The sequence below is a fragment of the Lygodium microphyllum genome, chromosome 14 (genome assembly GCF_053477565.2).
Source record: "Lygodium microphyllum isolate KBCC chromosome 14, Lygodium_microphyllum_v1.1.10, whole genome shotgun sequence".
Classification (NCBI taxonomy): Eukaryota; Viridiplantae; Streptophyta; class Polypodiopsida; order Schizaeales; family Lygodiaceae; genus Lygodium; species Lygodium microphyllum.
Window position 1 is genome coordinate 99112736 of NC_141148.1, and position 144179 is coordinate 99256914.

The 144179-nt window shown below is 40.9% G+C and overlaps 1 pseudogene; it reads right to left on the reverse strand.

Annotated features, from left to right (window-relative positions):
• Positions 1 to 37352: 37352 nt before the first annotated feature.
• LOC148025893 (uncharacterized) lies at positions 37353 to 94327 on the reverse strand (annotated as a pseudogene).
• Positions 94328 to 144179: the final 49852 nt, after the last annotated feature.

Consider the following 144179-nt stretch of genomic DNA (forward strand, 5'->3'; position numbering starts at 1 on the left):
TCACAAGAGCCCAAGAGTACCTTGGAACAAGTGCTAAAGGGTGGGAAGGTGGGAGATAAAAAATACATACCATGAAGGTCAAGCTATGGCTGCCATGAACTTGAGAATGGCTATAGGTGTTTGTTTGAAAGCTAAAGCGATGCAAGTCGAGGTCGAGCTTCACAAGATCCAAGCTCAAGTAGTCATGAATCCATGCTTTGGTACCAGTTCAAAGGTGACAAGGATTGAAGCTTGCTTGGAAGAGCTATGGCGGGAGAGCAAGAGTAAGAAAGAGAGAGAGACCAAATGGGAACTCCAACTGTCACAATGTGTGACCAGGCCTTCCTTTATTCAAACTGTCACTAAAAGAATAAAGAAAAAAGTGATAGTGATGGGTGCTTGCCACTAGCAGTGTGCGGTGTTGGGTACTGTCAGTGTAGTAATACACGAGCGACTAGGCAGAGGCACCTTTACCCCCAACAAGTAGCATTTATGACTCATAGATAAGCAGGTTCTACTACCTCCTCGTTTGTGTCCTCAATCTCCATGATGGTGGCTACTCTCACATTGACGGTGCCTATCGCATGGGTGGCTTGTGCAATGGGTGGGTTGGGGGATAGTACTTCTTGAGACGACTGTCGTTAAAGAAGCCTATGCTCTCTCCCTTTAAGGTTTCAAGCTCGACATTGCCTATTTGACTAATACTACAAACTCTGAAAGGCCCTAATCCTCTAAATTTCATCTTTTGCTTATGGCATTTCACTGAGAGGATAGCAATACTAGGTTCCCTTGCTCAAAGTCTTTCTATTTGACATGCTTGCCAAACCAACTCTTGCGTCTTGCCTTCTCACAGATTAGTACATGAGTAGCTAGGAGTCATGTTTTGGATAGATGCTCTAGCTCTACTAAGTGTTCAGTCCATCCTCTTTTCCCTTCCCATCTCTCTTGTACTGCCACTCTCAAGCTAGGGATGAAAAACTCTACTGGTAGAATTTCTTCGGTTTCGTAAGGTCATCTTGAAGGGCATCTGCCCAATGACCATCTAATAGGCTGTCCTATAGGCCCATAGTGTTGCCATGAGTTTTTTATCCCAGTCATCGTGTGAGAAGCCAAAACTAGCTTAGTCAAGATGTTCACTAGGATCTTGTTTGTGGACTCTGCTTGATCGTTAGCTTGAGGGTAGTAAGGTGATGATTTCTATGGATGATTAGGAAGGTTGAGAGCAAGTGTGCAATCACTTCATTAATGAAATGAGTGCCTTGGTCGCTAACTAGTTTGATAAGGCACCTAAATCGTGAGACCAATTGCTCCCAAAGGAACTTAGCTATGGTTCTAGCATCATTCTTTCTCATGGCTCGAGCTTCGGCCCATTTTGTAAGGTATTTCGTCACCACAAAGATGTATTTGGCTTGGAAGTACTGTGCTGTGAGACTAATTGGCCCAATGAAGTCAATGCCCCATTTTTTGAATGGTTGGCATGCTATGACTAGGGTCAACTCCATTTTGTCCTTACGAATAAGAAACTTAGTCATTTGACACTTGTCACAATGCTTTACGAATTTAGCTGCATTACAAAAGAGGGTGGGCCACTACAATTGAGATTGTAGCACCTTGTGGGTTATAGTATTGCCATTGAAGTGTCCTCTAGCAATTCTACCATGTGCTTCCATTAGCATATCATGCATTTTATGCTCACATACACATCTCCATAATAGGCCATCTTGTCCTAACTTATAGAGTTGAATCTATTGATAGGGTTGAATCTTAAGGATAAGGCACCTTAGCCCAGCCTTCTCAATAGGCCTCTCTAGTAGTCTGTGCTCTAGGACTTCAACTATATCATTAGCCCAATAAGGCATCAAGTCAGCTCTGAATAAATCCTTCTCACTAGACACACTAAAGAGATGTGCATCGGGTAGGTCATCTATAATGCCCTGTTTAGCGGTCTCTCATGTGGGTATGCAGGACATGCGATCTGCCATATAATGTTGCTTGCCCTTGCATACAACTAGAGAAACAAAATGTAAAAGCAGAAGCAGCCATCGAGCTATCCATCGAGTAGTGCAAGGTTTGTTGACAAGATAAAGTAAGGCTTGATGGTCAACAAAGAAGGTAAAGGGCATGGCTAGAAGATATTGCTGAAATTTCTTCACAGGAGACACCATGGCCAAACCTTCCCTCTTCATTGTGGAGTAGTTCATCTCCATATCCATGAGTTGTCTGCTAGTAAGGCTCACTAGATAGTCAAGGTTATGTTTGCCATGCTGGCACAAAATGGCTCCAATAGCAAACTTTGATGCATCAATATGCACGCGGAATGCTATGTTCCACTCCGGGGCTTGTAAAATCGGTGTAGTAGTAAGAGCATTTTTCAATTCCTCATAAGCATGTTGGCACTTCTTGGTCCACTCAAATAAAATTAGCAACTTGTAGAATGGTCTAGCAATCAATGCGTAGTTCAAAATGAAGCGCTGATAGTACCATTGTGTCCTAGAAAGAAGCACTGAACTCCCTTATAGTTTGTTGTGGTGACAAGTCGACAATAATCCTGATCTTTGAGAAGTCAGTGGCAATGCCATTCTTGGATACCATGTGCCCTAAGATGCATCTGTGTTTTATCCAAAATTGGCACTTTAGGGGGTTTAAAGAGAGACTATAGAGCCTACATTGTTCAAAGATTGCACGAAGCTTATCTAGGCCAATTGGAGTGCACACATAGATCGTCAACAAATAATTCTAGCTCTCACTTGAGCATGTCCTTGAAGATGGTGCACATTAGAAACTGAAAGGTAGCACGAGCATTCATGAACCCAAATGGCATGACTATGTATACTAACACTCCCCACTCCATGGCAAACATGGTCTTATGTTTGTCATCGAGGTGCACTTCGACTTGGTTGTAACCTGAGAAGTGGTCCAAGAAACTGTAGGCCTCTTTTTCTGCTACTCTCTCAAGCCCGTGTAAGGTAACGAGTAATTATCTCTCTTGGTCACATTGTTGACTTTCTTATAGTTCACGCACACTTGGATTTTTCTATTCTTCTTCAAGATGATCACAATGGGTGACACCCAGTTTGTGTGCTCAATCTCATAGATCAATCCTACGTTTAGTAGGCTATTGATCTCCTCCTTTATGGTGTGACCATGCTTTGGATTCATTAGGTAAGGTCATTTATTTATTGCTATTGCATCAAGAGTCATTGGTATGCTATGTGTTGTGACCCTTGGATTGACTCCTTTAAGTTCATCCAAGGACTAGGTGAACACGTCTACGTACTCTCACACAAGAGAGAGATGAGATCAGCCTCCTCTTTCTTAGTCATGTCATCAACTATAGACATGGGTTGGGATTTCTCCCCTTCCCTAGTAGCCAAGTCGACTTCGTTGACTTTGGCGGGTCCTTCTATTGGTTCACTAATATGTCCTTGTCTTTTTGGACCTAACAAGATCATTACCCTATCCTCTTTCTTGAACATAGTGAAACAATTTGGTAGGTCTTGTGGCTTCTTTTGCTATTCGACTTTCGTACCTTTTGGTTGTCCTCCCCTCCCCTCCTTTGATGACTATCCGTGTCTTAGGTGGACCAACAAATCCCCCTTGGTGCATTTGGTTTTAGGTGGTTAGGGTATCTCTAGGTCGCTCTCAAAGCTTACCTCCAATTCTGAGTTGAACTCACAACCCTCGCTAGAGGATGGAGTTTCCCCCAGTGGTTGCAACTCTGAGGCTGACTCCATCCTAAAAAGAGGTGCTACACTTGATTAGACTAGCCTTGCTTATTTGTAGTCTATCACACCTACATGATCTAGTAGTCAAGTGCGATCACACAGTTTTGAAGACTCATGTGGGAGCTCTCGCTCAACCGCCAACACCCACAAACCACTTATTTCTTCAAGCATTCCAAGCCGAGAACTAATGGCTACCTCTCACATAGCCAATACGCCATCCATCTCTACAGGTGTAGTGAGCTTACCTCCATGCCCGATCGAGTTACCTCCTCTCCCGAGCACTCTGATAGCTCCATGATCCAAGTGCAAGCTTCAAGTGAGCTCCATCCTCAAGCTCCCCACTCCAAGCTCCATTGCCGCAAGCAAGAGAAGAGAAGAGAAGATAAGAGAAGAAGAGAGGAGAAGATGGAGAGCTTCTCCTCCCCAATACCTCACCCTCACACACTCACTCCCTCACACTCTCACACTCCCTCTCTCAAGCACAAGCTCAAGCAAGCAAGAAGAAGAAGAAGAAGAAGAAGAAGAAGAAGAAGAAGAAGAAGAAGAAGAAGAAGAAGAGGAGGAGAGCCACTTTTGGCCACACACAAGAATGAGCTTCTCATTCACTTTTCAACTTTATATACAAAACCGTAAATCCCTTTTGGGCGGTCATCCCTTTATCCCTTTTTTTACATGCCAGCCGTGGCCTAGGCCCTTTTTCCCATTGTCCTCCTATCTTCCTAGCTTCCTTCCTACTGCTTATCGGGTGAGAGCCCGGTGCTCTTTACAATAAATCCTAGTGCGCCTTGCGCTCTTTTACATGAGTATTAACTTGCGCTTCTCTTGTGTGCCTTTCTCCTTGATTTAGGACTTTTCTACACTTCTTGTGTTTCCAGATTCTTCTTGGCGTACCTTTACCTTCTATTTCTCTTTTTCTTGGCCTTGTCTTTTGCTTCAGATTTTCCAGATTTTTCACATTTGTTCATGTGAGGGTTAACATTACCCCCTCCTAGACGAGTGCCAATCCCATGGCACTCACCGTTGTAGGTAGCAGGCTTTGGCATGCACCGAAGATGTGGGTGGAAGGGACATCTCGGTTTGCCGTGGAGGAGTTTTGGTGGTGGGGTGGATGAAGGTTATTTGGGTTCTGTGGTTTGTGGGTGGTTGGTTGTAGGGTTGGTGAAGTTGGTGATAGAGCTAGTTGTTGTAGGGAGTTGCACTCCTGGGTTGGCACAGGTGTTGGTGTTCTGAGTATTCTATGGCCGATGATTCTTGGTGGGCTTGCATGATGATAAAGGATAAGAATTTAGAGTTGAGTGTTGATGAAGGGCGAATGACACTTTCATTGGAGTCTTCAATGCCTTCAATTGAAAACCTCTCATATGTGGTCTCTCCCTAGGGGTAGTGCTAGTCTTCTTATCGTGCACAAGACGTAGTTTGATTAGTTTGGGAGACATATCAAACTCTAAGCAAGTTGAGAGTATTGTCCGGCACTTGAGGACCCAAATTGTGTATATATTTTGGTATATATATTATGTGACTACTCATACATACTTAGATATTACGTAGTTAGAAGACTGCGGGACTAGTTCCTTATAACAATGTGTGGATGAAGCAAAGTTTTCCATGTTGAGGAGAAGTACATATGAAGGTGTATGAGATATCCTTTGCATTGTGACAGCATGATGTAGCATAATTGAACACATTGACACCAAAGTTTCGGTAGCTGGTAGCTACTAAGCTTGCTCGATGAGTACGGTGTACTTTTCATGGCCATTTGTGTAGTGCTTACCACGATCGATTGCAATGGTACTAAGGTGGAGTGCAAAAAGGAATCATGCAAATGGGTCAGGGTGACAGGTCTAACCATGGGTGAGACAAGCTCCCTAGGTATGTCTTGGCCATGATGGGCCTTGAACAATTGTGGGGGATGTGTAGAGAGCTAGGGAACTAGGGACGGAACCAGTCGACCTAGGTCACTAGGCGTATCTAATTTGAGGACCCCTAGGTGTTGTATTGTGATTGTGAGTGTTTTTATTTATTTTTTCTTTTTCTATTTCTTTCTTCTTAAGAAAAAATAAAAATAAAGAATAACATGAGTACAACCATTGCAATATGTTGAGGCTATTAGCCTTTCAATTGGATTGGGAATTGTCGAGATTCAAAGGTTGTAAAAATGGATATTACAGTGATGATTGTGTCCTAGCCTCATTGCTAGAGGAACAACTATTGAGATGGGGAGATACACTAGAGATTTTGCAAGACCTCTTTGTAACGTGCGATGTTGGTACAATTGAGGGAAAGTTGTCGTGAGTGCCAGGTGTAGAGTTTGACCTAGAAAGAGAGAGTGGCCAAACTGATCATGCTTTGGGCCATGCAATGTGGGCGATTGACAGGGGTGATTTTCGCTTTCGACAGTGAGGCTTCCGTCATGGCTCTTTGTGAGGTTGGTGGTCTTATGGTGACTTGGGCATTAAACACTTTCGTACAAAGACCTGTGTCGCCCTGCATCCACTTGACACTTCGTGAGAGTATATGCAAGTCACATGCATCAATTATAATGAATAAATGCAACGCAAGAAGATATTACTTTATCTAAAACCTATGGTGTTGACTGCGATGCATATCATCGGTGCTTGTTAAAGACGTGACATGTATTAGTAGTAGGTAAGGGAGGTTTGTACAACTACAGAGCCTGCCCCTTTAACCACTTAAGGACAAAAAGTTATGGCAAGATGGCCTTTGTTAAGCAGCTTATACAACATAGGGGCTATTCTATTTGTATGAGGCGGGATGAGTTCGGGTGGTCGAGCGACTTGGGCTGTGCAAAATGTGAACCAACGTTAGGCTTTGAGGCAGGATATATTTATTTGCATGAAAGGGATTAAACAGTGGATTATCAAGTGTATATGAGGAGGAGGGGTGAGGTGAGGTATGCGGTGTTTGTTGTAGAGGGACAACCCTCATGATGATATTCGTCCTGCTTTGACTGCGGGGCATATTCCAGCCATTAGTAGATCTTGGATTATGCTAAGTTTCGTGGAATGGTTGTGATGGAGTGGAGCAGAGCTCGTCCCTAGAAGGATAGACCGAAAAGGGGAAATGTGTATAGAAGGGGACGGTGCCCTGTCTACGCCATCAAAGATGTTGGTCAAGGCTTCCTATGGTGGTAACGAGGGTTGCATGCCCTCCACCTGGAGGTGGGAATGGTCACACAACTTCTAGATGTGTGGTGAGAGGAGGACTTGAGAAGCTCAACCTGTCAAACCCAACTCTTCTCCCTGAGCTTGACTATCATTGCTTGTGTGTGTTGATATTATCTATACAGGGTCACAAAACTCATTGTTTATCTATGTACATATTTACGAATCCATGTCACTTCATGAGGATAAAAACCAATTGTAGAACTCACGATTGTACTGGAGTGTGGCACATGCATCCAATATTTGTGGCAGCTTACTCAATAAACAATAGATATTTTGCACCATCAAGTAGCATGGTACCTTGTCCAAGTCTACTGGCAACATGTAGCTCCTCCTCAGTGAGAACTTTATCAGCCAGAGAGCTTTCTTTGCTAGTTCCGACTAATTCCATACCCCGAATGGTAGTCAGTACTCAAAAGGAAGTCAGTGCCACATAGGTTGGGTCTTTTTGAGACCGCCATTTGGCCAATCGCTCCGCTGAGACTGGGCTCCTAGTTCAGCCATTGTAACACAGTTTTCAAACCAATGTTTTTCAAATTGACTTTGACCCTTTGATTGTCGCTTTAGTTTCTCTCTCTCTAAGGGATTTGGTTGGCAGAGCACATAATTGAATGTCACAATTAAGCATAGTTCATCGGATTCCTTGTTAGAGATGAGTCGCATGCGTTCATGCAGGAGCCTGTCATAGTGCTCATCAAGATGTTATTGCTCTTCCCAAGATAGGGGAAATGGCAAGTATTCTTTCAATTGCCCCCTAGGGAATGCGCCCATGTCTGCTAGGACGTAGACATGTGTGAACACTTTGAGCTTAGCATCCAACGCAGTTAAGCATTCTGCGACACTTCTATGTTCAATGAGGGCTTGCTCGATTGCTATCTCATGCAAGGTTCTAGGAGTTTCCCTAGGCTTTAGCATGGCTAGGGGCTTAGGCCTAGATGAGCAAGATTGGTCAAATCTAGGGTTGCTTATGTCCTCGGGGTTTATTGCGTCATGGTTCTCCTTGGATGTGACTGGTATAGATTTGTCACCTTGTTGTGACATTGTCTATTTTCACTTGACTGTTAAACTTTGATTGGAGTACCATTTCTGCACCAACTCACCTTGTCCTTTCCCTTTTCACTTGACTGCTTCGATCTTTTCCTTGTTCCTCACATTGATCAGTATAAAGTGAGGGTATCAAGTGCAATTCTCTAGCTGTGGTCTTTGGGATATCCTTTATGACTTCTTCGACGATAGCTACATAGAGGGAGCAAACATGTTGTTGCTTATCACAAGTTAGGGGTTCGGCTATGAGCTTTGTGTGCTCTAGTGTTGGCCTTCCCATGTCCACATGGACGTATGCACGTGTGATGGTTTTCAGCTTGTGATCAAGCTTTATCAGGCACTTCTTCTCTGGTTCATTGGTTAGATGCACCATCTCCTTGACCAAACCTTTAAAAGAATTATCCTCAAGCCTAGGCTTTAGGTGCTTCGGTAGTGCTAGATGTGTCAAGAATATTGGTTGTGACACCTCTTCCACAGTTGAATTGCTAAGGACACGTTCCGCAAGGGGCATCGTCACGGCCAAAGATTGTGATTGTTGTGATTCCTGATTGGAAGTAGTAGTAGCTAGTTTAGTGGACTGGATACTGTTAGTAGATTACAGTGTCAGGTCCTCAGGTAGATCGGAAGTGGTTGTGTCTTTTGTTGCCCTTTGAGAATTCACTTGTGCAGATCGAGCCTTAGGTGATCTAGTCATAATAGATTGCACATGCATATCCTTGGGCCGAGAGCTACGGGTGGTGTCATGTCTCACCTCTTGGACATTTGGAAGCTTAGATGGAGATAGAGATTGGGATTGAGCAGCTACACTTGATGACTACTGTTATGCTTTCTATGTCCATTTGGGGAAAGAGGATGTAGGAGACTTGGGACTCCTAAGTGGCTTTGACACTGGCTGGGAGATTTGCTCGTGGCTGTTAGATGATTCTACAATTTACTTTGTTGAGCGTTTTGCCTTGCCATGAGCAATGTTGTGCCTATGATGCTTGTTATTCACTTGGGAAATCAAAGGCTCCTTGGGCACTAGTGGCTTTTGCGTACCCTCAACGATTATATCTGATATCTGCTTGTCAAGCATGCTAGGTTGAGGATCTACCCTTCGAATAGTCTTGTTTGGTTTCTTGATTTTGATAGGGGCTCGGTCACTCCAATGTTTTTAACTCGAGACTTGGTTTTTTGTTTAGATTTCCTCCTGCGCTTCTTTGCTCTTGATACGATCTGGCCTTCAGCTGACAAAGGTGGTTTAGCCGAGGGTTTTGGCACCCAAATCCATTGGTTACCTACGTAATATCCTTGAGCATGTAGCAACGCTTTGGATATCCATTGTGCCGTTGTGCTGGCTCTCCATTGATACCTTCGTCTATAAGGCTTGGGCTTCTTTTGTGGTCTTCTATGATATTTGTAAGTCCAAAGCCTATCCTTGGCATTATTTCCTGACCTTCTCGTTTCAAGCATGGCCTTGCTTATTGTTTCTCTCTATTCAACATGCGCTTGAAACAACTCTTTCAACAAGTCCTTGCTCTCATTACTAGGCTTTCTTGGAATGTTGGAATATTCCTTGTCTTTCCCTCGAGGTTTGATGAGGTCACTCTTGCTAAAGGTTGTGACTATCCTCACACCATGTAGTCCCCAATTGCATGACCAGATGTGGATTCTCCACTGATGTCTTGGATCATCTGTGCAGTGCTATTCAAGGTGCATCTATTATCAGGAATGTCATATTTAGTCATCCTCGCAGTTGTAGCTTGATGTTGTTGCTTTCCGCTTTGACTAGATGCAGTCCGAATGCAACATATACATGTTTTTGCGGTGTCGCCTTTTTCCCCTTGTTGGCTAGATTGGCCCAATGAGGTTCTAGGGTCTCTGTTTGTCTTTGTTTGGGCATGGGCTTTTGATTGCTATTTTGCAAGTGAGGATCTATGCTTGTGCAAAGCCCTTACTACACTAATATCTAATTTGGAGGACCTGTCACATCACGCATTTTCTCTCCAACCTACTTGGGGGAGGTGCAGAGGGGGCAGAGCTCCCTCTGTGGCGGTCGGGGGGGGGGGGGGGGGGGAGGGCAGTCCCCCCGGCCCGCAGGGCTATATGGTAAACACCATGTGCGATTTGAAGGACCATTTATAGCCAATTTTTGAACTACTTGCGCTAGATTTCAGTCTAGTGATAAATCTATGATGTGCTTTTGGCTCTTTGGGGTCTCTAGTCAATTTCAGAATCTACCGGTTCGAAATTTGAAAAAATCCAAATTCGGTCTAGTAGGTCCGAATTACAGGGGCCGAATGCCCGATTCGGCCCGTTCAAATGGCTGAGAGCCGAATGAGAGAGGGCCGAATGTAACTGGTCCAAATGTCAAATTTAGCGAGTCCAAGTGTGGGTGTCCGAGGGCCAAATACAGAACGTTGGGCAGAGGGCCGATTCTGGGACTCGGCCCAGAATCCCCGTCACTCGGATGGCCCGAGCACGATGCGTCTTTTCATTGGCATGTCAAAGAATTCGTCGCGCCGAGTGATCGAGGCCTTCCTACTGGTTGAGCACCTCCAGATCCAAGCTACTCATGTAGGGGAAGGTGTGGAATTACCTGTGGTGGTCAAAGAACTCCTCGATGGCAAGATCAAAGCAGGTCCACTCAATGAAGCTCTCTCTCCCTCTCTCCAGCTCTCTTGAAACCTTGCAATGCAAAATGTGGCCTTCCTTGCTACTCCTGGTCCCTTACCACCCTACCTAGTCATGTACTCACCTTAGTCTTGCTCCCCTCACCAATATTTAATCCAAATTTTCATTTTTTGCCATTCTTTTCCCTGTTTCAACCTGTTATACAGCAACAAAAAACCCTATTGCATGTTCCAATGTTTTGCTCCTATCCTTTCTAAATGCAAGAAAAAATCGTAAGGAAAATGCCTAAACTACTCCAACATACTTTTTCAAGTCCAAAAATCAGAAACCTACTTGTTAAGGAGATCGAGTACCTCTTCAAACTTCCTTGCTTTCTACCTATCTACCTTAAGTACCGGTCTGGGGAAATCCTACTTCAATGCTCGATTCGAAGCATGCAAGCACTCAAGGCTTGAATCAGTTGGTCTCCAAAAAAAAACCAAAATGTGGGAGCTCTTGCTCAATTGCTAAGACCCATGGACCGCTTATTGTTTCAAGAATTCCAAGCTGAGCACTAATGGTTATCTCTCACATCGCCAATGCGCCATCCATCTCTACGGGTGTAGTGAGCTTACCTCCATGCTCGATCGAGTTACCTCCTCTCCCAAGCACTCCGGAAGCTCCACGATCCAAGTACAAGTTTCAAGCGAGCTCCATCCTCAAGCTCCCCACTCCAAGCTCCATTGCCGCGAGCAAGAGAAGAGAAGAGAAGAGAAGAGATGAGAAGAGAAGAGAAGAGAAGATGGAGAGCTTCTCCTCCCCCATCCCTCACCCTCACACACTCACTCCCTCACACTCTCACACTCCCTCTCTCAAGCACAAGCTCAACCAAAGAAGAAGAAGAAGAAGAAGAAGAAGAAGAAGAAGAGGAGAGCAACTTTTGGCCACACACAAGAATGAGCTTCTCATTCACTTTTCAACTTTATATACAAAACCATAAATCACTTTTGGGCGGTCATCCCCTTATCCCCTTTTTTACATGGCTAGCCGTGACCTAGGCCCTTTTTCGCATTGTCCTCCTATCTTCCTAGCTTCCTTCCTACCGCTCATCTACCTTTACAATTTGCACGGATGAGAGCCCGGTGCTCTTTGCAATAAATCCTGGTGTGCCTTGCGCTCTTTTACATGAGTATTAACTTGCGCTTCTCTTGTGTGCCTTTCTCCTTGATTTAGGACTTTTCTGCAGTTCTTGTGTTTCTAGATTCTTCTTGGCGCGCCTTCACCTTATGTTTCACTTTTGCCTTGGCCTTGTCTTCTACTTCAGATTTTCTAGATTTTCCACCTTTGTTCGTTTGAGGATTAACAACTTATCTTTCAAATCTAAATGCATTGGGTCTTTGTGGCTTGGAGTCGAATTTTATTTGTTCGATCACTTGGCGGTCAGTTTCGTACTCTTTCTTTCTTGGAGCTTGGCTAGCTCTAGCTTTACGTTTGCCAAATCTTGGCTAGGGTCAATGATGTTCCCTTTCTCTTGGTTGCCTTGGTTGAATCTCTTGCTAGTAGTAGCGGTAGCTGTCTTTGAGGTCCTAGAGACTACACTATCTTGACTCATGTCTCTAGAGTTCCTCTCTTTGAGCATATCATCTACACATATGGCTTCCTCAAAGACCTTAGGTAGCATGTCCCTTTGCAGGCTTGAGTTGCCTACCAAGGCCTTGTAGAGCTCTTTGCTCCTAATTCCATTTATGAAGACAATAGAGACCTCTTGCACACTAGGTTACTCTACAGCTAGGATTCTCTTAAAGAGACTCCACACATGGGTGACATAATCCCTAATATTCTCCTTGTCCTTTTGATTGACATTCATCACTCAAATGATGAGGTTATCTAAATATCCCGCCTCAGAGAATCTCTTGATGAAGAGACTCTTGAGAGTACTGAAAGTATTGCATTCGACATCATCTAGACTGGTGTACCATGTCCATCCCCCTTATCCTCACGACAAAAATCGAAGGTTTGTGCATGTTGAGTAGGGTCTGTTAGGCCATTCGCCTCACACAAGTGCTCGAATTGCTCTATGAAGCTATATGGGTCATTGTCAAGTTGCTTGGCAACTACGGGTATCTTCAGTTGGCTCCTCAAATTTGGTGTAATTCCTAGTCCCTCTAGCAACAAAGTTGCTAGGTTGCTCTGCTCTGCTCTACAGCCGCATTGTCTATGAGTCGCTTAGTAAGAAGCTTGCTCAATGTGAGATCGAGTTCTAGTGCTCTTTTCCTCTCTGCATTAGATCCTATCCTATTCCAATTGGCAAGTGCTAAAATGCACTAGACCTCTCACATTTCTATTTCCTGCCTTAGTCGTTGAGCTCGCTGCTCCTAGTTGTAAGTATCTATGCCTTGCAATGCTCTATTGGCCAATCTGTGCTCTTCCTCAAGGCCAGCTATAATATCCTCCACTGTTGGTTTGCTGTGATGCTCCATCTTGGTTTGTAAGTTGTAACAATTGATCATTTGTTGGATGTCAACTGGGAATTCTCCTAAGTCGAGTTGGTCACCATCATGGCTGGAGCGGGACATCTTGTTGACCTCTCGGTCCTCTAGGTTGTCGATCAAACTAGTCAGCACAACTAAGGCAAGGTTGAGTCCCTAATTGCATCGATCTTCTCACTCTTTTGTGGTTTGAGGGTCTTCTCCTATTAGTGGGTTTGTTCAAGTCGCTGATCTTGCATTGTTATGTGAGCAGTGATCGAGAGCAAGCCTCACTCACAACCCGATAACAAGACATTAAGGAGTACCGGCGATAATAATTGACTTTGTCGGATGCACAACACAATAATTTTTTTTAAAATATTTGACAAAATACCACAAGTCACACATGAAACTAAACAACACACAATGCCTCTCATAGCTAAAAAACAACCAAAAAACTTAATTCCAGGTAGAGCAATCACACAAACCCAACACAAAAATCGAAAACACCAACACTTCGCACCAAGAAACTTCGAAGACAAATCCAATTGAATTAAATTCTCATACCTTGACAAGAACCTTGAGCCGAGACTCAACACCTCTACGTCCAAATTCTTCAACTTCCAAATTGGCACAACAAGAGCACACTCTAGCATGCGACCCTCCACTCTCCTTACAAGATAAAATAAGCGTACATGGGGTAGGGCCAGGTTAAGTTCTTCTTTTCCCTCTCTTATATAGTTTTTACAAGTACTCAGGTTTGTGTTTTAGACTTTTGGCTTTTCAAAAAGCCCAAGGTTTTTCAAGCCTTAGCTTTTCCTCATTCCACGTTTTGAGAATCTTAAAAACCTTTCAAGGCTTATAACTTTAAAGCTTTTCTCAAATTCTTTACATTAAAATCTTAAACATTAAGCTTTTCTAAGCTAAAAGCTTAATGTTAAAGATTGAAAATGCCATCCCTTGCATCAACAGATTGCTTCATCATCCCTATGTTTCAATACGCCATCTACTGCCCTCATCATTATATCAACTTTACTACCCACTTCGTCAATGGACTATGCCACTGTGTCATTCTTTCATCTTCTTTTAGTTCTTCCGATTCTCTGCATTCATTTAGAATGCCGCCAAATCAATCCGTCATTACTAGTCAATACTGCATATGTTGTCACTGCCTCGTCATCAAGTTGCCATATAATGTGTCTTCATCGCATTTGTGAACCTCAAGCAGGCCACCATCTCTAACTACAATTCGAATTATGCTACCAAATGCTTTTTGGAAATGCCATTTTGCTTGTGTTGCTGACTCATGCACAATGAATTTTAGACACCTATCCATATAGAAAAAAAAGAGAAATTTTCTACAAAGTATCTAGAAAAAGTCTCAACTAGTAAAAGTGGAACACTTTACAAGTTAGTGATATAGTAAAATATTCCTGTATAGGAATTTCAAAATTCTCTAGTTATCCATGTAGTGAAATTTTACTATATAAACAGACTAGTTAGATCTAATCATATAGTATTTTTATATATATAAGAAAACTAGTTGCAATCATGTAGACAGTTTTAAGAATTACTATTATGGTAAAAAATATAAATTAAAATAATAGAAATAATTAAAAAATGTTATCTTCATTAATAAAGAGGTCAATTGAAGATGCATATATAATCAATACTCAAAGGTTTATTGTGATTTTTTGTGACATGAATTTTCTCTCTATAGAGTAACCAATCCACGAGAGCTTTTCTCATGGTTGGCAATGTTTGCTGATTGAGTCCTCCTAAAAAAGTAGGATCTCTCTTAATAACACCATATGTAGATTTTAGCGATGCATATAGCTCATCAATGGATTGGATGCTTAAATATTTGAGGAGAATGGTTTCTTGGTCTTCCTCTTCAAATGCATTAACAACTTGCATTTTAGAAATACAATATAGATTAGTGTGCCACTACATCATAAGTTAATTAGCTACTTTATTGTCTTAATATTTAATAACATTGAGTTACCGATGAAGTTCTTGATGGCAATTCTATATTAGAAGGATCCACACTTTTTGATGGCTCAACATGGTCGAGAGCCTATAGTATAGACAAGAAAATAAAGTTAACAAAATTAAAGTATGCCACATTTAGTTAAAAAAAATGCAAAGAAGTACCTTAGATAATTTCTTATTTTTGCCATTACTCTCCTTTTGTTGTTGCTTGCGTTGCTGCATTTTCTCGCTCATCTTATCACAATACGTTTGTAATTAGATATAATTTATTAAATGTATATATTAAAATAAAATATCAAGAGATGGCTAAGTATACCTTTCGTACACGAAGACTTTTCCGTGCTACTTCAACCTCCTTAGGATCTTGGATCATATCTTGTGGAAGAGAGTGTTCACTACTACATGAATCCTATAATACAAGAAAAGTAAAACTTAAAATGGAATATCTTTTAATTTAAAAGTATACAAAAATTAAGAATATATGTATATATTCTTCATACAGATGGAATTCCTTGTAGTAGCTCCATAAAACTATGATCTGAGTTTAAATAGTCCTGAAACATAGGTTAAGTGTTAGAGACAATCAAATGGAAAAAGACTAGAAACCAAGGTATACTAACCATTTTATTATTTTTTTGATATTTTTTTGGAAGCAGAAATTGAAACAAGAGGCGGACCATCATTGTGAGATTCCAACTAGCACAAGCAAGAAAATTGAAGTCAACATAAAAAACTAAAAAATCCAAATATTTAAATATTTAAATGAGTGAACGATGTATATACGTGTGTTGCACTATTCTCAGAAAAGATACATTGTTCTTCCACCATAAGTTGTGGATAATACACCTCGTCACTTGTATCCTAAAAGTTTAGAGAAAATATAATGAAAGGTAAATATATCTAAGAAACTTAAAGTGAAATGATTATAGTAAAGATAAAGATAATAAAAATTATACAATAGAAAAAATAAAACTTGAGATGAAAATTGCAAATCTTACCAGTTTTTGTTGCATATCTACTTGCTCGAAGCTATGATTCTTCTATTAAAAAAACATAGTTGTGCCAATCAGTACCAAATTTTTATGTATATAATCTATGGTGAGAAAATTTTGATAAATAAGTATGCTTACCAAAGATATATCCACCAAAGATGATCTTTTCCTCTTGAGTTTCTTTCTGAGATTTTGAGCAACAGAAAGATAGTACAGATATACATCCTCCTTTTTCCAAAGGTAAGTAGCACCAGGAAACTCAAAGGGTAAAATTTGATTATAGTTTTGATCTATGATCTCTAAAATTCTATGTTTGTCATCTGTATTATTATGAAACCGCAAATCATTGCCAATCTCATGGCTCTTGACCCAATTATGCACTTTTCTGTGATTAGTACAGTACCTAACATTTTGCGTATCTCGATAGTATTTTAGTAAAAATGGTTTTCCAAACTCATCTTGGTCTTCTCGACTAATCCTTTTAGGTGGTTTGAAAATCTGGTCATATTTAGGAGTCTTCATCAGAGATACATCCCCTATTTGTATACTCTTGATTTGCTTTTGAGGTGGCAACTAGACTCTTTTACTTTGTATTGAAACTGGTTTGCTCATGCTCACTGTTTGTTCGGAACTATCATTCTTTGATTTCAGTTCCTCAATTGTTTTTTGCAGAGTGATGATAGTTTGCATCATTGAATCTAGAGTTTGTTGACTTGGGGAGGCCATGGGACAAGCTAAAATTAAATCAAGAAACTATGTTAATATTCAACCAATAAAGAATCAATCAATCATACAAAAAGGATACAACAATGATCACACTCTCTTTTTCTCTCTCTCTCAATGATTTTAATGGGCTTTTAATTTTTAAAGAAAAACACCATACAACAATACAATACTGTAACGTGTCCTCCCTGTCCACTTGTAGGACACGTCTTAGCAGCCCATCGGGAAGAGAGTCTAGAAAGCGCCGCCCGGCACTCCCAAGGAATGTCACGGGGTTTGCGATCTAGGTCTTCTCGAGACTGCCACGAAGCGGAAGCATTTCGGCCGTTCCCACTTAGGACCGACCTGAATCGGGGTTTTCCTAATGGTCAAGTTCCTAGAAGGTAGCTAGCGGAACTACTTTATGTAGAAACATCAGGGTTGAAGGGGATTTATACTGCACTTGGTTCAAGGAGAATGGGAAACGAGAGGGATGCAAAGCTCGACCTCTCTGCCTGTAAGGCATAGTCCCATTCCATTCCCCTAAAACAACATAGATCGAGATTCTAGCTCTAATGATTCTAGGTCATTGTTACCTCGCTGTCAAATCCTTTGAGAAAAGTTCTTGGCCAATCGAGACCACCCTTCCATAGGACAGACCCAGGGTCACATCCACTGCACTTTCCTCAGGTTGCTTTAGTTATCTAATTACCTACCACGTTTAGTTTGACAAGCAAAAACAACTTCCTTAATTAGCCAATTAATCACCGGTTCCTTCACATAACTTAGGTACTGACACAGAAAAGCAATGTCAAGCAAGTTCCTTTTCAACATTTGATCTTTATTTATCAGTCTTTGGAATGCCTCAAATAAACTTGCCCGAAGGCTATTCTAGCAATCCACAGGGATCGCTATTCCAAGTTCCACCCGTTGACTAGTATGCGGGCCTTGAGATCCCATCTCGAGTCACGTCGGCCTCTTGTGCAGGATCCGGAGGCAAGGGATTTATGGCCAGAGCCTCCCCTGGCACCCAAGCATCCTCCTGCTCCAAGTAGTACCCACGGAGAGACCTCTTGCGCGATGGGTTCAGTCCACGTACCCGGCGTAGCTAACAACCCCCTTGGATAGGGTCAGGCAGACAGTCGGAGGTAACTGATACTGCCTCTCCCTCCAGGCTTTTAACCTAAGCATTAGATATTTTTCATGAATTAGTTCTTTGAGCAAAGAAGTACAAACAGTGCACCTAATTGTACAATCAAGAACATTCCAGTGGTTTTTTGTATGGCTAACTACTAAGGTGTGATTCCTTCTCCTCGAATGCTTCCAGCATTTGATCCTGGATCAATTGCAACTTGGCAAGATCCCAAGGGTTTTGTAAGTTGAGTTGCTTGTTTACCCTCTTACCTTGGGTTAGGGTTTATACCCAGTTGAACCAAATTGTCAATACCTTAGGTTTCCTTATATTAAGCTTAATAAATCCTGGGAAACCTCGTCGCCCTAACTTGGTTGGCCAACTGCTTTCTTAGCAAATTCGTAACTCCCCTAGCTTGGCAAATCAGCCCAAGGAAGGGTGATGTAGCAGGATGACTACTCATCCTCTAGAAAATTAGACTTGTACTTAGAACTCGCTAAACTTGATCTAAGGAGTGGTAATACTATTTTGTGATTTAGACACAAGATCGTATGACGTTGCAGCTTGTTGCACGAGATAGGTGTCAATACCTAACTTGTGGGGGACCATATCTTCCTTCGTACGGTATTTCTTGATCAAGAATACCTTTGACCAAGATATGGGGTTTGGGAGTCTTCTTGACCCAATCCAACCCCTAACCCTACTAGGTCAATAAATGTTTTGGCCCTAGGGTTCCTAAATTCCTTGCGGAGGTCTAGTATTTGGTCAACTAATCCTGAGGGTGGGAACCCTAGATCATTCTTGCATGGCGATTAAATAATCCTAACATTTCGTGGATGTGGGTAGGACCTTTAAGATTGGAAGTATTAAGTCGGCCTCTCAAGTGCGATACTAGGCAGAATTTTAAAACAGCTTAACCCTACCTAGCACATTGAGGTGACCGTCATATGCAATCTAATCGTACCTTTATGATTTTCATGTAGGCTACTTATTGTACATGAATTACTTAATTGATCTAACCAACCCACGACTGAAGATGAACTTCCCCTTAAAAGATGCAAATACTTTCTTCTAAATTTGCAAGATAGGTGAGGTGCATCATTTCATGCGAATATGCAAATTCAAGACCATAGACCTCTTTGCAACTATAGGATCTATAGTGATCTTTTCTTTTCCTTGCCTTATGTGACGTTGATTTATATTCAGAACTATTCTTATAAACCCTACGTTTAATGCAACAAAATCAAAGCTTTAATATTTTTAATGAAGTTGCATTCAAACTTTGATAAAAGAACTCCATGCATAAGTGAATACCATGAGTCCACCATTGATTTAATCCTTCCTTTAGCACTTAACCCATCCTAAAATGTAACCATCATCGCATGCAATTTGCAAAGTTCATAAATCCTTTCCATACATTGCGACTATTCGGATATCATCTAATGACCATCTATGATCATCTTCTACATGAGTCACAACCAAGAATCTATTTCATAAGTGCATTATGCGACATAAGCCCTATCCTTTGCGAGATGCAACAAGGACGCGGTCTTAGCACGATATCATCTTTTAAGTTATGTATCATACGTTCAAACAGATTGCAACTACCCTTGACCATGAAAATGCAAGCAATGCAAGTGCTAGTCATGCAACTGAACTTGTAAATCGAACAATTATATATAGATTTTCCAATGCATTTTAGGCTTCCCTACGTGGATTTAAAACATGCTTTATGCATCTTTTCCATGAGGAAATATTTTTGAAACTTGGGCATTTATTATCGGGGCGCTGTCCACTCTCGTACTATGGGTGGAAGCTCTCACGTGTGCTCCTCTCGCCTTTTACTTAGGAGCCATTGACGTAGCAGATTTCGATTCAGCAAAATTCCTTGGCTCCCTTACGCACTTCAAGGTTACTACCATCCGAGCTTCTCCTCTTCCGCATAGGAATTGGGCCTTGCAGATATGGTTTTGAAAAACTTGAGGCACGGGGTGAACTAGGCCTATGGAAGCTTTAGTTAGAAGCTTCCAAGCTTCTGTAACAGGGATGATGTGTGATGGAAGGATAAAGAAGATGACGATGAGGAAGATGATGATGATGATGATAGTGATGATGATGACGATGGCGATGATGAAGGCGGCAGCCTGGCGGCATGACCAGGGCGGCAACGACAGCTTTCTCCACGGCAGCAGTAACGGGCAGCACACAATCAATCAATCCCCCCCTCAAGCTTGGGGAGGGGGGGGCTCATATAGGGTGAAGATGGGGAGGGTTAGCCACACAAGTGGCAGGCTGCATGCCTCCTCTCCCCATGCCCTTCCACCACTTAAGCTCATACTCCCTCTCCCCGGCATGCAATGGCTAAAGGGGAGGGAGTTAATACATAAAAAAATTTGCAAAAATTATCAATTTTTCATTTTTCCCTTGAAGGGGTGTTCCTGCAGTGAACTACGGATTTGGAGCCACGGCTTCCTATACATGACGCGGGGCTGGTGTTTGTTGATGCACGCAGAAGGAGCACTTAGCCCACGGTTTTTCTATTGCGGGAGGTCACTCACAATTGCTTATGTGTGGGATTAAAAGTCATTAATATTTCATTGCGGAAATATTACAAATATACAACTATACAAACCATGAGACAAGCTAAAATCAAACAAGATACAAGCTAAAATCAAATTTACAACTTTATATGCTAGTATTCCTCAAACAAGAGATTATATCCATACATTAATCTTCTTCAAGCAAGAAATTTTCTCATTCTTTAATAATCACACATGCACACATACGCACATACACACAAAGGTCCAACTACCTATACATGAGACACAACATGAGCTATATCCACAAGATACTGTCCTAATATACAAACACCCATAGATAAAACTTTATGATATACACAATGGGATGGCGATCAGATAATGATGTCCATTATGACCAATGCTACTAGCACCCATTTGGATCTACAAGAATGCAACACACACACACACACTCTCTCTCTAAAGCAGTCAAGTTACATCACGTGATATCCACACTATTGGAACATTTATAGACTCTCCAATTGATAATGTTACTCTCCTTCTCTTTGTAACTTCAAAGTTTGACATTACCATGCTACATAAGTTCCAATCCCTCCAAATATCTTCATCAATATCAGTTCTCCATGTATTTCTATTATGAACACACTTCAACCATGACAATTTGCACATTTTTTCTTCATAATTTACCTCTCTTATCATTGCATGAATGTACTCCCTATCCATATCATCATGTTTTCTTGCCAACACAGCATCATATTTTTCCAACCAAGGAGGTATACAACCAACTACCCCTATTTGTAATAATCTTGTTCTTTGAATTAGATCTTTTACCTCATATGCAAGAAGTCTATTATGTAAAGGTAAAGGAACAAACTTATGCAATAAAGAACTCAATGGTCTTATGCAATCCCATGTAAATGGAAGTCGTTGAGTTTGTAGTACACTCATTCCCATGATTGGATCTATAAGTAAGCATTCTTCATTTTCTTTTACAGTTATGCATTGCTTGTAATATTCTCCACTAAAAAAGGTGTGATACTCTCCATCCCATTGAATGGAAAAAAAATTAGTGAGTCTTGCTTTCCAATGACCTATACTTTCTAACGTACTACACAAAGTGCTAGTTTTTACCATGACATCATCTGCGATCTTGTATATTTCTCCATTATAAAGAATTTTTCTATATGTGGTAACTAGATGTCCTACTAGTGCATTTTCTTGAAGATCAAGAAATTGCGCAATATATTTTTGTTCTTCTGATGAAAGGGGCCTACGTTCTCTTCTCTTTTTTGTGATTAAAATGCCTTTTTCACACATCATTATGTTACAAGGATATTGGGAATCATCTCTTTCAAAAAGTTTCCACATCTCCTTTGCCTTCTCAATTGAAGAAACCTCCACAATGCCATTCTCATGAAATGAATAACAACATGGTGTCTAGTAATCAGTGAAAGCATAACCATCAGGTAAAACAAGACATGCATGTACTTGGATAAGCATTCTTTCATGTGTCAAAAGCCCATCTACTTCCATTTCTAATAACTTAAATATTGAAGTGAAGAATGTCCTCTTATAATAATTTACAGGATTGGCAGCATTTGTTGAATGCTAACAATGCTAGAGGTGCAGATGAGAGGCATACTAGGGAGAATCCCAATATTAACTACGAAGATCCAAAGGTCCAAGGACCCTTGCATCCTAGTGCAACCAATGCTATGTTCCAAACTGTGAGCTAAATGGAAATTGGTTTAGAGTAGATGGGGGAAGTGGAGTGGTATTGTGTGGAGGCTATCTCAATTATTGGAAGCTTAACTGATAGGAAACTTAGGTTTTATGACGGTAAAGATCCACCTAGGGTTGGGTCTGGTAAAAGAAGCCGACTTAGAGGTAGTAATAGGCAACAAAGAAGTGAGCCACCATAGATCAATCATGAAAGAATATAAAAATAGAAGAGTGGTGGCATCCAATCAAGCCATGCAAAGATTAAAAGGCGATGGATTTGGAAGCCCAAACCCTACAATGATGATAATAGTTTAGTAGGTAAAGTGCCAAATTTGCCAAATAATGAGGGCATTAGGTCAAATAAGTCAGATAAAAATAATGACCTTGGGATATTAGCACATTGATATTTTCAAGATTCATTTTGAGTGCTTTGCACCTCGTAGAACTTCTCACAAAGTCTTTACCTTATGATACGTTGGCCTTTGAGAATTTTGTAAGTCTTTGACAAATAAGACAATTTAGTAGAATTTGAATATAAGGATAAACATTTGAATTGTTCCATGATTCTCTCCAATTGCTTAGCATAGTGGAATAATTTTTTAAGTGTGTCGCATAGGCTCTTTACTTTGTTGCAACTCGTGTGAAGGTCCTTGACTAAAAGAGCATGTAGTGTTTTTGGAGATAACCGTATAGAGCTTACGCATGCAGTGTAGCATGTTATTGCAAGATAGGTATGAAGCTCTTTTGCAAAAGAAAAAATGGGATGTTTATTGACACGTGTGATGAGGTAGGCCCATGGGTATGATTTTAGTGGAAGGACACTGAGATCACTACTGCATGCAAAGTACTCTACTGCATGCAGTTCTGATAGTATATTCCTCCTCCTCTCTGTGAGACATGCAGCGATTGATCCCATCTACCAGCAGCTTTGACTTGAAAAGGAGTGGAGTTTTGTGATGGGGGTGACCTATTGATGAGCAGGCTCCAACTGTACCAGCATGCAGCTCCCTCCTTGTATGGCTTCGTTGGCAGCAAAGAGACCGAAGGCAAGGTAAGGGCTACAATGATAGAGTTGCAGGAGTCCTTCCTTTCTTTGCTGCACTGTGATAGGTCTCAGAAGCCCACCACACATTCAAGAGTGTGAATGCAGAGAATGCTCCGATGCAATACTACCCATTATGCTGTCCTCAAAGCTCTTGCTTGAGATGGAAGCAGAAGAGGCTTTTCTAAAGGTCCATAGTTTGGGGACATCTGTGCCACTAAAAGATCTAGACCATGCAGTATCATCATTTGTAGCTTGACAACGAAATAGCATCAAGTAGTGACCCAAACCGTTAGTGACCCAGACCGTGTAATTGCATGCAGAGTGCAAAAGCCTGCTCAAGATGCAGAAATACTGAACTCTGGCAGGAGATATAGCTCTTGATCGCTCAACCTCCTCTTTGCAAACTGATGACAAGATACACCAGCTCGATGAATTGTTTAGACTCCTTGGTGAGTATATGGTGAAGGTAGAATAAATGGCTAGGATTTTGTGATTTAAGCATCCAGAATTTAGTACTGGAGTAGGCAATTCTTGCAGCTTCTACAGCAAAAGGCCGTTTGCTTCATCACCATGCTCCGTAGGATAGCTTGATATTATCAAGGATAGGGAAGATTGCGAGGAATAAAATGAAAGAAAAAGACCTAATCTAGAAAAGACTGGGCAGCTGACAGTGATAACAGGGGGAATGAATTCATGTGGGCAGCAAAGGGCTTGACGGTTATTTACGACAAATCATGGGCAGCAAGGAGTTGATTGACTACAACAAATGGATTGCTGTAACTGGCATCTTCTTGAGTAGTCGTGATCATCACAGGGGAAAAACAAACAAGTCTTGCTGATGGCGCCTTCTATCTGATGAAATATAATGAAATCACAAGCAACAAAAACTAGTTGATGCATACAGTTCTTGATGTCTAGGCCCTAGCTTGATTCCTTCACGAGTAGTACGTCATGTTCAGGCACAACCTATTGATGCTAATTGTGAGCATATGATTAGTGAATTTATGGGAGCCTTGTCAATGAGGAAGTAATGGTTTTTTTTCAAGGACTCGGAGCAAAGGCTGGTGGCCTCTCATCAATAATATTATCATGATTACAACATCCCTTTGCATGTTTCTCTGAATATCGTGGCTAGACGTGCAAAGAGACCCTCAGCAAAGTAGCATGTGACCCGTTGGATGACATCACTTGAATGAGATGTGTAGGCAAACAATTCATCCAGGAGTAAGTTTGCAAGGTGTGTGTCTCTATCTCCAAGCCATTGCTTCTGCACATGCTAGGAGTAAGCATACAATGTGGAGGCCATGATCTTGATGAGGATGATGCATATCATCATAGTCATTGTCATTTATCCTTGAGAGCATTCATTGTGTTAGTTTGAATACCATTGCCTATTGTAATGGATTCTTCTGAGCACTTACATGAGCTTAACCTAGCGACTATGGCAGCTTCTACATGGGGGCTAAATCTTTTGGCAGGTCTAGAAATCATGCCTGTTTTATCCTGGCTTAGTGCCATACAGGACCATTTACTGCTACTTGGCAAGATATCTATACCTTGACTATAGCTCAGCATCCTACTGAAGCGTGGCTGTTCATATGGGTCTTGAAACAATCTCTAGGATGGTGCAGTGTCCAAGCATGCGATAGGAAGTCTGATGTTATGGTGCGATAACAGCTGTTCTATCTGGATGAAAATTGGATGAATGTAGCTGTTTTCATTTACCTGTGCATGAGGACATGATGGATCTCGGTGTGAATTCAATTCCCAACCATTGGAACCCGGCTCTATTTGTTGAGCACATATGCACTCTAAGGGTGGAGAAAAGCGATGGCCAACATCAAGAACAGATGTAGACTCTACAGAGTCGTTGTGGGAGCTTTCACTCAACCGCCAAGACCCACAGACCGCTTATTGATTCAAGTGTTCCAAGCCGAGCACTAATGGCTACCTCTCACATATCTGACACGCCATCCATATCTACGGGTGTAGTGAGCTTACCTTGATGCCGTTCGAGTTACCTCCTCTCCCGCGCACTCCGGTAGCTCCACGATCCAAGTGCAAGCTTCAAGCAAGCTCCACCCTCAAGCTCCACGCTCCAAGCTCCATTGCCACGAGCAAGACAAGAGAAGAGAAGAAGAGAGGAGATGATAGAGAGCTTCTCCTCCTCAGTCCCTCACCCTCACACACTCACTCCCTCACACTCTCACACTCCTTCTCTCAAGCACAAGCTCAAGCAAGCAAGAACAAGAAGAAGAAGAGGAGAGCTACTTTTGGCCACACACAAGAATGAGCTTCTCATTCACTTTTCAACTTTATATACAAAACCCTAAACCCCTTTTGGACGGTCATCCCCTTTTTCCCATTTTTACACGGTCGGCCATAGCCTAGAGGCCCTTTTTCCCATTGTCCTTCTATCTTCCTAGCTTCCTTTCCACCGCCCGTCTACATTTACAAATTGCATGGGTGAGAGCCCGTCGCTCTTTTACAAGATTTCAGGGTGCGCCTTTTTATTTTAAATTGCGCCTTTCCCCTTTTGCCTTTGCCTTGGACTTTTAAGGTTGCCCTTGCGCTTTTGGCCTTTCTCCTTTTCTTTCTTCAGTCGGGCTACCTTTTTTCTGCCTTTGCCCTGCGTATTTTCCACTTCCTTTTGCTTTCTTTGTGTTGGGGTTAACATTACCCCCCTCCTAGACGAGTGCCAGTCCCATGGCACTCACCGTCGTAGGTAGCAGGCTGTAGCATGCACCGAAGATGTGGGTGACAAGGATGCCTGTGGTTTCCGTGGAGGAGTGTTGGTGGTGGTGTGGCAGAAGGTCTTGGGGGCCTGTTGGTGGCCAAGGTGGCTGGTGGAAGGTTGTTGGAGTTGGTGGTAGGGCTATGCTGTGTTGGGGATTGCGTTGATGGCCACCACAAGTGTTGGTTTGTTGGGGATTTTGCACATGACGATTCTTTGCGGGCTTGTTGGATGGTAAGGGACAAGTAGCAAAGTTGAGTGTTGATGAAGAGCAAACAACACCTTATACCTGTAATTGGAAAACCTCACCTGTGATCTCTCCTTAAGGGGTAGTGCTAGGCTTCTCATCGTGCACAAGACATATTTTGATTAGTTTGGGAGACAGGTCGAACGCTAAGCAAGCCTAGAGTATTGTCCTGCACTTGAGGACCCAAACTATGGATATACTTTGGTGCAAATATTATGTGAGTGCTCATGCATACTTAGATATTACATAGTTAGAAGACCGTGGGCTAGTTTCTCATAACAATTCGTGGATGAAGCAAAGTTGTCCATGTGGAGAAGGAGTATGCGTGAAGGCATATGAGACATCCTTTGCATTGTGACTGCACGTTGTAGCATAATGGAATACAAGGACACCGCACTGTCAGTAGCTGGAAACTATTGGACTTGCTTGATGAGTACGGTGTACTTTTCATGGCCAATCGTGCGGTGCTTATCACCACTGATTGCAATGGTACGAAGGCAGAGTACAAAAGAAAATTGTGCAAGTGGGTCAGGGTGACAGGTCTAACCCTAGCCGAGACAAGCTCCCCAGGTATGTCCTGCCCTTGATGTGCCCTGAACAATTTTGGGTGAGTGTAAGGGGCTAGGGGACTAGGGAGGAAGCCGGTCGACCAAGGTCACTAGACGTACCTAATTTGAGGACCCCTAGGTGCTGTGCTGTGATTGTGGGTGCTTCTTATTTTTCCATTCTTCTCTTTTCTTTTCTTTGTTTTTTTTGTTTTTTTTTTTTGCCTGAGTACAACCATTACAATATGTTGAGGCTATTAGCCTTTCAATGGGTTGAAAAATGTCAAGCTTCGAAGGCTCAGAAAATGAATAGTACAATGACGATGGTGCCCTAGCCTCGTTGTTAGAGAAGCAGTTGGCGAAAGGGGGAGATACACTTGAGATATTGCAACCCTCCTTGCGGCACATGCGATGTGGGTACAATTGAGGTAATGACTGCCGTGAGCCAACTATAGAGCTTGACCCAGAAAGGGGGCGTGGCCCAGGAATGTTTTGTGGGCCATGCAATGTGGGCGGTTGGCAAGGGTGCTTTCGGCAGCGTGGTTTTGCCGCGGCTCATTGTGAGGTTGTGGGTGTTGCGATGATTTGGGCATTGAACATTTTCGCACAAGGACCTGTATTATCCTGCATCCACTTGTCGCTTCATGAGAGCATATGCATTGTGTATGCCGCAACTATAATAAACCAGTGCAATGCAAGGAGACATCACTTATTTGAATTCTATGGTGTTGACTAGACATTTATCACCTGCGCTTGATTAGCTTTTTCTTTTGCTAAAGGCGTAGCATATATTAAACGCAGATATGATAAGTTCATACAAGTCAAGAACATGTCAACACTTAACAAGTCGAGAACACTTGACCATTTAAAAACCAAAAGTCCTAGCCAGTTATCATTTGATAAGCCCTTTATGCATTATGGGCTACTCGATTTGTATGAGACGGGGCGAGTATGGATGGTTGGGTGATTGGGGCTCTGCTAGTGTGGGGCTCCCATGGGGGTGAGCAGGGAACATGTCGGTCGGGATATGAATGGTGTAATCCCGGCTCGCTACCGTCTCCAGAATTTCTTTAAATAATTCATTAAATTCTTCTCGTTCCCGAGCTGCCCTTTCTGCCTTTGAGCGTCTGGGGCCGAGCGGGAGCTGGGAGTGCGTACCACTAGTGCTGTGGCCTGTTGCAGGTTTCGAGTCTCGACTTTCTTGACTCAAGGGTTCTTCGCCCTTCGCCCTGGGCAATGTCGCTTAGGGCCCCGCTTCTTGGCATACCTCTTGATGGTGGGCACATAGCGCTCTGGTAGAGGGGCGCGTGCCACATGCTTCCGCCTTCTACGAAGAGCATCTTTGCAAGCCAACTCTCCATGATTCTCCATGCGTTCCGCCAAAAAAGGAAACCTGCAAGGTGCAAACCAAGGGTTAGACCTTGATACAGGATACAGTTGTTCGCATGGAAGGGATTTTAGTGTGGTTTATCAAGCGCGTATGACAAGAAGGGGACGGTTGAGGCATGCGGTGTTTGTTGTAGGGGAAAGGTCCCCATGCTGATGTTCGCGTTGCCTCCAGTCATTAGCGGATATTAGTTTATGCTAAGTTGCATGGACTGGTTGTCGTGGAGTGGGACAGGGTACATCCTCGGGAGGATAGACCAAAAAGGGAAGAAGGTGTATAGGAAGGGACTACACCCTGTCTACACCATCAGAGTTGTTGGTCAAGGCCTCCTATGGCGGCAATATGGGTTGCATGCCCTTCACTTGGAGGTGGGGCTGGTCACTCGACTTGTAAAAGTGTGATGTGAGGAGGACCTGAGGAGCTTAGCCTGTCAAACCCGACTCTTCTCCCTGCACTTGACTATCATTGCTTGTGTGTGTTGATATTGTTTATACATGGTGACACAAAAATCAGTGTTTATTTATATACATATCAATGAATCCATGTCACATCACGAGGATAAGAACCAAGTGTAGAACTCGGGGTTGTACCGGAGCATGTCACACGCATCTAGTATTCATGGCAGCTGACTTAATACTGATAGATATTTTGCTACGTTGAGTAGCATGGAACCTTGACCGAGTCTACTAGCAATATGTAACTCCTCTTCGGTGAGAACCTTATCAATCAAAGGGCCCTGTAGCCTAGTTCCAGCCAAGTCCGCACCCCGAATGTCAGTGAGCACTCGAAGGGAAGTTAGTGCCACGTAGGTTGGGTCTCTTTGAGACCGCCATTTGGCCAATCGCTCTTCTGAGACCGTCATGATCTGAGCCCCTAGTTCGGCCATTATAACGCAGCTTTCGCACCAACGCTGCTCAAATTGACTCTGGCCTGCTGATAGTTGCTTTAGTAGCTCTATGTCTACGAGATTCGGTCGGCAGAGTACTTCATTGAATGTGACGGTTAAGCGCAGTTCGTCAGCCTCCTTATCGGGGATAAGTCGCATATGTTCATGCAAGAGCCTGTCTAGTGCCCGTTAAGATGTTCTTGTTCTTCCCATGATAGAGGAAAGGTCAAGTAATCTCGAAACTGCTCCTTGGGGATCGTGCCCATGTCCGCAAGGACGTAGACACGCGCGACCACCTTGAGCTTAGCCTCCAACTCAGTTAAGCTTTATGCGACACTTCTATGTTCAACGGGGGCTTGCTTGGTTGCTATCTCATGCAAAGTTCTAAGAGTTTCCTTAGGCTTTAGCATGGCTGGGGGCTCAGGCCTAGATGAGCAAGATTGGTCCACGCTAGGTTTTCTTATGCTCTTGGGGTTCTCATGTTTCTCTTAAGGTTTTGCTATTATTTCATCATGGTTCTTCTCGGATGTGACTGGTATAGATTTGTCACCCTGTTGTGACAGCGTTGTATCCACTCTTGATTGATCAATGTGAGTTCTATTGTCAGTGGATAGAGTGTTGCAAGCAACTGTTGATGGCAACGGTTGCTTTGGTTTCTCAGAACACACGGATGTGTCTGGGGTTTCACCGCTATTAGGAGAGGCATCCGTGGGTTCATTGGTGGATGGACTCGATGCTTTATTCATCAGCTTTCCAGCGCCCTTTATCTCAATGTTCTTTGGGTCCATAACCACCTGCATCTGTTGCTGTTTTCTCTGCTTTCTCCTCTTTTTCTTGGTCAATGAAGGTGCCTCTCTCAACAACTCAGGACCCTGGGCTATATCGATCTGTTGATGTGCTTGGTCGGGCCTCAGCATTTCCCTTCTCTAGTGTGTCCTTATAGGACATAGCCGTGGTTTGCTGAATAGCCTTGCGCGGTTGTGAGGGCACAACTGCTGCCCTTTTCGGAGAGTCTATCCCTTCCAGCCTAGGCTTTAGGCACCTTGAAAGTGCCGGAGTTGTCGAGGGATTTGGTTGCGACACCTCCTCCATAGGTAAACTATTAAGGACACGTTCCACAAGGGGCGTTGTCATGGCCAAGGGTTGTGACTGCTGTGATCCCGGATTGGAAGTAGTAGCAACTAGTTCAGTGGGCTGGCTACCCTTGGTGGATCGTGGTGTCAAGTCCCTAGGGTGATTAGAAGTGGTTGTGTCTTTCGTTGGCCTTTGAGCACTCATTTGCGTAGATCGAACATGAGCTGATCTAGTCGCATTAGGTGGCTCAGGCATATCCTTGGGTCGAGAGCTACAGATGGCATCATGTCCCACCTCTTTGACGATTGGAAGCTTAGATGTAGATAGAGATTAGAACTGAGCAGTCGCCCTTGACAACTGCCGTGGTGCTTCCTGTGTCTGTTTGGGAGAAGAGGGTGTAGGAGATCTAGGACTCCTAGGTGGATGTGGCACTAGCCGAATGATTTTCTCAAGGCTATTAGATGATTGTGCCATTTGCTTTGTTGAGTGAGTAGCCTTGCCATGAGCAATGTTGTGCCTATGATGTTTGTTCTCCCCTTGGGACATCAAAGGCTCATTGGGCACTAATGGCTTTTGTGCACGCTCAATGGTTACATATGACATCTGCTTATTAAGCATGCTAGGTTGAGGCTCTTTCTTTCGAACAATCATGTCTGGTTTCTTGCCTTGAGACCTAGAGTTTCTCTTAGATTTCCTCCTGTGCCATGATTTTGATTCACTCTAGCCTTTAGCGGATAGAGGCGGTTTAGCAGGGGGTTTTTGTACCCAAATCCATTGGTTGCCTGCATAATACCCTTGAGCTCGAAGCAACGCTTTGGATATCCATTGTGGCGTTGTGCTAGCTCTCCATCGATGCCTTCGCCTATAAGGCTTGGGCTTCTTTCGTGGTCTTCTACGATTTTTGTGAGTCCAAACCCTGTCCTTGGCCTTGTCTCTTGACCTTCTTGTTTTCGGCATGGCCTCACTCACACTGGTTCTCATTGTTCGACCTGTGCTTGTATCAACTCTTCCAACAAGTCCTTGCCCTCATTTGTAGGCTTGACTGTTATGTCATCACCTTCCTTGCCTTTCCCTTGAGGTTCGCTGAGGTCACCCTTGCTAAAGGTCGCGACTATCCTCACCCCCGGTAGTGTCAGGTGTATCCTCTGTGCTACATAGTCAACCTCACATTTGGTCGCCCTTTTGAAGGGTCTTCCTAGGAGGATTTCTTTCCTGCAGCTAGCACTTTTTGGAGGAACATGAAATAGGATAGGCAAGCTTTCTGTTTCAATTGTCACAAGGATTTTGCACTTTCCCATGAGTGCTTGTGGGTGTCCCCCATAAGGGCTAAGAGTTGCACTAGTCGATGTGAGCTCTGGTTGGCCTAGTAGGGTCCATGATTCATAGGTCAAGATGTTAAAATCTGCTCCTTCATCAATCAGAGCATCGATAGTATGCTCTCTTTTCACGGTGAGTTTGACCCTAAGATAAGCAGGTGGTACTATGTCTTCATCTTCCGGGTCGTGGCTTGTAAATTTAAGCCTTCTGACAAATGCCCTTGAGTTCTCGACTGCAGGACCAGATGTGGATTCTCCACTGCTGTCTTGGATTGTCAGTGCAGTGCTATTCAAGGTACATCTCTCGTCAAGAGTGTCATGTCTAGTCATCTTCACATTTGTAGCTTGCTGAAGTTGCATTTTGCTCTGACTAGACACAGTTTGAACACAATGTCTTTGTGTTCTCGTGGTGTGGCCTTTTTGCCCTTGATGGCTAGATTGGCCCATTGATGTTCTAGGGTCTCTATTTCTCTTTGTTCGGGTATGGGCTTTTGGTTGCTCTATTGCAAGTGAGACTCCATGCTGGTGTAGATCCATTACTTCACTAGGGTCCAATTTGGAAGGCTTGTCACGGCACGTGTTTTCTCTCCAACCTACTCGGGGGAGGTGCGGAGGGGGCAGAGCCCTCTTTGCGGGGGTCCGGGGGGGCAGTCCCCCCCGACCCGCAGGGCCGTTACGGTAAAAGCCATGCACAATTTGGAGGACCGTTTATAGCCAAATTTTGAACTTCGTGCTCTAAATTCTAGCCTAGTGAGGATCTGTGATGTGCCTTTAGCTCTATGTAGCCTTTGGGGTCAATTTCAGGGTTTAGATGCGTCAGAACTTGTGTTCTGGATACCTGTCTGATTTTGACAATTTTTTGGTCCAATTCCAAGATGTCCGATTTTCAGGAGTCCGATTATCAGAATCGGACGTCCGATTTTGGGTTGGTCCGATTTTGGTCACGTCCGATTCTAGGAGTCGGATCGAAAAGTGGTCCGATTCTGGGAATCGAATCGGATAGGGTGGTCCGATTCTGGCTGGTCCGAGTCTGGGACTTGGACGGCCTGGTCCGATTGTGAGTGGTCCGATTATGGACTCGTCCGAGTATCCGAGTCGGACGGATTGGTCCGAGCGTCCGATTCTCAAAATCAGATGGGTTGGTCCGAGCGTCCAATTCTCAAAATCGGACGGGTTGCTCCGAGTGCCACGTGGCACGTCCGTTTCCGAGCTAGTCCGATTCTGGAAATCGGACAGTTTGACTCCAGAACTCGGGTGGTCGGATTCTGGGAATCGGACCACTGCGAGTTGGTCCGAGTGCGTCGGCGGCGGGCGCGATTCCCACGCGTATGTCCCCTCCTCACTGTCTGGTGCACACAATCACCACAGACTTTCTAGATCTGATCAGGGCACTTGTTGGAAAACACCAGACTCACCTGGAGCAGCACGAATCACCGGCGCCTAGAAATCGGGGCAGCGCTTTCTCGTCCTGTGAACCAGAAGTTCTCTCTCTCTCTCTCTCTCGCACAAGGTAAACCAAGGAAATGAGGTCTGTCCTGGCCTCCCAGGCCTCTTAAGGTCCTTCCCCAGCATTGTAGAACCTCACAGCTAGTTCCCTGTCCCTGTCTCACCCAGAACTTGAATCTGGTCCCCTGTTTCCCTGTTTTAGCCTGTTATACAGTAACAGAAAACCCTACTGTTTGCCTGTTTTTTTCTTCTTTTTCTTTGTTTTTTCCTATCCTAAATGCATCCAAATCACAAAATAAATACCTATACTACTCCATTCCACAACATAAATCTCAGAAAGCAAAAAACCTACTTGCCAAGGAGATCGAATACCATCTTCAACCCCCTCGCTTCCTACCTATCTGCCTCAAGCACCAGTTCGGGGGAAACCCCTTACTTTGATGCTCGATTCAAAGCGCGCAAGCGCTCAAGGCTTGAATCCGTGGTCCCGGCAACGGAACCAAAATGTGGGAGCTTTCACTCAACCGCCAAGACCCACTGACTGCTTATTGATTCAAGCGTTCCAAGCCGAGCACTAATGGCTACCTCTCACATAGCCGACGCGCCATCCATATCTACGGGTGTAGTGAGCTTACCTTGATGCCGTTCGAGTTACCTCCTCTCCCGCGCACTCCGGTAGCTCCACGATCCAAGTGCAAGCTTCAAGCAAGCTCCACCCTCAAGCTCCACACTCCAAGCTCCATTGCCGCGAGCAAGACAAGAGAAGAGAAGAGAAGAGAAGAAGAGAGGAGATGATAGAGAGCTTCTCCTCCTAGGTCCCTCACCCTCACACACTCACTCCCTCACACTCTCACACTCCCTCTCTCAAGCACAAGCTCAAGCAAGCAAGAAGAAGAAGAAGAAGAAGAAGAGGAGAGCTACTTTTGGCCACACACAAGAATGAGCTTCTCATTCACTTTTCAACTTTATATACAAAACCCTAAACCCCTTTTGGGCGGTCATCCCCTTTTTTCCCTTTTTACACGGCCAGCCATAGCCTAGAGGCCCTTTTTCCCATTGTCCTTCTATCTTCCTAGCTTCCTTTCCACCGCCCGTCTACATTTACAAATTGCACGGGTGAGAACCCGGCGCTCTTTTACAAGATTTCAGGGTGCACCTTTTTATTTTAAATTGCGCCTTTCCCCTTTTGCCTTTGCCTTGGACTTTTAAGGTTGCCCTTGTGCTTTTGGCCTTTTCTCCTTTTCTTTCTTCAGTCGGGCTACCTTTTTTCTGCCTTTGCCCTGCATCTTTTCCACTTCCTTTTGCTTTCTTCGTGTTGGGGTTAACAGTTGTCAGGCAAGTGATGAGCAACAAAAGAAGTGGTTACTACTTGCATGCCGACAATCCATATTAGGATGCTATGCCCAGACAGAACTTGGCCATGGATCAAACGTGCAAGGGTTGGAAACTACATCAACATTCGATCCTTCAATGGATGAGTTTGTCATACATAGATAGTCCTACTCTAACATCTACCAAAGCAAGATCAAGTTTTTCACTGAGTCAGGCATTTCTATTTTATTTTATGAGTAGGCATCTACATATGCAACTTAGAATATCGTCTTCGTTATTTAATTGTTTTGGGCAGTGGTGGCCAGGAGGCTTGAGAAAGGTGTCAACACATGCAATCGTCTATGCACATCTGCTGAGACAGATGGCCATGACTATGGCATACACAATGTAGGTAAGGTAATTACTATGCTGTGTCATGCATGACTTACTCATATCTTGCAGGTTGGCAGCAGTAATAAAAGAGGGGAAGTATGTACCATTTGGTGTACCACGGAAACTAGGTTATGGGGCAATGGTATTTGTGAGTTTGTTCATCCTCTTACAGGTGTCGGATTATCTTTCAAGGGCTATCACCATAGCAGTCAGATATAGTGCAGTGAGACGACAATTTGGATCTCAAAAAGGACAGCTTGAAGTACAAGTAATATTAAATGCAGACTCATGGTTTGAGTGGCCCTTTCTTAATCTCTAGGTTATTGAGTCCATGTGAAACATGTGATCCATACAGAATTAATTGGGAGAGATTTTTGTTGCTTTCAACATGTGATTGACTACATGACACAACAGAGCAGGCTATTCCCACTTCTTGCAACTGCCTATGCATACCGCTTTTTGGGGGACTGGTTATCATGGCTCTACTCAGATGTAATGGCTCGACTAGATATCAATGATTTTTCAACATTATTTGAAGTGCACGCTTGTATAGTTGGACTGAAATCAATTACCACATCTGTAGCTACTGTAAGTTGCCAGCTATTTTCCAGCTTCTGAATGCTTATATTATGAAGGTAAAAGAGTTCTTTTTCCCATGTCAGGAAATGTCAAAACCTTCTAGTGGCTAAGTTGACTCTAGGATGAAAATGAATTGGGATGAAGGATGACAATGAATTGGATATCTAACCAATGAACAGGTGATTCTAGCAAGAGAACAGCTCCGGGAGTTGTATTGCCAGGTAAGCAACATATTGAGCAATGTGCTTCAGTGTCATAATATGTCTTTGACACTATCATCAATCGTGTACCTCAGTATGATTATGTATCCTGATAAGCCATTGACATGGCATGGCAAGAGGCATGGCATTTACCCAGCTGGGCGGCACAGAAAATGGATCAAGGGAAGCTGATGGACATCATGGACAAGTGGCTCTACTCCAGTGGCTTTGATGAAGTGCAAGTTCAAATTATCACAAGTGAAGGAGCAAGTATTGCGCCTATAGTTATAATGATTGTTCTTAACCGTGTCTTAGCCATGGAATGCAGCATATCCACCACATTGAGAGCTAATACACTATCTAATCCAGATTTGGGTTCATCCAATAAGCGGAAGGAGCTGGATTCAACCATGGGCTGCGGCCGGGTCACCATGATGCTCTCAGGGGGGCTAGTGGGCTTGATCATGCCAGCCAAAAGCTCAACCAAGTTGGACATGGTAGCTCCACTAGGGCTTGCTATGGCAAGCACGTCTCTTGCCTTGGCTTTTGGCTTTGTAGGTCACATTTTTGAGAATCAGGGACTTCCATTAGTATGTAAAGTTTGTCAAGAATATCAAAGGTGCAATTTTCTAGTATGTAATGTTTGTTAATCAATCGCATCTCCAACATTTTCAATGACCCGTGGTGAATCACACAACCCTTAGCTAGCAATAGAAATGGACAAACCAGCTCTCATAGTTTTCAGATTACTACAGGTGGTATTAGTCTTCTGCAGAGATACTCACTGTCTTCAGATTACTACATGTGGCATTAGTCTTCTACAGAGATACTCTACTGAGGCTCTGGTTGCTGTGGTGGCAATGTATCATCCACATCACTGCAATGGATGTGTTGATCAGAGTCTGTAGCATCAGAATGCTCATGTCAGGATATGCTCCCCTTGGTATTATGCCTATAGTTATAATGATTGTTCTTAACCGTGTCTTAGCCATGGAATGCATCATATCCACCACATTGAGAGCTAATACACTATCTGCTCCAGATTTGGGTTCATCCAATAAGTGGAAGGACCTGGATTCAACCATGGGCTACGACCGGTTCACCATGATGCTCTCAGGGGGGCTAGCGGGCTTGATCATGCCAGCCAGAAGCTCAAGCAAGCTGGACTTGGCAACTCCACTAGGGCCTGCTATGGCAAGCACATCTCCTGCCTTGGCTTTTGGCTTTGCAGGTCACAATTTTGAGAATCAGGGACTTCCACTAGTATGTAATGTTTGTTAAGAATATCAAAGGTACGATTTTCTAGTATGTAATGTTTGTCAATCAATCGCATCTCCAACATTTTCAATGACCCGTGGTGAATCACACAACCCTTGGCTAGCAATAGAAATGGACAAACCAGCTCTCACAGTTTTCAGATTACTGCAGGTGGCATTAGTCTTCTATAGAGATACTCACCGTCTTCAGATTACTACAGGTGGCATTAGTCTTCTACAGAGATACTCTGCTGAGGCTCTAGTTGCTGTGGTGGCAATGTAGCATCCACATCACTGCAATGGATGTGTTGATCAGAGTTTGCAGCATCAGAATGCTCATGTCAGGATCTGCTCCCCTTGGCAAAGATCTTGAAGATGCATTCAAGGCCAAAGTACCCCATGCAATCATTGGGCAGGTCTGTACTTAACATTAACAATTTTGATCTCTTTCCCTACTGTCTATGAAGAAACATATTCTTCATACATGCCTTGCCCAACTTGTAGGGTGTGAATGGGACTGAGGTAATCATAATGATGTGCAAAAGAGGGGTATCTATATAAGACTCTACCGGCTACCTTGCTTGTCAGTGCTGATCTTTCTTTGGAATGTTCAAGAGCCTAGATTCATGTGAAAATTCATGTGAAGATATTGTTGGTAGACATAGTTGGAGCTTGCCTTGCACAACTTATCTATATATATCATTCATACATTGATAAGTTGTTCCAAGCAAGTCTACTCAGAGTTTACAACCCTCAAGTCAACTTATATATATATATCATTCATACATTGATAAGTTGTTCCAAGCAAGTTTGCTCAGAGATAGAATTTGAGATAGCAAGTTTGCTCAGAGTTTACAACCCTCAAGTTAGAGGGGTGATGACACAGCAATAGAGGGGTGATTACATTGTGCAGGGCTATGGGATGATTGAGGCAAGGCCTGTGCTAGCCATTTCACACTGATTTGAAAATAGTCAATCCCAAGACTGGTATCTTGCTCCCTCAGAACAAACCTGGAGAAATCTGCATCAAATGCTGTAGTGCAAATGCTGGACTCAGGTACATTGTCCAGGTAACTTTCTCTTAATCCTAGATGACTATGGGCAAGTTCAGACTCATGATTAGATGCTTGTGGTGTGAAGGATAACAATAAATACTTCTTTTGATACATTTTCTATAATGTACATTAATTATGTGTTAGTAGATGCACCATATTTTTGTTATAGCCTTCAATTTCTGAGACTGTAAGTTTCTCAATGCCCGGCTATGCTTATGAGGACATGACATTCTTACAACCATACTATATTTTAAAAATAGTTAAAGAGTAATCTTGAAGTTTCTTGTAAAATAGTACATGAGCTATTAAGGAGTGGCCGTACTAATGGTGACGGATTGAATTTATAATGTCTTGACTCCCACCTAATCACACTGTGCGAAATTACAGTTGCACCAATGAGATTACAGCACAACAGAAACATTACTATAACATCTTAGGATCAACTAGTTATTATGACTATCATGATAGGGAAGATTATCATGAGCTGTACAGTTATTACAGTGAGAGATATACGTCTTTCATACCTTGGATCAGACTTAAGCTTGGAGACTATAGATTACCAAGTGATGATCGATGATGGAGATGTGGAGATGATGGATAGTACAAAACTAGAGTATTGCTTCTTTTGCTTGTCTTGCACCTTGTGTTAGCTCAAAGCGCAAAGTAAAAACTCGTCTTGTGAAAAGAACAAAAAGAAAAAGAAGCGGTACTTTGGAGAAACGGGCGGGAACCCCAAAATGTAAAGGAGGGAAGCTAATTCGTTTTTTGGCTAACAGTAGGATGAGAAATTTCTTATTTCTTTTTCTAAATCTTCATTTTTTGGTAGGATTAGATTTCTCTCTTTTTCACAAAATCTTCATTCTATGATTTTATAAAATTTTATTGTTATGACATACTATATTTTAAATATAGTTAAAGAAGAATCTTGAAATTTATTGCAAAATAGTACCCGAGTTATCAAGGAGTTGTGATGGTGACCGATTAAATTTTTAATGTCGACTTCCATGCCTAATCACACTGTGCCTAATCACGTGGACGATTAAAAGTAAGGAGGGAGACTATAATGTTTTTTTGCATAGGCTCGCAAGTGGTTGGCATCTTGGAGCATAAGCTTGCAAGTGGTTGGCATGCTAGCAGACTGGCTCTTATGCTTCAAGCTTCACAGTCAACAAAAATTTATAAGCTCCATCATGTAAACGAAGCTTGGAATGCTTAAAATATGAGAAATATTTATTGATTTAGCAAAGTTTTCTCTTATATTCAAAGGGAGTTTCTCTAATTTAGATTTATGGTAGGATTAGATTTTTATCTTCATTTTATGGTAGGATTAGATTTTTGTTTTTTTCACAAAGTCTTCATTCTATGATTTTATAATTGCTTATTGTTGAGAGCTATCCACATGTGTATGTATATTTAAAGGCACATGCTCTTACTCAAAGTGTACACGAGAGAGAGAGAGAGAGAGAGAGAGAGAGAGAGAGAGAGAGAGAGAGAGAGAGAGAGAGAGAGAGAGAGAGAGAGAGAGAGAGAGAGAGAGAGAGAGAGAGAGAGAGAGAGAGAGAGAGAGAGAGAGAGAGAGAGAGAGAGAGAGAGAGAGAGATGCATGATTGCCTTTTACAAGCAATCATGTATCTCTCTTTACAAATATATATTTTGAGTCATGCAGGTAAACTCCTCGATAGACACACATAGTGTGTTTGGGGTTCAACTCCCTTTGAGTTTATCCTCCTAATCACCTTTTGTAGGTTTGATATGTGTAGCCACAAAGATATGGTTACAAAGATATGTGCAGGCACAAAGGTATGACTTTTGTAGACAATGAGGTCACTATATTTGAGAAGAGGTTTTCTCTAAAATTTTTCCAAAGCATTTCAAAGCTTCATCACGATTTCTATCTATCAACCTGAACAGTAGCAAATCAAGCCAATCCAAGAGGCTATGTTCAATACTAGAAGAAACTTCTTATAATTTCAGACTTTCTGTCTTTCATCCAAATGCAAGGATTATCTCAAATCATAGCAATGGTGTGCATGTGTAAAGGAGCCTTGCAATAGCAATTGTATGACTTTATGAGATAGGACCCAACAATTGTTGCAACTAGCTTATATCAGGCCATGGCCTTCATGTTGGCATATCAATGGTACTTCCTGTTAAGGACTATGCATTGGAATAAGCTCATCTATTCCTTCCCTTACATTTATTGAGGTGTTTTTAGTGCATTCTGAGGGGAGATGCAAGTGTACATAAGTGATGGACGTGTGGTACATCATTCTTATTGTGGTAAGTACACTATTAGTAACTTTAAATGGTTTCTCTTTGCAAAATTGATCATGCGTACAAACAATATCTCCTGGAAATTATGCCTATCGTTGTAGACTTTTGAGTAGGAAGCAAGCTGCTAAAGGAAGAAGGCATGATCCTGGCAAGCAAGGATTACCTCGAATCGTAGCAATGGTGTGCATGTTGAAAGGAGCCTTGAGATAGCAATTGTATGACTTTATGAGATAGGACCCAACAATTGTTGTAGCTAGCTTATATCAAGCCATGGAGAGAATCACCAACAACTATTGCAACTACCTTATTTCAAGTCATGGAGATACTGTAAGAGCCACTTAAGCTTGATGACTAGGAAGTGGGACTAGGACTATCTTATTCAATGGCGTGTTTCTCATATGACATGTACATAAACAATGTCTCAATAGGAATCATTGATATTGATCCTTAGTTGGATCTCCTTCTCATCTCTTTGCACCATGAAAATCTAAAAAATGTATTGAACCATAGTGCAAGGCAACAAATTCATCAAGCATGCTTTCTCCCTTTGTATGCCTCTCTTCAAGCTTCTCCTTTCTCATAGAAAGCTTGGTACCGAGGTACTTGATGAGCTCATCCTGGACGACCTTTTGCATAATGTACACTGAGAGTGTGCTCTTTTCTTTGATTTCTCTTTTAATCAACATTCTTTATTTTTCACATCTTTTTTCTTCTTCCTTATATGCTCATCTTGCCCTCCTTTCTTGTGCTAGGACTATGTTTACTGTTATACCTTTACTTTGACATGCTTGCACTTTGTATCTTCAATGATCATTAGAAGTGTAGGTCCAAAGTCCAAGGTAAGGAGTTTGGGTCTCATCTTATAATATTACCTTGTTGCTAACTCACTTGATTGTTGCCAATTTAGTTTGGAAGGTTGTAGTGAGTGGGTGTTCCTTCATGTGAATTAGCATATAGGTTAGTGAACTGATTGGAGGGGGACCAGATGTAATTGATAAGCACCTACTCTTGGTTAAAGTGGAAGAGTGCAATTACCTCCTATAATTTTGAGGGGAGTGATATTCATATGGTTTCTTGATGGTATTGCCAATTGCATAGTGATTTTCATTGTCATGCGACCCCTTGGTGCAAGTGGAAGGGCAATTAGGTTTCAGATGGCCTAGGTGTCATCTTGGAGCATAGGATCACAAGTGATTGGCATGCTAGCACATTGGCTCTTATGCTTTAGGCTTCACAATCAACAAATATTTATAAGCTCCATGCAAACGGAGCTTGGAATGTCTAAAATATGACAAACATTTATTGATTCAACAAAGTTTTCTCTAATATACAAAGGGAATTTCTATAATGTTTTTGAGTAATGTAGCTTTTTAGTTATATCTAAAAGTCATTGTAGTGATAGCAATGTAATCAAGTTAATCTTTTTAATAATCAAGTCACATATTCAACTATTAACAAAAAAGAACCATTTCGTATTAGGATAGAATAGAGATAAGTGCATGAGGATTATCTAGGTTTAAGTACCAACACAGAATCAATAAAGCAACTAAAAGTGCCAACTCAACATTTATGGAAGAACATTAGATGAATTGATGGGATTCTATGGCAAGTATATTTCCATGTATGTATGGGTAGTGAAAACAATACACATGATTTGATTGGCCAACTTATAATGAGGTGTTGTCTCATCTTATGATAGTTTCCTAAAAGAGAAGGTTCATCTATGTTGCTAGAATAGTGAGTAATCCAAAATGTTTTCAACCTCTTGTGATAGATCTTGCAAGGATGTAATCCAAACCTCCTATCTTGTAAAGCTAATATTATTGGTCAATCTAACTACCATTGTGATAGTTTTGGGCCACTTCTCTAAATGATATAGTAGTTGAAGAAATATGCAAGACATGAACCTTTTCTAAATACCCAAAATAAACAAAAAAAGGGGCAATGCTCTAGCACATGCACATACACACTCGTTACTTTAGAAGTTTTTGGTTAACACAACACAATGTTGAGATATCGAGCTCCACTCGTGATACGCCAGGGTGACCGTTGTATATTTATGTCACCGACTTGTCAGTTGCAGACGCGGTTGGTACACCGCCCATGAATAATAGCTACATGATAGCTATCCTTATCTACTCTAGTTCGTGGCTCAGTTAGTATGCCACCTTAGTTAGTTGAGTTTGGTTTGAGACCCATATATAGGGTTCTTCTATTTCTTTGTACTTGAGTTCTTTTGGCTTACACAACTAAGAAGAGGAAAACTGTTTTCAGCCTCCACCCTTGTGTGTCTTCCCCCATTGTGCAAGCAAGAAAGCTTCAAGCGAGACTCCTTCCTTCTCTCCCACAATCTTGACATGGTATCAGAGCCTTGTTCGTGGTAAGGAGCTCAAGAAAGCAAGCCAAGCTCGCGGTGGTCTGGTAAGAGGAGCAGTGTTGCTTTCATTTCCTGTTTTGGGAGCAGATCTCTGCAGGTAGCACAGCCGAAAATTGCAGGAGTGCATTGTCTCAGGTTGAGACGCCCTTCGCGGTGAAGCAAGAGGGCAGTATATGCTGCGGGAAAGGGCTTTAGCCCTTGGCGACCTTGTTTTTTTGATTTGAGGCCATTTCGGGGCCTGTTTTGCAGACGGAAGTTTTCTGCACGCACTCAAGAAAAGGCTCAGTTTTATGCTGTGCGACCACTGTTCTACAGGTCGGTGAAAAGTTACTGTAGAAATTGCATCGTATGCTTGTGCGCAGAGACATTGGGAGTTTCAGAATCATCCTTGGTTCCTGTTTATGAAAAATCGTCACTAGGAAGTGACTGTGTGGTCAAATACCACTTTCGCCAGTTTTGCAGATTTGCCCTTGTGAGGGTGAAGCTGTGTTTTTTGCAGTGACAGAATTTCTTGCAGTATTCTGTAATGGCGTCTGATTCTCTTTCACAGATTGTCACTGAAAAGCTTGACAAGAACAACTTCCAGGCATGGAAATTTAGAATGACGAATTTCCTTATGGGAAAAGGATATTGGGAATTTGTTGCAGGAAATGAAGAAGAACCAGTTCTTCCTGATGTTCCCAATCAACAACAAATGCAGGCATTTAAAACATGGCATGAGAGAGCCAGGAAAGTTATGTATTGGCTGTCTATCAGTATTTCAGACTCTATGATTGTGCATATTCAGGATGCAAGTACGCCAAAGGAGGCATGGGATACTTTGTCAAAAATGTATAGCACAAATACGCAAGCCAGGAAAATGCAGCTCAAGCAAGAGTTGCATAATGTGCAAAGAGAAAGTATGAGCATCAACGACTACCACATGAAGGTGAAGAAGATTGCAGATGCACTTGCTTCCATTGGGTCGCCAGTGGAAGATGATGATTTAGTTTCCGTGACCTTGAATGGTCTAGGAAAGGATTATGCACAGTTTCGGACATCCATTTCAGTTCGTGAAAGATTTCCTGATTTTGAGGAGTTGATTGCTCTTCTAATTTCTGAGGAACAGAGAAATGGTGGTGCATCTTCTTCAGGAGGAACTTCAAAAGAAGCTGTCTTCTACTCAAATGCTGGAAGAGGTAGAGGCAGAGGTAGAGGAGGCCGATTTGGAGGCCGTGGCAGAAATCAGAATATGCAGCAAACTCAAGAAAACCAGTCCTATGGAGGAGGACGTGGTAACTCTAGAGGCAGGGGGAGCCAAAGAGGTCGTGGTGGATGGCAAAGAGGCCAAAATGCAAACAGTAATGTTGAATGCTACTACTGTGGTAAAATGGGTCATATGGCTAAAGACTGCTATAAAAAGCAGAATGACATCATGAATGGAAAACTGCAACAAGGGAATTATGCATCTTCTAGTAGACAGGGTGATGACAGAAATGAGCATTTGTTCATGGTGCAGCACATGAACAATTCTATGACAAGTGCAGAAGAAAGCAATGATGTATGGTATGTTGACTCAGGTGCATCAAACCACATGACAGGTCATGCAGAATGGATGGAGGATGCAAGGAAAATGGAAAAACCAGGATTTGTGGAGACTGGTGATGATACTGCACATCCTATTGTGCAGATTGGAAAAATTCCCTTGTCTATGCAGGGTGGGAAAAAGAAATACCTGTCCGATGTATTTCATGTCCCGAATATCACCAAGAATCTGGTTTCAGTTGGTCAAATGGTTGAACAGGGCTTGCAGGTCAGATTTAATCCTCATGGATGCTTTGTTGAGGATATGAAAAATAAAGGTCGCTTGATAGCAAAAGGAAAGAAGAAGGGCAGAATGTTTACATTGGATGCAGACATGTCTGAATTGAGTGCAGCAATGTTTGCACATGGGACCGGTGTAGTTGCAGATATTGATATCTGGCATAAACGCATTGGTCATGTTAATGTACAGCGACTTAAATCAATGCAGGCCCAAAATATTGTTGCAGGTTTGCCGAAATTCAAGGTTGCAGAAATGCATAAGGTATGTGAAGCCTGTCAGTTTGGAAAACAGGCAAGGAAACCATTTCCTAGACATGTTCAAGAGAGTGAGAAGCCATTGGAATTAATCCACTCTGATGTGTGGACTACTAAAGCTGCATCTCTTGGAGGCTGTCATTATTTTGTCACTTTTATTGATGACTATAGCAGAAAAGTTTGGGTGTATTTTATGAAAAAGAAAAGTGAAGTTTTTGGGCATTTCAAAACCCTGAAAGCTATGGCTGAAAAAGAAACAGGTCTGCAGATAAAATGCCTAAGGTCAGATGGAGGGGGAGAGTACCTCTCAAATGAGTTTGCAAAGTTTTTGCAGGAGCATGGCATAAAGCAGCAATATTCATGCAGTTATACCCCACAACAAAATGGAATTGCAGAAAGGAAAAACAGGCATATTGGAGAGGTATCTCGTGCCATGCTCAATGAAAAAGACTTGCCAGATTTTTATTGGGCTGAAGCAGTTGCTACAACAGTCTACATAATGAACAGGACTCCCACTGCAGCAATACATGGGATGACTCCAGAGGAGAGGTATACTGGTAGGAAACCAGATATTTCTCATTTGAAAATTTTTGGTTGCATTGCCTATGTACATGTGCCAGATGAGTTGAGATCCAAGTTGGATCCAAAAGCTGAGAAGTGCATCTTTATTGGTTACTCTCTGCAGCAAAAAGGGTATAGATGCTATAACCCTTCTACTCGTAAGTTTACAGTGAGCAGAGATGTTATTTTTGATGAGATGAGTAGCTGGTATAAACCAGTAAATGTGATTGATGATGTAGATGCACAAAATGGTAATGCTGCACAAAATTCACAGCAGCAGTCACAAAATATTAGTGGACCTGGAGCGTCCTCTAGTAGTGGTTCACATTCTTCGCCATGGACAGGCAGATTGAGATCAGGAGATTCTTCTCAAAGCAATGCAGATAGTGGTATGCAGGTATCACGAAAAGGAAAAGAGAAGGTTGATCAGCCCATGTTTGATGTGAATGCAGGTCACTCTTATGTGGATGGTGAATCCAGTGGCTCAGAACAGAGCATTGATGATGAGTTGGGTATTCCTTCTATTGTTACACCTGGAGTAAGGAAGACCAGGGATGTTTTGAGAGCACCTGGGAGTGAACCTACTTTGCGCAGGTCTACGAGAGCTAGGTATCCTGTGGATAGGCTGAAATATGATGGATTTACAGCCATTCACTATGCATATATGGTTAAAATGATACAGGAACCAGAACCCACTTCTTTTGAGGAAGCCATGGGAAAAGAAAAATGGGAGAAAGCCATGGATGAAGAAATGGATGCCTTGGAAGCAAATGCTACATGGGAGTTAGTACCTTTGCCTAAAGGTAAGAATGCAATTGGCTGTAAGTGGGTTTATAAGGTGAAGCACAATGCAGATGGTTCTGTGAACAGATACAAGGCAAGATTAGTAGTCAAGGGGTATGCACAAACATATGGCATTGACTATGAAGAAACATTTAGTCCGGTTGCAAGGATGGCAACCGTAAGAGCAGTCATTGCTATGGCTGCATCAAAGGGATGGTCTTTACATCAGATGGATGTAAAGAATGCCTTCTTGCATGGTGATTTGCAAGAAGAGGTCTATATGGAGCAGCCACCAGGTTATGTGCATGCTGTTCATCCTGAGTTTGTTTGCAGGTTGAAGAAAGCCTTGTATGGCTTGAAGCAAGCACCTAGAGCATGGTCTGACAAGATAGGACAGTATCTTGTCACTATTGGCTTTCAGATTTCCAAGGCAGATTTCTCACTTTATGTGAGAAAAACAGAGAAAGGTATTATGCTACTTGTCATTTATGTTGATGATTTGATTATGACAGGTGACAGTGATGAAGATATCCTTCATGTGAAAATGCTATTGAAGCAGAAGTTTGAGATGAAGGATTTGGGAGAGCTGCGTTATTTCTTGGGCATTGAGGTGATTAGATCACCAAGTGGGATACAGCTCTTGCAGAGGCAGTATGGATTGGACATGCTGTCCAAATATGGGATGACAGGCTGTAAGCCTATTTCAGTTCCTTTGGAGCAAAATGTGAAGCTGAGCACAGATGCAGGTGAGCTTCTAGAAGACCCTACTATGTACAGACGCATAGTAGGAAGTTTGATTTATATGACTATTACCAGGCCAGATTTGAGCTATGCTGTTGGATTGGTAAGTCAGTTTATGCAGGCTCCAAGGAAACCACATTTGGATGCGGCTAGACGCATACTTAGGTATGTGAAGTCCACATTGCAGTATGGACTATTTTATGAGACTGGGGTTCAGATACAGTTGCATGGATACACTGATGCTGATTGGGCTGGTAGTATTTCTGATAGACGATCTACCAGTGGATATGTATTCTCTTTTGGGAGTGCTGCAGTCACTTGGAGCAGCAAGAAACAGCCTACAGTTGCCTTGTCGAGCACAGAGGCTGAGTACAGGGGTGCAGCAATGGCTGCATGTGAGGTAGCTTGGTTGCATAAGCTACTTTATGATATGCATCAGTCTACAGATGGGCCAGTTGTCATTTATTGTGACAACATGAGTAGTATACACTTGGCAAATAACCCAGTCTATCATGCGAGAACAAAGCACATTGAGGTGCATTATCACTATGTGCGAGAGAGGGTTTTACTAGGTCTTATTGATCTAGTTTATGTCAGCACAGAGGATCAGGTAGCTGACATATTCACGAAGGCATTGGGCGCAGAGAAGCTGCGCAAGTTTAGAGACCTGCTTGGTGTGCAGGAATTGGGATTGAGCTCGAGGGGGAGTGTTGAGATATCGAGCTCCACTCGTGATACGCCAGGGTGACCGTTGTATATTTATGTCACCGACTTGTCAGTTGCAGACGCGGTTGGTACACCGCCCATGAATAATAGCTACATGATAGCTATCCTTATCTACTCTAGTTCGTGGCTCAGTTAGTATGCCACCTTAGTTAGTTGAGTTTGGTTTGAGACCCATATATAGGGTTCTTCTATTTCTTTGTACTTGAGTTCTTTTGGCTTACACAACTAAGAAGAGGAAAACTGTTTTCAGCCTCCACCCTTGTGTGTCTTCCCCCATTGTGCAAGCAAGAAAGCTTCAAGCGAGACTCCTTCCTTCTCTCCCACAATCTTGACACACAACACCACACACACACACAAACATTTTTAAAGGATATACCATTACATAAATTAGTAAGTTTTCATTTTCTGTTTTCCTTCACACTACCACACACAAACACAAATCTTATGTAATGGTATATCCTTAAAAATCTCTATGTGTGTGTGACAAAGTGAGTTAATTTAGTAAATCTATTACATTTGATAGCATTGAATAGGCTCATTTATTTCTAATGTTTTGCATATTTCTAATGTTTCCATAATAAAATCTCCATATTACCTACTACATCACACTATAGTTCTATAGACCCTCATCTTTGAATAGGCTCATTTGTGTCTCAATAGTTTTGCATATTTCTAATGTTTCCATAATAAAATCTCCATATTACCTACTACATCACACTATAGTTCTATAGACCCTCAACTTTGCACTGCAAAAGTATGTTTGGTGCAAACAATGGCTACAATGAAAGCTTATTCCATCATTACCTATACATGAATATGTGTTTTGGATGAAAAACATGCAAGAGGAGATTGAGACATAAGCTACACTAATAACTCTCCTATACTTGGCAACATAGGTTGAGGCACAACACACTAGCATAACATGCTTGCAACAAGTGTTAAATTCTTAGCTTGGTTATATAAACATTATTTTTTTCTATGACTAAAAAAGTATTTGTTTGCTTTGCTATAGATGTTGAGATATCGAGCTCCACTCGTGATATGCCAGGGTGACCGTTGTGTATTTATGTCACCAACTTGTCAGTTTGCAAATGCGGTTGGTACACCGCCCGTGAATAATAGCTAGATGACAGCTATCCTTATCTACTCTAGTTCGTGGCTCAGTTAGTATGCCACCTTAGTTAGTTGAGTTTGGTTTGAGACCCATTTATAGGGTTCTTCTATTTTTATGTACGTGAGTTCTTTTTGGCTTACACAACTAAGAAGAGGAAAACTGTTTTCAGCCTCCATCTCTGTGTGTATTCCCCCATTGTGCAAGCAAGAAAGCTTCAAGTGAGACTCCTTCCTTCTCTCCCACAATCTTGACATGGTATCAGAGCCTTGTTCGTGGTAAGGAGCTCAAGAAAGCAAGCCAAGCTCGCGGTGTTCTGGTAAGAGGAGCAGTATTGCTTTCATTTTCTATTTTGGGAGCAGATCTCTGCAAGCAGCACAGCCGAAAATTGCAAGAGTGCATTGTCTCAGGTTGAGACGCCCTTCGCGGTGAAGCAAGAGGGTAGTATATGCTGCGGGCGAGGGCTTTAGCCTTGGCGACCCTGTTTTTTTTATTTGAGGCCATTTCGGGGCCTGTTTTGGAGGCGGAAGTTTTCTGCACGCACTCAGGAAAAAGCCCTGTTTTATGCTGTGCGACCACTGTTCTACAGGTCGGTGAAAAGTTACCACAGATATTGCATCGTATGCTCGTGTGCAGAGACATTGGGAGTTACAGAATCATCCTTGGTTCCTGTATATGCAAAATCGTCACTAGGAAGTGACTGTGTGGTCAAATACCACTTTCGCCAGTTTTGCAGATTTGCCCTTGTGAGGCTGAAGTTGTGTTCTTTGCAGTGACAGAATTTTTTGCAATGTTCTGTAATGGCGTCTGACTCTCTTTCACAGATTGTCACTGAAAAGCTTGACAAGAACAACTTTCAAGCATGGAAGTTTAGAATGACGAATTTCCTTATGGGAAAAGGATATTGGGAATTTGTTGCAGGAAATGAAGAAGAACCAGTTCTTCCTGATGTTCCCAATCAACAGCAAATGCAGGCATTTAAAGCATGGCATGAGAGAGCCAGGAAAGTTATGTATTAGCTGTCTATCAGCATTTCAGACTCTATGATTGTGCATATTCAAGATGCAAGTACGCCAAAGGAGGCATGGGATACTTTGTCAAAAATGTATAGCACAAATATGCAAGCCAGGAAAATGCAGCTCAAGCAAGAGTTGCACAATGTGCAAAGAGAAAGTATGAGCATCAATGACTACCACATGAAGGTGAAGAAGATTGCAGATGCACTTGCTTCCATTGGGTCGCCAGTAGAAGATGATGATTTAGTTTCTGTGACCTTGAATGGTCTAGGAAAGGATTATGCACAGTTCCGAACATCCATTTCCATCCGTGAAAGATTTCCTGATTTTGAGGAGTTGATTGCTCTTCTAATTTCTGAGGAGCAGAGAAATGGTGGTGCATCTTCTTCAGGAGGAACTTCAAAAGAAGCTGTCTTCTACTCAAATGCTGGAAGAGGTAGAGGCAGAGGTAGAGGAGGCCGATTTGGAGGCCGTGGTAGAAATCAGAATATGCAGCAAACTCAAGAAAACCAGTCCTATGGAGGAGGACGTGGTAACTCTAGAGGCAGGGGGAGCCAAAGAGGTCGTGGTGGATGGCAAAGAGGCCAAAATGCAAACATCAATGTTGAATGCTACTACTGTGGTAAAATGGGTCATATGGCTAAAGACTGCTATAAAAAGCAGAATGACATCATGAATGGGAAATTGCAACAAGGGAATTATGCATCTTCTAGTAGACAGGGTGATGACAGAAATGAGCATTTGTTTATGGTGCAGCACATGAACAATTCTGTGACAAGTGCAGAAGAAAGCAACGATGTATGGTATGTTGACTCAGGTGCATCAAACCACATGACAGGTCATGCAGAATGGATGGAGGATGCAAGAAAAATGGAAAAACCAGGATTTGTGGAGACTGGTGATGATACTGTGCATCGTATTGTGCAGATTGGAAAATTCCTTTGTCTATGCAGGATGGAAAAAAGAAATACCTGCCCGATGTATTTCATGTCCCGAATATCACCAAGAATCTGGTTTCTGTTGGTCAAATGGTTGAGCAGGGCTTGCAGGTCAGATTTAATCCTCATGGATGCTTTGTTGAGGATATGAAAAATAAAGGTCGTTTGATAGATAGCAAAAGGAAAGAAGAAGGGCAGAATGTTTACGTTGGATGCAGACATGCCTGAATTGAGTGCAGCAATGTTTGCACATGGGACCGGTGTAGTTGCAGATATTGATATCTGGCATAAACGCATTGGTCATGTTAATGTACAGCGACTTAAATCAATGCAGGCCCAAAATATTGTTGCAGGATTGCCTAAATTCAAGGTTGCAGAAATGCATAAGGTATGTGAAGCCTGTCAATTTGGAAAACAGGCAAGGAAACCATTTCCTAGACATGTTCAAGAGAGTAAGAAGCCATTGGAATTAATCCACTCTAATGTGTGGACTACTAAAGCTGCATCTCTTGGAGGCTTCATTATTTTGTCACTTTTATTGATGACTATAGCAGAAAAGTTTGGGTGTATTTTATGAAAAAGAAAAGTGAAGTTTTTGGGCATTTCAAAACTCTTAAAGCTATGGCTGAAAAAGAAACAGGTCTGCAAATAAAATGCCTAGGGTCAGATGGAGGGGAAGAGTACCTCTCAAATGGGTTTGCAAGGTTCCTGTAGGAGCATGGCATAAAGCAGCAATATTCATGCAGTCATATCCCACAACAAAATGGAATTGTAGAAAGGAAAAACAGGCATATTGGAGAGGTATCTCGTGCCATGCTCAATGAAAAAGACCTGTCAGATTTTTATTGGGCTGAAGCAGTTGCTACATCAGTCTACATAATGAACAGGACTCCCACTGCAGCAATACATGGGATGACTCCAGAGGAGAGGTATGCTGGTAGGAAACCAGATATTTCTCATTTGAAAATTTTTGGTTGCATTGCCTATGTACATGTGCCAGATGAGTTGAGATCCAAGTTGGATCTAAAAGCTGAGAAGTGCATCTTTATTGGTTACTCTCTGCAGCAAAAAGGGTATAGATGCTATAACCCTTCTACTCATAAGTTTATAGTGAGCAGAGATGCTGTTTTTGATGAGATGAGTAGTTGGTATAAACCAATAAATGTGATTGATGATGTAGATGCACAAAATGGTAATGCTGCACAGAATTCACAGTAGCAGTCACAAAATATTAGTGGACCTGGAGCGTCCTCTAGCAGTGGTTCACATTCTTCGCCAGGGACAGGCAGATTGAGATCAGGAGAATCTTCTCAAAGCAATGCAGATAGTGGTATGCAGGTATCACGAAAAGGAAAAGAGAAGGTTGATCAGCCCATGTTTGATGTGAATGCAGGTCACTCTTATGTGGATGGTGAATCCAGTGGCTCAGAACAGAGTATTGATGATGAGTTGGGTATTCCTTCTATTGTTACACCTGGAGTAAGGAAGACCAGGGATGTTTTGAGAGCACCTGGGAGTGAACCTATTTTGCGCAGGTCTACGAGAGCTAGGTATCCTGTGGATAGGCTGAAATATGATGGATTTACAGCCATTCACTATGCATATATGGTCAAAGTGATACAGGAACCAGAACCCAATTCTTTTGAGCAAGCCATGGGAAAAGAAAAATGGGAGAAAGCCATGGATGAAGAAATGGATGCCTTGGAAGCAAATGCTACATGGGAATTGGTACCTTTGCCAAAAGGTAAGAATGCAATTGGCTATAAGTGGGTTTATAAGGTGAAGCACAATGCAGATGGTTCTGTGAATAGATACAAGGCAAGATTAGTAGTCAAGGGGTATGCACAAACATATGGCATTGACTATGAAGAAACATTCAGTCTGGTTGCAAGGATGGCAACCGTAAGAGCAGTCATTGCTCTGGCTGCATAAAAGGGATAGTCTTTACATCAGATGGATGTAAAGAATGCCTTCTTGCATGGTGATTTGCAAGAAGAGGTCTATATGGAGCAGCCACCAGGTTATGTGCATGCTGTTCATCCTGAGTTTGTTTGCAGGTTGAAGAAAGCTTTGTATGGCTTGAAGCAAGCACCTAGAGCATGGTCTGACAAGATAGGACAGTATCTTGTCACTATTGGCTTTCAGATTTCCAAGGCAGATTTCTCACTTTATGTGAGAAAAACAGAGAAAGGTATTATGCTGCTTGTCATTTATGTTGATGATTTGATTATGACAGGTGACAGTGATGAAGATATCCTTCATGTGAAAATGCTATTGAAGCAAAAGTTTGAGATGAAGGATTTGGGAGAGCTGCGTTATTTCTTGGGAATTGAGGTGATTAGATCACCAAGTGGGATACAGCTCTTGCAGAGGCAGTATGGATTGGACATGCTGTCCAAATATGGGATGACAGGCTGTAAGCCTATTTCAGTTCCTTTGGAGCAGAATGTGAAGCTGAGCGCAGATGCAGGTGAGCTTTTGGAAGACCCTACTATGTACAGACGCATAGTAGGAAGCTTGATTTATATGACTATTACCAGGCTAGATTTGAGCTATGTTGTTGGATTGGTAAGTCAGTTTATGCAGGCTCCAAGGAAACCGCATTTGGATGCGGCTAGACGCATACTCAGGTATGTGAAGTCCACATTGCAGTATGGACTATTTTATGAGACTGGGGTTCAGGTACAGTTGCATGGATACACTGATGCTGATTGGGCTGGTAGCATTTCTGATAGATGATCTACCAGTGGATATGTGTTCTCTTTTGGGAGTGCTGCAGTCACTTGGAGCAGCAAGAAACAGCCTACAGTTGCCTTGTCCAGCACAGAGGCTGAGTATAGGGGTGCATCAATGGCTGCATGTGAGGTAGCTTGGTTGCATAAGCTACTTTATGATATGCATCAGCCTACAGATGGGCCAGTTGTCATTTATTGTGACAACATGAGTAGTATACACTTGGAAAATAATCCAGTCTATCATGCTAGAACAAAGCACATTGAGGTGCACTATCACTATGTGCGGGAAAGGGTTTTACTAGGTCTTATTGATCTAGTTTATGTCAACACAGAGGATCAGGTAGCTAACATATTCACGAAGGCATTGGGCGCAGAGAAGCTGCGCAAGTTTAGAGACCTGCTTGGTGTGCAGGAATTGGGATTGAGCTCGAGGGGGAGTGTTGAGATATTGAGCTCCACTCGTGATATGCTAGGGTGACCGTTGTGTATTTATGTCACCGACTTGTCAGTTTTGCAGATACGGTTGGTACACCGCCCGTGAATAATAGCTAGATGACAGCTATCCTTATCTACTCTAGTTCGTGGTTCAGTTAGTATGCCACCTTAGTTAGTTGAGTTTGGTTTGAGACCCATATATATGGTTCTTCTATTTTTATGTACGTGAGTTCTTTTTGGCTTACACAACTAAGAAGAGGAAAACTGTTTTCAGCCTCCATCTCTGTGTGTATTCCCCCATTGTGCAAGCAAGAAAGCTTCAAGTGAGACTCCTTCCTTCTCTCCCACAATCTTGACAATAGAGACACTTATTTTGTTTTTCTGGTTTTGTATATATTTATCTAGTAAAATTAAAATATTAGTTTATATCCAAAACTTCCTACATGGTAACTAGAAAAAATTCATACATTTACTAAGTAAGAGTCATTTTACTAGTTATAGCTTCATTTCTATGTAGTAAAATTAAAAACCTAGTTTGAATATAAAATTTTCTACTTGCTAACTAGAAAAATTTATTCATTTACTATATGCGGGTCCTTTTACTATCTAGTCTTGTGTCTAAAGTCCCTTGTGATGGATAAAGATGTAAGCGACACGTCATATCTGTTGATAATCTCCTTGTGCTCCTTTTCCTCATACTATCAAATCCACTTTGAGCTATGGACACATCATATCAGCAATCATTCCTTGTACATCAACCAGCGCGTTTGACTTCTACTTCTTGAAAACTTGAGATACCTGCTTCTATATGTATGTGTGAGATAGCATGAAATACTCCTTTCACAAAACTTGTTTTGCCATCCTTGTTCTAAATAATTTATTTAGTATTGCAATTTGCACAATTCTTCTGTTACTGACAATATTCGAGCATTCACTAGGGGGCATCCACTCCCAACATTTGAACATCAATGTCCTCTTTATCAACTTTGCGAGATCGGAATATTCATTTGAGAAGACCCATACTGGTATAGATTTGCATCCATGTTGTATGCTTGACTCATACTTGTCCACTAGTGCATTCTTTTTAACCAAACAATCATTATGAGCACTTTGCTACTCTAAGAGCTTGTCAAATGTCAACAAACCTTCAACATTGATAGCCTCGGTCTTGTCTACCTTTGATAAATAAGTGAGTACACATGAAGAATTTGTGTTTGAATTGTTTGCTCAAGTCCTGGATCCTGGCTTTAGAAAAACTGAATGCAGCCTCACTTCTTTTTACAAAAGTGACTTGGCATAATAGGAATACCAGATAGCCCTGTCAAGATTCAACCTGAAGCTTTGCAGTAATCACCTTAATGTCCTTCATAACACATATCAATACTCTTTTGATAAATTTCCTCCCACTATCAATTTCATGCAATGTGACCCAGCAGAAATATGCTATGAAATAGAACTTCATGCCCATCCAAACATGATTTGAGAAGATATGGAATGTCAGATTTATGCTATGCAACAAATCAGGCAATGCTCTCACATGAAAATAATGAATGCACTGTTAAAATTGTGCCTAGCCTATCTACATGTGCTTGTGCATTATGCAAAATGCGAACATAGTTCCTTGATTATTTAAGGTACTTATCCTCACCTCTCAATGCTCATCAAGAAGAAATATCATACTCCACTCCACCCACCCAAATTCTCACTATCACTCTAAAGGAAAATGGCGGTCCTCAAGATGTTGACCAGAGAAACAACCCATCTCACAATTGGTGGTGACCTTCACAACCCTCTAACTCATCCAATCACCTTACCCACTCAACCAAAGGTTCCTAATTTAGTGATGACTTTCCCAAATGTCATGCATGTAAGAAATAGTATGTGGTCATTGAAAGGTGCTCTCTCAGGTAGGATTTACTACATATAATTGTAGTGGGCCTCATGCCATGAAAATGCTCAATGATGGTGCAAAATGCGCTTCAATCCAACCCGTGGCATGGAAGTATTTGAGAAGAACAAGAGACGACCCCCGAGTATAGTGCATCAACAAGTGCAATGTGAAGTGCTCGTGAACCCATAATCTCCGTGATGTCCAAGAGTCTTGACAAGAAATCATACCAGCTCCACAATGTTTGGCAACTACTGGCAATCTCTAGTTCCAATCTGTCCAAAGAAATACCAAACTCAACTAAGACTATCAAGGTTTTATACTCAAAAAATCAAACAAAATGACAAAAACAAATCCTAAGCTAGACAAACACATAAAATCCAATTACAAAACAACAACACAAACAGTCACACAATCCTCTAAGCTAACAAAAATCAAACCTAACTATAGTTTGACTAGGGGTTTTCAGTTTTCAAAAAAATGCTTGACAATGTGTGAGTTCCTTATTAGTTTAGCAGTTCTCAAATTTAAGTACACTCAAGTGCTCGTTGGGTACTAGTTTATGCACAATGCAAAATCAAGCTTTATGCTTTCTAAGTGCAGTTCAAGTGATTGTCTAGGAAGTGCGTGACCATGACAAAACAATGTGATGCGATGCACTTTTCTAGTTCGCTACCTCAGGTGATCACTCTAATAGGTTCAATTGGGTCCTTTGAAGCATTTTAGATGGGTGGTCTAGGGGGGACTTGTTCGAGGTCACTTCCTAGGCAATGAGCCATGATCTTGACGTTTGGGGGCTCTATGAGCCGTTTGACGTGTCTGAATGCCTACAAGGGTGTTGCCTTGCCTCGGGCTAAGCTTTATCTAACCTAGGAAGTGCCAGATTAGTCAATTTTTAGGTTTTGGTTAGTGTGTCCAATTCTTAGAGGTTTGATTCCCAGAATCAAACCGTTCAAGTTTGGTGGGCTTGTTTGACTGTGAAAATAGAATGATCCTTATCCAAGCTTGGGTGTTCGAATTGGGCTCTGACTCGACTGCCCGATCTTGGCAGTCCAAGTCTAAGTCTAAGTTGGATGGGCTAATGTTGTCCGATCGGACGTGGTCTTGTGTTGTCCGAGTGGACTAACTCAGATTGTCTAAGTCCAAGCATCCAACTCTGGGAATCGGACTCCGCGATGGGTGTCCGATTGCGATAGCACAAACGGCCCACGAGGTGTGATTTCTATTTGTATGATCTTCATGGTTACTACCAAATTTTAGAAACTTCTAGAATCAATGCTTAGATAAGGAAGGCTTATGTATACCTAGAATAGCTGAAAACCTTTGAATCGGTGTACTCGATCTTTTTTCCCTAGAGCTTCAACACACACACACACACACACACACACACACACACTCTCTCTCTCTCTCTCTCTCTCTCTCTCTCTCTCTCTCTCTCTCTCTCTCTCAAAGCTCAAAAACTAAAAATGAGCTTACTTCCCCCTTCCTCAAGGTTTTAGACCCCCTCTCCAACACTCCTTGCATGTTTTTCCCCTTCTTTTTTGTATTACAACCTACTTTCCTTTGATTTAGGCCTATTGTTGCCCAAAATCCAACTATGGTTTTCTTCATTTTTCCCTATTTTTTCCTACCTAAACACCTACCACTCCTTATAAATCACAAGCAAATGCTAATGCTAATCAAACCAATTCATTCAAACTTTAAAGATCCAAAACACTTACTTGTAACAAAGATCAAAAGCCCTCTCTTCCTACCGATCTAACTCAAGCACCGGTGGGGGGGAAACCCTCCAACGCTCGATTTGGAGCACACAAAACCACTCACGGCTCGAATATGTTTGTCTCAGAAGTAGAACCAAAATTTGGGAGCTTTCGCTTGACTGCTAAGACCCATAGATTGCTTATTTCTCAAACGTTTCAAGCCAAATGCTAATGGCTACCTCTCACATAACCATACATGCTCTCAAGCCTACGAGTGTCGTGAGCTTACCTCAATACCTGAGTGAGTAGCCTCCTCTCTCAAGCACACTGGTAGCTCTACAATTTGAAATGTAAGCTCAAGCAAGCTCAATCCTTCACCTCCAAGCTCCATACTCCATAGCCACATGCGCGAGATAAGAGAAGAGAAGAGAAGAGAAGAAGAGAGGAGAAGATGGAGAGCTTCTCCACCATGGTCCTTCACCCTCACACACTCACTCCCTCACACTCTCACACTCCCTCTCTTAAGCACAAGTACAAGTAAGCAAGAAGAAGATGATGAAGAAGAAGAACGGCTACTCTGCCAACACCAAGAATGAGCTTCTCTATTCACTTTTTGTCTTTTATACATGCCCTCATCCCTTTGGGCACCTATCCCCTTTTTTACACGATCGGCCATCTTGCCAAGGTCCTCTTTTCCTATTCCCTTCTATTTACATTATGCCTTCACCTATGCCTGTCTACTCTTTACAACTTGAACAGGAGTGAACCTGGTGCTCTTTCACAAAAATTTGGGGGCGCTTTTACATTTTAAAATGTGCCTTTGCCTTTGCTTTGTCTTTTAAGGCATCCCTTGTGCTTTTTTTTTTTGCTCTTATCCTTCTATCGGGTTGCCTTTTTTCACCTTGCTCCGCATTTTTGAATTTTCTTGAATTCTCTTTTTTTCCCCCTTTTTATCCATCTTGCACTGGGGTTAACAATGATGCATTTGTTGAGGATCAAAATAGACTATATGTATTGCCAAACCCTTATGAGGCCATGACAAGAAACATAGATGATCTAGATGGCTACATGGAGGCATTACATGGTGAATACCTATTTAAGCTTCAAGGAAGAAATCGACTGCATCAACAATTGGTGGATGCCTATAAGAAGGTATGGTGATGGAAAGCGGAGGGAGAGGGAGGGCCAACATGCTATTGGTAGACCAAATCAATACCTTTTCTTTTTATTTCCTTACATTTTCATGGAAAATTATCATCCGTTGCCTATTAACTTAAGCCTTAGGCTTAGGTTTTGACTAATGGGACCGAAGAGCTCATTCATGTCAGAAAATATACTCCCGAAACTCTTAATCTACCTAGCTTTCAAATCTATCTCTTGAGCTTGTGGGGGATGGACCTATCAAAGACACTTATGAAGATGAATCATTGACTCAAAGACTTGGTGTATTTGAAGAATCATTAGAAGGCATAAAAGTAAGAAGTCCCTTTTGGTTTTAGTTATATTTTCAATTGCATCTCTTGGGTACTTGATATTTTTTGAATGTTGTGATTCATGATGAGCATGGAGCATTGAAGATTGATGGAAAAAGACTTGTCATACTACTAAGATCTTACAATCTAACCTTGAGGCTACTTGTGGGTTTATAAAGAAGTTTTTTTATATTCTGTGTAGTGTGTGTGGAGTTATTGGTGGACAGAATCCATGTAACAAACAATCCTTTTGATATTTTATAAGAGTTAGTCACTCCCTTTGAGAGGATTATCTTGTTGTATACCTCTATTAAAATTCTAATAGTATCATTGACATCACACCTTATCTAGAATCTACTTAAGTTCTATTTTATTTCTTATAATGTTGTATCTATTTCTATCATTGTTACCCATAGTTGCAACTATTATCATGCAAGGTTAGCCTTGTACTGAGGTTATATCAATGATGTTCTCAAATGAGTGGATGCTCATCTTACAGTTGCTAGCTTGTGTAGAAAGCGTGAGGATTCTAATTGGACTTATGGATGTTGTTTATGGTGTTGAGATTGTAGTAGAGCAAAAGAGGGGTTTTCCCTCTGAATGAGTCTTGTGTTATGTTGCTATACTAGTTGCCTTGCTAATCTCCCTTGTAACAAACTATGATTAAAAATAAGTCTTGTAATATAGGACTTTAATTTATTGTAAAGAAAGCTAAGTTTATATAGTGTTTTGGGTTTGGATTTTTGTATATATACTTCTCCTTATATAGGTGTCTAGCTATAATGATACACATTTCTTATCTCTACTGACTCTTGACAATGTTATGGCTATTATGACCCTCATATGGCCCTAGTGATTGATCTGGCACTTGAAGAGGCCTACTCTTTGCATGAAACTTGTCTAATGCATGGTGGCCATAAGTATGCACCTCCCATTATTGAGATGGCAAGCTCAACACATGGGGACATTGATGATAGAGACTGCTTGGTTAGATTGGTCCGCACATCTACACTTAGCACATTGATGGTCATTATGATCCTAACATGGCCACTAACTTATCACTTATTATATTTAGTTTGTTACATCTACTTACAACTTGCATAGTTATAACACAAGTCAATTAATATAGTTAATTATGCACTATTTGACTTAGTAGAACACTTTTCTTTATGTTGTATCTTATCTATAGTTTGTGTACATCATATTGTGTATGAGAGAATAAGAAGAAACTAGGAAGAAAACGTCTTAGCCTTCATCTCTCTTCTTGTTGATGGGACCTGAAATGGGCCGGCACTGGCTATGGCACTAGCCGTGTTAGATATGATCAATGCCCCACCCTCATTAGGTGCTACCAATGATCCATGGTGCTCAAAGTTGTAAGGCCCCCATTATGAGGAGAAGCCAAGTGTGAGCCCGGACATTGGTAGAGTCCTGACTTGTATATCAGATGAGGTCTATGTGACCGGATGGCAAAAAGGTGACCATTGTGGGTCTAATCTTTGGGTTAGATGGAGAGGTTAAGTTGGTAGCAACTCGAGGCACATTGCATTGAGTTGCGTGGTAAGGGAGTTAAAAGGGGCCCCTATTGTGGGGTCCGGGGGCAGCGGAAGTGGCCCCTGGATGGGGGGTCCCAGGGGGGCCAGCACCCCCCCTGGCGGGGCCCGGCCCGATGGTAAAGGGAATATTCCCTTTAATATTCCTTGGCCAACTAGTGGAGGCTCATATGGTAGGTCGGTCAGCAGGCCGACCTAGCGACCTTCGTGGGCTATAAAAGCTAAGCCCCTTCGCAACCATCTCTCACTCATCTTTCACCCAGTTAGAGTTGTTGTTCCAGCTAGCCTTAAGCTCTTCACCTATCTTTTGTCTAGATCGCCATCTAAGCTTCACACAGTGGAAGCGCACGGGTGGACAGAGCTATTTTTGTATCAGTTGTTTGGAGTTAAAGAATTTACTGATTCTCCTCTTATCTGTTGTGTACTCTCTATCTCTTTCTCAGATTCTGTTCTCTGTGCCGTGTAATATTTTACATGGTATCAGAGCCCAGGGGGCTCTAGAGATCATAGAGCATGCAAGAGGCAAAGGCTTCAACAGCAAAGAGAAACTATGTCGACTTCCGGAAGCGGTGCAGGAGGTGGTGTTGCTATACCGGCTATTCAAACACTGAGGATTCGTCCACCAACCTTCAGCGAAGGCAAGTTAGATGGTACAAACTAGACCTTGTGGAAGTTCAAAATTACAACTATCCTTGATTCTTATGAGATTCTCGAGACTGTGCTGGGGACTGACGCAGAACCACAGCCTACTCCTGACCCATCAAATCCTAGTGTGATGATTCCTCCGAATGCAGATCTTCTACGAGCTTGGAAACGAAGGAATGCAGATGCATTGTGTGCCTTAGTTACAAGCTATTCTAACAGTGTTTTGACTTTGATTCAGCGTACAACCAAAGCGTCAGAGGCTTGGAATGTACTAAGGAGTTAGTATGAAACACGAAACCAAACAAGGATTCAAAACTTGGAGAATCAACTAGCAATGGAGAAGTTTGCCGAAGGAGAGACGGTTGAAACATTCATCACTCGGATTAAGAATCTGCGCGACCAGATGGCTGGTGCTGGGATACAAAAGACTAGCGAAGAGCTAGCTCGGAAGTGTCTTCGGATTTGTCCACAAAAGTTTGATGGACTAGTAACTGCCCTTAATACTCATGTGAGACCTCAAGCTTTGACTTTTGAGGAGTTTTGTGCATTATTAATGGAGGAGGAGTTAAGGCTGAAAGCTCGAGAAGGAAGCAATAATGGAGATGCTGCATTCTCTGCCAATGCAAAAGGCAAAGGTGTTTCCTCCACCAAAAATGATGGTGACAAAAAGAAGAAGGGCGGCAAGAAGAAGTTTCAAGGAGAGTGCTTCTACTGCAAGAAGAAAGGACATGCAATTGCAGATTGTCGTGTCAAGAAGGCAGATGAAAAGAATGGTACCCTTAAAAGTAAAGGGAAAGAGACAGCCAATACGGCTGAAGCAAAGTTGGAATTATTCATGGCGACCATTGAGGAAGTGTGCTCCTCGGCGCAAGAAAAATCTACCACTAACTCATGGGTGTTGGATAGTGGGGCCTCCCGTCACATGACCAACAAGAAAGGTCTATACAGTTCTATGCAGCCTCTACAAGAATCCATCACTATGACGGTTGGAAATGATTCTAAATGCCTTGTTGCGGGCACAGGTACTATTTCTTTTGTTGTTGCAAATGGTGAAGTCAAAAAGCTTTCAAATGTGTTGTATGTTCCCGAAATCAGGAGAAATCTCTTATCAGTTGCTGCCATAACTGATCTTGGTCATGAAGTGAGGTTCAAGAAGACAGGTGCAGAAATTATTGATAGTGCTGGCACAATTGTTGGCAAAGGAGAAAGAAGGAACAACCTGTATGAGCTAAGTGCTCTTACAGCCACCGCTGGAGTGGGCACAAGTAAGCTTTGGCATGAAAGGTTTGGACACATCGGATTTGCAGTATTGAAGGAGATGCAAAAGCAAGGTATGGTTGCTCACCTACCTACAATAACTGAATTGAAGGAACCATGTGAAGCTTGTATGATGGGCAAGCAACAGAGAAAGGCATTTCCACAAGAAAGCAAGAATAGAGCACAGGCTTCTCTAGAGTTGGTGCATGTTGACTTGTGTGGTAAGATGCCTACACAGGCCTTGGGGGGATCTTCTTATTTTATGTTGATTGTCGACGACTACAGTAGGAAGATGTGGGTGTACTTCCTTCGTGATAAGGCTCAAGCTTTTGGTAAGTTTAAAGAATGGCTAATACTTGTTGAGAATGAAACAGGGAAAAGTGTGAAGAAATTTAGAACAGATGGTGGTGGTGAGTTCAACTCAAAGGAGTTTGAAGGCTTTTGCAAGAGCAAAGGGATCAAGCATCAATTGACGACGCCTCACACACCTCAGCAGAACAATGTTGTGGAACGCAGGAATCGCACCATTGTGGAGATGGCAAGATGCATGCTAAAGGGCAAGGGATTGCCTAACCATTTTTGGGCTGAAGTTGTTAATACTCCAGTCTACATTCTAAATCGGAGCTATACAAAGGCTCTCAAGGGAAAAACACCTCATGAGGCTTACACTGGTAAGAAACCATCTGTCTCACATTTCAGAATTTTGGATGTGAATGTTATGCACATATTCCAGATGAGAAGAGAAACAAGTTACAACCAAAAAGTAGAAAATGTATCTTCTTGGGTTATAGTGATGAGCAGAAGGCTTACAAATTATATGACCAAGAGGCAAAGAAGATCATCGCGAGCCATGATGTGGTGTTCAAGGAGGAGCCGCATACAGTGGAGGAGGAGAAGGCAAGTTCTTCCACTTTATCATCAAGCGAAGAAGTAGTCCACTATGAACCTATCCCGAGAGCTATCCCTATCCTTAAGGAGGAGGAAGCATCATCTTCAGATGATGAGGAAAAAGTTCACCAACCTGACATCACCCCACCGGAAAAGCCATTGCCGCGCTGGGTGAAGCAGCTCTATGACCACAATAATCCTATGCCTGCATCTGTTGAGGAGAAGGCAGACGGACCAAGGAGGTCTCACAGAATAGAGGAGCAAAGGAGGGCTTCTGCTCACATAGTCAATATGGCCTTGATGGTTGAGATTATGAGAGAAGTAAAGGAGCCAGTTGATTTAGAAGAAGCACTTGCAAATCCATCATGGAAGGCTGCTATGCAGGCGGAGTATGACAGCATAATGAAGAATGACACTTGGGAGCTAGTGGATCGACCAGCAAAGCGGAAGGTTATTGGCACCAAGTAGATCTGGAAGGTAAAGTACAAAGCTAGACTGGTTGCCCAAGGATTTTCACAAGTTGAAGGGTTTGATTTTCAAGAGTCATTTGCCCCAACTACCGGAATGACCACTATTCGCACGGTACTTGCAGTGGCTGTCCACAAGAAGTGGCCAGTGTACCAAATGGATGTTAAGTCAGCGTTCTTAAATGGTGACCTCAAGGAGGAGGTGTACGTGGCTCAGCCACCAGGGTTTGAGGCCCCCCATTCTGAGAACAAAGTGTGTAAACTGAAGAAGGCATTGTATGGGCTGAAACAAGCCCCCAGAGCATGGTACCAGCGGATAGATAGGTTCTTTTTAAACCTAAACTTCAAAAGATATGCCTCAGATGCTAACTTGTATGTTTACAGGGATGGTAAAAAGTCTGTAGTGATTGTCCTATATGTGGACGACCTTCTTATTACAGGTGACTATGAAGATATGATCAACCAAACTCGAAAGGCTTTGAGTTCTGAGTTTGAAATGATAGACTTGGGCTTGCTGCACTATTGTTTGGGGATTGAAGTTTGGCAAGAGCCAGGAAAGATCTTCATCTCTCAGAAGAAGTATGCATGGGAGATCTTGAAGGCATTTGGCATGACCGAGTGCAAGGAGATAGCTACACCTATGGAGGTGAATGCAAAGTTATCCGTCGAGGATACATCAGCACTAGCAGACGTTGGGAGGTATAGGAGGTTGGTGTAACACCAGACCAGATATCAGTTTTGCTGTTGGTGTTTTGAGAAGGTTCTCAAAAAAACCTCATGAGAGTCATTGGAAGGCTGGGATGCGGGTGCTCAGATACTTGAAGAAAACTCTTGACTATGGTATCACATACAGTTTCGAAACTTCTCTTGTGGGGAACTATGACTCAGATTGGGCAGGAGACATTGATTCCAGGAAGTCAGTTTCTGGTTATTGTTTCTCTTTCGGTTCAGGAATTTTCTCTTGGATTAGTAAGAAACAACCAATAGTGGCATTGTCTTCTACCGAAGCAGAGTACAAGGCAGCTTGTTTTGCTGCATGTGAGGCCGTATGGTTGAGAAGGATTCTATGGCATATGGGAGTGCAGGATGAAGAACCAACTGTGATGAGATGTGACAATCAGAGTTGCATTGCCATTGCCAAAAATCCAGTGTTTCATGCACGCACCAAACATGTAGAGATCCAGTATCACTATGTGCGTGATTTGATGGAGGATGGGATAGTGGAATTGGTCTACTGTCCAACAGAGGAGAATGGAGCAGATATCTTCACCAAAGCACTTACGAAGGATCTGCTTCAAGTTCAGCTTCAGAGACTCGGCATTGGGCCGAAGAGATAGTTCACCTATGGGTGGACATTGAGGGGGGGTGTTAGATATGATCAATGCCCCACCCTCATTAGGTGCTACCAATGATCCATGGTGCTCAAAGTTGTAAGGCCCCCATTATGAGGAGAAGCCAAGTGTGAGCCCGGACATTGGTAGAGTCTTGACTTGTATATCAGATGAGGTCTATGTGACCGGATGGCAAAAAGGTTGCCATTGTGGGTCTAATCTTTGGGTTAGACGGAGAGGTTAAGTTGGTAGCAACTCGAGGCACATTGCATTGAGTTGCGTGGTAAGGGAGTTAAAAGGGGCCCCTATTGTGGGGTCCGGGGGCCGCGGAAGCAGCCCCTGGCTGGGGGGGTCCTAGGGGGGCCAGTGCCCCCCTTGGCGGGGTCCGGGGGCAGCGCCCCCGGCCCGATGGTAAAGGGAATATTCCCTGGCCGACTAGTGGAGGCTCATATGGTAGGCGGTTAGCAGGCCGACCTAGCGACCTTCGTGGGCTATAAAAGCTAAACCCCTTCGCAACCATCTCTCACTCATCTTTCACCCAGTCAAAGTTGTTGTTCCAGCTAGCCTTAAGCTCTTCACCTATCTTTTGTCTAGATCGCCATCTAAGCTTCACACAGTGGAAGCGCACGGGTGGACAGAGCCATTTTTGTATCAGTTGTTTGGAGTTAAAGAATTTACTGATTCTCCTCTTATCTGTTGTGTACTCTCTATCTCTTTCTCAGATTCTGTTCGCTGCGCTGTGTAATATTTTACAAGCCGGATCTCATACTCATAATAGACAAACACACCCTCACGGCATCGCAGACCGGGAGTGTCTATCTACTGCTAAAGGACCAACTGCCCTAAAGCTTAATCTATGCGTTTATAGTTTTATAGTTTTGTAGTCCAACGTTTCCCTTTCTGTTAACTCCATAGAGGGAGAACCCTTACACATTGGCAATAAATACCACGATAATCACATACATGGGAGGCAACCTCTCGGTAGAAACACCGCCGCCCCACTGCAGCTCTCCTACATCGCATGGATTAGCCCCTTGATGCATTGCTCAACATATAAAACAAACGAACAAAATCCACTCTTCATTTCGAATCCAGGAGATATACCATGTTTCCTCACTAAATAATCCCCCAAGAACCAAACGTCTATCCTACGGCTTAGGATGCCTTTTCACACTCAACGTGGTTATTGTCATTGAAAACAGGTGCCATGCATCCAGGATTTATATTCTTTGATACCATGATCAATCATGCACATGCAAAGTGAATGATTCTAAGGTGCTCAAACATCATTTTCAAATCAGCAACATGCTTGTGCACTATCAGGCTTTTATATGCATTTACTAATCCGTTGCAGGATGAAAGAATAGCACCAATACAATACTCGTGCTACTATCCTCTTAATAAACATAACACGAACTCTGTGACATGAAATGCATTAGAAAATCAGCAACAATCAGCACGCAAATCACACCAATCAAACCTCCCAACCCCTTACGTTTAGGTATTGCTTTCGTTGCACAGGTGTAGAGGTTCATTTTGTCATATTTTGATGTTTAAAAAGCAACAAATCACAAAATTTGACAAAGAGATAGGGCAAACTGAGGCTAAACCTCATGCTTTACCACTACCATACATTCACAAACAATTATTATATTTTTTCTTATTTTTCCAAGCCGTATTCCTATTTTTCCCCTTATTTTTCCCATTTTCTTAATTTATTTGGCAATAAAATATACTATTTTCTATTTTTTCTTATTCCACTCACTTCACCACACTAACATTCAATTTATCTTCCATATTCCCCCCATGGGAACACTTTTTCCCCACCCGAAACAGAAAAACTACCATTTTGCCATTTAAAAACCGCATTTCGGGATTACGGGAATTTAAATCAAGTATGTAAATCATTGCAAACTCAGAGTTTTCTGATGAACACAATTACTCATAATGCAAATAGCACACAAACAAATTTTCATCCAATAAGAACATAATTATCATCATAAACTATCAAAAACCTGCATTTTCTTCATAAAAATGGTCATACCGTGTTTTTACGTAATCCAAGACGCCCTGAATGAATGCATAATCAGCAAACGGAGCCTCCATTGCTCTCAATCCAACTTTGTACTTCAATCTTCAGCATCTCCATCCATCTTCATCACCATTTTCTTCATTTTTCTTCACCGGTTCCTCTTTCAAGATGGCACACATGAATAGCCCATAGAGAAGAGAGAGAGGGAGGAGAGAGAAAGACTAGATCTAGTTCTCTTCATTCAGTCCATCATTCCACGAGCGAAGGGCGGTGATATGCTCAGCCCATAGAGAGAAATCAAGGCCCAATGTGTGATCCATAGGTTGCTTTCGGCCTAGAGATTGATGATCATAAAGAGGAGCGCAATTTTCGGCGCATCCTGATGGCGCCATATCCTCACACTTTCATCACGTTTTTTCTTCATGTTTGATCATAAAATTTTAAGGGGGGTCAAGGCTCCAAAAGGCACACCCAATTTTGGTTACAAACTTGTCCACCTCTTCGAATCTTGCCCATTTGTTGGCCTTTTCCTCATTCGGCATCCGAATCAAGCTCTGAAAAATCTTGGGCATTTGGCTTGACATCCTGCATTGACTGGCAAATCCTGACATCCCGCACGACAGTTTGAAAAATTATCAAAAATCCACAAGTGTCGCTCGGGCGCCTTTTAAAAGCCGTCTTTTACTTGGTGCTTAAAATCGTCCTAGCTGCAACTGCCGCCTTCGATGTTAAATATTTTTTTCCCTAAATTCTGGATTTTTTGGCAACTTTTAGTCACATCCCGAGCTCAAAACTCCGCTCTCACTTGTGTTCTTGAGTGAGCTTCCTCTTTTGTGTATGATGTGTGTTTGGCGGAGTAGCTCAAGCAAGTCACCCCACCATGTGATTCTTGACATGGTATCACAGTGGTGCCATTGTGAGAGAGGTTGGTTTTGAAGGATGAAGTGAAGAAAAAGAAGAAAGGATTTAAGCAAGCAAGCAACAAGTAAGAAGCTCTCCCATTCTTCCACTCTTTGTCCTGGACAATGCTTATGGAGACACCAAAAGTAGGGTAGAGCAAAAATCTTAGATTGTTATGAGATTTGGTATACAAAAAGAGCACTGTATATTTTGTAGATAGACCCTTTAGGGCTTTGTGCTACTTTTTTAGCCATTTGAGATAGTTTTAGGCATTTTTTTAAACTCGCAAGATTACGGATGATAGTTTCAGGGCATACTACAATATTGGTTGTGTTGATTGAAAGTTAGTGCATAGGTTACAAATTTTGAATTTGTAAGTTTTGAGGTGTTTGTCAAGAAGAAAAGAAAAGTTTTATGCACATAGGTTGTAGATCACATGTATTATTGAGCAGCTAATGAAAAAGGCTACTTAGTGTATTGTTGTGTACTTGTTGTGAAGGATTGTAGAAGACTTGCTTGTTGTTTTGTATCAATTTTGTGATAATGATAGAGAACAGTAGAAGCCCATTATTGAGAAGCTGGACAAGAACAAGTACCCATCATGGAAGTTCCGTGTGACAAAATCCTTATTGGAAAATGCCTCTTCGAGTTTGTTTTAGGTAAAGAAAAAAAGCCAAAGCTAAGTAACCTTGCGTCTGCAGATTAATGAAAGTTGCGAAAAGAATAGAATAAAAAGGACAAAAATATGATATATTGGCTATTTGTAGTCATTGATAACACTATGTTGGGGCATATAAAAAATGTAAATGCTTCACATGTAGCTTGGACAATCTTTGAGAATATGTTTCCAATAAACACAAAGGCACGAAAGATTCAACTCAAGCAAGAGTTGAATACCTTGAAGAAAGGGAAGATGCTTGTAAATGAGTATGTTTTGAAAGTGAAAAGTATTACAGATGTCTTAACAACTATTGATGCAATGCTTGATGATAATGATTTGGTTTCATCTACTTTGGGTGATCTTAATAATGAGAAGATCTAGAAATCCTTTATTACTTTTGTACAAAAGCCATTTTCAATTTTTGATCAGTTGGTCTCTCTCATGATCGCCAAAGAGATCAACATGCATGATGAAGCATATGCAAAAAGTAGTGAACAGGTCCAAGCATTTTACTCAACCTCAGAAAAGAAGACGTGGCAGATTCTTTGCAAGAGACTGTGGTATGGGACGTACTAGTGATAATAAACAAAATAGATTAAATCAGTAGTTTGATAAAGTGCAAGTTTCAGTAGGCCATGGAAACTTTAGAGGTAGGGGAGATCTAGAGAAAGAGCTGGATGGTAGAATAGAGGTTTTAGAAAATCTTGTATTGTTTGTCATTATTATGGATGGCAAAACTGGTCATATTGTAGTCCATTGTTATGCTAAGAAGGATGATATCTGTAGTGGTAAATTGCATCAAGGAAGTTATGTATCGACTTCACAATAGAAAGAAGTAAAAAATGAGTTTCTCTTTGTTATGCAGCATATGATGAATATTGTTACATAAAAGAGGACACATGATGATATATGGTATGTTGATTCAAGCACGTCTAATCATATGACCAACCATGTGAATGGTTTGGAGAGATGGAGGATTTACAAAATCTAGGTTATGTGTAGATCGATGATGATTCATGCCACCAAATTTCACACATTAGAAAAGTTTCCTTGTCCTTCTATGATGGTCAAACAAAGAGTCTCTCAAATGTATTACATGTGCCATTAATCACAAAGAAATTAGTGTTTGTTGGCCAAATGGTAGAGCAATGATTGCAGCTTTGATTTAATGTAAAAGGTTGTTTTGTGCAAGACTTTCATGATAAGTGCAAGTTGGTCACAAAAGAAAGTAGAGTTTACCTCATGTGTGCTAAAATTCATGCTATGAATATTGCTATGTATGCTAAAGGCAAAGGAGTGGTTGTAGACATTAAAATATAGTACAAATATATTGGACACGTAAATGTACAAAGGTTGAAATTAATGCAATTCAAAGGGTTGGTTACATGGTTGTCTACTTTTAGAGTTGTAGAATTTCATAAAGTATGAAGCATGTCAGTTTGATTAGTAGGCAAGACTCATCTTTTTTGCATGATAGAGATATGAGCATAAATGTGCTTGATATTATGCATATAGATATTTAGGGGCCTACATAAAACATATCTCTTAGTGGTAGCAAATATGCTGTTATGTTTATTGATGATTGTTCAAGAAAGCTATGGGTATATTTCATAAAGGAAAAGAGTGATGTATTTGAGCACTTCAAAACTTTCAAGGTTGCTCTTGAAATAGAAATAAGCTTGAATGTTAAGTGCTTGAGGTCAGATGGAGGGGAAGAGTATCTCTCTAATGAGTTTATGACTTTTTGAGGTCTGATGAGATAAAGAGACAATTTACTTGGATGCTATTTTTTATGAGATGAGCAATTTGTATGCATGTAGTGTTGATGCATTAGATGATGATGATGATGATGATGATAGTTATGTGTAGAAAGAAAAGAAAGAATCACAAAGCCTTAGTGGGCCAAAAACATCATTGATACTACATCTATAAGTAGCCCTAGTTCTAGGAGATTAAGGATTAGCCCCACATCTTTAATGGATATCAAGAGTGCCTTCCTGCATGGTGAATTACAAGAAGAGGTGTATGTGGAGCAGCCAATAGGTTATGAAAATCTAGAGCATTCCACATATGTGTGTAAGTTAAAGAAGGTGCTTTATGGGTGAAGTAGGCACCTAGAGCACAGTCTGACAAGATTAGGGAGTATCTTGTCAACATTGGCTTTTATATTTTTGATGCTGATCACTCACTTTATGTGAGAAAGGGAGATTTAGGCTTGGTCATCATAGTCATCTATTGGTCGCTTTTAGTGCCATTGGAGCAAAATATGAAGTTGAGTAGTGCTAATATTGGGGATGAGAGAGAAGACCCTATTATGTTTAGGAGGATAGTAGGGAGTCTCAACTACATGACTAACACAAGGTGAGAATTGAGTTATGTTATTGGCTTTGTCAAGCAGTTTATGTAGATGCCTAAAAAGTCTCATTTGGATGCAGTTAGACATATATTGAGGTATGTGAAATCCACTTTGTATTACGGACTTTCTTATGAGGTAGGTAAGGATATATAGATGTAGATTGGGCTGGTATGACAGAAGATCTACCAATAGATTCATGTTCCCCTTGGTAGTGTAGTAGTTATATGGATAGCAAAAAGCAACCTATGGTTTCTTTATCAAGTACAAAGACTGAGTATAGAGGTGCTGCTATGGCATCATGCGAGGTGGTATGGTTGCAAAAGTTATTGGGTGATTTAGATGTATTGGGAGATGGCCATCATTCAGTGTGACAACATGAACAATATATAGCTAGCTAGGAACCTAATATTCCATGCTAGGACAAAACATATTGAGGTGCATTACTACTTTGTGAGAGAGAATATACTTTTAGGTGAGATTGACTTGGTATATGTCAGCACATGGGATCTGATAGCTAACATTTTTACAAAGGCATTGGGTACAAAGAAGCTTCAAACATTGAAAGCTTACTTGGAGTTGTAGAGATACAACTGAGCTTGAGGGGGAGTGTTGAGATCGCAAGCTTAACATGTCAGACATTGATGATGGATTTCTTAGTTAGATGGATCCACATGTCTACACTTAGCACATCAATGGTCATTATGATCCTCATATGGCCACTGACTTATCACTTATTATATTTAGTTTGTTACACCTACCTACAACTGGCATAGTTATAGCAGCAACAATTGATTAGTATAGTTAGTTATGCACTGTTTAACTTAGTAGGCCACTTTCCTTTATGATGTATCTTATCTATACTTTGTGTACATTATATTTGTGTGAGAGAAGAAGAAGAAACATGTAAGAGAACATTTTGGCCTCCATCTCTTTTCTTGTGTTCCTGAGTGAGCTTTCTCTTTTGTCCATGTTGTGTGTTTGGTGTAGTAGCTCAAGCAAACCCCCACCATGCAATTCTTGACACCCATGAATGATGGGAGAAAGAACCTCAAGATCTCCACAATTGTACAAGCTTACATCAAAGGATGTTCAAAGTGCCTAGGTTTCCTCCTTTTATACAAAACCCTAAATACCTAGGTTTAGCATATTTGACATATCCTAGAATAGCTACATTACAAACCATCCTTGCCCAAATAAGTATTTTCCTCAAAACTTGAACTATGATATAAAATATAATGAACTTTGTATAGATAGATGAGTGAGTCAAGAAAAATTAAGTAAGAATGTTTCAAAAAGTCACGGTTGGCCCTAAGGATGTATAGAAGGAGTCCCTGCCCATTGCCACTTTGAAAAATAGGCTCTACCAAATTGTAAAAGAGAGTTTCATATTCAAAGTTGTAAAAAATATTAATTTGTCATTCCTATTGTCACAAAATTTCAAGCTTATCCTTTACCTCTCTTGTCATGCCGACTCTATACTATGAACTTCTCATGCGAGCTTGAAGGAGAGAAACAATGTGTGTACTTGTGATCTAACTTGCATGTCTTCCTTTCCTACTCTTAGTTGTAGGCATCTCAATCTCATCTCCTCACCTTCTTGGCATGGATTGAGTTTAAGAGGTAGAGAGACTTTGCAGTAGACAAGAAAAGCTTGAGAGATTGAGATAGAGAGAGGGACACACACACGCACACGCACACAGAGGTCCACTTAGCTTGGAGAAACATATGGGGCATCACCATCTTGCATGGCTTATAGGTTCTAGATTCACAAGCCTTGGAGATTTGTGCGGCCAAAGGGATAATTAGAGCTTGGGAGCTCTCTAATTCATCTAGACTACCGCTGCCAATGAGTTTGTGATGCTTTGACTATTGACCCAATTAACCTACATAGCTTAGCACAGTTTCAGATTTCATTTAGGAAAATTTGAGTTAGCGGACATGATAGGAGAACTTGTGAGGTGAGAGATTACAAGCAATTTACCGAGTGAGAGTGCATGACCAAATATGCAATAATCCATCTAGGTCAAACACAATTATCATATAAGAAGCTATATAGAACAAGTAAAAGACCTAGAGGAGGCCACCATCACTTTACAAAGAGAGTAGCAACACCTGTTGAGTCCACCATGGACCCACTAGAGTGTGGTTTAGAACTAAGTATAGGAGGTATCCTAGGTGCTTTGGAATAGCTATGCTAAAAGCTTTGTACAGACAAGGCCAAAGTTGTTTAGGATGAGATGGAACTCCAAGTATAGCTGGATGAGACCTAAGAGGCCTATAAAAAATCCATACTATAAATTGGCCAACAAATACATGACCTCTAGGCACAACTAAAAGAACATGACTTGTAAATTCAATCCAAAGTGCAAGAAGTAGAAAAGGTATAGAAATAATGTGAGGAAATTAAAGACTAATTGGCAGACCTCCCATTTGTTGAGATGGCAAGCTCAACATGTGTGGACATTGATGATGGATGCCTCGCTAGATGGGTCTGCATGTCTATACTTAGCATGTTGGTGGTCATTATGATACTCACTTATTTATATTTAGCTTGTTACACCTACCTACAACTGGCAAAGATATAGTGCCAGTAAATTAATGTAGTCTGTTATGCACTATTTGACTTAGTAGGCAATTTTCCTTTATGTTGAATCTTATCTATACCTTGTGTACATTGTATAGTGTGTGGAAGAAGAGGAAGAAACCAGCAAGAAAACATTTTGGCCTCTATCTCTCTTCTTGTGTTCTTGCCAGTGAGCTTCCTCTTGTGTATATAGTGTGTATTTGGCGCAGCAACTTGAGCAAGTCCCCCCCACCACGCAATTCTTGACATGGTATCAGAGCCGCGCCATTGAGAGAGGTTGATTTTGAAGGTTGAAGTGAAAAAAAAGGAGCAAGCTTCAAGCAAGAAAGCAACGGTGTTATGCGAGCGGTGATCAAGAGAAAGCCTCACTCACAACCCGATAACGAGACATTAAGGAGTGCCGGTTGGGGTAATTGACTTTATCGAATGCACAACACAACTTAAAAAATTCAATTATTCGATCATATACCACAAGCCACATAAAAACAAAACAAAGCCTCTTATAGCTAAAAAAAATTTTAAAACCCGTATGTGGGTAGAGCATCACACAACCACAATACAACAAAAATACCAACAATTTGAAAATAAACCAAGTGAAATATATTCTCGTACCTTAATAACCTTGAGTCGACGCTCGGCGCTTTGACACCCAAAAGCTCCAACTTCCAAATTGTCATGATAAGAGCTCACTCTAGCATGCAACCCTCCACTCTCCTCTCTCACAAAATACAATTTTAATCAAGGGGGAAGGCCCTTAACTCTCCATTCTCATCTCCTTATATAGTTTTCTATCCATACTCACACACATTAGGATTTTTGCTTTCAGCTTTTGGCTTTTGCTTGTCTATTGCTTTTCACTATTTTCGTTTTTTCTGCCCTATGCCTGTTTGTAACTTGTTTGGATCATAACTTCGTCATTTGAACTTTGAATATAGTTGTTTGGATACTCAAAACGATTGGAATGCATTTGGTCGACAAGCCAATGCACGCAAAATTACGAAAAATCATAAAAAATGGGTAAAAATACCAATATTCATAAATTGCATCATTTTTCTCTATCTTTTATCTTGGACGACTTATTCCCTTCATTGGCCCATTGTTCTTGTAATTGCACACACTTTCACCACATATGACTTCTTTTCCTTCAAGAAATACTCGCTGACGATGTAAAACTTACGACCTTTTCCTTTGATCCTTGAGTCTTCAAAATAAACATTCTCTGGATATGAACTTGTTTTTTTTAATGCAGTGTGCCCTAGCAAGAATATGCTATGAAGACAAACTCCGTGCCCAATCATTCATGATTTGGAAAAATATGCAATGTTGGATCCGTGATATGCAACCAATCAATCGATGCTACACACAAAAATAATGTATGCATTGAAGAAATTGTGCCTAGTCTATCTACATGTGATCCTGCGTCATGCAAAATGCAAAAAAAAATCCTTGATTAATTTAAAATTCCTTATCCTCACCTCTCAATGCTCTTCAATAAAATATCAATCTCCACTCCACCCATCCAAAATCTCACAATCACTCAAGAATTTGATGGTCCTCAAGACGTTGACCAAATATGAACAACCCTTCTCACAATTGGTGGCGTCCTTCATGATCCTCTAACTCACCCAACCTCCTTACACACTCAACCAGAGGTTCTTAGCTTTGTGATGAGTATCCCAAATATCGTGTGTGCAAGAAATGTGCATGCTCAATGACAGGTGCTCTCTCATGTGTGAGTGCATCTAAAATTTACTGCGTATAGTTGTAGTGGACCTCATGCCGTGCTAGTGCTCAATGATGGTGCAAAACATGCATAATCCAAACCTATGGCATGGAAGTATTTGATAAGAACAGGAGATGACCCCCAAGTGCAGTGCATCAACAAGTACAACGTGAAGTGCTTGTGAACCCATAGTCCCTGTGATGTGCAAGAGTCTCGACAAGAATACATGCCTAGCTCCTCAATGTTTGGTAGCTAATAGCAAACTCCAACTTCAATCTGTCCAAAAAAATACCAAGCTCGACCAAGGCTATCAAGTTTCACACTCAACAAATCAAACAAAATGATAGAAGCAAATCCTATGCTAAACAAACACAAGAAATCCAACTACGAAATAACAAAACAAACTGTCACACAACAAGTAAGCTAGCATAAATCAAACCTAACTACAATTTGACTAGGGCTTTTTAGTTTTCAGAAAAACACTTGACATATTTAGCCCTCCCCCTAGTCTGTAAACATTCATGTGCATCAGTTGCTTTCATAAAACGATGCAACATTTATAAGCCAATCAAAAATCAAATCCAATGATCTATCTAGAATCTTCTCAACAAACACAAATGGCACATTTCTCTCAAACAACTCCTTTACAGGTAGACAAAACTCATTCATGAAATTCTCATCAAAATCCTTGAGACAATCCTCTCCATCTAAAGAAAATACATCATCCTCTAAATTCTTCAAATCCCAACCATAATCTAAAATATTCATATCCCACCCATCCTCCCTAGGAAAAACCATGTTATTTTTAGAGTCTCTAAATAAAGTTTTGACCCTTTCTTTGTTGCTAATCTCAAATTCATCCACTGATTCATCTACAACTTCTCCTAAAGATACTATGTAAGGATCTCCCAAATCAATATCCAAATCAAACACAACATCAAAAGGAGTCAACATCTGGACTCATAACACCACAAGAACCAACAACATCCACAAATGGGGTCACTCCAAGACACCTAGCCACATCACTCAACTCATCAACAATACAAGACTCCATCGACTCTTTCACACACAAAGAGTGGTAAACACCTTCCATAGTATCCTTACAAGCAACCTCATAAGAAACATCATCATTACAAATAACATCTTCACAATGCAACAACTTCGGGTCAATAACCTCAACCAAAGACTCCTCAACTACTAAATCCTTAACTTCCTCCTCACAAATACCTTCCAACTCTATTTCCTTGGATTTAAATCTCTCTTCTCTCAAATTTTCAATTCTTTTCAAAGCCTTACTCAAATTCTCTCTTACATCCTCATCAATGTCACTCTCAAGATCCTCAAAACCCCAATCAGAATCATTACAAACAACGTCAAAACTTTCAGGAGAACTCAAAGAAACTAAAAGACTATCAGATGAAGTTTTCTCTTCAACATTGTTGCCAAAATCAACCAAACAATTATCTACACAACTATCAAGGAGTAAGAGATTAGGTCTACTCAAAACCACATAATCAACACCACAAACAAAAGCCTCTCCAAGGCTACTCAAACCATCAACAATCAACTCATAAGACTCATCAGAGTCAACAACACCAACACCAAAATCACAACATGAGTCAGAACCTAAAACCTCCATACCCTCTTGATCATCAAACTCACAACAAATCTCAACAAACTCATCAGGCAACAAATTCGAACTCTTAACTTCATCTTTAAAACTTACAATTTCTAAGCCCTCCCCCTCATGGTCTTCTAACAAACTCAAAAATTCATCCTCTATTTTCTCTTCATCTTTTAAACACTCAGGTCCATTACGACAAATACACTCATTCTCAAAGCTATTACTACTCTCTTCAATACTGCCATGACTATCAGAATTTTCATCACACCTTCCCTCATCAGAAATATCAAAACTTTCTTGACTCTCATCCTCTCCCAAGGAACATGAGAACTCTTGGTCCTTAAAACAATCTGGTCTCTCATTTTCTTTTTTACAACTCACATCCATCTCTAGCTCATCTGTAAAGTCATTAGGCTCCAAAGTATCATCAGTAGATCCCTCTTCTTTAGTTAAATTACTAATCACTGAACTAGAAGTATCTGTGGTCAATGGGTATGAATTCACACTCCTAGACTCTTCACTCCAATCAATCAAACAAGTGCTTTTCTCCTCAACCACCCTAGGGAGTTTCTCCTCACATACTTCAATTGATTTCTTAGAAGTCAACTCATCTCTCCTAAATAGAGAATATAGTATACCTCTCTCAGGATAGGAATAACTAACTCTTTTCTCCTCAAAAAATTTTCTCTCAACTCGCCTTGAACTCAACCTTTCCCTTGGTTCATCAAATGCTAACTCTTTTTTTCTTTTGGTCTTCCTCTTTTGATATTGAGCTATCTTCACCGCTTCCTCAAAAGTCTTAGGGTTTTTTACCTCTAATTTCACTCTCCAATCTTCTAATTTTAACCCATTTACAAAATACATTATCTTCAACATAACTGGGGCTATCTCACCTTCTAACAATGTTAACCTATATCGATTCCACAATATTTCAAACTCCCTAGCAAAGTCCTCAACACACTGATCATCTTTTTGAACACAAGTTTTTATTTTTGCCCAAATCTCACTTTGACTTTCTCTTCTTTTAAACCTAGATAAAAAAGCATTTTTAATGATCTCATAGTCCAAATTTTGTCTCCTAAATTTCAAGCTTCTCTCAAATTCAAGTAACTAATTTCGTGCTTCTCCCTGCAATTGATACCTAAAAATCTGGAGTTTATCCTCAAGATTAGTCACTCTCTCTATCAAACAACACAGCTCTATTTTTTCTAAAAAAATTTCGGGATCTTCAGTATGATTACCATGGAACTCAGGAAAATTATCAATCATTTTCAACAATCACAAGAAATCAAAATAAACTCACATTCAAAACAACAACAATGTCAATTTCGGCACTCCTCAGTGGGGGCAACAAAAAATGAGATGTTACACGAGCGGTGTGTTGAGATATCGAGCTCCACTCGTGATACGCCAGGGTGACCGTTGTGTATTTATGTCACCGACTTGTCAGTTGTAGACGCGGTTGGTACACCGCCCATGAATAATAGCTACATGATAGCTATCCTTATCTACTCTAGTTCGTGGCTCAGTTAGTATGCCACCTTAGTTAGTTGAGTTTGGTTTGAGACCCATATATAGGGTTCTTCTATTTCTTTGTACAAGACTTCTTTTTGGCTTACACAACTAAGAAGAGAAAAACTGTTTTCAGCCTCCACCCTTGTGTGTATTCCCCCATTGTGCAAGCAAGAAAGCTACAAGTGAGACTCCTTCCTTCTCTCCCACAATCTTGACATGGTATCAGAGCCTTGTTCGTGGTAAGGAGCTCAAGAAAGCAAGCCAAGCTCGCGGTGATCTGGTAAGAGGAGCAGTGTTGCTTTCATGTTTTGTTTTGGGAGCAGATCTCTGCAGGTAGCACAGCCGCAAATTGCAAGAGTGCATTGTCTAAGGTTGAGACGCCCTTTGCGGTGAAGCAAGAGGGCAGTATATGCTACGGGACAGGGCTTTAGCCCTTGGCGACCCTGTTTTTTTGATTTGAGGCCATTTCGGGGCCTGTTTTGGAGGCGGAAGTTTTCTGCACGCACTCAGGAAAAGGCCCAGTTTTATGCTGTGCAGCCACTGTTCTACAGGTCGGTGAAAAGTTTCTGTAGAAATTGCATCATATGCTTGTGCGCAGAGACATTGGGAGTTATAGAATCATCCCTGTTGCCTGTTGATGCAAAATCGTCACTAGGAAGTGACTGTGTGGTCAAATACCACTTTCGCCAGTTTTGCAGATTTGCCCTTGTGAGGGTGAAGCTGTGTTTTTTGCAGTGACAGAATTTTTTGCAGTGTTCTGTAATGGCTTCTGATTCACTTTCACAGATTGTCACTGAAAAGCTTGACAAGAACAACTTCCAAGCATGGAAGTTTAGAATGACGAATTTCCTTATGGGAAAAGGATATTGGGAATTTGTTGCAGGAAATGAAGAAGAACCAGTTCTTCCTGATGTTCCCAATCAACAGCAAATGCAGGCATTCAAAGCATGGAATGAGAGAGCCAGAAAAGTTATGTACTGGCTGTCTATCAGTATTTTAGACTCTATGATTGTGCATATTCAGGATGCAAGTACGCCAAAGGAGGCATGGGATACTCTGTCAAAAATGTATAGCACAAATACGCAAGCCAGGAAAATGCAGCTCAAGCAAGAGTTGCATAACGTACAAAGAGAAAGTATGAGCATCAATGACTACCACATGAAGGTGAAGAAGATTGCAGATGCACTTGCTTCCATTGGGCCAGTGGAAGATGATGATTTAGTTTCTGTGACCTTGAATGGTCTAGGAAAGGATTATGCACAGTTTCGGACATCCATTTCCATCCGTGAAAGATTTCCTGATTTTGAGGAGTTGATTGCTCTTCTAATTTCTGAGGAGCAGAGAAATGGTGGTGCATCTTCTTCAGGAGGAACTTCAAAAGAAGCTGTCTTCTACTCAAATGCTGGAAGAGGTAGAGGCAGAGGTAGAGGAGGCCGATTTGGAGGCCGTGGTAGAAATCAGAATATGCAGCAAACTCAAGAAAACCAGTCCTATGGAGGAGGACGTGGTAACTCTAGAGGCAGGGGGAGCCAAAGAGGTCGTGGTGGATGGCAAAGAGGTCAAAATGCAAACAGTAATGTTGAATGCTACTATTGTGGTAAAATGGGTCATATGGCTAAAGACTGCTATAAAAAGCAGAATGACATCATGAATGGAAAACTGCAACAAGGAAATTATGCATCTTCTAGTAGACAGGGTGATGACAGAAATGAGCATTTGTTTATGGTGTAGCACATGAACAATTCTGTGACAAGTGCAGAAGAAAGCAACGATGTGTGGTATGTTGACTCAGGTGCATCAAACCACATGACAGGTCATGCAGAATGGATGGAGGATGCAAGGAAAATGGAAAAACCAGGATTTGTGGAGACTGGTGATGATACTGCACATCCGATTGTGCAGATTGGAAAAATTCATTTGTCTATGCAGGATGGGAAAAATAAATACCTGTCCGATGTATTTCATGTCCCCAATATCACCAAGAATCTGGTTTTTGTTGGTCAAATGGTTGAACAGGGCTTGCAGGTCAGATTTAATCCTCATGGATGCTTTGTTGAGAATATGAAAAATAAAGGTCACTTGATAGCAAAAGGAAAGAAGAAGGGCAGAATGTTTACGTTGGATGCAGACATGTCTGAATTGAGTGCATCAATGTTTGCACATGGGACCGGTGTAGTTGCAGATATTGATATCTGGCATAAACGCATTGGTCATGTTAATGTACAGGGACTTAAATCAATGCAGGCCCAAAATATTGTTGCAGGATTTCCTAGATTCAAGGTTGCAGAAATGCATAAGGTATGTGAAGCCTGTTAGTTTGGAAAACAGGCAAGGAAACCATTTCCTAGACATGTTCAAGAGAGTAAGAAGCCATTGGAATTGATCCACTCTGATGTGTGGACTACTAAAGCTGCATCTCTAGGAGGCTCTCATTATTTTGTTACTTTTATTGATGACTATAGCAGAAAAGTTTGGGTGTATTTTATGAAAAAGAAAAGTGAAGTTTTTGGGCATTTCAAAACTCTTAAAGCTATGGTTGAAAAAGAAACAGGTCTGTAAATAAAATGCCTAAGGTCAGATGGAGGGGGAGAGTACCTCTCAAATGAGTTTGCAAGGTTCCTGCAGGAGCATGGCATAAAGCAGTAATATTCATGCAGTCATACCCCACAACAAAATGGAATTGCAGAAAGGAAAAACAGGCATATTGGAGAGGTATCTCGTGCCATGCTCAATGAAAAAGACTTGCCAGATTTTTACTGGGCTGAAGCAGTTGCTACAGCAGTCTACATAATGAATAGGACTCCCACTGCAGCAATACATGGAATGACTCCAGAGGAGAGGTATACTGGTAGGAAACCAGATATTTCTCATTTGAAAATTTTTGGTTGCATTGCCTATGTACATGTGCCAGATGAGTTGAGATCCAAGTTGGATCCAAAAGCTGAGAAGTGCATCTTTATTGGTTACTCTCTGCAGCAAAAAGGGTATAGATGCTATAACCCTTCTACTCGTAAGTTTATAGTGAGCAGAGATGTTGTTTTTGATGAGATGAGTAGCTGGTATAAACCAGTAAATGTGATTGATGATGTAGATGCACAAAATGGTAATGCTGCACAGAATTCACAGCAGTAGTCACAAAATATTAGTGGACCTGGAGCGTCCTCTAGCAGTGGTTCACATTCTTCACCATGGATAGGCAGATTGAGATCATGAGAATCTTCTCAAAGTAATGCAGATGGAAAAGAGAAGGTTGATCAGCCCATGTTTGATGTGAATGCATGTCACTCTTATGTGGATGGTGAATCCAGTGGCTCAGAACAGAGCATTGATGATGAGTTGGGTATTCCTTCTATTGTTACACCTGGAGTAAGGAAGACCAGGGATGTTTTGAGAGCACCTGGGAGTGAATCTACTTTGCGCAGGTCTACGCATTAGGGGAGTTTTGAGGTCTCGAAAATGCCCTGTAAGAGATCCTAGAGAGAGAAAACAATTTACGAAATAAAATCATTTTATAGAATTTTTAAAAGGTTTATATTTTGGTAAGTTAAAATATCAAAATTCGTTAATAAGTCATTGTCGTGATATTCTCGTGGTCACATCAAACCTAGAAATCTAGGTCGCCATAAAGTTGGCAAGGTTGCCATAATGAAGATCTTACCTCTCCTCATTAAAGTGAAAAGTAATATTCAATTTGAATTTTGGTGGATACTCGATTGCCTCCCTCCATCGTTTCTCCATCGTTTCTCTCTTCTTTTTTTCTCCTCCTTATTAGTCTCTTCTTTGTTTTCGTTCTTGCTTCTAATCATATCCTTAGCTATGGATCAATCACCCAATGATCTCTGTAACTCAGCTATGGATCAATCATCTAATGATCTCTGTAGCTCTCATAAAAGACCTCTCTATCATCTTCATATTGAGTTGGACAGTGAGTATGAACCGATAAGAAAGAGAACAAAATCTATCACGGTTACAGAGTCTATGAAACATATACTGAGGTTTGAAGGAAAGAAGAATATTGATCTTTGGTTAGATGGAAAGCTATATCCCAAAGATCCTAGCAGAAATAGCACTCCTCCTTTCTATAATAGCTCGTCATTAATGAGGTTTATTGGCGATGGCTACAATGGATTTTTAGGTTATACACTTAATCTTGTTGCAGAAAAGGATATCCTTGGACTAGAGAATCATCTTTTGATGAAACACAATATAGAGTTGTTGCAGAAGCTAGAGGATTGTCAACAAAAAATTCATTCATTGGAAAAGCGTATCAAAGCTTATCAACAAAAGCAAACTTTATTAGGCCTTCGAAATCGACAAAGAGCTCTTAAAAATATTGAGAATCTCAAACGAGGAGGAGGAGGCTGTGGTAAAAGAATCCAAGCAGCAAGGTATATTTTTTTTCACTTGAAAAATCTTAAATATGGCTTTATTTAAACTACTTGCATTGATTTGTGATGTTAATTTTGCTTAGATCTCTTCTACAACCAAATGCAAGTGAAAGAGATTCTTTAAAAGCAGCTCAGTTTTATTATCATCTTCTTCCTTCAGTGGTTTCAAAGGATATTTTGGAGAAGAAGAAATTTAAAAAGGCAAAGAAACAATGCTTGGAGTCATTTGTGAAGGATCATTCTTTGGATTCTGAGTTAGTACAGAAGACACTGGATAGTATTGGTATCAGTCGAGATGCTTATATGCAACTTTTCCAACTTTTACAATCAAATATGAAGCAAGGACAGGTACACAATTGCATACTTCCGAAACCATTTGTGGTTAGGACTATCAGACAGAGAGTTAATAACAAAGTGATGGAGATTCTAGGTGAGCCTTTTCATATCAAGGCTAGCTTCAAGGGCAAGAAAAAGGAGGTTACATTCAATGAATTTAACAATATTTTCCTTGACTTGCCCACCCTACAATGCTTAATGATCAAATTTTATGACTTGTCAGTAGTTGAGGCACAGGGAGTGGCTAGATTTGTGATTAAACTTGATGAAAGTGAGATTCTGAAATGTAAAAAATTGGAGAGAATCTCTATCACCTTGATGAATAGAGCACTTTCGTCAAGTCATTGCAATCACTCAACATCATTTAGTGTTCAATCTGAATATAACATCTGGTGGCTAGGAGCATTTGAGGTAGATACTGAGAATTTTGATATACTATATTGGGTTTTTCATCAAACATCAATACCTAATGTTATTCAAAGGCAACAAGCAGGAGAAGAGCTATTTGTTGAAGGATTAGGGAACTACAGGATTGAGTGGCACATAGCTGGTGACCTAAAGACACTCAAATGTATGTATAATGTATCAAAGGGAGCTAACTCGAGATCTCCTTGCTTATACTGCATGTCACCAGCTGTAGAGTTAAACTCAAGCAATTGGAATAGAGCTCCCTCTAGGCACAATAAGGATCCACAGTTTAAACCAGTCTTGGACATTCCTTTAGCGAATGCCCATATTTGTACACTTCATGCACTTTGCAGGATAATCGAAAAGCTTGTTCATCTCTATATAGGATTTGCATGGAAGTTGAAGCCATTATCAACTAGAACAGATGCTATAACAAAGGTTGAAAAAGTTCTCTCTGCAATTGGTTTGCATGGTGGCAATGTTGTTATTGAACCAGATCTTCAAAAGTCTAAGGATGGTAATTGTGTCCCAAAAAAACCATCTATTGGTGGAGTGAAGGCTAGAAGGTTTCTAGGCTTTCATGGGAGACTTGGCAAGATAAACTCGAGAAATGGTGGCTCAACTATTAAATTTAATCAGTGGAAATCCCTACATAATGCAGTTAAGGATCACACTGATAATGGACAAGCTCGAAATAGAAAAGCTAAAGTTTGGGAAACACTAGACAAAGTGTTTTTTTATTGTGATAAGACTGAATGGAATGACGATGATCTCAAAGACTTTAAAAACCAATTGAACCTTTTCAAAAAGGCGATGACAGAAGCTTGGGGTGATCAACACTTTACTCACTATATGGTAAGAAGTTTGTATATGTTTGTTTCTTCATTGTCGAACTCATATAATGTTTTTTAATAACTTTCCTTATTTGTTGACTATGCAGCATATTCTATACAACCATGCTCCATACTTTATTAAACAATATGGATCTCTATCTATCTGGTCAACCCAAGGTATGGAAAAATCACATTATCAAGCAAGAACAAAATATTTCAGACATACAAGACATGGAGGTGGAAGACACAAAGCCAACAGTTTATTAGAGGTCTTTCAATGGTTCTATCGACAAATTTGGCATAAATTCAAGCTTAAAGATACAACCACATCAAGCAATACATCATCTTTAGCAAGGACTATACAAATTGTTACCCAAAGAAGAAAAGATAGATATTTAAATTCTTGCGCAAAGCAAAGATTTACAGAATGGTTACAAACCAAACAAAGAGTTGGGAAAAGATGGGTTTCAAGAAACCCTTAATCTTTGGCATCTTCTAGTCTGATTGTGTTGCAGAAGAGTCCTTAGTTTCAGGCACCTCAACAGGGCCTTCAGTGGAGTCCTTGGTTTCAGGTAGCTCGACAGGGCCTCTAGAGGAATCTTTTGTTTCATCCCACTCAATAAGACCTCTGTATTTCAAAAACTCTTGTTTTCGATAGCCCGGAAGAAGCTTCAAATTCTTACTATCTCCTACATAAGAGAGCAAATAGGAGCCAAGAACTCCAAAATATCCAGCTCTAGAACCACTGTATCCAGGCATAAAGCCAAAAACTCTTATGGCTTCTTCCTTCTCCACCAAAATGATCTTGTCCAAACCTCTGCTGAAAACTTGAGATCCAATAACCTTTGAGATAGCTCTCAAAGCCATCATTGGTAGACTTGGAGAGCTTGACAATCTACTATGATATATTACAATTGTTTGATTGTTTAAGTTTCCAATATAATGGCCAAGGCTTTGATTTTTTCCAAGCTTCATTGGCCTAGAGCCCTTGGCCCTTCCAAGAAAGTTGTCCAGATCTTCAATCTCAATCTATAGAACAAACCACAACAGTACAAGATATAAGATATTTATCTATAATGCATAATAAAGTCTAACATAAACTCAATGGGTAACTTCGAATTATATTTCATACCTTAGGGTGTTCATCTTCTTCAAGAAGACTATCATCATAAAGATTTATTGAACTCTTGGGCTTCTCATCTGATGGTGACTTCAATCTCTCTTCATACCCTACATCATCAATATGAAGTTTCTTCTGGACTTGCAAGAACTCTTCTTCTGTAGGTAGCCCCCCCTTTTCGTATTCTATGATCTGATTAATACATGTATGTAAGGCTATAGAGCTATCTTGGAAATTCTCTCCCTCAACATCAAGACTTGCTAGTGGTTCTTGTTCATAACCTATAAAATTCATGTCATTTTTGCCCCAACCTGCAAGGATTGCTAAGCAATAATCTTCTCTAAGATCAAAAAGATGTTGAATATCATTTAGCAACACATATCTCTTCTTGTTGATAAGATAAGTGGGAAATGTTGGAACACAGGCAAGAGGACCTTCTTCATCAACCTGTGCACTTGGCTCAATCTCCTTTTCTTCCACCATTGTGATATTGTCACTCTTGAATAAACCTACATCAAAACCTTGGACAAGTTGATTCTCAACATCTTCTTGGAACATCTCCTCCTTCTCTTCGACCTCCTTATCCATACTTGCAATATCCTCTAGCTTTCTCTGTTGGTCTATATCTGGAGAAGAATTTTCCATGTACTGAAGATACACAATAAATCCAACGTCCTTGTGGATTAGAAGGCATTGGTGTTGATACCTGTGGAAAGGGCAACATGTTTCTTTCTTTCTGAATTCCTCATCAATGAGGTTGAACCTGCCGAGCAAAGTTGACCTGGATGTATTGGTGGCTCCCATGACATCACTATAATGAACAAATCCATTGACTTCCAAACCTTGCACATGTCTATCATAAAAACATCTGTACTCCTTAAGTTTATCATCAAGATCCTCTAATAACTCCTTCAAATCAAAAGGAACATTGAAAATTTCCCTGATATAGCAAAACTTGGAAGAATTTCCAGTGATGTGTAAAAAATCAAAGAGCCTATCATCAGATGTCTCAATTATCTCCTCCTCATCCATTCCTTCCAGAGATAGCTTCCTCTTTGTCATTTTGACCAGAAAAATATTTATCCCTGAAAAAAAAAGCAGAAAAGAACCAATATCCAATAAAACAAGATGATATCATGGAAAAAGGCCCCAACATTGATTTTCCAAGACAAAAAAATCAAAACAGGAGAATTTTTTTAGTTGACCGGTGAAACGCGAAAATTCAAGTGTGTAAGGCAAATGCCTGTGAAGGAATCGCGTTTCATCAGACACTAGCTTGAAGACAAAAATTATTCTAAAATGTGGCCGGTGAAACGCGATACTAAGAAAAATATCATCAACAGAGACATTGTCTCGCGTTTTATTTGTCAAAAATTGCAAATGAAGAAAAGAAACATGAACAATAAATAAATTCTATGGAAACACACAAATTGATGATATAATCATTTTTGGAAAAGATATGCTGCATTTGAAAGATAGAAAGCACATAACATCTTTAATTGTTTAAGTGTTATAAAACATTCTTTCTATATTAATCAAATTTATTTTGTTAAAATGCTTGTAATAAAAAAAATTGTTACCTATCAAAGATTGTTGAACTGCTCTCCACACAGGATGCAAGGACCTTGAAGGGAAGTCGAGACGAAATTTTGGCAGAGAAGAAGACAATGTCGGAGAAATGGGTTTGAAATGCTTTTATATCGACCGTTAAGCATGTGGTGATAGTTCCAACGAAAAAGTTTGTGTAATAATGGAAATACACGTGTGTGACTTAACACAGCGTAATAAACTCCTCAGAAGACGTGCGCATTCTCTTTTTCCAAAAATACGTTTTACGTGTGTTAAATAACCCTTTTCCAAGTAAATAAAAAGTTCCGATAAGCGAGGGTACGTCACACGTGTGTTATTAACACTTTGCGAAGAACGTTGAGTCCATGCAAATTCACCGCCTTCAGCTTTCATCGCATTTCATCGCTACTCCATCTTTGTTTTTGGTGTTCCTTCCAGTCTCCACCCATTTCCTTCCAATCTCCAAGCATTTCACTGCTTCCCCAACAAAGCAAACCTTCAAGCATATTGTCATCTTTAGGTTGAAATTGTGAAGAACAAGCTAAGAAGAAGGTATGGTTTCTGCATCTTGCTTTTCAATAACAAGCTCCATTCAATGCATTGTTTCGATATTTTTCCTTAATCCTTTATGTTATTATTAGCTCATGACCACTACAAAAGAATTTTTTCCACAGTGAAAGCATTCCTTAATATTGTGGATATTTAAGAAAATCTTACTGTGATCTGCATGAGCTATCTGAAATCCATGCTGCTGTAAATAATTACTTATCTGAGAATTCCATGCTCTCGGTGACTGTTTCTTTCCTCCCTAATTCTTTGGGTATTTTAAGTAATCTTAAAAGCTTTCCTTGGTCAATTTTTATGCTATTCATGAGCTGTCCGGTGAAACGCGAAAATAAGGTACTTCAAGCAGGTTTCCTGGCTTAAATTCGCGTTTCACTGGACACAATGGACAACAAGTCCGGTGAAACGCGAAAAGAAGCAGCTGCAAGGAGGCCCCCCTGCTTGACACTCGCGTTTCACTAGACAGCTCGAGAAAAATTCAGCTGATACGAGAAAACGCCATGCAGCATAGATAACTCTTGTCTGGGACTTGCGTTTTGCTTTACATGCTGGAGAATAAGTAACATATGTTTTTTTGGCAGATGGCTAGGACTAAGGCAACAGCAAGAAAACAGAAGATTGATCCTAGGGATTTAGCATCAAAGATTCATCAGTCTTCAAAGCCTCAGAAGCTGTCTAGAAAGTCAAAGCCAAGGAGAAGGTTTTCTCAAAATGTCAGGTGTCTAAGGGAGATTAGGAAGGCAGTAAATGCTCTTGACAATGCAATTCCAAAGTTGTCTTTTCAGAGGCTTGTCAGGGAAATTTGTGACAGATATAGTTTGGATAGTTTCAGATGGACAAGAACAGCTCTTAATTGTATACAAGAAGCCACAGAGGATTTTCTAATTGAGTTTTTCCAAGATGCCTACATTTGTGCTGCTCATGCTCATAGGCTCACACTCATGGACAAGGACATGGTAATTCTTAGGAGGCTAAGATATAGATTTTCAAAGGTCCTTGAGCCAATTCCCCTCACTGATATGAAGACATTTAATATCCTTAATGTGCCCCCAGCTAGAAGAAAGAAAGATGATTCTGGTGTCAGGGTTGAGGATGTCACCCATGAGAAGGATACAAGGCAACATGAAAAAGAGGAGAAGGCTAAAGAGGAACAAGCAGATAAATGGAGAGAGTATAGGAGGCAAAGGGTTGAAGAAAGGGAAATAGAGCAACTAGAGTCCTTTGAAAATGAGCTAGCCACCCTTCTTGAAGCAACTAATCCAAAAGGATTCAGTGTGTTTTGTTTCTTACCTGGTGACTTAGGCAAAAGAACTGAGGTTATCTCCTTTGATGCTGCATGTGTTCAGATTCTTAAGGATAAAAGAAGAGAAGTAAATGACAGTCTTATTCTTGCTGGCCTAAGGTATGTCCATCCATAATTACTTATACTTTTTGATATTTTTTTAGCAATAAGATTTTTCTTGTTTATACTCACTATTTCTATGCCTTTTCTAGGTGTATAATGCATGAGTTTCCTTTGGATATACAACAAAAAATTGAGGTTTTTGATCCATCTATCTCATTCTTTATGAGGAATGAGCTTGATGCAAGTTTTATTGAGCACTGGCTCAATTTGATTGACTTCGATACTTTGGAGCTGCTTATAATTCCATATAATGAAAAGTAAGTGATTCAATATTCTATTAGAGTTTTTGAGATTTTATCCTACTAATTTGTTGAGATATGATTGCTTTTAGTTCTCATTGGAGCTTGATTGCAATAGACCTTGTGGATAAGCAATGCTTTTTAATCAACTCTATGAAAGGAAGCCATGGAAATGCTAAATTGTAAGTTATATTATCCAAGGGCTCCTTGATATTTCAATTCTTTTTTTTGTAAGTACTCTAAATTTCAACATATTTTATATACAGAGGTGCCAAAAGATTAATTGAAGAGCTAGAGAAAAGACCCCCTATGCCATCTGATTTGCTTGCAACAATGCAATATAGACAAGTTGCAGTAAGTTATTCATTAAAATAATTGAAACATGAGTTTGTTCTATGAACTACCATTCGTCCTCTTTATAGTTTTACTTTGTGTTGGTGGTTGCAGTGTCCCCATCAGGATGATAGCCATTCTTGTGGCTGGAGGGTGATTGCAAATGCTAGAAGAATGGTTAACTTTGTTTATCTTAATGATGATAAACATGTAAAGGTAATATGAAAGATGCTAAACTTTAAGATAGATATTAATTGAAAATAGTCCATTGATGATAAAAATATAGTCTATTGTAAGAACAATAATGAACTAAAACTCTTTTTTCTATAAATGTGTGACAGTTTTCGAAGGATTGCTATACATCTGAGCATATTTGGTACATCAGAGCAAAGCTCTTGAAGTATATGATAATCAATTGTATACAACCAACAACAGAGATTGGTGGGGATTTGCACCATGAAGGAGATGTGGTGCCTATAACCACGGAAGGCAAATCCACAGCTTCAACACCTTCTATACCCAAGACATCAAAGAAAGGCAAAAGGACTCCTAGAAAGGATAGTTCTCCAAAAAAGAAATAGCTTTGCCATATCGCCTTGTAGGCCTTCATATATAGAAATTTGCCCTTCAGCCCTTGTATATCTCATAGAGATGGCAGATAGACATCTGCTACAAAATTTGTACATGTATTTTATATTGATAGTAAAGATATCTTTTCTTGAATGTCATTGCAGTGTATTTTATTTTCTCTCCTTTTCGATATCTGCAAAAAATAAATTACAAATGTTTGTTAGTTAGAAAGTGAGATCTTGATATACATCTAAGTAGATATAATATGATGTGAAAACTTACTCGTTTCTTGTCAAGTTGGAATACAAAGGAGCATGGTAGTTCAATGTCTTCATTTTGTAAATCCATCCTCACTTGATGTAGCGTACATGATTTTCTGATCTTTAAGATTGCAATAATATACTCGTTGAACCAAATATCAAGATCCACAATAGGATCCTTGCTGAAATCATTAAGATTCTGGTCTAAAGCAACTAGACTACTACCAACAAAATGCCATCGACTATAGTAAAAGCTAAGGATAAAATTTTGAGTAGCAATCATATATTTACAAGCTATAGAGTCTTGATCTATCTTACATATAATTTTTCCTTCTGTCCTTGTATCCCATCCTTCATCAACAAATTGTATGATATGATCATATGTTAGTCTCTTCACTGAAAGCATGGTTTTTGTTATTCTTATCTCCATATTAGAGAAGAAATCAATAAATATATTAATAGGCATAAATAAAGTAACTTTGCTTAGCCTACTTGAGATATTAGATTTTAGTGCTTTCTGGATCTCAGAAAATATCTTACATCTATAGCCCTCACTAGTAGCTGGACTTGGCAAAGGCCACTCAAAGCTTGAAAAATCTGGCAAAGGAAGGAGTTTTATTGATCCCCATTGGCAACACCGCATAGGAATAACATAAGAATGGTCATAAAAGAATATTCCATTCTCTGCAAGCTCTGTCTTCTTTCTACCTCTATACATTTCTTCTCCAATTGAACCATGTATAACATCAATAACATCAATAATAGATTCCACTGGTTGCCATTCCTCAAGATTAGAGGGATAGACATCTACAAGACAAACAAATATTATAATGAAAAAACCTAAACCATGTTTAAGAAAGGAAAAACTTTAAGAATCAAATTCTTACAATTTGGTCTATGCATTGGAAGCTTTGAAGATCCAGGTTTCAAACACAGCTCTCTATGCATGAACACATGTTGCACTAGTACCTCTTTGATACTATTCTTATTTGCTCCAAGCTTAAAATCTCGGATTCTGCCCTTCCAAGCAGAGATAAACAAGCTCTCATGTCTTTGCCTTTTTCCACGTTTTGCTTGTTGCATGGTGATCCAACTACCTTTGCTAATGATAGTAGGAATCCATCTTCCATCAGTTTGGAATGAGTTAAACACTGATATGGATGTGATTTGGGAGCTTGGACGCCTTGTTGAAGGTCGAATTTCTGTATCCATGGTAGAAGAGAGAGATACATGCACAGAGAGAGAGAGAGAGAGAGAGAGAGAGAGAGAGAGAGAGAGAGAGAGAGAGAGAGAGAGAGAGAGAGAGAGAGAGAGAGAGAGAGAGAGAGAGAGGACTAGGCTATCATAACGGAGGGAAAAACAATAGAGGAATAAAAGAAACGAGGGAAAAAACTGAGCGCCATGCTTTTCACCAATTTGAATTTCGATTACATCAGTCATTATCATTAATCTAGAAACATCATTAAATAAAAGTAGCCGAGACTCTATGCCATTAATGCAAAATATGTCATAATCACAAATATAAGAGACTAAAAATACATAATAAAAATACAAATTCGTAATATTATCATATTTATATATTTTTGTAAAATGATTTTTTATTTTTTTTAAATTAGAAGTTCCGTTACGGAGGCTTTGCTCTTATTGGTCTAGAGCACTCTCTCTCCACATCCTAAAAGGCATTTTCGAGACCTCAAAACTCCCCTAATGAGAGCTAGGTATCCTGTGGATAGACTGAAATATGATGGATTTACAGCCATTCACTATGTATATATGGGCAAAGTGATACAGGAACCAGAACCCACTTCTTTTGAGCAAGCCATGGAAAAATAAAAGTGGGAGAAAGCCATGGATGAAGAAATGGATGCCTTGGAAGCAAATGCTACATGGGAATTGGTACCTTTGCCTAAAGGTAAGAATGCAATTGGCTGTAAGTGGGTTTATAAGGTGAAGCACAATGCAGATGGTTCTGTGAACAGATACAAGGCAAGATTAGTAGTCAAGGGGTATGCACAAACATATGGCATTGACTATGAAGAAACATTCAGTCCGGTTACAAGGATGGCAACCATAAGAGCAGTCATTGCTATGGCTGCATCAAAGGGATGGTCTTTACATCAGATGGATGTAAAGAATGCCTTCTTGCATGGTGATTTGCAAGAAGAGGTCTATATGGAGCAGCCACCAGGTTATGTGCATGTTGTTCATCCTGAGTTTGTTTGCAGGTTGAAGAAAGCTTTGTATGGCTTGAAGCAAGCACCTAGAGCATGGTCTGACAAGATAGGACAGTATCTTGTCACTATTGGATTTCAGATTTCCAAGGCAGATTTCTCACTTTATGTGAGAAAAACTGAGAAAGGTACTATGCTACTTGTCATTTATGTTGATGATTTGATTATGACAGGTGACAGTGATGAAGATATCCTTCATGTGAAAATGCTATTGAAGCAGAAGTTTGAGATGAAGGATTTGGGAGAGCTGCGTTATTTCTTGGGCATTGAGGTGATTAGATCACCAAGTGGGATACAGCTCTTGCAGAGGCAGTATGGATTGGACACGCTATCCAAATATGGGATGACAGGCTGTAAGCCTATTTCAGTTCCTTTGGAGCAGAATGTGAAGTTGAGCACAGATGCAGGTGAGCTTCTGGAAGACCCTACTATGTACAGACGCATAGTAGGAAGTTTGATTTATATGACTATTACCAGGCCAGATTTGAGCTATGCTGTTGGATTGGTAAGTCAGTTTATGCAGGCTCCAAGGAAACCGCATTTGGATGCGGCTAGACGCATACTCAGGTATGTGAAGTCCACATTGCAATATGGACTATTTTATGAGACTGGGGTTCAGATACAGCTGCATGGATACACTGATGCTGATTGGGCTGGTAGTATTTCTGATAGACGATCTACCAGTGGATATGTGTTCTCTTTTGGGAGTGCTGCAGTCACTTGGAGCAGCAAGAAACAGCCTACAGTTGCCTTGTCGAGCACAGAGGCTGAGTATAGGGGTGCAGCAATGGCTGCATGTGAGGTAGCTTGGTTGCATAAGCTACTTTATGATATGCATCAGTCTACAAATGGGCCAGTTGTCATTTATTGTGACAACATGAGTAGTATACACTTGGCAAATAACCCAGTCTATCATGCTAGAACAAAGCACATTGAGGTGCATTATCACTATGTGCGGGAGAGGGTTTTACTAGGTCTTATTGATCTAGTTTATGTCAGCATAGAGGATCAGGTAGCTGACATATTTACGAAGGCATTGGGCGCAAAGAAGCTGCGCAAGTTCAGAGACCTGCTTGGTGTGCAGGAATTGGGATTGAGCTTGAGGGGGAGTGTTGAGATATCAAGCTCCACTCGTGATACGCCAGGGTGACCGTTGTGTATTTATGTCACCGACTTGTCAGTTGTAGACGCGGTTGGTACACCGCCCATGAATAATAGCTACATGATAGCTATCCTTATCTACTCTAGTTCGTGGCTCAATTAGTATGCCACCTTAGTTAGTTGAGTTTGGTTTGAGACCCATATATAGGGTTCTTCTATTTCTTTGTACAAGACTTCTTTTTGGCTTACACAACTAAGAAGAGAAAAACTGTTTTCAGCCTCCACCCTTGTGTGTATTCCCCCATTGTGCAAGCAAGAAAGCTACAAGTGAGACTCCTTCCTTCTCTCCCACAATCTTGACACGGTGATCAAGAGCAAGCCTCACTCACAACCCGATAATGAGACGTTAAGGAGAGTGGGTTGTTGAGAAATAAGCCAAAGTCTAAGGCATAGTCTAAGCCTTATCATATTGTTGTATGTAAAGTGTCCTTAAGTTTGGGGGTATCTATCTTTTGAGGATACCATTTTAGTGTGTGGACTGTTGAAGATAGGATTGGAGAATAATGGAGGTGAAGTTGACTTGAGCTCCAAAAATAGTGCTTGTTCCATCCTTGTCTTCCCCTACTTGCAGTTTTGTTATTTGGTATCAGAGCAGACACTGCTTTAGATCATGATACTCCAGCCTGTATCATAACTAACTGGATATCCTTAGCCTCAACACCAGTCTCATCCACCTCTTGATCATCAGGCTCAACTGCTGCAGATGATTTCGTGATTTCATGTGACAGATCGGGGGCTTTAAACCGTTCAGCAGCTTGTGTCTGTAATTGAGTGCTGAGAACACAATACACAGGTTTCATGCCAAGATTTTGCATTGCTTTTCTGCTTTTCTTCTCACTGTGACTCTGTTTCCCTTTCCCGTTGGCAAGGCCACCATCTTCCCCATCTAGTTCAGGGGCATTGTCATCATCGTCATCATGGTCCTCAACCATGGATCATCCTGGAGCTTCTGCTGCTTGAGCTCAGAGGCGAGGATACCTTGAGTCTTCATCATATTCACCCCTTGCAACATGAACATCGGGGCACAGACTCTTCAAATAATCCTGGACTTCCTTGATGTAAAGATTGCCAGGGCTCACGATATGCTGTATTTCCCAGTACAAGCATCGACTTGAATTTGATTGGAAAATCACCTGCCCTGTGAGGGATGTGCAGATCACCGAGAGCTAAAACAAGGACCATGGCTAGTTATTTAGGTGAGATGCTCCTAAATCCCAGTCTTCCTAAGTGTAAGCCATTGATCCAGGAACTTCACTGAGCCATCGACCCTACTGGGTGCGTCAGAGGAGCTGCTACTACTACGAGAGCTTCTTAGGCCACCGATTCAAATGATGAGGAAAGAGAGTGCCTCCTTCTTCTTGCGGCCAGTACAGTCATCGTCCTCATCATCATCCTACCAAGGAGTCTCCACTTCTTCCTTCTCAGCAACTACAGCTTCACAAATGACCGGCTTGTAGGCATGTGAACGGCACTTTGAGGAGCACCATGTTTCTCCAGACCAAGCACGTGGAAAAGAACCAAAAAAGGATGCATTGGAAATTGATCGCCGCTGTTTGAGAGGAGTGCAAGTTGATAGAGAGGCCTTTGCAGCAATGGTTTGGGCATAGCGTTTGCAGGATTGTGGTGTGCTCTGTTCCTGTGAGAGTTGATTCTGAGAGGCTGGGGCAGCAGAGAGTTGGACATGTCCAGCAAGAGCAACGGCATTCACCATCCTTCCTTCATGCCAATCGAGCTGGGAGAACACAGATTAGGGAGAAGACTTCTCTCTCTTCCTTTTGAGCCAAAAGAAATTTAAAAATTGCAGGAAAAGTGGTCAACTTTAGACCCATGTTTTAATGCATTTTGGGTCATACACATCGTGTGGAATCCGATTTGGATGGTTCTTGCTGGGAACTGAATGTATGACATGTTGGCATCATGGATGGATGTATATGACAGTTTTTGGACACATGTATGATAGTCATATTGCTAAATACCATTTCTGGACAGATTGTATTGTTGTTTTCTTCTGAATTTGCAGTAGTCATAATGTCTGACACGGCACAGATCACTCAGATCGTGGGGGACAAATTGACCAAAGACAACTATAGTGTTTGGTCCTACAGGATGGATAATTTTTTGATGGGTAGAGGTCTATGGGATCTCATAACAGGTGATGATGAATGTCCAGAAGTTCCCGAACATCCAATTGAAGAGCAAAAGAAAGCGTACAAGGATTGGACTGGGAAGAACAGGTAGGTTTTGCATTGGATCTCCATATGTATTTCAGAAACATTGATTCCTCATATAAAAAAGGCAAGTACTTGTAAGGAGGCATGGAAAATCATAGAAAAAATGTATGGAACATGTACAGAGGCTCGTAAGATACAACTTAAGCAGAGATTACATGGTGCATGGAGAGGCAATCGCAGTATCAGTGACTATGTGGCAGAAATCAAGCAAATTTCAAAAGACCTTGCATCCATTAATGCACCTATTAATGATGATGATTTAGTGTCAGTGACACTAAATGGGCTTGGACCAGCTTTTAAATCTTTGGATACCTCTATTTCCGTTAGGGGAGGCTCTATGCCTAACTTTGAGGAGCTTATTGGATTGCTACTTACAAAAGAAATCAAGTTGGGATTGAATGCATCTAGCAGTGGCAAGAATGCAGGTGGAGATACTGTTTTCTATCACCAAAGAGGTCGTGGCAGCTCATGTAGAGCTAGAGGCTCTTCACCTGGTCGTAGTAATTATGGTTTTGCTCGTGGAAGAGGCAACTTTGGTCATGGTGACTTCATGCATAGAGGTAGGGGGAGATCTTTCCCTAGAAGTAGAGGACAGTCGAGTCCTTCTCCACAAAGAGATGGCACTTGTCATTATTGTGGGCATTTTGGTCACTTTGAGAGGGATTGTTATAAAAAACAGAATGCTATGTCTAGGGGTCGTGGAAGGACCCAATATGGCCACTATGCAGGCACTTATGGTGGTACAGGTTATGGACCTAGAAGTGGATCACCTAGAGGTCATTTATTTGCTATGGAGCATGTGCTTGGGAGCATGACTCATCCTCCTCGTGAGAATGACTGGTTTTTGGATTCAGGCGCTACAAACCACATGACTCATCATGCTGAGTGTTTTGATAGCAAGGAGCAAGTGCAGAATGATGAATATGTTGCCACTGGTCATGATACTTTACACAAAATTACTCATATTAGTAGTGTGCTACTTGTTACTAAAGATGGGATTGAGAACAAGCTTGGTGATGTACTTTATGTGCCCACAATAACTAAGAACCAAGCATCGGTTGGTCAAATGACAGATCAAGGATTGCAGGTGAGATTCAATAAGTTTGGATGTTTCATTGAAGAGTTCCATAATGGGAGAACTGGTAGGGCGATTGCTCATGGTAGAAAGAAAGGGAGATTGTTTGCTTTGGATGCAAGTACTCTAGTGATTCAAGACTCTATGTATGTTGAGAGAGGACATGGGCAAGATAAGGATGTGGAATTATGGCATAGACGGATTGGTCATGTTAATTTGCAAAGATTGAAGCAAATGCAATCAAAACAGATAGTCCGTGGTCTACCGCATTTAGGATATGTGAATTTTGATCATGTATGTGAGGCTTGTCAATTTGGCAAGCAGTCCAGATTGCCATTTCCAAAGAGGGGGAGAATAAGTAGCTATCCTTTGGAAATAATACACTCAGATATTTGGGGCCCATGTCAGAATGTGTCCATGAGCAGAAAATGTAGATTCTATATCACTTTCATTGATGATTTCAGCAGGATGGCTTGGGTGTACTTTATGTAGCATAAAAGTGAAGCATTTGAAAAGTTCTTGGAATTTAAATCTATGGCTGAAAAGTAGTTTGGATGCTACATAAAATGTTTGAGGTTAGATAATGGTGGAGAGTACATGTCATATGAGTTTTGTGACTTCTTGAGAGATCATGGTATCAAAAGGCAATTGACATGCAGGTATACACCTCAACAAAATGGTGTGGCTGAAAGGAAGAATCGGATTATTGCAGAGGTTGCAAGGGCAATGATGAACCAAATGAACATGCCATTGTCATATTGGGCAGAAGCAATGCATATTGCAGTTCACATTATGAATAGAACACCTACAACCTTGATTTATAATATGTCACCATATGAGAGAATGTATGGCATGAAACCCACTATTGCATACTTTAGAGTCTTTGGATGTGTCTGTTATGTTCATGTTCCGGATGATTTGAGGAAGAAGATGGAACCTAAGGCTGTAAAATGCATTTTCCTTGGATATCTTGATGAGAAGAAGGGATACAAATGCTATGATCCAGTGAGTAAGGAAGTATACATAAGCAGGGATGTCAAATTCAGTGAATATGAATCATGATACAAGCCCAAAATTGCAATGGATGTTGATTCCTATGAAAGCAATGATGATAATGGCTATGGAAGAAAAATTTCAGCAAACAGCAAGGCTGAAAATCAGCATGTGGAAGATGCTTCAGGACCTCAAGAGAATGTGAAAAGCAATGGCAGCTACAGTCCATGGAGTTGTAGATTGAGAAATGCACAAAGGAGTGCAGAAGTTGCAAAAGGTAAGAGACCAATGATTGAAAGTTCCGAAGATGAATCTATAGATGATGAGTATGGCATTCCGCATGTTAAAACACCTGGCACTAGAAGTGCAGGAAAGTATGTGCCACCACATGCTAGATAAAATGAGACACACGATAGTGCACCTCAACTGAGAAGGTCAGAAAGAGTAAGATATCCAGTTGATAGATTGACTTATAATGGGTTCATGAAGATGCATTATGCATACATGGTTTCTTATGTACAACATGTGGAGCCTACTTGTTTTGAAGAAGCACTAGAGAGCAAAGAGTGGAGACAAGCAATGGATGAAGAGATGAATGCACTAAGGAAAAACAAGACTTGGGATTTGGTGAAACTACCTTATGGCAAGAAGTCCATTGGATGTAAATGGGTTTACAAGGTCAAATGTAAGTCAGATGGTTCACTTGAAAGGTATAAAGCAAGGCTAGTTGCAAAAGGATATGCACAAAATTATGGTTTGGACTATGAAGAAACATTCAGTCCAGTAGCTAAAATGACGACAGTAAGATCGGTAATTGCTTTGGTTTCTATCTATGGTTGGAGGCTTTATCAAATGGATGTGAAAAAATCATTTTTGAATGGCAACTTAGAAGAGGATGTGTACATGGATCAACCAGAGGGCTATGTGGATCCAAAATACCCACATTATGTATGTAGGTTGAAGAAGGCTTTATATGGACTGAAGCAAGCACCAAGAGCATGGTGTGATAGAATCAGTAAATTCTTATGCAGTATGGGATTTCAGCAGAGCAAAGCTGATTATTCACTTTATGTGAGGCATACAGAAGATGGTATGGTTGTTGTGGTCATCTATGTTGATGATCTCATTATTACAGGTACACTTGAGAAGGAGATTACTGAAGTCAAGCATGGGTTACATAAAGAGTTTGATATAAAGGATCTTGGTTTGTTGAGATACTTCTTGGGTATTGAGGTTATTGACACACCTCATGGTATATGGCTGATACAGAGGCAATATGCATTGGAGATGTTGGAAAAATATGGCATGACTAGATGCAAACCGGTTGATACACCATTGGATCAAAATGCTAAGTTGATGGATTATGGATCTTATGTTGAGGACGTTACTATGTTCAGAAAGATGGTTGGTAGTCTTATCTACTTGACCATTACAAGACCAGACTTGAGTTACGTTGTTGGATTGGTAAGTCAGTTTATGTAAAAACCATGCAAATCACATTTGAATGTAGTAAGAAGAGTTCTTAGATATGTGAAAAAGACAGCTGGATCTGGGCTATTTTATGAAAAAGGAATCAAGCCTACACTGTTTGGATACTCAAATGCAGACTAGGTAGGTAGCTCTATGGATAGAAGATCTACTAGTGGCTATGCATTCTCATTTGGACCAGCCATGGTAAGTTGAAGTAGTAAGAAGCAACCTACAGTTGCTTTATCAAGCACTGAAGCAGAATATAGAGGCATTGCATTGGCAGCATGTGAGCAGACATGGCTGAGATTGATCCTATATGACATGGGGATAGAGATTGATGGTGGAGTTATTATGTATTGTGACAATGTTAGTAGCATTATGTTGGCAAAGAACCCAGTCTACCATGCAAGGACAAAACACATAGAAGTGCACTATCATTTCATTAGAGAAAAAGTCATTGTCGGAGAGATTGACTTAGTCCATGTGAAGACCAATGACCAAGTTGCTGATATCTTTACCAAAGCATTAGGTAAAGATAAGTTTGAGTACTTCAGGAGTGCACTTGGAGTCTTATGTGTGCAAGCTCATTCTGAGCTTGAGGGGGAGTGTTGAGAAATAAGCCAAAGTCTAAGGCATAGTCTAAGCCTTATCATATTGTTATATGTAAAGTGTCCTTAAGTTTGGGGGTATCTATCTTTTGAGGATACCATTTTAGTGTGTGGACAGTTGAAGATAGGATTGGAGAATAATGGAGATGAAGTTTACTTGAGCTCCAAAACAGTGCTTGTTCCATCCTTGTCTTCCCCTACTTGCAGTTTTGGCATTGGTTGGGGTAATTGACATTGTCAAATGCACAACACAACTTAAAAAATTCAATTATTCGATCATATACCACAAGCCACACAAAAACAAAACAAAGCCTCTTATAACTCAAAAAAAATTTAAAACCCGTATGCGGGTAGAGCATCACACAACCACAACACAACAAAAATACCAACAATTCGAAAATAAACCAAGTGAAATATATTCTCATACCTTAATAACCTTTAGTCGATGCTCGGCGCTTTGACACCCAAAAGCTCCAACTTCCAAATTGGCATGACAAGAGCTCACTCTAGCATGCGACCCTCCACTCTCCTCTCTCACAAAATACAATTTTAATCAAGGGGAAAGGCCCTTAACTCTCCATTCTCATCTCGTTATATAGTTTTCTATCCACACTCACACACATTAGGCTTTTTGCTTTCAGCTTTTGGCTTTTGCTTGTCTACTACTTTTCACTATTTTCGTTTTTTCTGCCCTATGCCTGTTTATAACTTGTTTGGATTATAACTTCATCATTTGAACTCTCAATATAGTTATTCGGATACTCAAAACGATCAGAACACATCTGGTCGACAAGGCAACGTGGGCAGAATTACAAAAAATAATAAAAAATGGGCAAAATACCAATATTCGTAAATCGTATCATTTTTCTCCATCTTTTATCTTGGATGACTTATTCCCTTCCTTGGCCTATTGTTCTTGTAATCCCACACACTTTCACCACATATGACTTCTTTTCCTTCAAGAAATACTCGCTGACGATGTAAAACTTACGACATTTTCCTTTGATCCTTGAGTCTTCAAAATAAACATTCTCTGGATATGAACCTGTTTTTTTAAATGTAGTGTGCCCTAGCAGGAATATGCTATGAAGAGGACTCTGTGCCCAATCATTCATGATTTGGAAAAATATGCAATGTTGGATCCGTGATATGCAATCAATCAATCGATGCTACACACAAAAATAATGTATGCATTGAAGAAATTATGCCTAGTCTATCTACATGTGATCCTGTGTCATGCAAAATGCAAACAAAATTCCTTGATTAATTTAAAATTCCTTATTCTCACCTCTCAACGCTCTTCAATAAAATATCAATCTCCACTCCACCCATCCAAAATCTCACAATCACTCAAGAATTTGATGGTCCTCAAGATGCTGACCAAATATGAACAACCCTTCTCATAATTGGTGGCGTCCTTCACGACCCTCTAACTCACCCAACCTCCTTACACACTCAACCAGAGGTTCTTAGCTTTGTGATGAGTATCCCAAATATCGTGTGTGCAAGAAATGTGCGTGCTCAATGACAGGTGCTCTCTCATGTGCGCGTGCATCTAAAATTTACTACATATAGCTGTAGCGGACCTCATGCCGTGCTAGTGCTCAATGATGGTGCAAAACATGCATAATTCCAACCCATGGCATGGAAGTATTTGATAAGAATAGGAGACGACCCCCGAGTGCAGTGCATCAACAAGTACAACGTGAAGTGCTTGTGAACCCATAGTCCCTGTGATATGCAAGAGTCTAAACAAGAATACATACCTAGCTCCTCAATGTTCGGTAGCTAATAGCAAACTCCAACTTCAACCTGTCCAAAAAAATACCAAGCTCGACCAAGGCTATCAAGTTTCACACTCAACAAATCAAACAAAATGACAGAAGCAAATCCTATGCTAAACAAACACAAGAAATCCAACTACGAAATAACAAAACAAACTGTCACACAACAACTAAGCTAGCATAAATCAAACCTAACTACAATTTGACTAGGGCTTTTTAGTTTTCAGAAAATTACTTGACAATGGGTAAGAAGCTCTTCCATTATTCCACTCTTTCTCTTGGATAGTGCTTGTGGAGGCACCAGAAGCAGGGTAGAGTGAAAATCGCAGATTGCTGTGAGATTTGGTGTGTGAGGAGAGCACCATATATTCTATAGATTAGCCCTTTAGGGTTTACCATAGTTTTTTTGGGCATTTGAGGCCGTTTTAGGCCTCGTTTTAGAGATGCAAGGTTGCGGATAGCAGTTTTAGGGCACACTGTGATTTCGGCTATATTGACCGAAAATGGGTGCACATGTTATAGATTTTGAATTTGTAATTTTTGAGGTGTTTGTCAGGAAGCAAACATAATGTTTATTTGCAAACACGTTGCAGATGACATGTACTATTGAGCAATTGGTGAAAAAGGTTGCTTGGTGTATTGTTGTACACTTGTTGTGAAAGGTTGTAGAAGACTAGCTTGCTGTGTTATATCCTTTTTGTGATAATGGCAGAGAACAGTGGAAATCCCATTATTGAGAAGCTTGACAAGAACAACTACCCTTCATGGAAGTTTTGTGTGACGAACTTTCTCATTGGAAAGGGCCACTATGAGTTTGTTTCAGGGTGAAAAAAAGGAGCCAGAGCTAGGCCTTTCTCATTGGAAAGGGCCATTATGAGTTTGTTTCCGGGTGAAGAAAAGGAGCTAGAGCTGGGCCGACTACAAATGAATAAAAGGCATGGAAAGAATGGAATGAAAAAGACAAAAATGTGATGTATTGGCTATCTGCAGTCATTGATAATACTATATTGGGACATATCAGGAATGTAGAAAATTCACATGCAGCTTGGACAATTTTTGAGAACATGTTTTCAGTAAATACAAAGGCACGAAAGATTCAACTCAAGTAAGAGTTGAATACCTTGAAGAAATGAAAAATGTCTGTCAATGAGTATGCTTTGAAGGTGAGGAGCATTGCAGATGCTTTAGCAGCGATTGATGCAATGCCTAATGATGATGATTTGGTTTCATCCACTTTGAGTGGCCTTAATAATGAGAAGGCATGAAAACCATTTGTTACTTCAGTATATGCACAGAAGCCATTTCCAGATTTTGATGAGCTAGTTTCTCTCATGATTATCAAGAGATCAATATGCAGGGTGACTCGTCTGAAAGGAATGGTGAACAAGTCCAAGCATTTTACTCAAGTCTAGGAAGGGGACGTGGTAGATCCTCTTCGAGAGGCTATGGTATGGGACGTGTTGGTGATAACCAACAAAATATATTCAATCAGCAATTTGGTGAAATGCATGTTTTAGGAGGCATAGGAAACTTTAGAGGTAGGGAGAGCTCTAGAGGAAGAGGTGGATGGCAGAATAGACGTTCTGAAAATTATGCTATTGTTTGCCATTATTGTGGCAAAACAAGTCATATTGCAACCCATTGTTATGCTAAGAAGGATGATATTCGTAGTGGTAAATTGCAGTAAGGAAACTGTGCATCATCTTCAAGATAGAATGAAGACAAAAATGAGCATTTGCTTGTTACAATGAATGCAGTTACAGGAAAGGTGTCATGTGCCCGCCTAACCACTTTCCAAGCATGTTTTAGCGGTCCATCGAGAAACGAATCTAAGGACGTCGCTTTGCACTGCCATGGAATATTTCGGGGTTTGTTGTTTAGGGTTTCTCGAGTCCGCCTCACAATGGAATGTTCGTGGTTGGTTGAACCCACTAGGATCGACATGAAACTTGAGTCCCTAGGGGTCAAGGTCTCTTGACAGTACTTCAGTGTCGGATTCTAGACATCTTACTTTACGTAGAGATACCCAATCTGACGCAGACCCATGCCGCACTTGGTTCAAAGAGAATGGGAAATGAGAGAAATGCACCACTCAACCTCTCTGCCCATATGACATAGTCCCATTCCAATCCCCTAAAATGGCATGAATCGGGTTCTAACCTAGCACTGCCTAAGGGTCGAATGATGGTAAAACCTTGTGAGAAGTCTCCTAGTTCTCTGGGACCACCTTGCCATAGGAAAGACCTGTCGGGGGTTTTTCCCACCCGCTTCCATCAATAGGCATACTTTAGTTATCTAATTAGCCCTATCACATTTATGTGTGACATGCAAAAGCAGCTTCCTTAATTAAGCCTTTTAGGGAACATGGTTCGTTCATGTAATCTTATGGCACTGACACGAAAACAAATTCAAACAAGTTCCTTGGAAGTAAAATTAATATTATCATTTTATCAGAGATACAAGTCTTGTTCAAAAGGAACGACATGTGCAATTGTAAGGATGCACTTTATTTCCATCAAGTTTCCACTTTGCACTAGTAACAAGGGGCCCTCGAGAATCTATCTCGAGTCACGCAGATTGTTTGAATAGGACCCAAAGGCAGGGAATTTATAGCCAGAGCCTCCTTTGGCATCCAAGTGACCTCCTACAATCAAACCAACCCGCGGTGAGACCTATCATGGTAGGTTCGGTCCACGTTCCCATCACGGCTATTTGGAACCCCCTTGGCTAGGGTTGGCGGCTAGCTAGGGGTGCTTTGGTGTGCCCTCCAAAAGTTCAACCTGATTCATTATTGCCATTTCTTTTATGAGTTTGGGGTCACACAATCCTTTTTATAAGCAGTGTTCTTAAATTTACAAGCACAAACAAGGGTGCAGGTGAGTGCTCGGGACATCTGCTAAGGTGGGGTCCCTCCCTTGATGCTTAGCGTTTGTCCTTCTTGCCTTGGTGGAAATTTCCAATATCTTCCGAGGGTTAGGGAATACCTTCTTTCTGACCCCGGTCCTGTGTGATAAGAGTGAGAAATTATGCATTTGGATATATATTCAATAGTTCTCGGGTGGTAGTTGTCCTAGCTTGCTAGTCTTTGGTCTAGGGTTCTGGCCTTGGAAAACAACTCCCGATTTTTTCTTGTACTAACATTGAGTTGTGTCATGGCTAAGGGTGATATCATAAATGATTTTTTGACTTTGTCGAGGCTAGATGTAGGACAGAGACCAAATAGTGTTTTACTTGTCTTAGGGTCCTCCTAGTAGTTTGGTTCACTTACTTTTAAACCCTTAATAAGTCGAGTTGAGCCCTATCCTTGCGTATATAGGGTTCATTTTATTGAACGGCCCTGAGCAATTTTAGCATTTCATATGTTCAACTTATGGCTATCTTTAAGATGAATCCCTAGCAGTACAACTGAAACTGACCATGATGCTAGGCAATCTAGATGTGTGTCCTTCCTAAGACGATGATGCAATGTAGGGCTTTTGCTTTTGGGAATTCATTTCGATGCGCTTATGCAAAACATAAATAGAGACTTGTATTTGTAGGCAATCTAGATGCATGTCCTTCCTAAGATGATGATGCAATGTAGGGCTTTTGCTTTTGGGAATTCATTTCGATGGGCTTATGCAAAACATAAATAGAGACTTGTATTTTTCTTTTGAGTGGGGGATGTGAAGTTATTAGGCCTAATACAAAACCAAACCACTTTCCTTTGAAGGTTTATAGGAGCCTAATACCCAGCTTAGTATTGCAATAACCAAAATATACTTAACCATTATCGTAGCAACTCACAATCCTCACATACTTAATTCAAGACTTTGCTCCTACCTTTCAAATTTCACAAATTTTGCGATGCAAAAAAGTACGATTTCCGCTTGATGACGAATATGTGTAAGCATCCTAACAACCCATTTTTCAGTACCTTCAAGCATGCCAATGCTAGTACATAATCTAAAGCACTACGAACACAATCAGTAAGGTCCTTGATTTTTTTAGTGTGCATGAATGCAAAATCTTTCATGTAATTTATTCGTTCAAAACATGCCAAAGTGCAATAGAACACAATTTCCAATATGATAGAATTGTTAGAATATCAAGCTCTCGTTACTCTTCAGTCAGTCTATCTTTATGTGTGTGTCCGACATTAGTTGGATACAGCTATACACGTGTGTGACATTCAATAAGTCGGTGTAGTCAAAGACTTAAACACAGTAAGTCTTGGTTAGTCATACCTGTGTGTGTAAGTCTCTTTCAGTTAGTATGATGGAAGAATAATGGAAGAAGAACAACAATGAGTTGAGGCTCATCTTCCCCTCCACTCTGTCTCTCTCCCTCTCTTCCAACATGGTATCAGAGCAGCTTGAATGCCTAAATCCTGAAGGCTTAGCAATGGCCATTTGGCATCAAGACATCAGATCTGAAGAAAACAGCATCAAAGGAGAGTGTGCCTGCAGCCTGTTTTTTTGCAGAAGCTATATCTTGCTACAGATTTTTTTTTTTGGAGAAATGGCATGCTATCCTTGACCGTTTTAACGTGGTCTACAACTTTGCAGAAGAAAGTTTTTTCAAATTTCTCACAGATTTTGAGATATTCAGCACAGACGTATGCAGACTGGCTATTTACTATAGTAAACATCAAGTGATTCTAGGGCACTAGTGGCTTTCATCCTAACAATGTATATGCCCTTATTATCATGCATTTGAGCATGATAATTGAGTGTTAAATGCTCAGTTTTGGAGCTTATTTGCAGGCTAGAAATAGTGAACTAGTTGTTGTCCTGAATTTGGAAACAATTTACCTATAGGGTTGAAGTATCTATGATGCTTATTTGCTACTGACAAATGCTTGGATCATACCACTTGAGTGGTAGATGCTTTTTGGGATATTGTGAGTGCTAAAAGTCCAAAGTTTGGACTGACTTGTTGCTAGTTATACTGGGTTATCGACTGGTTATTTTTTGCAGGAAGGATATCTATCATCTTCACTTGACATACATGCAATATATTTTAATAGGTTGGATATGTATCAACTCCTGCATAGAGTGACAACTGAATGAGATGTTTTGGGGATGTTTTGAGGTCTAAATACTCTTGTTTTAATAGAGAAAATACTGCTTGTTATAGCAGTGGGCTGGCTGTATTTGATACTGCTACTTGCATACAGTACAAACATTGATACTTGTATGGACATAGTTTGTTGCTGGGATGTTTTTCCACTACCATAGAATGTTTTGAACTGATTTGAGCTTGGTTAATGCTTAGTTGACTGTGTTTTTTCATTGTTGGAATATAGTTTATAGCAAGCAATTTGTCAGGAAAACAGTCCTAAATTGCAGTAAATTGTCCTGAATAGTAGGAAACTGGTCCTGAACTGTAGGAAAAGGAGTCAGATAATTATAGGTTTTATACATCACTGAATACCTAAGCTGCAGCTATGGAAAATGCTCAAGGCACTGGTAATATCACTCAAATTGTGGGAGAAAAGTTGGACAACAGAAATTTTGCTCTATGGAAGTTCCGGATGAAGAATTTTTTGGTTGGTAGAGTTTATTGGGACTTATATATAGGTGATGAGGCTGAACGTGAAATACATGAAAGGAATTCAAAAAATGATTAGAAAATGACTCATAAGCTATGGACTGAAGGAGCATGCAAGGTGTTACATTGGTTTTCCTTATGTATATCAGATGCTATGGTTATATAGATTACTGGATGTAGTTCTCCAAAGGATGCATGGGATATACTCATGAAGAATTATGATGTGTGTACTGGGGATGACACCCAACATGACATTCAACACACATGAATTGTTCCGTTGTTGATACCTGATCGCAAGAAAAAGAGCCTGCATGATGTACTTCATGTACCTATAAAAACCAAGAATCTTTTGTCAGTCGGACAGATGACAGAATAGAATCTACATGTGAGATTTAATAGAGATGGATGCTTTGTTGAAGAATATGGTAATGGCTGCAAATTGACTACTAGAGGCCGAAGAGATGGCAGAATGTTTACTCTTGATGCGTCAATTCCAGAATTGAAAGTAGCCATGTTTTCACATGATGATGGTGCTATACGGGATGTTGAGATATGGCATAAGTGGATTGGCCATGTGAATGTACAAAAGCTAAAATCTATGTAGTAGAAGGAGATTGTGCTTGGACTGCCTAAGTTCAAGTATCATTACTTTGGACATGTATGTGATGCATGTCAATTTGGAAAGCATACAAGGTTTTCATTTATGAGACATGTACAGAATAGCTCATGACCCTTGTAGTTGGTACATTCAGATGTATGGGGTCTGTCTCATAATGCTTCATTTGGTAGTGCTCGTTACTATGTATCCTTCATTGATGATTTCAACAGGTATACTTAGCTTTACATATTGAAACATAAGGATGATGTGTTTGATGCATTCAAGGACTTCAAGAAGCATGCTAAAAATGAGTTGAGTTATAAAATTTCATGTCTTAGATCAGATGGAGGTGGAGAATATGTCCCTAGTTGCTTTGACAGGTACCTTGCTAAACATGGGATCAAAAGATAGTTAACTTGCAGCTACACAACATAGCAAAATGGTGTAGCGGAAAGGAAAAAAAGGGCATTGATGGAATCGAAAAGAGCTATGCTGAATGAGAAGATTTTTCCAAATGGTTATTGGGCTGAAGCAATAGTGACTACTGTCTATGTGCTGAATAGAACTTCTACAACAGGGATTCATGATGTAACTCCATGTGAGAAATTGTATGGTCATAAACCTAACATTTCACACTTGAAGGTATTTGGCAGCATTGCATATGTGCATGTTCTTGATGAAAAGAGGAAGAAATTGGATCCTTAAACTCTCAAGAGTGTGTTCCTTGGTTATGCGCAAGACCAGAAAGCTTACAAATGTTATGTACCATCTACACATGAGACATTGATTAGCAGAGATGCTGTTTTTGATGAGCTAGCATCGTGGTATGGTAATCCTGTTGTCGTGGCTACTGATGGATCAACCAGCACTAGTAATGCTGAAAATACACCTACAGTGAGTACATCTATGAGGTGTCCTATAGGTGATGGGTCACCTACAGTAAATCCTTAGTCAAGATGCTTGTTGATGGGACCTAAAATGGGCCGGCACTGGCTATAGCACTAGCCGGACCTCATGCTCATGACACACAAACACCCTCATGGCCTTACGGACCAGGAGCGTCAATCTAATGCTAAAGGACAAACCGCCCTAAAGCTTAATTCCTGCATTTTATAGTTCATAGTCCAACGTTTTCCTTAAACTCCTTAGAGGGAGAACCCTTATACATTGGCAATGCCACGATCACACACATATGGAGGCACTCCACCGACTAATAGTTGGAGCCCCACTGCAGCTCTCCTACATCGCAGGGATTGGCCCTTTGATGCGCTGCTAAACATAGAACACAAACGAGCACAAACTCTTCTCTTTTATATTTCTCGTATTTCCAGGAGATATACCATGCTTCCTCACTTCACAGTCCCTTAGGAAACCGACCCTCTACCCTATGGCAAGGGATAACCTCACACTCTCAATCGTGGGTCAAAGTCCTAAGAAAATAATTGCTATGTAGTCCAGGAGATTTTCCTTCGATACCATGAACCATGCATAGTGCATAATGTGAATGGTTTAGTGCACAAACAATAGAAAATCAGCATTGTGCATCGTGCGAAACCAATCTTTTCATGATTTCCATGCTAATGTTTATGTATTGAAACGAGGAGAGACACCGAGCCTTACGCTCATGCTTCCTTTTGCTTTATTTTAAAACAACGTCCTATAGCCATGATGCAACACATAAATCAGGTTTAAGATTGTACTTTGATGCTCAAACTCCCCTCTCACCCTATTGTTTAATGTTTTGCAATCATTGATAGGTGTAAGAGTCGTTTTATGTGTATTTCTTTGTAGAGAAAGCAATAAACACGAACGGAAACATAGAAACGAGGATAAAACGAGGCTAACCTCGTGCTCTACCTTCACTATACATTGCACAAACACTTATGTGATTTTCTGGAATTTTTCTTTTATCGTTTCCTAATTTTCCCCCATTTAAAACCCATTTTTCACCATTTTTTGGTATTTTCCCTCTATTATCTTCAATAAAAAATGACTAGAAATTGAGATTGATTGTGGGCTATGGCCCTTAGGTTTCTTGACAGCAAAATTTCAGGTTTTATTGATGTTATATCTCATGTTTCCCCTTTATTTTGCAAAAAACTCCCGTTTTGCCTCTTAAACGCGTGTTTTACGGGTTTTATACCATTAATTTCAGCCATAACACTTATGATTTTCTGATTTTCTGAGCATAACTGATCAAAATCATAGCAAACAACAACATAATGCATAATCAGCCCATGGAAACAATATTTCATCAACCAAATAACATAAAAACTCATTTTTTCTTCATAAAAATTGAATTACCGCTTAGCTTTTGTGTCTCGGGATGTCGGTTTTGCTATGGGACTGCGTGTCAGTCCTCATTCAATGTCCAGCATATTCAAAATCAACATTCTTCATGTCTTCATCCACCCGGAAGCAATCCGGTCTCATCCGGACAAGCTTTCCTCCATCATTCTTCATTGTCTTCTTCCACACAAGAACAACCCCTTAAGGGAGAGAGAGGGAGGAGAGAGAAAGACTGAAATCAGAGATCTCCATTGAGGCCACCATTTAACGGGCGAAGCACAGCGATAGAGTCAGTATCCAGAGGGGAATCAATGCCCATGATCATTGGGGGGGTTGTTTGCAGGCTGAAGATTGCATGATCAACAATGGGACGAAAAATGTGCCAGGATGCTGCCGCTGCTTTTCATGCCATCTCTCCTCTTCATCCCACGTTTTTGGTCAAAAATTTCATGTTACATCTTCAATTGGGCTCCCAAGGGTCACTTACCCATTTGGCCACCACCTCTTCACATCTTGACCGTTTCCTTGGCCATTTCCCCGTTCGGACTCTGAATTGAGCTCTGAAAAATCCTGGCCGTTCGGCTTGACATCCCGCATTGGCCGGTAACTCCTGACAACCCGCACGGCAGTCTAAAAAATTATCAAAAATCAACAAGTGTCGCTCGGGCGCCTTTAAAGTACTTTGACGCTTAAAATCGTCCTAGCTGGAGCCGCCACCTTCGACGTTGAATATTTTTTCCTTGATATTTGTAATTTTTAGCTATTTTTAAGCACTTCTCAGCATAAAAACTTCGCTCTCATTGGCGACCACGGGATAGGGCGACTCAGCCCGTCGAATCCCACAGTAGATCTGCACAGAACAACCAAAGGAAGCATCAAGCTGATACAAAATAGATACATATTAAACACACAGCACAATGCTCACCCTACCCCCTGACAAAACCAAGGCATGACATCCACAAGGAGTAGGCCTAGCATAATCTGATAAAAGGTCCGAAGCTAGTCACTAACCAACTGCTCCAACACGGCCAAACTAAAAAGAAATATCAAAGAGGTTGCCCTAAGTGGTAGTCTGAACTACCTACCTAACTAAGGACAACACAACTAGGAGCTCCTACTAGGCGAGGACTCCTATAGCCTGATCAAGAAGTATTTTCTTGTAGCACATTTCTTCTTTTAGGGTTTTATTTTATTGACATACTTGGGCATGTAAAAAGGAGGGAGCTGAGCATAGTGACCCAAGGAGAACAGGGCATCGGCCTCAGGTCCTGTCTCGGTACCCAAGAACCTACCAAGCCCTCGCAAGGCGACACTTAATCCTTTTCTGACGCTCACTTTTATTTTTGCTCCAACCTTCCTTAGTTTCTTCTTTTCTAGCAAGATGCCACCCCTAGGAAGACAAGGCATCAGCCCTGGGTCTGACTCGTCCCCAGGAACCTACCAGGCCTTTGCAAGGCGATGATCAACTGTTTACAAATTTTTATTTCTTTTCTTTTCTTTGATAGGGGTTAGAACCCCTTTTTACACACCTTTGTATATATTTTTTTGTCTTTAAGATATTCAAGGTTTTTTTTCTCTTTATCATCATCATTTTTCTTCTGCAGGCTTCTCTAACTACCTCACAACTGAGCAAGAACTCCTAGAATGACCGCCTAGCAGGCTAGTAGAACAGGATCACTAGAACTCCCTTCTAAAACAGGTCCTTTGATGTCGGGCAATGTCTTTACAGGAGGCAACGACTATTTAGACCTCCCTCAAACATACTCAACCTAAACCTCGGGGCTTCATGCCTTGGATGCCGGTCCCCAACAAGAAACGAAAAATCCCCCAAACAAGTATACAAACACATATAGCATAAAAACCACAGTACTCATAAAGGAAAGATATCACCTAGATAGGGCCACGAGAAGATTCCACGCAACAAAATGCTCCTTCCAAGCTCTTCTTTCGAATCTGTCTAGCACAAAACTAAAACAAGAAACCATTAACCGTACCTGCACTAAATAGACAAGTGGCCCTCTTGGCCTAATGAGATAAAGCACTTCACTACAAAACTTGATCGGCCCTCTTGGCCTAATGAAATAAAGCAATAACACCTCGCAAAACTGGCCCTCTTGGCCTAATGAAATCAAACAGAATAGCATCTACACATCCCTCCCTGGAATAGATATACAATAATAAGCTCCTTCCCAAGGAGGAAAACATAGGGCTCGTAGCCCTAAACCAAATGCATAAGGTTATGACCCATTCCTCCTGCATATATAGCAAGAGGCATATGCATAACATGTTGTCTAATCAACCTATGGGTCCAGGATAATAACGGTAGATTGGTCTTGGCTACTCTTTGCATCACCCATATCAACCATTGTCTGCCATATATTGCATGCTCTGATAACATTCCCCACAAGCAACCGGATCCTGTTTCATCATTGATAATAATATCCAAACTAGGACCACAATTAAAGAAGAGGTCTTCCTCATAAGCAAGATTTGCCAGTGAATCCGCAAACTGATTCCAGTAACGTGGAATCAACTGAAAAGACACTCTCTCAAACTCTTCAAGTAGGGTCATAGTAGTTCGATGATACATACAAAGAATGGGATTCCGCACTGTGTATGTCCCATCTAGTTGATTCAGGATCAACTGGGAATCCCCTTTTACTAACAACTGACGAATACCACCTCGTTTGGCAATATGCAGTCCCATAATCAAGGCTTTATACTCCGCCATATTGTTAATGAATCTTACCCCGAGATAAGCAGCTAACTTCATCGTAACTCTACATTGGGGATCTCGGATTACTACTCCAACACTCCCTTTTTTATAAGGGCCCCTGGATGCTCTGTCAAAATATAATGTATAGGTCCATAATGGGTTTACACAGCCTGCCATCACGAACTCCTCTATTTGTAATTATGGTAATCAAAGTTTAGCATGTTGAGAGGATGAACTGACGGCTCCATCCCACCTTCTTCATTGAACTCAACAGGGATACTTGTCAACAGTCGTAAGCAGTGATGACAGAAGACTTTGATCTCCCACACAAAGGTTCCATCTTCTTGCTCAATCACTTTGTATCCTTTGCTCCACCAGATGAGTTTCCCCTGATGGTATCTCTGCTCCAGATATGGGTGCTCCAAATAAGGAATTAACCGCCCCATCAATTGGCTTTAAGCTCTTTTGCAGGTCTCAAATCATCCCCAGCATGGACCTGCAATGCATTTCCCTATATTAGCATACTTAGAAATAATAAGGTTTAATCTGATTAAGATTAACCTTATTTTTAAACTCTACTCCCTGTAGATCAGCTAATAGGGCCGTAGACCTATTTTTCCCTAACCTAACAATCTTGTAGGGGCCATCCCATTCAGGTTCCAACTTCATTGGAAACAGCTCCCTACGCGCATCATAATAGAGGACTAATTGCCCTTTTTTAAAGGTATATTTCTTCGCCCTAAGGTCATGCAACTGCTTCATCCGATGTTTAGCTACCTCCTGGTGCAACAAGCTCTGCAACTTCAGCTCATCCAGGTGGGCTATGGTCGTGAAACGTTCAAAAAGGGAATCCTCATATCCCAACGAGTGGTTAATTGCAAACCGTATGGTTGGCAATTCGATTTCAAGGGGTAACACACACTCTTTCCCATAAACCAATTTAAATGGAGTATGGCCGGTAGCTCGCTTGAATGTTGTATTGTATGCCCATACTGCCACATACAACTTCTTGTCCTAGTCTCGTTTCTTCTCAGAGACTATTTTAGACAAGATCCCCACAAGCTGCTTATTAGTACTTTCAACTTGCCCATTTACTTGATAAGGAGTTGTTTTATTATGCTTGAGCTTTTGATCACTTTATTCAAAAAATGGGTTCCACGATCCGACACTAATTCTTTCGGTGGACCAAAACGATAGATAATCTGCTCTAAAAGGAAACTTGCAGTTTCTTTTGCATTGTCCTGCCTCGTCACCCGCGCTTCTGACCATTTTGTAAAATAATCAGTGGCTACTATAATATACCTCTTCTGGGTAGTAGACGACGGGGTGATAGGACCCATAAAATTAATGCCCCACTTCTCAAATGGAAGGATAGCCATGATAGGCGTAAGTGGACGTTTCCTATTCTCTCTACTGTCATGCCTTTGACAGGTATCACATCTCTTTACATACTCAAAAGAATCTTGGAAGATAGATGGCCACCAATATCTGGCTCTTAAAGCTTTCTGCGCCGTCAACTATCCTACGAAGTGCCCTCCACATGCAGAGTCATGACACTCTTCCAAGATGAAAGGAACCTCGTCAGGCATCACACATCGGCGGTAGATATCATCAACACCTTGCCGATATAGTGTCCCTACAATCAAGGAAAACTTCAATGCCTGTTGTTTGATTTTTCTCTTTTCAGCTTTTGATAGACCAACTCCCGTCTCTCCTGTTGATAGATAATGCGAAATAGTAGCATACCAAGATGGGATAGAAGCTGTATCAATTTTAAACATTTTGTCAATATTACTTCCTTTAGCTAAGATCTCTTTCGGCTCCCCGAAATCCACAAGGCATTCCACAATACCCTGCAACCTTGGTGGCTTACTCTTAATCTCATAATCGAACTCCTGCAAAGTGATTAACCACTTTGCCAAATGATCAGGTGGCTGCAGCTTGTTCATAAGCAATCTAAGCCCTTCCGCCTTCGTATAAAACACTACCTTTTCATAAAGAATGTAGTGCCTGAATTTCTTAGTCCCAAAGACCATCGCAAGACACAACTTCTCCATGTAGGTATAATTAATCTCTGAAATGCCCAATTTTCAACTAGCAAAAGCTATCGGATGATACCACTTTTCCTCCCAGATTTGGGCTAAACAGTAGCACAGCTGATACTATGCATGGTGGCTACCAAAAATACATAGAACACCTCGCCTCTTTTAGGTGCTTTTAAAACGGGTGCTTTTACTAGCTCCTGTTTCACATCCTCAAAAGCTACCTTACAAGGGTCGCTCCATTAAAATGAATAGCTAAAGGATAATAAATTCGTTAATGGCAACGTTCTTTCTGTCGAGGCATTTATAAACCTTTGATAGTACCCTATCAATGACAGAAAGCTGTGAACCTCTTTCAGAGTGCGTGGTGGACTCATAGTGACTATGACCTTGATCTTTTCAGGGTCAGTCGCGATCCCTACTGAACTGACCACATGGCCTAGCAATAGCCCATAAGGTACTCCAAAGACACACTTTTGTGGGTTAAGAGCAATACAAAATTGTCTGCAATGCTCAAAGCACTTTCTCAAGATAGTCAACATCCTTTCCCTTACAGTGGCTGCCCCCAGGTCATCAATAAATACTTTCAGCTCAACTGGGGAGATGTCACCAAAGGTCTTGTCTGATGTTCGTTGCCATGATCCAGGTGCATTGCACAAACCAAAGGCCATCACATGGTATGCAAAAGTACCAAAGACAGTAATAAAAGTTGTTTTCAACTTGTCTTCCTCTGCAATTGCCATCTGGTTGTATCCCGCAAAGCAATCCATGAACGAATATATTTCCCTACTTGCTAATTGATCCAAAATCTGGTCAATAAACGGCAACGGGTAGTAATCTTTAACCGTATGCTTATTCATCTCTCTAAAATCTACACATAGTCGGATTTGGTTGTTTTTCTTCTTCCTAATAACAACTGGTGAACACCATTCTGTGTGTTGAACAGGGAAGATTAAACCAGCTTTTCTTAACTTCTGTAAATCCTCAAACAACCCATCCCTTAGTTCAAAAGGCATACGCCTTACTTTCTGATGCACAGGATGATTGCCTTCTTTTACAAGGATAGTATGAACAACCAGGCTGGGAGGAATGCCTCTCAGCTCGTCATAACTCCAAGCAAAGATATCACGGAATTCTTGGATCAAGGACACATAGTCCTCCCTTTTTGCTGAACTAAGCATGGAACCTAATTTAATTGGCCGCGAATCATTCGGCGTGCCAAGGTCTAACTCAACCACATCTGCATCTCTTATCCTATCTTGAGGCTCTATTGGCTCATTTAGAGTTATCTGATAGATATCTTCCGTAGTGGACCCCTCCTTAGATTCATCGCTGGATGATGTCTCACTATCGGATGGATCGTCTGTTGTTTCTAATTCAATAGAAGATAAAGGAGCTCTCTCACTTTGAGGAGACTCAGGATAAGCATCGACTATTACTCGATTAGCACCTCTACCTAGAACCACTCAATCGGCGGGTATATCGACTTGACAGTCTGTTCGTAAGATCCAAGGCCTCCGTAGCAAAACTCGATAGCTAGGACGTCCTGCAAATCTTATCACCCTAAAGTCCAAGAAGCATTCTACACTTGCAACTGTAACATGGACCTTAGTAATGCAACCTTCTGGTTGTCTCAGACTATCATCAGCCATTCTCAGAAGGGTGGAGCTGTCTTTCTGGATGCCTAGACCCAACCTCTCCATCAATTCTGAACTCATGATATTGACGGAGGATCCAGTGTCTACAATGGCATGTTCCACTAATATTCCATCTACATAAGCTGGAACCCTAGGACAGTTCTTTTCAGCATGGTCAAACCAATCTTCCCCTACTCGTGCTATGCCCAAGGGTTCTACAATATACCCAATACGTAGGATCTTCTTAAATTCCTTGTGTACTCCTAGAGATAATTTGATCAATTGCAAGAGGTTCACATCTGGTTTAACTTCGCAAAGAGAACTTGCTAAATCAAAGTCATGATAAGTAGCCAAAGCTCTCTTTTCTCGCCAAACCATCCTCTCTTTTGGTCTTTGGACCGGTTTGGGTGCTTCTTTCTTGGCTCTTGCCTTCTTTCTTAGAACTTCCTCATCCTTCTTAGGGTCAACTTTCTTGTCAACCGGCCTTAGCGGTCCCCCTTCCATGCTAGGACTCTGGACTTGCGTCCCCTTATCCCCTTGTTTAGGGTTTGCCTCAACCGGTTTTGCATTATCTTTGTCAACCTCTTTAGCCTTTTGGCCTCTTGTCACGACTCTTAAGTTAGAGGTTTCAGTATCATTGACTCGCACAGCCTCAATAAGGCTGACTCTGTTGCCTTGTGGCAACTCTTCTATAGTTGTTTTTCCCCTCTGTAATATTTGTCTTGGTGCGTCATTCTGCTGCAAGTTATTTCCTTGCACTCTATGATTCACTGGGCCCAGCTGTTTACTCCCTTGTTGGAGAGAACTAATCTTACTCCAATAGGTAGCAGCTAAATGGCATGACTTCCCACAAATATCACATTTCACATTTGGACAGTTTCTGGGGAAGTGTTGTCCACCACACCACTTACAATTGAATCTAGAGGGTCCACCCTCTTCAGGGCGTCGACTCCCTATCAGATTTTGTTGCTTCTTCAAGAAATTAACATCGATGGCTATTTGTCGATATTATTCGGAAATCATATCTGTATAATGCTTCATCATGTCCTTAACTTTGCCAAGGACATTAGATGCACTCGACTCATAGCCTCGATCGTCGACCCGTCGTTCCATTGGCCTAACAATCTAATTTGGCATTGGCTGTTGACCCACAGGAACAACATTAGAATTCAAAACTTGGCCTCCATGGAGCCAACTGACTTGCCATAGGCATAGTCACACTGGGAGGAGTTGGCAGCAAAGGTACATTTTGAACCACGCTCCCTCTCCCATTAGGGTTAGTCATAAGCATCCCTTGACTTCCATTCGTCAATGATGGATTGCCGCCAGGTACTAAACCCCCATTAACATTCATTCGAGAGGAGTAGGCCGTTTGTAATCGTGCTTCTACTCCCTCTGCCCGCATAATAGCGGTGTCTATGTCTGCCAAGGCCACACTGCTCAATTGTACTTGGATATTAAAATCCAACCGATGCAAAAAGTATTTGGGCAGTCGACGGAATGGGAATGTAAGTTTGCAACTTACGAAATACTTCCTTCAACTTCTTGGCATATGCTTTCACATTCTCGTGAGGATCTTGGCGTGTTACATTCAAGACCCGCAACCAATATTGGCCACCTCTTTCAGGGGTATATTCCGCTCGAAAAGCTGCATAGAATTGATCAATGGTGGTTATGGTCCGAGACTCTTTGTTGTGATACCATACCGCAGCCCTTCCTTTTAACGTCATATTGAAGAACATCATGAGATGTCCCTCGTCTTGGATGCGATAATTGAACATCAATCTCTGAAATTCACAAATGTGAAATTATGCATCCTCTTTCGCTAACCCATTAAAAATGGGCAAGGGAACTCCTAAGGCTGGTAAATCCGGCGTCCCTGTAGGAATCGCAATAGGCTGTGCCACGGTGACAATCGGATTAGCAATATGAGCTTGAACAGGTGAATTCACCCCCCCACTTGAAGTGGGTAGACTTGGTGGAGGAGAGGAAGAACTTATGCTTCCTCTTGCACCTAATAGAATAGGTGGAGTAGTTAAATGACTAAGACCACTACTTCGTATATGTATTGGGCTACCCCTTTGAGGAGAATAATGGCTTACGATCTCTAACCGCCGCCTAGCCCTCTCAGCACGTTCTGCTCTTTGGATTTCGGCTTGATGGTCCTTGTCAGAGGACATAAACCAACTTCTTTTGGTCCCTAGAAACCCTAGATCCAAAAACCACCACTTATTGGTAGCTCCCGGCAGATGCACCACTGATGGGACCTAAAATGGGCCGGCACTGGCTATAGCACTAGCCGCGGACCTCATGCTCATGACACACAAACACCCTCACGGCCTCACGGACCAGGAGCATCAATCTAATGCTAAAGGACACGAATATGTCAGTGAGGGGGAGATTGGATAAGGGAAAAGAAAAGATACTTGAGGATGTGACATGTCCACTTACAATAGGTTATGAGTCATCCAACAATGATAGTTTGGATAGTGAGCTAGGAATTCCGTCTATTATGACACTTGGAGTAAGGCAGAGTTTTTATGTACCACCTCATTAGAGGCAAGCTCAGAGTGAGCCATAGTTATGGAGATATGAGAGAGTCAGAAAACCAATTGACAGGTTTACATATACTAGTTATTTAGCCTGCCATTATGCATATATGGCAAGTGTGACAGGCTACAAAGAACCTACAAAGTTTGATGATGCAGTTACGGATGATAACTAGTGTGCTGCCATGGATGAGGAGTATGCAGCCCTGGTTGAAAATGAGACATGGGAATTGGTTGAGTTGCCTAAAGGAAAAGTCCCCATTGGCTGCAAATGGATGTACAAGGTTAAGTGCAAGTCAGATGGTTCGTTAGAATGCTATAAGGCCATGCTGGTTGCAAAAGGGTATGCACAACAATATGGCCTTGACTATGAGGAGACTTTCAGCCTGGTGGCTAAAATGGCATCAGTCAAAACTGTCATTGCTTTGGTAGCATGCAAAGGCTAGAAATTATGGAAAATGGACGTCAAGAATGCTTTCTTGAACGGTGAATTGCTTGAGGAAGTATATATGGAGTAGCCTGAAGGCTATGTTCATCCAGACTTTCCTACACATATATGTAAGCTGAAAAAGGCTTTATATGGACTGAAACAGACACCTAGAATATGGAATGCTCAAATCAACAGTTATTTTCAGCAACATGGATTTAGATTGGGTGATGCAGATCACAGTCTATTCATGAAGAAGACGGATCATGGATGCGTGTTTCTAGTGGTTTACGTAGATGATCTTATCATCACCGGAGATAATGAAGAGGTCATTGCTTAAATTAAATCATGTTTACAAGCTGAATTCAGAGTCAAAGACCTTTGTGAACTAATGTATTTTCTTGGAATTGAGGTTGTCTCTACGCCTCAAGGTATATGGCTGTTACAGAAGTAGTATGCTCATGACATGTTATGGAAGTATGATATGGCTGAATGCAAGCCTATGGAGACACCTCTTTATCAGAATGTCAAGCTATAGATTGATGTTGGGAATGACATAGAGAATATGACCATGCATTGACAGATGGTGGGCAGCTTGATATACTTGACTATTACCCATCCTGACTTATGTTATCCAGTGGGGCTGATTAGTTAGTTCATGCAGAAGCCTTGCAAACCACATTTAGATGTAGTCAAGAGAATCATGAGATATGTAAAGGGTACCATAGATTATGGGTTGTTTTATGCATATGGAAAATCTCTTGTCGTGGTTCCTTGACCCGCAGCTCCATCGGTTGAAGCGGGATTCACACTCAATTGGACCTTACTTCTCTTGGGAGGCATCGTATAATTTGGCTTTTGCTTTGCGGCTACACACCCATGCTTTAGGAGAGTTGATTCCTTACGAGAGGAAATTGTCAGTGGGATTCCTCTTAGAGGGGGGAAAAAGAAGGGTAAGCTTGGAGGCCTTCAAAGGGGAAAATTTCCCTCTCTCTCTATCTTTTCTCTTACTCTCTCTTGCTCTCTCTTTTCTCTCACATGCACACTCTTTTTTTTTTCTCTTACTCTCACTCTCTCTCTTTTCTCTCACACACTCTCTCTCTCCCTTTTCTCTTACTCTCTCATCACCAGTTGGACAACAATGATCCTCCCTCTCTCCTTTCAATGCCCAAGGGCCCTTTTATATAGGGGGAGTTTTGGTAAGGTATGGAGGCCCCCCCTACTCCCAACGGGGTGACCAGCTCGATGGCCGCTGCCATGCAAAGAATGGGGGAGGGGAAGAGGGAGTATTCGTTACCCCCACTTGCTCACGTCATCCCCGAGATCCCCCTTGCTGCAGCACGTCATCAATGGTAGCCCCCCTCCTCCCTCTCACGACATGCGGTAGCCCCCCATTGACACACGATAGCCTCCCGCCCCGTTGACACATGACAACCCCCCGCCTCCTCTACCAGTTGGTGGCGTGAGTAGGGGGAAATTTATTCTTTTTTTTTCAATTAATTTTCTTTTGTTTAATTATGGGAGGGATCATACGACGGAAGGGAGGGGAAATGTTACATTCTTCCCCCCTTAAGGAATCGAGATGTCCTCATCTAGAAAGGAATTGGGGGTATTGTTGGTTGAGAATACTCTCGTCAATCCATGTGGCATATTCTTTTGGAAAGTACTTCCACTAGTGGATGAGGTACTCCTTGAGGATTCTACTCCTCAATATCTTATCCTGAATGTCTAGAATTCTAGCTAGCTAGAGCTCAAGGACTCCTTGGATTGGCATTACAACTTTTTGATCATCGAGTACATGGCTAGGATTGGATACATATTTCTTTAGTAGGCTTACATGAAATACATTGTGAACCTTTACGTTCTCAGGGAGTTGGAGTTTATAGGCATTGGGCCCTGGGCATTTGAGGATCCTGTAGGGTCCTCAATACCTTGGACTTAGTTTTTTAAATTTCCCCAATGATAAGGAACTCCTCTTGGGCCATACGAGTCACTTTTGTCTATTTAGATCTGTATAGGGTTTCTGCCTATCCTTGGTGGCTCTAATGTCTTGTCTGATGTGGTCTTAACCTGCTCATCCATTTCCTCGAGCATTTCCTTAGAAGCTTCTACCCTTAAAGTAGGATCTGAAAAAGTTCAATGCTTGAAAAGGTGTCATTTGAATGCTTTGTTGGTAGGAAGCATTATAGGCAAACTCTACCAATGGTAGATATTGAATCCATTTCCTAGGTTTGCGACAGCAATAAGCTCTAAGGATATCTTCAATGACTTGGTTGACCCTCTCTATTTGGCCGTCAGTTTGAGGGTGATAGGATGTGTTAAAACAGAGTTGAGTCCCAATGGCCCCGAATATCCCTTTCCAGAAGTGATATGTGAAGAGGGAGTCACGATCAATAATGATCCTTCTAGGAAACCCATGGAGCATGAATATCTCCTTGATGAACAATCTAGCAATATCTAAAGCTTTATAATTTGTCTTGACTGGAATGAGGTGTGCAACCTTGGTGAGCATGTCTACTATAACCATAATTGAGTTGTAACCCCCTTTCATTGAGGGTAACCCAACAACAAAATCCATGCTGATAAATTCCTACTTCATTTGGGGGATGTTGAGAGATTGCGGCTTCCCAAGCATCTTGACATGTTCCACCTTGATGCGCTGGCAAGGCAAACATTTCGAGATATATTTGAGCACGTCTCCCTTAAACCTTCCCCAATAGTAGCTCTTTCTGACCGTGTTGAGGGTCTTGACATATCCAGGATGGTCTGAAAAGGGGGAGTCATGTGCTTCCCAAAGTATTCTTTGTTTGAGTTTCTTACTTGAGGGTATGCATAATCTTGTCCTAAAATAGAAAATTCCCTCATTGACAGAGAATTCTTGATATTTGACCTTGACTCTAGGGTTTTGATCCTTTTCCAAAATTTCCTTTATCATCTCCAGATATTCTGGATCATGTCTACCTTCTTCCTTGGCTAGTTCAAGGATAGGGTTGCTAGGCATTGACACCATAGTTGCCAATGATTCAGCCATTGAGGGTTCCTCCATGATAAGGGAGTTGAGAAATGCCTTGTGACTCAAGACATCAGCGACCACATTCTCTTTGCCGGGTCGATACCTGATCTCAAAATCATACTCTTGCAGAACTTCTATCCAACGATGTTGCCTCATGTTGAGGTCGGTCTGGGTGAAGATCCACTTAAGGCTCTTATGGTCCATGACCAAAGAAAACTTGTTACCAAGAAAGTAATGTCGCCAAAGTTTGAGGGCGTGGATCACTACTAGCAGTTCCAAGTCATGGGTGGCATAATTCCTCTCATGGGTTTTTACCTTCCGCAAGGAATAGGCTATGGGATGACCTTCTTGCATTAGTACACAGCCCAGTGCAAGTGCGCTAGCATCTGTGACAACTTCAAATTCCTTGCTTAAGTCAGGGAGATTTAGAATTGGTGCTATCACCAAGCTATGCTTGAGTTGATCAAAACTTGCTTGTTCACAGGGCGTCCACACTATGGAAACTTGCTTTTTTAGCAAATTTGTGAGGGGTGTTGCGATTAAAGCATAGTCCTTAATGAAGATCCTGTATCAACCTGTTAATCCATGAGAGCTACACACTTCTTTAATATAGTATCCGATAGAGACCACCCTTGGAAATCCTTAACCTTGGTAGGGTCTACAGAGATTCCTTCATTGGACACAATAAATCCAAGATATTCAATCTGCCTTTTGAGGAAGGCACACTTTTTCTTCTTAGCATAGAGCTTATGAGTCCTCATGGTCTCAAGGACGATATGAACTTGGGATTCATGATCCACCTCTTCCTTGGAATAAACCAAGGTGTCATTAAAGAAGAGTATGAAATCATCGAGGTATGGTCTAAAAATGTCATGCATTAGCCTGTTAAAGGTGGCAAGGGAATTAGTCAATCCAAAAGACATTAGTATGAATTCAAACTGACCATATCTGGTATTGAATGCTGTCTTTGGAATATCCTCATCCTTGACACGGATCTGATAATACCCTGACCTCTAATCAATCTTGGAGAAGATTTTTTTCTCCCTACAATCAATTGAGTAACTCATCTATCCTTGGAATGGGGTACTTATTCTTGATGGTTACTTGGTTTAGGCCTCTATAATCGATGCAAAGTTAAAGTGTACCATCATTCTTCTCTTGGAACAAGACTGGAGCTCCCCAAGGAGAACTGCTGGGGCATATGTACCCTTGGTCAAGCAGCTGTTTGAGTTGTTCCTTTAACTCAATGGCTTCAAGAATGGACATCTTGTAGGGAATTTTTGCAAACTGGTGCTGCTCTTGGGATTCGCTTAATCTCATGATCCACTTCCCTAGGCAGTGGTAATTCAAACAATTCCTCTGGGAACACATCCATATATTCCTTTAGCCATGATGGTTCTTCATTGGTGTCCTCTGCATGATCTGGTTTGTTTAGCTTGATCAGGTAGATGGGTAATCCCTTCCTTATTCCTTGAAATTTTTTCGTTGCCTTAGTAGCTAGCTAGATCTTTGGTTTATCTACTTCACCTTGTGTTCTAACTAACTCACCCTTAGGATTCCAAAAGGAGACTTGACCCTTTCCACAATGAATGTGAGCATCATTGGGGATTAGCCAATCCATCCTGAGTAGACATTCATGGACATCTAGATTCATTACCTTGAACTTAATAGTTGTGGGCTTGTTTTCGAGTAGAAATTTGACCTTAGCAATTTGTCTAGTGCAAATGATCTCTCACCCATTTGCTAGTTCGACAAGCAAAGTGGGTGCAACAACAATGGCTATCCCTAATCTTCTTGCACAGGTAGGTGAAATGAAAGAATGAGTGCTGCCACAGTCAATTAGGGTTTTGAATTCCTTACCGTGGTAGTCCGATGGTGTTTGACTCATCGAGAATTGGAGGTTCGGGCCCTTCTTATGGAGAGCGGCATGAATAGTTGTCCTCTCAATCTCAGCTTCCATGCACAGATATTCTTCTTCGTATAATAATTTAGTGGTAATATTGGAAGCTTTTGCCCTTCCAAATTCTGCACGACCACGGCCATGGGTATCCTTGGCTTGGCCTCAAAATTTCCCTTGACGGCAGTCTTTGCCAAGTTTAGAACATTCCCTTTTGAAGTGCCCAGGTTCATTGGAATGAAAACAATGAAGGCTTTGTTCACTTCTTTGAGTGGGGACAAAGTCATTAATTGCATTTGCTCTTGGCTTCTTCCATTGGCCTTGACTTTGTCCTTGCACCCTTTTAATTTGAGCTTTTGACATCCATGGATTCTGGTCTCTGTAAGCCCAAGGTCTGGACTTTGATTGGACTTCTTGGGCAATAGGTCTTGCTCTTATCAATGTATCTTGCAAATCCAAAGGACGCATTGGTTCCAACCGAGTTTTTATTGATGGATTCAACCCATCACAAAACTTCAAGACCTGTTGGGGGATACTCATTGTCAGGGGCATATTTCACCAAGGAAACAAATTTCGAGTAGTATGCTTCCAGAGATAGGCCCAACTGCCTCAACTCAAAGAACTCATTCATCTTCTGAGTTCTATATGTAGGTGGCATATACCTTCCATGCACTACTTCCTTTAGTTTTTTCCAAGTTATTGTGCTTTCAGTGTGACTGCTTGGTCTTTACACCATTGCTTCCACCACAGCCTAGCTTCGTCGGTGAGCTTGAGCTTGGCAATCATGGCTTGGTTCACAAGTGTTGTTCCTGTTGCACTAAAATAGTTTTCCATGGACTCAATCCATATCTTTGCATCAGCTTCAACAGTCTTTCCTTTTCCGTCAAATTTTGGTGTCTTAATTTATTTGAGAAGAAACTTCTTCTCTTGTGCCTCTGCTAGGCTTAATGTGGAAACAAGATTTTAGGTCTGCGCTTGGGTTATATCAGATTGCCAATTCAAACTTTCTATGTTAGAATTGCATTTGCACATCCCTATACAACTTAAATCAATGTGCACATATTCTCCATTGCTACTATGCAACCATTTGAATTAACATAAAATTTTTATTTAACCATAGGGAAGTGTAAGCCTCAGGTACAATTATTCGAGAATAGATAGGGTTTGGATGATGATTTTCTTTTCAAGAGTTACATTAATGCCAGGTTAATAATTCCCTATTGGATTCAGCTACAGGGGCAGAATAGTAGTATGGAATGGGGGATGGATTCTCACAATGCAACAAGTCATGGGAAGTTTAGGAAATCCCTATTTTTGATAGCCATGATGTTCATTTCACCCCATTACTTTAATTCTGTCTATTGGTAAAATTTTAACCACCTCTTCGTAGATATAGCGGTTCTGATCTACTTGCTGGCGTCCGATGTGTAGGGTCGAGTTCACAAGAGCCTCATGGAAAATGAATAACTTGATAATCTTTAAGTCTTCCAACCACTTTAACCTCTTCAGATTGTTTTGAAGATAGGCAAGTTGGTTGGCGTCTATGTAGCAGTATCCTGTGCTCCAAGTCCAACACCTTTCCACATACAGTGGTGAGGGGTTGTAGAGCCGATCGAGGATCCCCATCATGTTGGACCATCTATGATAGCTTGAAGAGTTCATAGCTGTCCTGAATGTGATATGAAATACGAGGAACCTGCTCCATGCCTCATAAGTCTGGAAGCGGTAGCAATCCACAAGTAAAAATAAAAACATTTTCTAATGAAAAAATCACCTCACTCTTCCCAATTTTTTTTCCTAATTGTTTTAGGGTCGGCTTTGTTACCAACTGTCACTTGCCCTCCTATTGGCTGTCCAAGCACGTTTTAGCGATGCATCGAGAAACAAATCTAAGCAACACCTCCTGGCACTGCCATGGAATGTTTCGGGGTTTGTCGCCTAGGGTTTCCCGAGTCCACCTTGCAATGGAACATTTGTGGCTAAACCCACTAGGATTGACCTGAAACTTGAGTCCCTAGGGGTAGGTCTCCTGACACTATTCCAGCATTGCATTCTGGATATCCTATTTTACGTAGAGATACCCAATCCAATGCAGACCCATGCCACACTTTGTTCAAAGAGAATGGGAAATTCAACCTCTCTGCTTGTAGGACATAGTCCCATTCTGGTCCCCTAAAACGGCATGAATCGGGTTCTAACCTAGCACTGCCTAAGGGTCGAATGATGGTAAAACCTTGTAAGAAGCCTTCTAGTTCTCTGGGACCACCTTGCCATAGGAAAGACCTGTCGGGGGTTTTTCCCACCTACTTTCCTCAATAGGCATACTTTAGTTATCTAATTAGCCCTATCACATTTATGTGCAACATGTAAAAGTAGCTTCCTTAACTAAGCCTTTTAGGGAACATGGTTCGTTCACGTAATCTTATGGCATTGACAACAAAACAAATTCAAACAGGCTCCTTGGAAGTAAAATTAATATTAGCATTTTATCAGAGATACAAGTCTTGTTCAAAAGCAACGACATCCGCAATCCGTAAGGATGCACTTTATTTTCATCAAGTTTCCACCTTGCGCTAGTAACAAGAGCCCCTAGTTCTCAGATGTTAGTTGTTACTAGCGCAAGGTGGAAACTTTGTCGAGGCTAGATGTAGAACAGAGAACAAAGAGTGTTTTACTTGTCTCAGGGTCCTCCTAGTAGTTTGGTTCACTTACTTTTAAACCCCTAATAAGTCGAGTTGAGCCCTATCCTTGCATATATAGGGTTCATTTTATTGAACAGCCCTGAGCAATTTTAGCATTTCATATGTTCAACTTATGGTTATCTTTAAGATGAATCCCTAGCAGTGCAACTGAAACTGACCATGATGCTAGGCAATCTAGATGTGTGTCCTACCTAAGACGATGATGCAATGCAGGGCTTTTGCTTTTGGGAATTCATTTCGACATGCTTATGAAAAACATAAATAGAGACTTGTATTTTTCTTTTGAGTGGGGGATGTGAAGTTATTAGGCCTAATGAAAAAGCAAATCACTTCCCTCTGAAGGTTTATAGGAGCCTAATACTCGGCTTAGTATTGCTATAAATAACCAAAATATACTTAACCGTTATCGTAGCAACTCACGATCCTCACATACTTAGTTCAAGCCTTTACTCCTACCTTTCCAATTTCAAAAATTTTGTGATGCAAAAAAGTATGATTTCCGCTTAATGATGAATATGTGTAAGCATCCTAACAACCCATTTTTCAGTACCTTCAAGCATGCCAATGCTAGTGCATAATCTAAAGCACTACGAACACAATCAATAAGGTCCTTGATTTTTTTAGTGTGCATGAATGCAAAATATTTCGTGCAATTTATTCGTTCAAAACATGCCAAAGTGCAATAAAACACAATTTTCAACATGATAGAATGATGGAACCTAAATGGTGGTTGGTTATCATAGACTTTTGCCAAATACTTCTTCCTTCCCAATGAAGTCGGTCTGGTTCTTAAGGAATTTTGCCAAATACTTCTCCCTTCCCGATGAAGTCGGTCTGGTTCTTAAGGACTCCCATCAAGGTAGGATTTATGGGGTGCACCTGATTACCAAGCGTCGCACTTTCTTGACCCATAGCTCCATTAGTTGAAGCGGGATTCACACTCAATTGGACCTTACTTCGCTTGGGTGGCATCGTATATTTTGGCTTTTGCTTTGCGGCTACGCACCCAAGCTTCAGGAGAGTTGATTCCTTGCAAGATGAAATTGTCCATGGGATTCCTCTCAGAGGGGGGAAAAGGAAGGGTAAGCTTGGAGGCCTTCAAAGGGGAAAATTTTCCCCCCTTCTCTCTCCCTCTCTCTCTATCTTTTCTCTTACTCTCTCTTGCTCTCTTTTTCCTCTCACACACACTCTCTCTTCTTTTTCTCTTACTTTCTCTCTCTCTCTCTTTTCTCACACACACACACACTCTCCCTTTTCTCTTACTCTCTCATCATTGGTCAGACAGCAGTGATCCTCCCTCTCTCCTTTCAACGTCCAAGGGCCCTTTTATAGAGGGGGAGTTTTGGTAAGGTATGGATGCCCCCCCCTCTACTCCCAACAACATAGCCAGTTGGATGGCCACTGCCACCCAGAGAATGGGGGAGGGGAAGAGGGAGTATTCGTTACCCCCCTGTCTATGTCGTCTTAGAGGTCCCCCCCTGCCACACATCATCAATGGTAGCCCCACCCCCTCCCTCTCATGATAAGCGGTAGCCCCCCGTTGACACACGGCAGCCCCCTCCCCGTTTGCTAGTTGGCGGCATGAGTAGAGGGGAATTTTTTTTTTCAGGGGGGGTCATATGGCGGGAGAGAGGGAAAATGTTACAAAAGGGGACACATGATGATGTATGATATGTCGATTTAGGTGCATCTAATCATATGACTAGTCATGTTGAATGGTTTGGAGAGATGCAAGACTTACAAAATATAGGTTATGTGTAGACGGGTGATGATTCATGCCACCCAGTTTCACACATTGGAAAGGTTCCCTTATTAGATTCAATGCAAAAGTTTTTTTGTAGAAGACTTTAATGATAAGTGCAGGTTGGTCACAAATGGAAGTATAGTTGGCCGCATGTTCACTTTAGATGCTGGAATTCTTGCAATGGATGCTGCTATGTGTTCTAAAGGAAAAGGAGTGGTTGCAAACATTGAAATTTGGCATAAATGTATTAGACATGCCAATGTGCAAAGGCTGAAATTAATGTAATCCAGAGGATTGGTTATAGAGTTGCCTTCCTTTAGAGTTGCAGAATTTCATAAAGTTTGTGAAGCATACCAGTTTGGTAAGCATGCAAGACAACCCTTCTTGCATGAATAGAGAAGTGAGTAAAAATATACTTGATGTACTGCATACAAATGTTTGGAGGCCTACACAAAATGTATCTCTTGGTGGCAGCAAATACTTTGTCACATTTATTGATGACTGTTCAAGGAAGCTATGTATATATATTTCATGAAGGAAAAGAGTGATGTATTTGATCACTTCAAATCTTTCAAGGCAGCTATTGAAACATAAATAGGCTTGAAAGTGAAGTGCTTGAGATCAAATGGAGGGGGAGAGCCCTTTTGGCCTAACGAGATAAATCATTTCACACAAAAGAAGTGGCCCTCTTGGCCTAACAAAATAAATCAATATAACTTATCCTACATCCCCCCTTGGACTAGTTCTAGACATACGACAAGATGTTCCATTCTAAGGAGAAAATAAGGCTCTCAGCCCTAAACTAAGTGCATCAAATTATGTTCCATACCTCCTATATATTTAACAAGAGACATATGCAAAACATATCATCTAATGAGCCTACGGGTCTAGGATGATAATGGTAGATGGGTTTAGGCTACTTTCTACATCACCCAAACTAGCTATTGCCTACCATATAAAGCATGTTCAGATAATAGTCCCCATAATAATTGACAAAGTCCCATCTTATCATCAAGAGATACATTCAAGCCAGGACCATAGTTAAAAAAGAGGTCTTCTTCATAAGCATAATTTGCCAATGACTCAGCAAATTGGTTCCAATGTTGTGGAACTGGTTGAAGAGACACCCTTTCAAACTTGTCAATTAGATTTATAGCAGCACAATAATACATATGAGAAATGGGATTGCATAGTGTGTGCATCCCATTTAGTTGATTCAATATCAACTAGGAATCCCCCTTTACTAATAAATGGCAAATGTTGCCTCTCTTAGCAATGTTTAGTCCTAGTATCAAGGCTTCATATTTTACCATATTGTTAGTAAATCCTATCCCAAGATGGGCAACTAACTTTATCATGACCCTACGCCGAGGATCTCTAATGACTAATCCAATGCTCCTTGTCTTATTGGGACCCATGGACACTCCATCGAAATACATTGTATATGTCCATAAAGGGTTTACATAGCCAGCCAACAGTAATGCCTCTACTCGTAACTATGATAATCAAAGTTTAGCATATTCAAAGGGTGAACCAAAGACTCCATTGTAGTTTCTTCATTGAAATGTATAGGGATACTCATCAAGATGCTCAAGAAGTGATGGCACAAGACCTTAATCTCCCAAACAAATGTCTTATCTTCTTGCTCATTACCTTATACCCATTGCTCCACCAAATGATCCTTCCTTAATAGTATCTTTGTTCTAGGTATGGTTACTCCAAATAGAGAATTAGTCGCTCCATCAACCATTCATAACCTCTCCTGCAGGTTTTAGAGCAACATGGCATAAACCTACAAAGCATTTGTCTCATTAGTATGCTTATAGATAATACGGATTAATCTTGTTAAGTTTAACCTTATTCTTGAATTTTACCCCCTATAACTTTTCTAATAATGCGATGAACTTATTATTTTCTATTCTAACTATTTTGTAGGGACTATCTCACTTAGATTCTAATTTTCCAAGAAAAATCTCCTTATGCACATCACAGTACAAGACTAATTTGTCCTTTTTTAAAGGTATACTTCTTTGCTTTCATGCCATGAAGCTGCTTCATGCGATGCTTAGCCACCTCCTAATGTAATAAAATTTGAAGTTTAAGCTCGTAGAGATGTGCTAAGATCGTAAAGCGTTTGAAAAGTGCATCTTCATCCCTTAGATAATGGTTAATAACAAATCATATTGTAGGTAACTCAATCTCAAGTTTGTGTAGCATACCAGAATGGAATGGAGGCCGTGTCTATTTTAAATAAACCATCGAGGTTGCTAACTTCAACCAATACCTCCTTTAGCTTCCCAAAGTCTACAAGGCATTCTACATCACCTTGCAATCTTGGCAACTTACTCTTAATCTTATAATTGAAATCTTGCAAAGTGATTGACCACTTTGCTTAGGTGATCAGGCAGCTATAACTTGTTTAATAGTAACCTTAGCCCTTGCGCCTTTGTATTAAATGCTACTTTCTTGTATAGGATATAGTGCCTAAATTTATTTGTGGCAAAAACTATTCCTTGACACAAATATTTCATATATGTGTAATTAATTTCAAACACACTCAATTTGCGATTGGCGAATGCAATTGGGTGGTACCATTTCTCATCCCATATTTGAGCTAAACAATTGCTGATATTGTGAGAAGCAACAATCTAGAGCATGGCAGGAGCTATGGAGGATGGAAGATGAAGACAATAATCATGTTGACATAGACAAGGAGAGACCAACTGTTACACAAGTGAATTAGGTTCCAAGATGGAAGCTTGGACTCATAAAGACAATCTTGTGTAATGGATTGACAATGAAAAAGACACTAAGTGAAAGTACAAAGCATCATGATATTGTATTCATTCCATATAAAAAGTGGTAGCCAAGTACAATGATTTATAGTTGTTGGATGGATACAGTTTTCCCTTTCTATGCATATGGGATTCCTGCAGCCTGCATGTCTTCATCCCAAACTGCCTCATACAAAGAGGCTACATTAGGTGTGATTGCTAATATCTCAACACCCCTCCTCAATCACAACTAGAAAGTACAAAGTGTGTATAGGCTTTAGTAAAAGTAACACTTACAAAGTGTGGGCACACCAAAAACATGGCAAAACACCAAAGGCTGTCGTAGAAAAGGCTAAGTGTGAGTACCACAAACATGATGGTCATCCAAAGGCTATAATAGAGGCCTTACAGAGGCTGTAGTACAAGGCTACATGAGGAGTTTACAAGCTCATGATAAAGATATTTGGGTTAGACATTACAAGGCTAAAAAAGTCAGTAAAAAATAGGATCAAGGACCGTGAGGCCCTTGCGGTTTTTAGCATTTCTTTTGACATAGCTCTTCGATTCATTGTAGTTCTTCTTGTCTAACTTCCTACACTTGTACTTCACTTTGTTTTCCACTTCAAAGTCTTCATGATTTTTATGCTTCTTCTTCTTATGCTTTTTCTCTTTGATATTTTGGTCCTCTTGATCTGTTTCTTCATTGACTTTGCTTGCACCAGTTGTATCTGTCTTTATGTTCATGTCCCCCATCATTGTCTTTGAGGCAATGGAAATGACTTCAAAATATTCAAATAAATTCATCAATTGCTCTTCAAAACAAGTAAATCCATTCATCCCTACAAGCGGAATAAACAAGTCTTCCATGTAGTTGAATTGAGCAACAAGAGTAATGCTACTTTTCATGAGAAGCATCTTCATAAAAGACTTGATTTTGGTCATTTCCATGATGGAAATCAGCTTCAAATGATTCAGAATAACCAAGAATGACTTGATCTTTGTATGTGTCAAAAGACACAAGCAATGGTAGTGAAGTATCAAAAGATACTAGTTTGAAATTTGATGTTTGTTGCTTGAGTTTGACTTGATGATCTTCAAAAAATCTTCATAGCTTCCCCTCCTTGCTAATTTTATGGTTGAATACTTGCTAAAAACTTCATATTAGAGAGTGGCCTTGGCTTGGTTTAAGTGGTAGGAGAGAGAAAATGAAGAAAAAATGAACTTGAAGGTAAGTGGGTGTGACTGTCCTGTCACAAAACAAGGACCAGGTAAATGAGCTCTCACGAGCTCCACAGGTCAAATCTTCTCAAACCCTTTCAGATGGAGGACCCTCACTAATGGGTCTAACTCCCCTAAGAGGGTTTGTACTAGTTTTGCCCGAGTTAAGATATCTAAGCCTTCAAAGTGGTTGCTGTCAAAACTGCGCCCAGATTTGGGAAAATGCAAATGCCAGGTATGATGTGCATCAATATCCTTGATTTTTATGCCAACAATTTGTGCCTTGACCTGAAGAACAACTTTCAAGAAGAAAGATTGAAGAGATATAGCCTGGTTGATGAGATATGACTGCTCCAACACAGGCAAGTAGGTGCTCTCCACAAACACAGTTATGGCAGTGACTCTAAAAAGAGGCAATGCTAAAGCTATAGTTGCCCAATCTCAATGATTGACATGCCAAGGATGAGCTCTAGAAGTATAGAAACACTTTTCTAGAAGGAAGTTCAAATAGATTTGGCTTGTGGAGAGAGATATGAAAGCTTCAAGCTAACATGGTGCTGCTGGCTATGGCTGCCATGGAAGCTTCATTGAAGGTAGGAATGCAAATGAAGTTGGAGATAGGGTCCAGTACTCAAATGTTGAGTAGTGATGGAAAGAAGCTGAGAGGAGTGAAAGGAGAGTTGGGCCATGCTCAGCTGAGCTATGATACCATGTGAGAAGCAAGGATCTAGAGCATGGTAGGAGCTATGGAGGATGGAAGATGAAGACAAGAATCATGTTGACATAGACAAGGAGAAACCAACTGTTACACAAGTGAATTAGGTTCCAAGATGGAAGCTTGGACTCATAAAGACAATCTTGTGTAATGGACTGACAATGACAAAGACACTAAGTGAAAGTCCAAAGCATCATGATATTGTATTCATTCCATATAAAAAGTGGTAGCCAAGTACAATGCTTTATAGTTGTTGGATGGATACAATTTTCCCTTTCTGTGCGTATGGGATTCCTGCAGCTTGCATGCCTTCATTCCAAACTGCCTCATACAAAGAGGCTACATTAGGTGTGATTTCTAATATCTCAATAGATATTATACATTGTGGCTACCCAAAACACATAGAACATCTCACCTCTTTTGGGTGCTTTTAGAATTGGTGCTTTAGCCAATTATTACTTCACATCCTCGAAGGATATTTTGCATGCATCACTCCAAACAAATAAACAGTTGAAGATAATAAATTTGTCAATGCAATGTCCTTTCAACAAGTGTATTAATGAATTGTTGTTTGTAATATCCAACTAATGATAGGAAACTATACACTTCGTTGGGGTTTCTCCATAGACTCATAGTGACAATGACTTTGGTCTTTTTCAGATCAGTCGCAATTCCAACTGAACTAACCACATGGCCCAACAGTAATTTGTAGGGCACACCAAAGAAACATTTTCTTGGATTTAGAGAAATTTAAAATTGCTTGCAGTGCTTAAAACATTTTTAAAAAATTATCAACTACCTTTCCCTAGTGGTTGTTGAGATATCGAGCTCCACTCGTGATACGCCAGGGTGACCGTTGTGTATTTATGTCACCGACTTGTCAGTTGCAGATGCGGTTGGTACACCGCCCATGAATAATAGCTACATGATAGCTATCCTTATCTACTCTAGTTCATGGCTCAGTTAGTATGCCACCTTAGTTAGTTGAGTTTGGTTTGAGACCCATATATAGGGTTCTTCTATTTCTTTGTACTAGAGTTCTGTTTGGCTTACACAACTAAGAAGAGGAAAACTGTTTTCAGCCTCCACCTCTGTGTGTATTCCCCCATTGTACAAGCAAGAAAGCTACAAGTGAGACTCCTTCCTTCTCTCCCACAATCTTGACATGGTATCAGAGCCTTGTTCGTGGTAAGGAGCTCAAGAAAGCAAGCCAAGCTCGCGGTGTTCTGGTAAGAGGAGCAGTGTTTCTTTCATTTTCTGTTTTGGGAGCAGATCTCTACAGGTAGCACAGCCGGAAATTGCAAGAGTGCACTGTCTCAGGTTGAGACGCCCTTCGCGGTGAAGCAAGAGGGCAATATATGCTGCGGGAGAGGGCTTTAGCCCTTGGTGACCTTGTTGTTTTTATTTGAGGCCATTTCGGGGCCTGTTTTGGAGGCGGAAGTTTTCTGCACGCACTCAGGAAAAGGCTGAGTTTTATGCTGTGCAGCCACTGTTCTACAGGTCGGTGAAAAGTTACTGTAGAAATTGCATTGTATGCTTGTGCGCAGAGACATTGGGAGTTACAGAATCATCCCTGTTGCCTGTTGATGCAAAATCGTCACTAGGAAGTGACTGTGTGGTCAAATACCACTTTCGTCAGTTTTGCAGATTTGCCTTTGTGAGGCTGAAGCTGTGTTGTTTGCAGTGACAGAATTTTTTGCAGTGTTCTGTAATGGCGTCTGATTCTCTCTCACAGATTGTCACTGAAAAGCTTGACAAGAACAACTTCCAAGCATGGAAGTTTAGAATGACGAATTTCCTTATGGGAAAAGGATATTGGGAATTTGTTGCAGGAAATGAAGAAGAACCAGTTCTTCCTGATGTTCCCAATCAACAGCAAATGCAGGCAATTAAAGCATGGCATGAGAGAGCCATGAAAGTTATGTACTGGCTGTCTATCAGCATTTTAGACTCTATGATTGTGCATATTCAAGATGCAAGTACGCCAAAGGAGGCATGGGATACTTTGTCAAAAATGTATAGCACAAATACGCAAGCCAGGAAAATGCAGCTCAAGCAAGAGTTGCACAATGTGCAAAGAGAAAGTATGAGCATCAAGGACTACCACATGAAGGTGAAGAAGATTGCAGATGCACTTGCTTCCATTGGGTCGCCAGTGGAAGATGATGATTTAGTCTCAGTGACCTTGAATGGTCTAGGAAAGGATTATGCACAGTTCCGAACATCCATTTCCGTCCGTGAAAGATTTCTTGATTTTGAGGAGTTGATTGCTCTTCTAATTTCTGAGGAGCAGAGAAATGCTGGTGCATCTTCTTCAGGAGGAACTTCAAAAGAAGCTGTCTTCTACTCAAATGCTGGAAGAGGTAGAGGCAGAGGTAGAGGAGGCCGATATGGAGGCCGTGGTAGAAATCAGAATTCGTAGCAAACTCAAGAAAACCAGTCCTATGGAGGAGGACGTGGTAATTCTAGAGGCAGGGGGAGCCAAAGAGGTCGTGGTGGATGGCAAAGAGGCCAAAATGCAAACAGTAATGTTGAATGCTACTACTGTGGTAAAATGGGTCATATGGCTAAAGACTGCTATAAAAAGCAGAATGACATCATGAATGGAAAACTGCAACAAGGGAATTATGCATCTTCTAGTAGACAGGGTGATGATAGAAATGAGCATTTGTTCATGGTGCAGCACATGAACAATTCTGTGACAAGTGCAGAAGAAAGCAACAATGTATGGTATGTTGACTCAGGTGCATCAAACCACATGACAGGTCATGCAGAATGGATGGAGGATGCAAGGAAAATGGAAAAACCGGGATTTGTGGAGACTGGTGATGATACTGCACATCCTATTGTGCAGATTGGAAAAATTCCTTTGTCTATGTAGGATGGGAAAAAGAAATACATGTCCGATGTATTTCATGTCCCGAATATCACCAAGAATCTGGTTTCTGTTGGTCAAATGGTTGAGCAGGGCTTGCAGGTCAGATTTAATCCTCATGGATGCTTTGTTGAGGATATGAAAAATAAAGGTCGCTTGATAGCAAAAGGAAACAAGAAGGGCAGAATGTTTACGTTGGATGCAAACATGTCTGAATTGAGTGCAGCAATGTTTGCACATGGGACCGGTGTAGTTGCAGATATTGATATCTGGCATAAACGCATTGGTCATGTTAATGTACAGCGACTTAAATCAATGCATGCCCAAAATATTGTTGCAGGATTGCCCAAATTCAAGGTTGCAAAAATGCATAAGTTATGTGAAGCCTGTCAGTTTGGAAAAAAGGCAAGGAAACCATTTCCTAGACATGTTCAAGAGAGTGAGAAGCCATTGGAATTAATCCACTCTGATGTGTGGACTACTAAAGCTGCATCTCTTGGAGGCTGTCATTATTTTGTCACTTTTATTGATGACTATAGCGGAAAAGTTTGGGTGTATTTTATGAAAAAGAAAAGTGAAGTTTTTGGGAATTTCAAAACTCTTAAAGCTATGGTTGAAAAAGAAACAGGCCTGCAAATAAAATGCCTAAGGTCAGATGGAGGGGGAGAGTACCTCTCAAATGAGTTTGCAAGGTTCCTGCAGGAGCATGGCATAAAGCAGTAATATTCATGCAGTCATACCCCACAACAAAATGGAATTGCAGAAAGGAAAAACAGGCATATTGGAGAGGTATCTCATGCCATGCTCAATGAAAAAGACTTGCCAGATTTTTACTGGGCTGAAGCAGTTGCTACAGCAGTCTACATAATGAACAAGACTCCCACTGCAGCAATACATGGAATGACTCCAGAGGAGAGGTATACTGGTAGGAAACCAGATATTTCTCATTTGAAAATTTTTGGTTGCATTACCTATGTACATGTGCCAGATGAGTTGAGATCCAAGTTGGATCCTAAAGCTGAGAAGTGCATCTTTATTGGTTACTCTCTGCAGCAAAAAGGGTATAGATGCTATAACCCTTCTACTCGTAAGTTTACAGTGAGCAGAGATGTTGTTTTTGATGAGATGAGTAGCTAGTATAAACCAGTAAATGTGATTGATGATGTGGATGCACAAAATGGTAATGCTGCACAGAATTCACAACAGTAGTCACAAAATATTAGTGGACCTGGAGCGTCCTCTAGCAGGTTCACATTCTTCGCCATGGACAGGCAGATTGAGATCAGGAGAATCTTCTCAAAGCAATGCAGATAGTGGTATGTAGGTATCACGAAAAGGAAAAGAGAAGGTTGATCAGCCCATGTTTGATGTGAATGCAGGTCACTCTTATGTGGATGGTGAATCCAGTGGCTCAGAACAGAGCATTGATGATGAGTTGGGTATTCCTTCTATTGTTACACCTGGAGTAAGGAAGACCAGGGATGTTTTGAGAGCACCTAGGAGTGAACCTACTTTGCGCAGGTCTACGAGAGCTAGGTATCCTGTGGATAGGCTGAAATATGATGGATTTACAGCCATTCACTATGCATATATGGTCAAAGTGATACAGGAACCAGAACCCACTTCTTTTGAGCAAGCCATGGGAAAAGAAAAATGGGAGAAAGCCATGGATGAAGAAATGGATGCCTTGGAAGCAAATGCTACATGGGAATTGGTACCTTTGCCTAAAGGTAAGAATGCAATTGGCTGTAAGTAGGTTTATAAGGTGAAGCACAATGCAGATGGTTCTGTGAACAGATACAAGGCAAGATTAGTAGTCAAGGGGTATGCACAAACATATGGCATTGACTATGAATAAACATTCAGTCCGGTTGCAAGGATGGCAACCGTAAGAGCAGTCATTGCTATGGCTGCATCAAAGGGATGGTCTTTACATCAGATGGATGTAAAGAATGCCTTCTTGCATGGTGATTTGCAAGAAGAGGTCTATATGGAGCAGCCACCAGGTTATGTGCATGCTGTTCATCCTGAGTTTGTTTGCAGGTTGAAGAAAGATTTGTATGGCTTGAAGCAAGCACCTAGAGCATGGTCTGACAAGATAGGACAGTATCTTGTCACTATTGGCTTTCAGATTTCCAAGGCAGATTTCTCACTTTATGTGAGAAAAACAGAGCAAGGTATTATGCTGCTTGTCATTTATGTTGATGATTTGATTATGACAGGTGACAGTGATGAAGATATCCTTCATGTGAAAATGCTATTGAAGCAAAAGTTTGAGATGAAGGATTTGGGAGAGCTGCGTTATTTCTTGGGCATTGAGGTGATTAGATCACCAAGTGGGATACAACTCTTGCAGAGGCAGTATGGATTCGACATGCTGTCCAAATATGGAATGACAGGCTGTAAGCCTATTTCAGTTCCTTTGGAGCAGAATGTGAAGCTGAGCGCAGATGCAGGTGAGCTTTTGGAAGACCCTACTATGTACAGACGCATAGTAGGAAGCTTGATTTATATGACTATTACCAGGCCAGATTTGAGCTATGCTGTTGGATTAGTAAGTCAGTTTATGCAGGCTCCAAGGAAACCGCATTTGGATGCGGCTAGACGCATACTCAGGTATGTGAAGTCCACATTGCAGTATGGACTATTTTATGAGACTGGGGTTCAGATACAGTTGCATGGATACACTGATGCTGATTGGGCTGGTAGTATTTCTGATAGACGATCTTCCAGTGGATATGTGTTCTCTTTTGGGAGTGCTGCAGTCACTTGGAGCAGCAAGAAACAGCCTACAGTTGCCTTGTCAAGCACAGAGGCTGAGTACAGGGGTGCAGCAATGGCTGCATGTGAGGTAGCTTGGTTGCATAAGCTACTTTATGACATGCATCAGTCTATAGATGGGCCAGTTGTCATTTATTGTGACAACATGAGTAGTATACAATTGGCAAATAACCCAGTCTATCATGCTAGAACAAAGCACATTGAGGTACACTATCACTGTGTGCGAGAGAGGGTTTTACTAGGTCTTATTGATCTAGTTTATGTCAGCACAGAGGATCAGGTAGCTGACATATTCACGAAGGCATTGGGCGCAGAGAAGCTGCGCAAGTTCAGAGACCTGCTTGGTGTGCAGGAATTGGGATTGAGCTCGAGGGGGAGTGTTGAGATATCGAGCTCCACTCGTGATACGCCAGGGTGACCTTGTGTATTTATGTCACCGACTTGTCAGTTGTAGATGCGGTTGGTACACCGCCCATGAATAATAGCTACATGATAGCTATCCTTATCTACTCTAGTTCGTGGCTCAATTAGTATGCCACCTTAGTTAGTTGAGTTTGGTTTGAGACCCATATATAGGGTTCTTCTATTTCTTTGTACTAGAGTTCTGTTTGGCTTACACAACTAAGAAGAGGAAAATTGTTTTCAGCCTCCACCTCTGTGTGTATTCCCCCATTGTGCAAGCAAGAAAGCTACAAGTGAGACTCCTTCCTTCTCTCCCACAATCTTGACAGTGGTGGTCACCCCAAAATCATCAATGAAAACTTTTAGTTCTTCGAGGGAAATGTCACTGATGAAGGCTTTCTCAGTCATGCATTGCCAAGAAGTGGGTGTGCTACATAATCCAAAGGCCATGACATGATATGCAAAGGTTCCAAACATGGTAAATAATATTGTCTTTAGCTTGTCCTCCTTTGCGATAGCCATTTGATTGTAGCCAATAAAACAATCCATAAAGGAGTATATATTCCTACCGCTAATTGATGTAATATTTGATCAATGAATGGCAGGGGATAATAATCCTTAATCGTTTACTTTTTGAGTTCCCTAAAATCATTACAAAGATGGATTTGGTTATTCTTTTTCCTCCTGATAACACCAATGAATACCACTCTGTGTGTTGCATAGGAAATATCAGGCCAGTCTTACATACTTTCTATAACTCTTTGAATAGCCTGTCCCTTAGCTCAAAAGGCATGTGCCTCACTTTCTACCAGACAAGTCAACTTTTTTCTTTCAAGGGAATAGTATGCATGGTTAAACTAGGCAAAATACCCCTCAATTCATCATAAATCCAATCAAATATGTCACAAAATTTGTGGATTAAGGACATATAGTCCTTTCTTTCTTCCATGTTGAGCATAGACCCTAAATTGATCAGTTGTGGATCATTCAATGAACTAAGATCTATCTCTATCACATCCGCATCTTTGATTCTAGCAAGAGCTTCTATAAGCTTGTTAGAGTTATCTAGTAAACATCTTTCATAGTAGACTCCTCTCTTCATTCATCACTTGATGAAGTCTGGCTATAAGAAGCCCTAGTGCATCCAATTCTGTTGAGGATATGGGTGCCCTCTCGTTTTGAGGTTATTCCTGGTAAGCATCAATTATAACTCATTTGGCACCTTTGTCAAAGATCAAAGAACTAGTTAGTATGTCAACTTGATAGTTGGATTTCAAGATCCATGGCCTTCCTTATAGCACTTGTAGCTTGGCTACCCTACAAACTTGATGACCCTAAAGTCTGGATGTTAGCAACGGTTACATGGACTTTGGTAATACAACCTTCTGGTTGACTCAAAGTGTCATAAGCTATCCTTAGAATTATGGAGGCATATTTTTGGATCTCTAATCCTAGCCTCTCCATCAATTTCCAAGCTCAAAATGCTAATAGAGGATCCTGTATCCACAATGGCATGGTGCACCAATATATTGTAAACATAAGTTGGCACCCTTGGGCAATGTTTTTCGGCATGCTCAAACCAATCATCAGCAATATATTGTCAACATAAGCTGGCACCCTTGGGTAATGTTTTTCGGCATGCTCAAACCAATCATCACCAACATGGGCTATACCCAAGGGTTCAATAATATATCCAATGCAAAGAATCTTCTTAAACTCCTTATGCATTCCTAGGGATAGTTTAATTAACTGCAAGAGGTTAATGTTAGGCTTAACCTCACAAAGAGAACTTGCTAGATCAAATTCGTGAAAATTAGCAATAGTACTCTTCTCTTGCCAAACCATTTGCTCTCTTGGTTGGTTCATAAGCTTAGGTGCCTCTTTCTTGGCCTTCACTTTCTTCTTCATCGACTGCTTATTCAGGTCTGCTTTGCCATCAATAGAAGCCTTTAAAAAGGGTCACCTTTCACATTAGGGTTAAGGATATTGTCAATCTATCTTTCACCCAGTCAGGGTTCTTCTAGCTACTTGTAAGCTCTTGGCCTATCATCTGTTTGGATCACCATCTAAGCTTCATAGTGGAAATACATGGGTAGATAGAGTCATCTTTGTGTCAATTTGTTTGAAATTAAAGCAATTTCTATTCTTCTCATATTTGTTGTGTGTTCTCTAGTCCTTGCTAAGATTCTATTCACTACATCGTGTAATTTCTACACAATGTAGTTTAGTTATCAACTAAGGACTTACTTTTTATGCCCCAGATAATATTATAAAAATTGCTATGAAAATAGGATGATTTTATATTTATTTATTTGTGAATTTTCATTCTTCTTGCATAATCGTTACTTATTACGCATAAGTGCTATATGTGAGATTGGTCGCATTGTACTTAGTAAATAGATGGTAGGACACTAATGCATTTTATATCAGGTGAGTAGATTGTTAGGTAAAATTGGGCAAATTAAAATGATAAATAATTATTTAGTATAAATAATATTAGGTAAATCTATATAATAGACATAATGTATAATAGTATGTATTCACATGATATAATAATATTAAACATAATATTATATATTACAAAAAATACTATTGTATTTGTCAATTATAAGGTTAAGCCTCTTTAGTGGTAATTTTAACTAGATCATTGATTTTTAATACTATTAGTTTATTTGATTTAGCCTCTTTAATATGAAGAGCATTTGATTTAAGATTAATTTTTATCAAAATAAACTTTATTTATGGAATGATTTGCTACTTTCTTTATGTAGTTCATTTTTAGGAAGCTTTCTTAGATTTCTTGATAAAAGCATCATGATTGCACAAAACTGGAGAATATGGAAAAAATTTAGTTTAGTTTTTTTTTTGTTTCTAAATTCGTTAACTTATTCCAAATTTTTTATATTTAATTAAGTTATCTGTATCTAAGATTTGAGATGCTAGATTTACTACATTGTATGCTTCACAACAACATGTACTATCAAATGTTTTGATTTTTGTAAGTTAGGTTTTACTTTCATTGTGCTAGGTTAAGTTTTCTTGCACATTGTTGATAAGGTTTTCATATCACAGTTAATAATCCTTCGGAAATAATATATTAATCTCTCATAGCTTGCTTTAAAAGCCATGATTGGAAATAGAAGAGTTGGTAAATAGGTATGTATCTCTTTACTCTTGCCCCCCAAGCACAATTTATGGGATATGGATCACGCACACCTTCATGTATACTCTTTTCTCTTCACTACACTTGGTGGTCATATTTCATCTTTCTATAATAACTTTCATGCCAAAGGGAGGGTCTATGCACTTTTGCACTATCATTGTGCAGTGCACATCATGAGACCCATTATATCTATATGCAACACAATTAGTTATACACAGACAAAGAGAGAGCACCTTCTAATTGCATGCATGGCTTTTCCCATAGAGATGGGAATGCTCGATACTCAATAGGAATCTCGGGCTCAATGGATAAGGGGAAAATTGAGAATTAGGGAGATGTAGGTCTCCAACAATTGTAACCAAGGGTTCTTTTAATGGTCTGCATCACACAACTAATTCTTCTTACAAGAAGTGTGAGCTTGAGATGGATAGAGAGAAGCAACATTCATTTGTTCAATTGAAGAGGCAAGGACAAGAGTAAATGATTCAATCTTAATTAACAATTTTTATTGCATCTAGCATAGCACAATGGACTTAGATAGACTAGGCACAACCTTTCAATGCATTCATGATTTTATACAATACATTGGATGTTTGATATGCATAGCATCATTTTCAAATTTGTATTTACCAAAGGTATATTGGAATGAAGAGATTAAAGCCTCAAGATCAAGAAATGGCACAAAAAAATATAGGAATTTTTGGAGATTAAAAAAAGAAAATTGGGATGGCTGCGTGTTTGCTGTGGATGGGGGTGGTGGAAAAGGGGGCTATGAGGGGGGTAATTGGGTAGGGGTGGGAAGGGGGTTAAGGTGGGGGTGGGGGTTAATTTAGGAAGGGGGGTTTAAATTAGGAGGGGGGGGTAGAAATGGTAGGGGGAGGTGGGGCAGGGTGGGCAATGGGCAATGGGGGGGGGGGGGGGGCAATGGGCAAGGAGGGGATGGTGGAGAGGGAGGAGTAATGGGGAAAAGGAGGAGGTGGATGATGGAGGAGGGAGGTAGTGGAGGTGGTGGGAGGCACAGAGGTGGCTAGGCGGCTAGGCGGCGGCGCGGACGGCAAGGAGAGAAAGGGGAGGAAGAAGAAGATGAGAAGGGGCGGGAGAAGAAGAGGGAAGGAGGGAGAAGAAGGGGCGGGAGAAGAAGAGGGAGGGGAAGAGGAAGAAGGGGAAGAAGGGAAGAAGGAAGAAAAGCAAGGAGGAGAAGGAAGGGAGGAAGAGGGAGGAGGAGAAGGGAAGAAGGAAGAAGGCGAGGGAAGGGAGGGAGAAGAGTAGGGAGGAGAAGGAGAAGAAGAAGAAGAAGAAGAAGACGGGGAGAGAGAAAGAGAGGGAGAGAGAAGGAGAAGAAAGAGAGAAAGAGAAAAAACCATCAGGTGGGGAGGGTGGGGGGAATTTTTGTTTTAAAAATTTTTGTTAAAAAAAAATGTAATTGGGGTGTTATTTGTTTTGTTGTGTGTTTTTTTTTTGTTTTCTTTATTTTGTTTTTAAAAAAAAGGAAGTGTGAAGTGGGAGAATTTGGTTGTGGGTGTTTGATTGTTTTTTTTGTTTTTGTTGGGTTTTGTTTTTTTTTTGGTTTTTTTTGTTTTGTTGTTTTTTTAAAAAAACTAAAAAGAAAAAAAAAAGAAAGAAGGGATGGAGGCC